The sequence below is a fragment of the Chanos chanos genome, chromosome 1, assembly GCF_902362185.1.
Source record: "Chanos chanos chromosome 1, fChaCha1.1, whole genome shotgun sequence".
Taxonomy (NCBI): Eukaryota; Metazoa; Chordata; class Actinopteri; order Gonorynchiformes; family Chanidae; genus Chanos; species Chanos chanos.
In genome coordinates this window covers 45,041,539-45,185,717 of record NC_044495.1, presented here as the reverse complement: position 1 = coordinate 45,185,717, position 144,179 = coordinate 45,041,539, and the positions used below count along the sequence as shown (strand labels likewise).

Here is a 144,179-nt window from a genome sequence, read left to right as displayed (position 1 = left end):
TTCAGGGAAGTCCCCTGCATTCTTTTGTCTCTCTTGTTTTTTCAAAGCAGACAAGCATGGCAAAATACATTTGGATGCAGGTGTTGTTTTCTACTGTCCTTGGATTTGTGCAGCTAGCTGTAAAGTTGTTGATCAAATGAGAGATTCTGACCATAAGGGAATTTTGGAACCAGCAGCAGGGCAGGGTGCCAGCTCAGACCACCATAAAGAAGATGGAGGCATTTTGAGTTTCATCTATAATTTTGACATAATAACACTGATCAGTGGCTGCAATGTTGTACATAGGCAAGAAACAACAGTCAGTGCATAAAAAAGTGCCCGGACGGTCTGTCTATCAAAACGACCCCATTTATTTACACTTGAGTGGCTCCAAGTTATCCATGGCCTATGACGCTGGTCACCCAGCGTGTCAGTTGCTATGGCACTGCTTTGGTTGCTATAGTGCTCATATAGTTGCTATGGTGCTCATACCTTTTTCCACTATAAGCTCTGGTATAAGTTTGAATAAAAGGTGGCCATACCCGCATGTTTAATACACCAGAATTAACATGAAACATTGCTAAAGTAATCAGTGAGATCTAAATTTGAGATGTTAACTGCTCCTTCTGACACATGGTGACAAAATTCTGTGACAAGAAGAGTTTCAACAATAACAACCACCTGTTACCACGAGGTTGGCTGTGAATCTGTGCATTCAGTTCTCTTCAGAGGAAGGAAACCAGCATAAAAAAAATAAAATCAAAATTCTGATGTTTTAACATCCCTGACAAAATGGAAATGCTTTGTGAAAAAATTGTCCAAGCCTGGACCAGCACAATAAATGCCATCTACAGCCTTTTTTCTTTGAAATACAACAGTGAGAACTGCAGCTTAGCTAAGGTGTTGTCCATTTTGTGAACACATGTTCTACACAGGGATCGAAGAGACACACAACTATGTCTGATTACCCGCTGTGAGACGAATAGTCTGGTCTATCTGCACATGAAAGATGCATGTTTTATTAGTGTGCTGCGCCCTGCCCCCACCCTCTGGTCTCCTGTGGAACAGGGCGTTATGTGCCAAACAGAGGCCACCCAGAACGGGCGTGGCTCAGCAGCAATTTATCACCATGTTTGTGACCATCTGTTTCACACAACACACTCTCTAAATAAACAACACACTCTCTAAATAAACAACACACTCTCTAAATACACAACACACTCTCTGAATACACAACACACTCTCTGAATACACAACACACTCTCTAAATAAACAACACACTCTCTGAATACACAACACACTCTCTGAATACACAAAACACTCTCTGAATACACAACACACTCTCTGAATACACAAAACACTCTCTAAGATGTTCGACAGATGCGCTCATCAGAGGCAGGATGAACTGAGATTGAAGTGAGACTGAATTTTTCCACAAATGATAACTCCTCCATCTTTAGAATCAAATAAAATAACACATTTATAAAGAAATCTCAGACACTGATGTTGTTAAGTAAGTTTTAATGTTACATCATGCAGTCTTAGCAGCTGGTTAGTGGATATTACTGTCACATGCAGGTGTGTTTTAAGCTTGTATCCTCTGTCTTCTCTAATGCCTGGACCATACACCAACACTGTAATCAGTTCTACTCCATTTAGCTCCAGTGCTGGTTCTGTTGTCTCAAAGAGTGTGATCATTAACAGGGCATTATGAAGTTGTTATAAATGCTTTTTAAATGTAAGAGGGAATACTTCACAATTTAAAAGTTATCTTCGGAAAAGTCCATTATCTGTGCCAGCACGAAGGACTTTCCCACTGTAAAACTGGTGGTGAGGAAAACAGGTGCACATCTGCCACCTACTTAATAAAACCGTGTAACATTACTGTAGAGACAGACCTACAGAAAGAGCACTATCGGCATTAGGATCACTGGTTTCACTTTATTGGAGTTTTGCATGGATCTTTATGACAGCATTGTTTCAAATTGCCATAAACCTCAGCACTAATAAAGGGTTCTACAGGGAGCATGAGGCTGATCAGTTTCATAGGTGTGAAGGGTTGAAGGAATGAACACTGTGCCTCCAGCATCTGAGAAAAGAAATTTTTTGATGGAGTCTGGGGCTAGAGGCAGCCCTGAGGTGGCTGAGTATGAATGTTCACACCGCTTGTTTGGTTGAGTAGAGGAGACTGTGCAGGGGCTGAATTCAGGCTTGGGTAGAGGGGCTCTCCAGTTTCATGGGAATGGCTATCAAAGCCCCTGCCCTGCTCCTCCACCACCAACAAAGAGGTTAGTCATTTCAAATGAAAGCTATGATAAGTTTAGATATAGACACGCATATGTAATCGGCCTGGTCGTGATATGGGTTTCTCTGACATTCCCCCAATCCTCATCCTCATGTCAGACCACTCACAGCTTTTTGGCCACAGGAATGAACCAGTAACCTCTGAGAGTCCACAGTAGGGGTCTAATGTCTGGCCAAACTCTCACCAAGACCAACTTGGCACCTTTTTCCAAAGATTGTCGGAATGAGAGAAACAATGTGGGAGGTTGTCTGAGCCATGCCAGCAGAGGGGAAAACATGAGACTGTACGTGAGAATGAAGAGAAAAACAGGGAATCCTCAGGGGAGCCATCGCTCTCTCACTGCAGCCCTGTGAACTGCGCTGCAGGATCAGGTGCATTATCTTGTGAAGATCTTGTGAAGACATCCCTTATATTCTGAACGGAGCTGGGCTGAAATTCCCACATTCACGGCTGCAGGACCAGGTGCCAGGGCAATATATGACCACGCTGTGTTGAACTAAATCGGTTTGCATGTCTCAGGCTTGGAATGCCTAAGGCAATTTGAACATAGGTCATTTTTTACTTCAGTTGCAGCTACTTTTGACTGGACCTATCAACAAAAATGCATTTTTCACTCCATTGTCTCCATTCCCCTCTCTCTCTCTCTCTCTCTCTCTCTCTCTCTCTCTATCTATCTTTGTGTGATACCAGATTTTATATATAGAGTATCTTGTCAGGTGCAGAGACGTTCATATAAAGGTTATTAACTTTAATCCCGTAGATGTGAAGAACTCATACAGGTGAGTGAAATGAGAGAGCAATCGTTTAGTAAAGCAGTGCGGTAATTCTCTCTGTATATTTAGTTATTTTTAAAAAAAACACTAACAGAACACACTTTCTACTTGTAAAGCTCATGGATACGTATGTGTTTCCTTTGGGATGACTACCTAAACAAACTTGAAACGTGTTACATGATTTTTTTTCTCCATATTGCTGCTCCTTGCCCATAATAGCGCATATGTGTTTGATTCTTTCCTCTGATCTTTTGGCGTGACAAGCTGTGCAGTCCTGTGACTGCCAGGGCAGACGGCCCTCCCCTCAGCCCACGTGTTTTCACTCGGTTACACGGTGAATGTGGTAAGATAGTTGTGAGTGTGGTATGTGGCTGCAGCACTTGTTGAGAGAGCTCCCTGCATCACTCTTTTATAATACAGGTCAGTGAGCAAATAGCCCAGTGCTGCTTACTGAGATCCAGTTCTGTGGGGTTAGAAATGACATGCTAGGTCAGCTGGAAATCTGTATTGTCCAGAATAGACTGGAATGTGGTTTTCTAACACTTAATGGTGACTACAACATGTTAGCAGAGAGAACATTATGTAAATAACACTGGAAAAGATTGTGCTTTTAAATGAGTTGCACAAATGCAAAGGTTTTATGCATTTTAGAATTATATTGTCTATAAATGGCTTAATACATTCATATGCATATAACCATACATACACATATAAATATAGATATACATACACCTATACATATACATAGACATACTACACACTATACTATAAACTATACACTTAGTATACAACTATAGTTTCATTTCACTGTCTCTAATGTGAGGTTAAAAAACTGATTCACGCTGGAGAGGTTCTTCCGCGCACCCCTTTAAAGAGCCTTTTTAGGCAGTCTCACTGTCGAACAAACTGACTGTCTCATCTACCGAGTAATGAGGTTGAAGTATGTTTTGGCTCTGGCTTGACCAATGACTTCTGAGGAGCTGACACCCACACAGAATCATATTTTTTCCATGAAAAGTAATTTATGATCCATTACTGATGTTTTCTTTCTTCTCGCCCTCACGTCAGCTCCACAGGATCACAACAAAGTGTTTTTTGATGGTGGTATGATCCCTGCACTCCTGTGTGGAAGGCCACTGATGGGGATGGGGAAAGGAGAGCCAGATGCAGAAATCAGGCTGGAAATCGAAGAAGTCATCAAGCTCATTCATCTTCTGAGATATGATGGCAGGAACAGGGTGTGGGGATTACCCAAGTCTCTCATTGCACCCAATGAATCATATCAGATAACAGGGTTAAATGAACCCCTCTGAGACCTGGGTTTAGACCATCATTAGCACAGTTTGTCAGAGGCTTCCTTTGCACTGGCCAGGTGTAATTCAGCCTCATTAAGGTGAAGAGAGGGCCAAAGCACTTCATGTATTCCTGCCCTTCAGTGGGCAATCAGCAGGAGTTAGAGGATATACCACTGACACACTGAATCAAACAGCAAGTTTTCAGAGACAAGGTGTGTCACTATAGACATGCTGCTAATGTAAGACAAAACCTAACACAGCACAATCTGGCCTCAGAAAGCTACAAAAAAAATATGACAATGCTCTCTGGCATCCATTAAAACTAAAAAAAATGTAACTTGTGGTAACCTGTTCAAATGATTGAAACAAACATAGAATATGGTACATATGTAATTGTCTGATTTATAATGGAAATCGTGATGACAAAGCCAGTAGTGCATTGTTGTTTATTAAGATATCCACACAGCTAACCCTATCCACACACCCTTAAGAAAGACATTTGAGGAAAAATTAAAACTGCACCATTTCTATCAATAGGTGGCACCACAGTGGGTTGCAGGTCAGTATCACCTTTTTTTTTTTCAGATCAGCCAGATTTCACGCTCTGTTAGAGAGGGCACACTCTTAGTGTGAGAATGCATCCTTAGTAAAGGGAAAAAAGAAAGAGAGAGAAAAAAGAGAACGGCTGAGTGAAGAGGAAAGAGAGTGAAAACACAGTGTCGGACACCTTCCACCTCCAGTTGCTGCGAAACTTCAAATCAGCCTAATGACCACATAATGACCTCGTTTAAAGTCACCTGCTGCTGCGGCAGGCTCGACCTGCCCTTCATTCCAGAACAATCTGTAGCCTTTTAGGAATGCTCAGATGAGGCGTGTCGGGCAGCCGTGTTACTCAGGCTTTATCTCACGTTCATTCCAATTTACTTGTGTTCATTTTCCTCAACCTGTCAATGCAGGGACAATGAAGCAAAATCAGAATGTCAGAGTGTGTGTGTGTGTGTGTGTGTGTGTGTGTGTTTGCATTTTGTTCAGAGATGTTTGGCAGTAAAACAGTCAGCTATAACAGGCATGTCTGAGAACAGAGAAGGAAAGAAAGAAGCGGAGTGGATACATCCTGCCCTGAGCGTAAAGACCCTCTTAACATGAGTCCCCTGGGATCCCCACAGCACTCTTAAACACTTAGAACATTTATGAAGTTTTAAATTCCTTTTCTTCTTTTCTTTTCTTTTCTTTTCTCTCCATTTTCCCTTGATATTTTGTCCTGAATGTTGTTTGCCAGGGAGTACTTTATATCAATTACAAGTAAAGCACATCTGTTTGCCTGCTCTGCTTCAAGTTTAATAGTGCATGCCACCAATTGGCTACAAATATACACAGTCACATTGACCACGTAATATCTTTTCTCCAATCACACTGCAAACATTTCTACAAATGGTATTTTGTGAAAAGATTTTTTTCATGAGGAAACAATATAAATGTTGCATTTCCATGTGCTGTTTATGTGAGTCTGTGTGTCTGAACCACTCCACCTTTATGGTCTATTTGAGACATCCAACCACCACGGTTATTTGTCCCAATGCATGAGTAACCGGCCAAAAAATATTGTCTTAAGAGCTAAAAGAAAAACAAACTCACGTTTTCAACCTTCCTCCTCCTTTCCAAACCCTTGTGACATGAAAATGTCCCTGCATCCTCAGATGAGATTTCAGTGAACAGCTAATGGAGGCATTAGAAGCTTAGTCTTCTCTGCCAATTCCCATGAAATTGGTTGATATTTCTTTCATTTGCTCTCCATCTGAAATTAGTCGTGGTCAGCCTGATCAAAGGGCCAGGCGGACGGTTGCATGTGAACCAGCGTCACTCGCAGTGACATCCACCAACCAGAGTGAAATATGAAATATCAAATTTCCACGGATGCACTGACTTGTAAAAAATGCTGAAAGAATAGGCGGGTTTTCACACCGGGTAATGTGAAACATTTGGTGCATGTTGTAGGGCTCTGTAGAGGAAAAAACTGAGCCATAATCCAACCTGGCAGGAACACAGAAGCAGGAAAACAACAGCATTTACTGAAAGCCACTGATATAGATGTCATTGCTCTGTTTGCTACACTAGAAAAGCTGGCCTGTCACAGGAGGCCAGCAAGCATCAAATATGTGTGCAGGCTGGCCGAAGCTGACCATGGAAAAACAAAACAGATTTGTTCTTGCTCTTTTGAGCTCTCTTCTTTTTGATATATGTAAACATGTTGCCAGAAAATAACTGTGTGCTGAACAGGGGCAGAAGAACACCTAATGTTTTTGAGTCAGAATATGAAAGTGATCGAAATGTAGTGGGTTTTCCAAAGCATGGAGTGGCTCCAGGTACACAATTCATATTGTGTAAAATATATCAGCAGTTTTCACAAGCACTGGCTTCACACAGATTAAAAAATATATTAATTAAATTGGATTTGAAAAAACACTCAGGAATGAAACAAAAAAAAATAGAGAAATACAGAAATAAAGAAACAAAATAAAGTAATAAAGAAATAAAGAAATAAAGAAACAAAATAAAGTAATAGAGAAATAAAGAAATAAAGAAACAAAATAAAGCAATAGAGAAATAAAGAAATAAACGTGGAAAGCTACACATTCATCAGCATCATGAATACATTATAAAAGTTAATTAGTTAACCTGAAATTATCAGACAAACACTCACCTCCTTTCAATGTAGTAAGAAAATGTTACTCACACTGAATTTGATTTTCCATTAAGTTACATTATGTCATCATGCCATACACCAGCCACAATTCATAAAATGAGATTAGAGGATAACTGGCCAAAAAAAAAAAAAAAAAGTAAAAGAAAAAGAAAAAGGTAAAGTCCCATTCGTGTGCACCAAAAAAATAATTAAATAAATAAAAACCTCTGAAAAATAAACTTTTAAATGACTTCACAATCACTTCATATACACTGAACACACAAATGTCTAACCAATACAGTTCTTTAGTTTGGGTCTTTTTCTACTGTCCACTATTAATTTCACTGTTACATATGCAATGTAGCTAATTAGCATCCTTTGAGTTCATTTGTGATAACATGATTAGACTGCTCTGTGATGGATTTTCTGTTATACTAACTGAATTCATTCATGTGAACCAAACAGGTCTCTTCATCATGCTACTTCAATTGGAGGTAAAGATGGTATAGGGTTACATCATGTCTGCCCACTCCGTCTTCTGCAAACGTCAACTCCAAACAGATGGAGGGGAAGAGAAAAAAGAAAAATGGTGGAGGAGGGAGTCATTCTTCAGATGTTCCATGGGCCAAAATGAAGTAGCAGACTTTACAACAAACAGTGGAGTGTAGGACAGGTGCAGGCCATAATTAACCCTGCCTAGCTGTGCTGCAGACCCCTCTGCTATTGTATAAGCAAACAAACAGCCCTTAGTTAAACTGCACGGACGTGTTACTCTTGCCTGACAGTGGGTAAAGTGTAACAGAAGCTGAAGGGTGCTTATGTGTTTACCAGATGCTTCCACCTTCAAAAGGAAGCCATCATGTGTGCAAAGGCCACAGTGAAGGATACAACGTGTTTTTAATGACTTTCTGTGTTTTCACCGTCTGTGAAGGCCACTCTCTAATCAAGAAGAATGTAGGAAAAACTGACAGTGGTTACTATGGCAGCCTGTGACCTAACTTTGAGCAATGTGATAGAACAGCAGTTACTATGACAGCCTGTGTTCCAAAAATGATTGGTCTGAAGGAACAATGGTTAATACTACAGCTTGTAATGCACAAGTTCCAAATGTATGAATCATCTGCTTGATAAATAGAGAAAATTTCCATGTGCTCTATTTGATTTCTTTGGCTCTTAACAACCTCCGCAAATATAAAACACCCCACCCAAATCTGTATGGGGAAACCCCATGTCATAGCTGACACTCTCAAATGCTCTGGGTAAGTTCTGACTATGCAAGAGTCAAAGGCTTTCACATGTGTTTTTAGTAAAGTGTGTATGGGGGGCGGGGTGGTATTGGGTGTCATATTATGTAAACTGCCCATAGAGGCAAATTGAAATGCATCTCATTACTGTCATAGAGGGAGAAATTCATTAACCAAGAGAGAGTAGACCATTCCTTTGAAGCAATGTCCATCTGCCTGTTTTGGTCAAATACCATCAGAGCCCCTACCAGTGTAAGTGCCTCTCAGCTTTGTGTCATCTCCCTCTATGGCACCGTGTCTGTTACACATCCTGCTTTAATGAGACTGACTAGTAGACCACCACCAAGGTTCAACTGTTTCAGCACAACCACTCTCCTCCTTTTAGTCATGATTACTTTTCCAACCTCTCTATCATGAAATCAGTAGCTGTGAGGTGAAACCCCTGACCCCCCTATCTCACTGCCCCCCTACTCAGAATCTGGCCCAATGTGAGACTATAGAAGCAAATCAGACCAAAGCCTCTGGTGGAAAATAGAACACGTACATTCCACAGCTCACAGTCCACATGGCCAGGCTAATCAGTTCATGTACATCCTAGCTATGGACAGTCATGTAAAATTACATTACTGACAAACGGTAAAATACAGCTTTCTAAAATGAAATATCAGTTTCAGCCTCATTTGTTTCAGTGACATGCTCATTTGCATACATGGTAACTTAAATTGTGAAATAAATGACACACTGGACAGTCTACTCAGACAGGTTTAGATGTGACTCATCCATAATGTCAGGCCTGGGGTATGAGTGTTTTGCGCCATAGCTTCTCAGTGTATATCTATGTTGTGCTATGTGCAGGCAACAGCTACAACAGGATCTGAAAGTTTAAATTCATTCTAGTAATCTTATCCACACACCTTATTACTGGTGCATTTGAATATCTGTTCTAATTAGTGCCTTACAGTTCTATAGGTATGTGTATTTATTGCCCTTATGTTGTTACAATACATCATCACTTACACGTTTTATTAGCATATATGGAAATTACATTAATAAAACACATAAAAAGGCATCTGCTATAATATAGTTCGAATGGGCAGAAACTCCACTGGGTTAATAATAACCAGTGGGTTATTATTTTATGGTCTATAGATTGTAAATCATTTGTGTTTTACATGGTAATGAATGGATATCAAATCACAGTCACTAGTCTTCCAGGTGATTTTAATCTGTTCAGCAGTGTTTTCACAGTGTTATTGCCTAGTCTCATCACTTTATTGCCCAAATTAGCACCTGTATGCTCCACTGAGCTGGGATTAACACACATCATTTTAGCTCTGAGGGGAAGACCTTCTGTCTCTGTGGGTCTGTTGCTTTATTTCCTCTCTGCAAAGGATTGTATTATATGAGATCTGTCAGCGGCTCTTTGATTCAACTTTGGGATGAAATGGAAGTCAACAGAAATGATTTCATCATGTGTCTAATCAGATGGTTGATGTCAGCGAACTGGAGCTGAGTTGTAACACTCCGGCACAGATCAGCTTTTCTGAATTAAGGAGCTGCCTGGAAAAGCTTAGAAGAACCGACAACAGCTTTCAGTCCGTCTGTGGATGGAGGGCCATCCATAATGATTCATATCCATGGGCTGACTTCAAAAGTAACAGTCAGTGGATAGTTTGGCCCAGGACAGAAAGCCACAAAATAATTTCAAGACATTTGGATTTTGTAGCGGAAATAAATGTAAATAGGTATAAGGTATTCACATTTTTAATCAATATTTATACGAATATTTGTAAATATCAAACAAACATTTGTTCATATTTAATAATAGAAGGGATTGAGTGATATTTTTGCGAGAAAAAAGACATCATAATATGAAACAGTTAACATTTCACATGATGAGTTTTTTCTGTGTAGCTGTGCATGTTTCTGTAAGGAGAGGGAGTATTTTTTATTTTTCTGTGAGTTTAATGGAAGGTCACTGCTGTCTGCTATGTAGTTATATGCTTTTGTGTGGGACAGCAGAGTGAAAGAAACGTGTAGGTTAAACCATTTGGAGGCTCCCTCTCTCTGTGTCTATTTATTTTTCACACACTCTTTCTCCTCAACTTCCATCGTTCTCGATTGTCTAGTTTCAGTTTTTAGGTTATCCTCTCCCCATACACTATCTCTCTATCTCATTCTCTTTCAGCGTCTTTATTAAACTCTCTCTCTCTCTCTCTCTCTCTCTCTCTCTCTGTCTCATTCTCCCTCCATCCCTGGTTGCTATCTGCTGTGGAAGATCTATAGTCTGGCAGGCAATGTTCAGATGGAGGAAGATTAGTTCTGGTGTGAACTGCAGCAGCCAGGGAAAGATCGTATAGCACTGTAATAAAGCTGTTTTCTCCCCTTTGCTCGTCCTTTTGCTGACTAACAAGGATAGTCTGTGTCTCCCCACAGCCAACACTGCAAAATAATGAAAATAAAAACACAGAATCAAATATATTCACATAAACCCAACTAGAGAAAATGTTTGGGTCAATTCTCTCGTTTATGACTTTTTCCGCTCGTTCACTACATGTAAAAATGATCAGCCAACAGTTGTCTCAAAGCCATTGTGATGTTAAGCATGTTTGTGAGACTTTTTAATTTTTCTTATTTCAAACTGAGAGAGATTAACTGGCTTTTGGTACATAATGTTTTTTTCTTAAACATATTCTAAACAGTAACAAAATGTAAAGGGTATGGTTACTGTAGAACAGAAATATTTATCAATGGTAGAAACTCTGCTGACTCTGGTACAGGTTTCCAAAAACAAAACAAAAACAATCTTTACCTGCAGCCTAATTGTATGGAAATTTGAGTGTGTATTTCAACTGAGATACAGTCTTATAAAATGAAGTACAAAGAAAGAAAGAAAGAAAGAAAGAAAGAAAGAAATCAGAGGGAGAGATGTAAAATTGTATTTCTTACCAATAAGTAAAAAATTAAACTGCTTAATGCTGAAAAGACTGGAACGTAAATAAATAGTCCATATAATTACTATCCACATATTATTAATGCTAATGTCTGCATGAAGGTTATCTTACATTGATATTAATGCTAATGTCCATATGAAGTTCTGTTGACACTAATATTTATGCAAGAGTTATATTGTATTGATATTAATGCTAATTTCCATATAAAGGTTACACTATGATGATATTAATGCTAATGTCTATATACAGTTTGTATTGTGACACAAACTGTTTGTGTAATGTTTTTGGATTTTTGTTCCAGGCACACTTAATTCTGGAACAACTAGCAGTAAACAATTCCTGGGAAGACAGATTCATCAAACTACAGATAATTACGCAATACAGTGCAAAAATACAGGCTTCGTCTAATGTGGCACATGTTGTTTAATGTTTCCACAAAGCTAACTTTTCCATCCCTGCTGACCCTGCTGGTCTCTCAATAGACCAACAAAGTAGCAAATTCATGGAAATTCCCCTAAAACAACCTCTGCTCCAGTCTCAGTTGTGCAGATTCAGAATGGGACTTGAATCTCTCCGCTGTCTACAAACAAGTTTACAGAAGCTAAAACCAATTTTGCACCTGCATCACAGATGAACACCAACAAAACACAAAGCAGTCACATCTGCACTGTCCTCATGAGGGTGGAGGTTGGGAATGTTAATATGTGGCTGCCCAGACCAGTTAGAATGTGAGTTCACTGGTTTTGAACAGCATTTCACTGCCTTCGCCATCTCAATTCAGCTAAACTAAACAGAGAGCCAGAAACTAATCTAAACTAAACTAAACTAGAGAGAGTGTTGGAAACTAATCTAAACTAAACTAACAGAAATCTGGAAATAATCTAAACTAAACCAAACTAGATTAAGTAACAGAAAACTGGAAAAAATTTCATCTTAAAATAAATTAACTAAACTAAACAGAGTGCTGGAAATAATTTAATCTAAACAAAGCAGAAAGCTGGGAAGCTGAAAAAGGCATTCAGGAGCTTTTTATTTTTCTGATCACTACCTTTCTTTCTTTTTTCTTTCTTTCTTTCTTTACAGCATCCCTGTAATTACAAGCCTATAAAGACCATGAAGCTATGTGCGTGGAAAACATGAGGGAACAAAAATTAATTTCCTTCTCTCACTCCCATTAATGGCAGCAGAAGCTTCCTGACTTCACTATCATTTTTTAATTGCACAGCCTTCTGTTCCTCCTCTGTCATCAGTCACACTCTGAACTATCCCTCCTCTTCTATCTGTGCATGATAACTGTAACTCTGAGCCCAGGTGGAAAAAAAGAAAAACACACTTTCACAGTCAAAGAACCAGTTTCTGTATTTCTGGAGATATTGTTTCACTTAAAGGAGCACACATAGAGAAGCACCAAGTGGACCTGTGCTGCCATTCAAACATGTCTTCACCTGACAGAACACTGGATCTGTGAAGAAGTGCTCATCAGTTTCAGCCTGGCTGTCTGCCTGTCTCACTGTCTCAGTCCATATGTGCCTCTCACTCTTGTGTTGTGTCAAAGCCAACAGAACCAGAGCCAAACACAGCACTGCACACAGCACAAAGCATCCCCTGTGCCCCCCATGAGTGTATCCAACAATCCAAAATAAATGATGTAGTGTCTAAATTCACATCTTGTCCACGGAGACTTGGAGCAGATCGAAGCTGTTTTTCTCTCTCACTTCAGTACTTTGATATTGGGCTCACGGTGCATGCCTAGTGAACCACTGAGGATTTTTTGCAGAAGATCCTCAAAGTTATCGAAGTTATTGCAGTGAGGTTTGCAGACTCGAAACATGCACCATGATCCTAAAAAAGTTATCATAATGATTTCTTCCAAAAAATATGTAATGAAATTCAGCATTACTCAGAGAGAAGCCAGTGTTTAAAATTATGCTTGGCAACTTTAAGTACTTTTTATTATGAATTTTTGACACCATTGAAATCCTTTGAGTTGTCTTAACTTTCTGGGTTATTTAATAATTCATTGTCATTTTATTTCATTTTTGTAAATAATAAAGAAATAAATGTCAATTAAAAATCCTGTTGCAAATTAGTACTGTCTGTATGTTGAAAGACATTTAACATTAAAAATAGTTCACATATGCAACATGGTATAAGTTTGTCTGAAGCATTGTTGTGTTGTGTTGTGTTGTGTTGTGTTGTGTTGTGTTGTGTTGTGTTGTGTTATGTCCAGAACTGATCTTTTGGTAAAAGGATTTTCTGGGCACATCTGCGGACCAGTGTAAATACCAAAATTGTGCATGCCTCTTTGATTGTTACATTTAAGATATCATGTGCACTACCAGCTCAGGCTGCTGCAAAGCATTAAACTGGGTAACTGGTCCCTTGTAAAATACTTTTGGAAATACTCTAGACAAGCAGAGGGAGGAAGATGAGGATTCCACATGCTTATCCTAGGAGATGATAAACAAAGGGATAAGGTGATACACTTTAAGTGATATATCGAGCACATGTGGGACTGCAGAAAAAGAGAGAAAGTGAGAGAGAGAAAGAGAGAGAGAGAGAGAGAGAGAGAGAGAGAGAGAGAAGGAGGGGGTAAAGGCTAGAGCCTTTCTGCTGATTTATTCTAAGCCTTAAGGGCTAGTGTGTCCAGAACAAGTTGAGTTCAGCAGATCACATCACCCTACTTCCTTTACACGTTTTCCCTCCTTCCCAGCTCTATTGGAAAAGCTTGAAGAGGGGAAAAAGGCTTCTTGTTAAAGCCACCGGTGGAGAGACAGGGGCCATAACTGTCCAGCTTGGAAAGAGACATACAGAAACAAAGGGAATAGAGCCAGGGGTGATTAATCTATTCCTCTATATATTCCCCATCTAGATTCCAGGCCTGCTTTGCTTTTTATGGCTTTCTGAGCATTCCTTAGGTATTGTAAGCCCAAGGAAATGGCCGGCTTGCTTTGGGCAGGTCAGTTTGAAGTAACCGCTGCTGTTCCACAAAGCAGGCAGTTATAACAGATCTGTGTCTGGGGAGTTCATCTTCACACTCCACTCAAGCTCTCCAAGCTCTTCAAATCCTCTACCTCTACATTTATAGAGAGTGTTTATGTAAGGTCAAGGGCTTTGACCTTTTTTTCTCTCTTTCTTGCCAGGCTTTTACAGTTGAGGTTGAGTGTTTCATGTTCACAGGATATAAAGTGGATGTGAAGTCTAGGAGCCTTGCTTAACCTCTCTCCTGAAAGGCCTGCACCCTCAATGTCATGCAAATGGCCTGAGGTTGGGCTGCTTACATCCCTGCACTAAGCCACAGTCTCAGAGCAGAATTATACAAGGTGGTGGTGTTTCATAGTGATGCCATGGTCAACATGGCTCAAGCCCCTTTCCAGCTCTGGACTTAGACCCTGTTATGTCTTCAATCTCCAGCAAGGCCTGGGTCTCCGTTCTCCTTCAGACAACCCACCACACACCTGGAGAACACACACCAAAGGAACAGAAAAAGCCAACAGATACATCACCAGTGACAGGTTCAGAAAGCCCAAAGACAAAGAGCCAAACATCAGTAACACAGGAGAGCAAACACACAGCAGAGTCACAATATTCAAACACACATGGGCTCATTTGGATGGTGTGGAGATTGGAGGATGACTGTGTGTTGATCCTGTTTCAGGAGCTCTGGTGATGAATCCCATGATTGATTCGTGTTCGAGCCGCTGTGTATGCAAGCATTGCTCACAAGCACTGAGCTCCACGCATGAGGAACAAGGGATCACGTTTGTCAATGTTTGTCAAAGAGGCATTGTTGACAAACTGTTCCTCACAGCTGAGGGCAGCATGTTTCAGCTCTTACATACATTCCTCAGATATCTTTCCCCAATGTCCTATATATCTTCCTAACTTCTTCCATTCATTTCTTTTACCCTCTGTAATATACTGGCAGGAGTCCCTATGGTGATTACAGCCAACAATGACATCCCTGGTTGATCTTGTTATAAGCACAAAACTTTGCACAAAGTGTCAAAGAGTGTCTAATCATTGAAAGACCTGATATCAGAATGGAAACTGGGATAGCTGATAGAGAAATTCATTTTCATACACTTGGTTTATCATTTATGTTTCAGAGCTGAAGCACCAAAATTCCCATGGACTCCATTGAATTCAGAAGTGTATTTTATGTGCTGATTTTGCAGCTATTGTCAATGAACTCATCTTCAAGTTCATGTTGTGCTTTCCTGATTCGTTACACCTCCCTCCTACAAATGTGCTTAAGAGATTTTCGCCAATTAGCATTTTATCAGCATCATAGCTGTAACAGGCTGCATATCAAGGGGCTGTGTTTAAAAAGTCCATTAGACCTGTGTCTTTTTGAGATGGTAGATTTTGATGTTATGGATCGGTGGATGGGTAGTTACCACTCACTAAACAGACAATAAAAGCCGAACACAACACATGAGAGTGGAGAGCATTCCAGCTCTGCATCAGACCCAAACCATATTCAGCCCTCCCCTCTGCTTTCTGCCCATAAACAGTAGCACACAATGACTGACAGTGTCATAATCGGGGTGGGGGGGTGGGGGGTCCATGACTTGTAGTTGTTGTGCAGACATAAGGGTGAGAGATGTAAACTCCACTGACAGAACAACGGAGCAGTCACAGACAGCATTAAGGCAAAGCCTGCACTGCAGAGGCACAGAGAGACAGACTTGTGGTGACTTGTAAGTCCAAAAAGTCCTACGAAAGGCAAGGGGAGGGGTGCTTGTCTATCAGGTCCTTTCTTGTCTGTCACCTCTGGATCACCTTGCTGGGCCTACATGGAGCTAACATGCTTAAGCAGGTTAAGAGTAGATGACAAAGTCTTTGGAGGGGCTTTAAGATGCTACACTGAGGTTACATCGAGGTTTCAGGGGAAACATGAAAAACTCATGGGATTCATTTTCAGGCCACTGGACAGCCAGTGGATAGTTATGCTTGACAGTACCATGAACATCATACCAGCTGAATCAATTTAACAGCTAATTAAATATCAAAGTATCATTAGCCATACAATGCATTGTGCATGTGTGCAAACGTACTGAAAAGGTTTAAAACTGCCCAGAGAATTTCTCCAGCCAAATCCCATTTCTGCACAAGACATTATCTTGCCCTGCCCTGGACGTTGCATGAATATATCTAAACTGGGTCGCATGCCAATAGTCCATCACTCGTGTCTAAAATGGAGAGAAATAGAAGCGAGGAGTGCTAGAGGAGAGAAAAGAGGCGAGAGAGAGAGAGTGAAAGAGAGAGACAGAGAGAGAGAGAGACAGAGAGAGAGAGAGAGAGAGAGAGAGAGAGTGGTCTGGTTGCAATTAGCCTTTTCCCAGTGCAAGTGAGAGAAAACCAGCGATGACTTTAGCGGCTGATTTGACTGTCAGGCCCCTGCTGGGCTCATCAGGGTGTCCCGGGAAAGTATGTGTGCCAGAGCAGGGGAGAGCGTCCGGGAGGCGGGACTCCATCCACCTCCTCCTCCTGCCTCCTCCTGCCTCTATCGTGCTGCTTCAGGGCCACAGCTGCTTGTGTTAAAGTTCGCACAGAAGAATGAGGGGATCGTGATGGAGAGCTCATAAATAAAACAGCTCCTCAGGAGAGGAGAAGAGAGAGGAGGAGCCCCAGATTTTTGATACTTATTACAGATGCAGAATATTTCATTTTGATAAGGCAGAACCAAGTTTACAGGCTGATTCCATCACAAAGGGAAAAGCGCTGCATGCCGGCCCAACTCTGTCCTGATGTTTTTATTTGCTGTGTTTGTGTGCAGTCTTAAGTCACGGCACTCAATCAGCTCTCAAGTCAAACCCCCAAAGAATGCAAAGGCTCTCCCCTAACAAACCAATAACCCTTAAGGGCTGGTTACTGCAGGGCCTCTGGAGAAGATTTGTAACGGTGGAGGCTGATGGGGCGAGTCAGGCAGTGTGGGTGCTCTGGGCCTACAGCTTCAGCTCTTCAGATGTGAGCTGAATTTGACACAGGCAGGGCTTCAGAGAGTGGGAGCTACAACCAGCAACTCACTGACACAATATTCTCATTGGTCAAATTCAGGCATCCAATTTATCATCTCAAATGCAGGGGGCTGTATAGTAGAGATTCAATGAAAAAAAAACAATTAAAAGAGCTGATAATGGGAGCACTGGAGCCAAGAAACAGAGACTGTGAAAGGAGAGAGAGAGAGAGAGATTAAGAGAAACTCTACAACTGTAATAAAGCCCCCTGGTCTACTTAAGTCAATCGTCTGCAAAGTCCCTGCCTGGAACTTTCACTTGTCTTTTGTGTAAGGCAGAACAACTGTGCTCTATCCTCATTGGATGGAAGAAGACATGGACATTTGTGCCCATAATATCTGTGATATTCATTAGCATGCAAATACTTCAAAGGAATCATTCTAGCTTGAATCTGAGACCAACCCAATTTCGTTTCATTCACATAAATTACGTCCTCAATGGTTTCCACCCAAAAAGGAAATAAGTTAGCATCATGTCATAAAAGAACGATGATTGTTGGTTTTAAGTGCTAATTTGAAGTGCTAGTTAGATTTTTATACCCAGCCTTGTTCATGCAAAATTGTGCCAGAACATTCAAGATACTCGTGTTAAACAAAACCATTAGTCATGGTCATTACTGTCTCAAAACTTAAATGCCAGCATTAAAAGTCAGTGATAAAAGTCTATGTGATACTGTGGGAGAGGGTTTGTTGAATCTTGATGAAAGCTGAGGCCTTTCAGAAAAGTCTCTATGTTCATGAGTTGCTGTTGATCCCCAAGACATGCGTCACCACGAGCCCAACACAGTCAGAGAGTTTGTTACAGGCACAGGCAGCCAAGCATGAGCGAGGCAGTAGAGCTCCGTCGCCTTTAAAAGCATGTGGAACCCGTTTGAAGTCGTTCACGCTCTTATATGCAGTTTGCTTTTCCCATCAGAAAGCCAGAGCTAAAACGTGGTCACTTGCTTTGTCATCCTCTGCGGTCCTATTTTACCCTTAGTTTCCTCTAAACAATAACCCATATATTCTAATGTGATATAAAACTGCTCAAATTGGACCATTAAAAAAGTTAACCTCAGTCGGTCCTTGCGGTCAGCGAAGGTAAAGGCCTGGAAACAGATACCCAGGGGTAATCATAAAAGAATGTCAAGCTATTGAAAGGCGGCGTCAGTGTGGCACTGTAAGGGAAGGAAAAAGTTTTATTATTTCCTTTGAAAAATTGATTCCAATTCATATGGGTCCTACAAGGGTGTCATAATACAACCCCTCCTCCTCCTTTCCACTTCCTTCATCCTAAATCTTGCAGGCAGAAGCTTTTAAAACTTCAATGCACCAATATCCCACTTACAGGTGTCATGCTTATACCCTGTACATGCTTTTTCCCATTCACTCTGGACCTGAAATGTCATTGTGTGTGTATGTGTGTGTGTGTGTGTGTGTGTGTGTGTGTGTGTGTGTGAAGAAAGAGGATTTTCCAGAAGACCTGTGCACAGTAAAACACAGCACACATGTTGTCAGACTTTTCAGTCTTCTCTCAGGAAAACTCGTCTCATCACCTGTCTCATACATGCACACATCCTCCATATCATCTGCCATTTAGCCTCTGCTCACTCCCAACATGCACAGAGTTGCAATCAGCTCCTGCTTTTGCATCACTCAACTTACAGTATTACACATTCCAAACTCACATAGCAGATGAACGCAAGGAAATTGGATGAACACTTGCTGAAGTTGAATTCTCAACATGTTTTATCATTTTAAGCACTTTTCTGTCTGAGGTTATATCTAGACTGGGAGAGAACATAATTTTTGATAACAAACATTTTTTCCTCATACTGATTACGGAGTCTTGTATCTATTATTGACCAGGGCTAAGGCCTGCTTAAACATTCCCTTGTGCACTGGAAAATCAGTACTTACAAGAGGGAAGATGAGTGCTGCACAGGGTGCTGTGGAGAAAACTGGAAACCACTCAAGGCCTTTGTGTTCCTTAAGTGTTCTCTGTCAGTACTGTACCCTGGCTTGGCAACACTGGGTCTCTCATCATGGTGCCGCTCAGAGAACGCTGGGAGAGAGTCAGAAACCAGACATTCAGACCTGAGAGAGAGAGAGAGAGAGAGAGAGAGAGAGAGATGCTGTCTCTCCTCCTCATCTGTTCTCTGCACCTCTGACTGTTCTCACTCTGAAATGCTTTCTCATCTCCACCTCCAACAAATACAACCAAAAATCTAAACATGAACCAGCAAGCTGGGTACAGTCTTGGTGATATCACTGAAGAAAAGTTGTGTTGCAAAAGAGGGACATCCTGAACAAAATCTTTATATAATGACTGAATACTTTTGCCAAAGAACAGTTTTCAAATGAAGTAAAGCTAGATAATAACACTTACTCAAAACTGCAGTTTCTGAAACAAAAATTCTCTCTCTCTCTCTCATCTCTCACTCTCTTTTTTTTATTTCAGGAACCTTGAAATTTTTTTGGTCTTTTCTTGTAAAATATACCCGTTGGAATTTGGTTGGACAAAAAGCTCCATTTTTATTTTTTTTTTATTTCTTTTTTTCAGTTTTGTGTGTGTGTGTGTGTCCTCTGAAACTACACCACACTGAATATTCTGTCCCTCTCTGTGGGGCCCTTGTTTGGCACACTGGTGTATCCCTGTAATTGAACTCATTTAAGGTGCTCATTTAAGATTTCCTACAGCAACATGTCCAACATTAAACACATCAGGGTGATTATTAGTCAGAATATATAACTTCTAAGTATTTGAATGTGAACTATTCCCTTGAGGTGGAACAATAATCACTCCTTGGAAAGGTGCCGTGGAGGGTCAGATTTGGTGCGGCAGACATAAATCTTTCTCACTATTACTGTAATGTGTGGAGCAGTTCCTCTGAAAGCAGTCCCAGCGTTTGGCTGAACTTGAGCAGCTGAACTGCACATGTTCCACCCCCTGCTGCTTTTCAAAGGGTCTCTTTATAAATTTCTACAGAGAACATAGTATGTAGAGGTACATAAATACACAAATATGTATTTTTCATATTTTACAAAAACAGGCACAAATTTAGTAGTAGAGTAGTTTAAGGAGATGTACTGATGGAGGTATCGAAACAATTTGTATTGATACATTATGTTAACGTTATATTAACATTGTGTTTGTATGGATCCAGGTTGGCTTTCCATACCCCCTCTGGCACATTGTATATTCACACTTCATTTTTCACTGAGGTGAAATAGTTTTCCACTGAGATGAAATAGCTTTTCACTGAGGTGGTATAGTTTTTCATTGAGATGAAATAGTTTTTCACTGAGGTTTTTCACTGATATAGTTTTTCACTGAGTTTTTCTCTCCAACAACACTGTAAGAGATTCTCATACACCACAATAAATTCTTTTGATGAAAATGGTAGCAGTGCTGGTGGAGCTGTTTTGCAGGTGAGAATACTTTCAGCCTCACTGCCTCTGTATAATGAGCAGAATGACATAAATCACGCATTGACGTATATCTGACCCCAGGTTTAAGACTCGACTCCTGGAACGGGAGAAATCTCTATTTTATTGATTCAATTCAATGTACGTTGACACAGAGGACTCACATAGACCTGGGATCATGTGAATACGGAGTCCTTATATATACAAGGATTTAATATTTGAACAAAGAGTATCAATGTCAAGGACCATAAACTTTTTAATATTTAAAAAACTTGTATGAAACATTTTAATATAAAATATTTTTTCTATATTTTGTTGGGCAAATGACATGTGGATATGATTAAATAATATATCACACACACACACACACACACACACACACACGTCTATGCAAATGTCTAGTTTGCTCTGATGTTCCTCCTTTTGGTCTTCATCAGAAAAATCAGAAAGAAAATGTAAAGACTTATAAAAATAAATATAAAAATGATAAAATTATAATTGTACAAAAAATTAAATGCAATAGCTCACAGCATCAGCTAAAATGACCAGATAGATAGATAGATAGATAGATAGATAGATAGATAGATAGATGCATCTATCTTTAGATGCATCTGGAAATAAATCAGAATTTCAGTATGCATGTGTGAATATATTTATTCATTCTTTTAATTATTTATTTCTCTTTTACATGAAAAAAGGTCCTGTAAAAGGGAAGCACAACCGTAGTCAATCACACAAGCATGGTTACCCATAACACTCTCCATTTAAATGCTAGAAATAACAGTTTATTTCATTAAAAAAAAAAAACATGTTGGGTGGGTTCTTAAACTGTCAAACCTACATAAAAAGTTATCTAGAAGGCAAACCAGAGACAAACTTCTCTATGCCACTCAGTCAGTAGAGTCAGTAGGAGCGAGTTAATGTGCACTACAGATTTAACTGCATATGTCAGTAACTGTGAGCCCCAGCTATAGCTCTGTCACCATTACCCACTGGTCCCAGTGCCCAGGGACTCAATGCTATCTCTTGCCACTGGTCTGAATATCTGTCTTCAGACAACAGCTACTTAATTGACAGATTTCCTGTTTGAATATAAGGGCAAACACAAGAGAAGGAAAAACAGAAATGAATGAATGAATTCATTCATTCATTTGTTCATTCATTTTCTCTTTTGTCCATCCAGTTTTTCATTCAGTCACTTCTGACTCATAAGAAAAAAAATGATAACATTAATGATAAAATTACAAACACTTGACAGCTTCTCACTGTTGAGCAGGAGTATGATGATGCTGTGGAATGTGAGAACGCTTTGGTGGAATGAGCAGGTCTTTGTAACTTATCCTCGCCCCATCTGCCACACACACTCCCATAATGCCCATCCCGCACTCAAACACACTGATAGAGTTTGTCACGCTCCTGAAAGAGACACCTTTGGTGCAGTCCCACTCAGGTAACCCTGAGACACGGGTGGAAGGGTTGGCTGATGTATTGGCTTGTCCAGTGTTGGTGAAGCCCAGCTGCGTGGGGCATACCACTGAGATGAAGGGGGGGGGGGGGGGTTAGAGTCTCTCCATCTCTCTCTCAATGTCAGCTATGGTATGGATTTATTTAGTAACAGTCATCTTCTCCACGTCTTCACGTGTGGTCGACCTGCAACCCTTCCAGTCTGAACATGCAATGTGACAGGTCCACACAGCGAAGAGTTTTTTCCACACTGATGCCTGTAGAACACAAATAGATCAACGACTCTAGATGTTTACATTTCCATCACACTTATCCAGCATACGGGTACAGATGAACATAACAGCATTAACTTCATTATGTATGACTCTCTGAGGTATTTTTTGAGTGTTATTACTATACACTGATTAGATTGATTAGTAGCTAGAGGCACAGACTTTATAAATTGTAAAATGTTAAAGAGAAAATCTGTCAACCTGTTCATGTGTGAGAGGGAGGCAAACCCACACAGATGACCCAGAGCCTCTATGATCAGTTTTGTCCTAAGGTAAGAACAATCTTATTGAATATTAAAATACTTAAATTCTTACCGATGGGTTCCTGAATGTTTTATCAGTATATGTCATGATATTGATCATTCATTCATGATTTCCCTATGCTGTGTGCTCATGTCAGATCATGTACAGTCCATGGTGTTTGCTTTGGTATTGGAGGAACAGATCTAGTTCTGTTCTCATGACCAGTCATCAGTACTCTATGTGTAGATACTTTGTAATGAGCCAGTAATGAATAATTACATTTGAACCAGCCTTGTTCATCTGTGTCCTTTTGTTGCATAAGTACACATTATAACTTCAGGTGGGCATTCATACACGCTGTCCAAGCCCAGCCACACCTGAGAAGTATAAACCAGTTTTGTGGCATTGCATTGTACAGGAAACAATCTTTGTTTATGTGGTAACATGGAGAATAACACACATTTTGTTGACTAAACACACTGTATGTGCCACAGTAGTAACAGTCAGATCTGGCCCCTGTCAAGGTTAAAACCGTGCAAGTTCATCCCTCTGTGTTCTAGCCTGGAGAAAACACTTTCCTCAGTCTAATAAGACTCTGACAGGGTTTCATCTCCTACACACATAGGAGACACTAACACACACACACACACACACACACACAGACATGAACACACACAGACAAAAATACACACACACAAACACACACACACACACTCACATACATCACAGGTTAGAGAACCAGGCTTGTGACTGGAGGGTTGCCGGTTCGAATCCCAGGCCCAACATCCACGGCTGTGTGCCCTTGAGCAAGGCACTTAACCCCAATGCTGCCCACTGCTCCTGCATCTGGTGTGTGTGTTCACTACTGGTGTGTTGGATGGGTTAAATGCAGAGGACAAATTCACTGTTCATAGTATGTGTGTGTATCCACCGAAACTTAATTAAAACAGGCACAAAAGCACACATTTAGTCATTGCACAAAGATTTGGTTACTTGACAGAACATCCATTCATTATCTATCTGTTTACTAATATGTCAGAAATGATGTTATAACAGCTATACTGGATGGGTCAGGTTGAAGTCCATTGTGTGACTCTCTGGGAATAAAACACATCATTTTCCATTATTTAAAAAGGCTTGGAGGCTTAACATAGGGCAGTCATAATTGGTTCCTTTGTCATAATTGCACAGGTAGCACAATACAGTATAGTGCAACAACTGTTCCTCAGACAAAATACATAATCAGCTTGGGAATGGCAATAAAAAATAGTCCACAACACATTTAGCTATAATACATTTCTGAAATTGTACATGAAAGTACCAAATATCACCATTAGGGGGCAGTAAAAATGCAACAAGTCCACATCAACCCTAAGTCAATTAAAAGACGGATGCAAATCATAGCCCACCAACACAGCAGGGAAACTGAGAATTTTGGATTCCATTGTTCTTACATAGAGGAACACTTTGTTTTCTGGTTTCATCTTGGTTTTTTGGACAGAAAACAGTGTGTGGACAGCCTTGAAATGAATTGTATGAAAGAGAAACAATCTTAATTATCAACCCAGTACAGTATTTCCTGTTCTCTTCTTGAATTCATAAATACAGCGCATAATTAAAGCTGTCTAATGTGTTAGTAAACGCATCATGTGTTGTCATTTGCACAATCATATTATTTCCAGAACTTGAAAAATGACTCAACTATTTGGACAATCATTGCAGAACTGTGGTGATGGTGGCTACTGAAAGACTAGCCATAGCTAACTATTTTCACTGTCATGTTTTCACTGTTATATTTTCATTGTCATATTTTCACTGTGACAGCAGCAGCAGATTCATGGAGAAAACATCTGGGAATGTTTATATTCTTGCTCTTTCTACTCTTTTGGTTTTCTCAGACCTTTGCTTTTGGTTTCCACTTTAAGATGTTTCCCCACTGCAGTCTTCTACCCATCACATGCCTCAACAGAGCAGACAACCACACACACACACACACACACACACACGGTCTTTTAATGTCACTCTGACCTCACAGCTCTGCGTTATGTGAAGCTGATTGGAAATCACACTTAACTTCTTGTCAGAATATTGGTTCATCTCAACATTATCTGAGTATCTGAATTGAAGCTGATGTCTTGCTCAGGTAAAAACCATAAATGGCACACAAAAACTTGAAGTGCAATCAGGGCATCAGCCCCACCGACCCTCTGCATTCATTTTCCTGCCAAAGCTGTCATACTGGTCATTTTCATTCTGTGCTAAAGACATAATACATTAATCTTACCCACATGACACCCGCACTACACTGTTGTGATAACAGTCTCAGCATGTTAATCTTTTCCACGCTGGTTTGCAGTTTATTTCACTACACTGACTTAACAGGCCTAGCATGCTAATCGTACATACACAACACAATGCAAGTTCTATGCTAAAACTAGGGCTATGCTAACAATGCATATGCTAACCCCACAAAACCAAAATACTGAACTAATCTGGGGAGAGTTAAATGATAGTTATAGTTATATACAGGGGAGAGTTAAATAATAGTTATAGTTATATACAGGGGAGAGTTAAATGATAGTTATAGTTATATACAGGGGAGAGTTAAGTCATAGTTATAATTGTATACAGGGGAGAGTTAAATGATAGTTATAGTTATATACAGGGGAGGGTTAAATCATAGTTATAGTTATATACAGGGGAGAGTTAAATCATAGTTATAATTACATACAGGGGAGAGTTAAGTCATATCTGTAGTTATATACAGATCAGTTTAGCAGGTTAATGGATGTAATGATCTGACTCAGCAGTGGCTAACCCCTGAAAATCCTCACTCTATCTCTCACTATTCACCTCTCAGCCATAAGGCCTCTATTTTTCTTTCATTTTTTGACTCTCATCATATGACATATAATCACTGTTTTTCCTTTCATCTGCTCTGTCATCAGGTTTTTGTTTGGAGTGATTTAGTAAGAGAAGCCAGTGCTCTTTCACTGCGGGTGAGGGGAATGGAAGGTAATCAGACAGCTGTTGGCGGGGAAGGAGCAAAAAGACCCCAGCACTAAAGCCCTTTACCCCAGGCCTGTAGACCCCACTGGGAAACTACCCTTAACCCCAGGCCTGTAGACTCCACTGGGAAACTGCCAACACACTGTGGATCCAGTCTTCAGAAAAACTGCCAGTGTTTTTACATTAGTGATGTCAGCTCATTCTTCCTGGTGACTAAATTCTAATAAGAGATCGGGTCACAACATCTGCCCTCACTGGCCTCTTGAGCCTATTTCTCCCAATAGATGTTGTCTTGAACACGAGATGATGACTGAGAGCAAGTTGTATTTGATCAACACAGTAATGCTCTGAAACTACACATCTGAAACTACCAAAATGTCAAAAAGATATTAAAAAAAAAGACATTTACAGTAAAATCTGATCTCTTCTCTCAAAGATTTTCATAGCATTTACATGTTCTTTTAGACTAGCAAATAAAGCCAATGGATCAGGGCTCACAGAAGATAGTTTTGGGCTTTAATAAACAATGGTTACGCATGTTAAACAAAGGTTAACATGATTTCAGTCCGAGTAAAGGAACTGCCATGAATAGCTCAAGCCATGGCATGCCTGTGTGTCCCAATGTGAACTGGTCTTCAGGATATGCATGAGCCATGTTGTGCAGTTCAAGGTCAAATGCTGCTTCTACCAGAGCTTTGTAGACTTCTGTTCCTGAAGTATTTACAAACATTTGCATTAACTTACAGCCTATTTGGTTATCTACTTGCATGTCTTGGAAATGTTGCGAAAAACAGACAACCGAAGCAAGTGCTGTGAGACTTGGTAGTGAGGGATTGGTGAACAAGTGTGAACTTGACTCTCAGATCTTTTAATACTCATAAAATTCTCTGGAATACACATCTCTAAACAGAACCACTTAGCTTTAGCTACCCGCACTGCAAACTGAAATTTAGTTCCAATTTTAAATCCACACTCTCTTTCCCTCACGCCTTCTCCTAAGAATGGCATACTCCATAGCTTGTCATTGTGTGTGATTATGCTCTGGACTGGTGAAAAGGGGGAGGGGCAGAGGTGGTGGGTTTGACAGCTTCTAATTGCTGTTTGCTCAGGGAGCACTCTCTCAGTGTACTCAGCTGTGACGTCCTGTTGGGGGTACAGGGAATGTAATAAATATTGTAGAGGGATTCTACAGAAGAAAAAGAAAACACTACACATGTGTTAATGATATAAACTGCACATGTGTTAATGTGATATAAACATGTGCACATGGGCAGCCGTGGTCTAAAGGGTAGAGAACTGGGATGGTGACTGGAGGGTTGCTGGTTCAATTCCCAGGCCCAACATCCACGGCTGTGTGCCCTTGAGCAAGGCACTTAACCCCAATGCTCCCCGGGCGTTCACCAAGGAAGGCTGCCCACTGCTCCTGTGTCTGGTGTGTGTTCACTACTGGTGTGTTGGATGGGTTAAATGCAGAGGACAAATTCTGCTTGCTGTTCACAGTGTGTGTGTGTGCAATCACTGACTTAAACTTAATGTGTTAATGGTATGAACCTGCTCAACTTGCTCTAATACTTAATGGTGGTGGTAATGTGAGAAAGAATCTATGTGTATTTTTCACAGAGAGTGTGAGTAAGGGAGAGAGAGACAGGGAGAGAGAGAGATTGTGAGTGAGAAAGAGAAAGTGTGTGTGTGTGTTCATATGTGGGGGCATGCAGGGCCAAAGCTGTTGTCTGACTGGACCCGCATTCGATTCAGTAGCAGTTGTCATGAGGTAAAAATGTTAATTAAGTGGTGCGAACGTGTTGAATGATCCCTCGCTACACATTTCTTATTATATTACAAGGTGCTTTGCAGGAATTCAGCTCTTGGCCTCCTGCCTCATAGAACCTGCTGGCATAGACTTACAGTCACGGAGGTGTCACTGAGGGAAAATGAGTGGAGAGCCAGCATGGCCCATCATACTCACTTGAAACCAGTACTCACTTGAAAGTCATTGGACACCAGTACAAAGTCACAAAAAAATAACAACAACAACAACAACAACAACAATAATAATAATAATAATAACAATAATAATAATAACAATAATAATAATTCAGTGTAACAAGCAGTCAGTGTATTACCGTTTAGTGTAACAGGCAAAATATGTTTTTCGCTAACTGTGTTTGTCTGAAATTTAAAATAAAAGTGTCTGTGGTGGAAAAGAATGTTTTGTGACTGCCCTGTGACAGTCAAATATGTAATGCCTTTAAAATGGTTTACACATTCAGTTTAGTGAAACATCAACAAACAGGGGATAGATTAATGAGTTCTGTTTGAGCGCACGTTTCATTTTCGCTGTATACAATATGGTGGACAGCTGACAAGAGCTGTGCTTCTGGTTTCCCTTTCTCGTGCAGAAATCAGCCAGATCCCAAACAACCACCAGCATCATCAGACAGGTCACCTGCTTAAACCTGTCAGCCTAAAATAGAAGAGCACCGCAAATACTGAAACTGAACTCATAGTGGCCGGATTTGGATTTGTATCAGTGTAAAAACCAAATCCCTCACAGGTCCTGCCTCAATGCTGCAGATTACCACACAGAAACCCACTTAGACACTTCTCATTGCATTATACTGAATCTGCATAGGAGCCAACTCGATGAATGTATTGTAATTTAACTTGTTTATTATAGTCATTCATTGCCTTTCACTGCAAAAGACAATCACACCTGGGCTGTCTGGTCAGGGTTTGTTGAGGTGTGGAAGTGGGCTGTACTGTGACAGTGAGAAAGAGTGAAAAGTGACTGGGAGTGATTGACACAACATGCTGAGTCCACTGTTTGCTTGACTACTCAGGGCATTTTGTTAAATCAGGGCATTTTGTTAACACTTTGGTAACAGGGTTCATTTGCCTTAATGACATCAGCAGACCTCTGTCACCAACAGTTAGTACCACCACTCTGCTTACACACACACACACACATACACGCGCGCGCACACCCCAGCACACTCCCCACAGTCCTGCCAGACCTGTCTTTATTTGAAACGCTGACCAAAATCAATGTCCAACTTCACATGATGCTATTTTAAGGTGACTTCTTGGAACTAGGATGGAGAGCATTTTAGGAACTGTTTATGGTATATATGAAGAAATTAGAAAAAAATATATATCCCTGAGAAGTTCCATTTCAAAATGTGGAGGAATTCCCCAAACAGGTGTCTATGGTACCACCAAACACCATCCCTCAAAATCATGCCCGCTGAAACTTCTGAAAGCACTGTTTGTAAAACAAACCATCAAACATAAATATAGAGGGTGAAAGCATATCTGCAGGAATTCGATCATTTCTCTGTCTGTCTGAGCTGACAGACTGTGGAGAGGGAGCTCCACACAGCTACGAGTTCGCAGTGCTGTTTGCAGCACTCCTAAATACTATGAAATGTCTTCCAGGTCCAGTCTGCTTTTTGTGGTCTTATTGTCTGAGTGTACATGTCAGAAAACATAAGTGAAATCCAAACAGCATGAAAAACCAGCATGTAATAAAAGCTTGTGAAAGCCAATGTAAATGTTTGGGGCGATGAGGTTGAGGTCTGATTCTGGCAGCGCAGGGCCAGTCAGATTATGTTGTTTAACGTGAAGTTTTTCCTGCTCTGTTCATGGCACATATGTCTTCAACCTTCTCTCCCTCACTTCCTCCTTCTCTCTCTCTCTCTCTTTCTTTCTCTCTCTCTTTCACTCTCTTATCTTCTCTGAGACATAGTCACAGCTGAAAAGAAATAACAGAAAAATGCTATTCAGAAATGCTAAAATGAAGATCATTCAGGGGCCCCTCATGCGTCTGTCAGTGACAGATCGATTTTATCTATAGCTCATGCATGAAGTGCAGGTCATATACTGACAAACAGGAGCAGGCCACGAGTTTCTCATTTGGCAAATATACCTAGATACTAACTCATGAGTGCATGGGCATGATGGGAAATGTTTAGTACAAGATAGTGGTTCAGTTGTTACATTTGAACATGTTCTTTTATGGGCTGAGCTACAAACAGTCCCTGTTTTGGATTATGAAAGAGTTTCAGTTTTTTGCTGTGGTTATTCACATATTCATTGATTGTGTTTTATCAGTAATATTTCTACTGACCGAGCATCTTGGACAAAAAAAATGTCTTGCTTTAACACATTCTAAATTTATAATTAAGTTTATCACTGACTCCCAACTGAACTTGTAATGTGTTTTTTTTTTTGTTTATAGATGGTAATGTTACTAACAAACTCTAAACCATCTGTTCTTATAGACATGTCGATAAATATCTACTGTGGTTTGTATTATGAATAAGTAAAATTAATAGCTCAAGTTAACATTACACTGAGTTCTCTTCGAGGTTTAGTGTAAATGTTTCAGAATAAAAGTAGCAATTATTCATCATAACATTGTTACAATGTCCTAAAATGCCCTCGCATCACGCTGTCCCCTGCTCTCGCCATTGACTCAGAGCACAATACTTCCAACTTGCACTTTCAAAAACATAATGGTTTTAACAGCATATTACAGTATACAATACACTTTAACAGTGTATTATAGACTATTCACACACATATTGTCCACACTGGAATTTTGTGAATTTTATACACTGGACAAGAATGATGTCTGGGGTGTCTCAACACACACAGAAACACACATGGACACCCACATATACAAATATATGCTCACATACAGTACACATACATACATAGACACAAACACACACACAAAGATATCTGTGCGTACACACAAACACACACACACACAGAACACACACAAATATGCACACATTCACCCATACACATATAAACTCACAAACACATACACACACATAAGAGTGTCATAATTTGACAATATCAGAAGTGATAAGTCTTCATTTTTTTTTTAAAGAATTTTATTGTCACAATAACTAGCAAAAAATAGCCATACAGTTAAATACTTTACATGATACCTTGATGTACACCATGTTCATTTTTACAGTAAATAATATAGTATTTACATTATTTTTGGTCAGTTTGTTCTGATTGTCCAGTTTAAACTATCCTACATGCACAACCATCATTTTCACAAAGGAAATGTGTGAGTCTGTAAGCATGAATTATTGTACAGAATTTAAAATCCACAGGAAGGACAGGTATGAATGAACAGATTTGTAATTCTTTAAATAAGATGCTTTTATTGGGAGAAGCTTACTGGGAGAAGCTTTTACTGAGATGCATGATTAAGGGGAAGTGAGGGTCTTTTTAATATTGCCTCCACTGAGAATGACAGGGATTCAGTCGATCCTTTGTTCCCTGCTGGCTTGGCTGTAAACTCTTTTCCTGCTCGCTCTGTGCTTTTAAACGGCAGTACCTCTTTAGCTGCAACACCCCTGCATTTTCTGGCTGTGTCTTCCAGCTGATCCTTACAGTATGGACTTTTCAGTTCTGGGTTGTTTTTCTCATTCAGAGTCTGTTGTATGAGGGAATGGAAACAACTCATGTTCATGGAGAGAGGGTGTTTGGAGTTGTCCTTCCCAATCTTATTCAGAACATGTTCGTGACCGGGTGTGTGAGATGGGATGCCAGCCTGTCCATATGCTCTCTTAGGCGGAGAAAACGCTGACCTTTCCCTGATGTTCTGGCCCAGACTTTGCTGGACCTCACCAGGCTCTCTGTGAGTGTCACTAGAATCTGTGGCAGCCCGAGAGCCCTCCAGCTTAGCCGCCGAAGCCACGTCCTGCTCGGGGGAGTGACTTTCAGAGGAAGGCATCATCTTTGGGTCCCAGACGGCGCCAGGTTTGAGATTCTGGACAGTGGTGGCATTTAGCAGGCACTGCTGATACAGGAGAGTGTCACTGAGGTTGTTACCACGTGGCCACATCATAAAACGGGTTGGAGCCGGAGGCGAGAGGGGGTACTGTCGGTAAGTGGTGGCTACGCTGACGTTGGAAGAGATGAGCTCCACATTTGCTGAGCTCCCATAGGCCATGGGAAGGTCCAAACAGCCCGGTAGGAAACCACAAATGTCTTTGGGTCTGGGTTCTGCAGGGCCAGAGGAAGAAGAGGAAGGAAAGGCCGTCTTGAAGGAGTTAAACTCAGTAGAGCGGACCAGGCCAGCGGGCAGGAACAGAGAGGCTGTTGCTGACTGCGTCGACTCCAAAAGTTCCCTCTCCTTATACTCACGCTCCAGCATAATGCTCTCCAGCTCTTTATCAGCGAAAGCCCTCCTCTTCCTCATACGATCACTGAGTGGGGGAGGCAAAGAAGCCCCACTGCCCAGAAATGGGTCTGACTGGACTGGACGGTACCCTGTCAAGCAAAGGGATTTGGTTAGATTCTGCACAGTTTACACCATCTTTAATGTTCAGTGCAGTCACAAAAACTTGACACTAAAATCCTACAGGATGCGCTGAATTAACCATGTCTGAGATAGTGTTTGATTTGTTTCTTTTACAACATGAAGAAAATATTGGGATCTTTACTAAGGCGTCTCTAAAACATTGAGGGGTAGTCAGCACAGTACAACTTACAGTACACTCACTTCAATCTGCTGTGAATCTACTGCAGTTTAACTTTATAATATTTTTTAAATCACTTTTGACATGTCATATTTTGTTTTGTTTATGTAATATAATCTGTGTTGTGCAACTAATAAGTTCAGACAGCAGTACTGTTAGAGAGGCGCTTACTGCGTTATAACGTCCAGGGAGGAACGGTGTGATTTAAACAGAAAAAGCTCAGAAATCCAATAAAAGCTGAGAGAAAGCACAAAGATAGCGTATTAGTTAAGAAGAGATTGAGGAAATGGTTGAAGCAAGAAAAGATAAGGAAATTTGGAAATATCCTTTTGAAAGATCGATGGAGTAAGACATCGAGATTCGCAGAAACGGGTGATTGTAAACTTACCTTCTAAGATACTTTTAGCCAGTAAGGTGGATGGACGGATGTGTCTTTGATAGATATTTCGCCTTTCTGTTGGAATCTGTTTCCCCACTATCCCTTTCTTATCCTAAAGCAAAGCAAAAAAAAAAAACATTAGAACTGCAATTTTGTCAGATGTAATAATGCAAACTCGCACTCATTCTTATAGCCGTCAATACTGTGCTCACATTGAGCTCACGAAACATTTACATCACACACACACACACACACACACACACACACACACACAGATAGATAGATAGATAGATAGATAGATAGATAGATAGATAGATAGATAGATAGATAGATAGATAGATAGATATAGTATTTTCTTCATTCTTTAAATTATTTTTATTTTTATTTTGAGAAAATAAATGTAATCTTGTCGAACCGCGTGAAAAAGACAACGGGTTTCAATGTTGTTTTTTTGGGGGGGGGGGGGGTTGTTTGTAAGTCACATACTATTGCAAGGTGGAACATAAAACAGTAGGCTATAATCATTCTGAATTAACCTTTGTTCCACCGACTCAGAAATTGGGAAACGTTTGTGCGGCTTAGTTTACGGACAAACCGTACAATCTCTACTCGGACAACTCAGAAAACTTACTTCTGTCGCCTGCTGTCTTCTAAGAGCAACCTGGGCTGCCATCACGCGCTGTCTTTCCACAACCAGTAAACAGTTGGCACATTGGCAGTCTCGCCACCTACAGAATCTTTTGTGCCCTTTTAGACAAGACACCACTCCATGGTTCCTGCAACGCGCGCACTTCGGGGTGCGGCTCAGTTTTCTCTGGTCGCCCGTGCCTACGTTAGTATGACCGGATTTGTCATCATCTTTGTTCCCTGAGTCGTCTTCTCCGACACTGGACAACACTTTGGTGAATCCTGCTGGGTCGTCGTTCTCGTTTTCGAGAGACTCCACGTCGATTTCGTACTCAGTACCGGAGAGATCCGTCATATTTTCTTAAGTCCCCAGAGCAGCTCGGCAAATTTCAGCACTCCAAAACTCTTGCAGTCACTATCACTACTGTAAAACACAGAGAGGCTACGGCTTTATTTGAGATCTTACATGGTTATTATGTGTAACTTGCAGATATGTTTTACACGAACAAAAATCTCCCGTATTGCTCCTTTCATAATGACCAATTGTCGTAAAAATAAAATGGCAAATAAATGACTCTCTGGACTTACCCATACAATTCTGTACACCAGTGCTGCCTCAAGCGCCAACTGGCTTCTGTTAAATTAAAATATCGAAGTATCCCCTTTAAAATTTAACACTCAAATACCTTCACTTTTAACCAGATTTCAGCCAAATTCAAAGATACAGATCTGAGAAGGATTTTCAGTGATGCTGTCACCTCGTTGTGACCAGAGGTTTTTACTGAACGTCAACTTGTGGCGCCTCCTCTGCGATCAACGGCGCATGTGCCCTGATTGGGTCGTTGTCAAAGACACGGCCCCATTGGCTCAGCCTGGATTGCCCTCTCACAGTGGAGTGAAGTCACAAATAAAATAATTCCAGGAAACAATCAATTAGCCATTTCGGGAGGAGAAAGTTATATGAATGTTATGTTTAAATTAATAGGGTGCAATTTATATTAAATCGAACACGTGTTTTTTACAGTGTCAATTAAGAAGATAATTACTCTTCCTTGAAATGTTTATGGTAATATTCAAGGAATGTTTCTCTTTCCCCGACTCAGGGTTTGGATTAAACACTTCAGTGATGGAGTGTTGACAGACGTGCAACGAACGGAACGGACGTATACACTGCTTGGGATATTGTCTTATTTTCAAATGAATTTTGCGGTTAGATTTTGGCACAGAGATAAAACATTTTCGTTGTTTAAATGGTTCCTTATTTGCGACCCATATTACATTACACGGTAATATTTCGTTAGGTATGCTTGTTTTATTTAAGGCAACCGATAAATGGGAGCTATTCAAATGACGGCTTCAGAATGCAAAATGGGTAATGGCTTTTCATTCGTATTCAAATCTCTCTAAGCGCGGTCTGCTTACAGGTGTTATCTATATTCAAGCGTGTTTAATGACTCAAAGTTTGTTTTAAAATTTATTGCAAACCAAAGGATAAAAAGGTCGAAGTCAAACAGATATTGCGTATATACAGAAGGAATGGGAATTTTGAAATGACACTTCGGTTAGGATTTTAGTTTATAAACTTCACTTTTCATTTGGGGAGTATTCGATAGCTAATTTTTCTCTCTTTCTTTTGTTTGACATTTATCTCTCGATAACTGTTTGAATTACCGTTTTAAATATGAGGCCTGTTGTTACCTCAGCTGATCGCATCTAAGCTACCGTTTACTAATCAACAAACTGACCGGGATGGACTTACAAAATGTGTTAAACTGTAGATCGGGGCGATTACTGGGTTGACACAACAAACTAGATTATAAAAACATGGAGTCAGCATGTGGGAAGACAGGCTACACAAACACAACTCCCTTTGTCCCGATTGACCTAGCATGTGTGCTTTTAAAAACCGAAATCGAACGACACATAGGAATATCACCCGCAGCACACCCGCCACCTCTTCGATGCGAGAACATCGACCAAGGCGTGACCCACGCGGGAAGTGGGAAAATGTTTTTCTGTGAGAACTGCATAAACAAAAGTAGCCTAATAGCCTATTTGGAAACAAAGTCTTAGTACAATGCATTTACTGAGGCAAATTTACATTCTGCTGCTTTTATCGGCTTTTATATTAGCACTTAACGAAGGCGACAGATTCGTAGACCTATGTTTCAATAAGGCAGTCGTTGAATATTCACATAACTATTAGTTTACATTTGTAGGCTAATTAGTAGACCTATGGTGACATAGAAAAATGCACAGATTGATAAACTAATATATAGGCCTACAGCAAATGACTGAGAGGAACAACAAATAAAAATGATTTTTGACTTACCTTAGTCGGAGCCATTTGCGTTACCTTAGTCGGTTCTATTACTTACCCAAGCAAAATATTTGCACCGAGCGCAGGCCTTGTGTTATCCCACTGTATTAATTCTCTGTAAGCCTGTTATAAGCTTTTGGGAACCCGTTTAATTATAAATTAATTTTTCATAATTGTTAGGGGTGTTTGTTTGTTAATGCAGCCTGTTTGGTAATGCTCCATGTACTATTCATAAGCGCCGTCGAACAGACAAAACGATGCCCGAATATAATAGTTTTCTGACAAACAGCTGGAAGTCATCATTCAGGCTACATTTTAACATGACTGAATGTGCGAGACCGCGGTCGCCCACAACGCAACACGACCTAATACAGCATCATTCGCGTTCAACGGTGGGGAGAAAATGTCGTATGTGAACCGAAGATGACGCAACATACTCCTCTGTGTTCACAAGCCAATTAGTGAAATACATTTTTACAGAAACACATTCGTGAAGCACATTTTAATGTGATCAATATGTCAGGGTTTTTTATTACGAGTAAGACAAACGCAAATGTCCCTGGCTTACATATTTTACGGTATTTGGAACATAACTGTTTTTCCATAAGCGACATCCTATGACAGGATTAGAACTCTGGTTAAAGTGAATTTTGTATCGGCACAGATTACATGCTGCCCCAAACTAACCTAGTCCACGTGGTGAAGATGTTAGGTTTGCAGGTGCAGCCTCACCATATCGCCCTCTCCTCCTGTCTAATTTATTAGCGAGTTAACGGCCAGCTACTCTAACTGCTACCCTGGGTGCTATTTCCATCTCAAGAATGCTTTGATCTTATCCCGTTATCTTCCCCTCCTCACAGATTAGATTGCCAAACGAAAGACTCGAGAATCTTTACTGGTAAACTGCTGTAACCTCTTCATTCATGAGGTAACTTTTAAAGTTAAAATGCTATTTGTTTTCACAGCCTCTTAGTAGACCACTGCACGGGAAGTATAGGCTATGTGTCGAACTTTTATAATTAAATGTCTGGTTTTGTACCGTTTACATCTGTTCTTTTCGCTTCTAGTGCTATTCTGTGTGAAAAATACATTGGGATTTAAAGGTTTTAAAGTAGTCTTGCATGAAATCGTCGAAATTTTTACACCACGTGCAGTGGCATAAAGGCTGTACGACCGTGGAGTTAGGGAATGTTTAAGATTAGCATATTCTTCTTCTTCTTAAAGACGTCAGAAAACAGAAAATCACAATTCGGTGTTGGCTGTTTGATCCAAAAACAATAACAAGCTGTTGCCGGTTTGGTTCACGCAGATTCTCTGTCAGAGCAGTGACATACTACCGGAGTGTAACGTGATCTAAGTGGAGTCAGCGAAGATCTTAGGATTTACGACAGGCCCTGCTATGTTAATTAGCATTTTAGGATGCTTGATGAATTGGCAACACGTGCTTTCGGTCGGGTGTTAAAAAAATTGAGCCATAGCCATAATTTGTCTATTTGTTTTGAGCGAAGACCGAGCACATCAGGTAAGATTTGTTGACTTAGACGCGCAAACTCAGAGGTCAGCTCATAACAGGTTTCTGTCTCTTAAACTAACAATGTTCAAATGAAATTGCAACACCTGCTTCCAGGCGTTACAGTGAATCAACATATGCAAACAAACAAACAAACAAGCAAGCAAGCAGACACGGGCCAAGAAAGAAAAAAAGAAAGAAAGACAAATAAATGGAAAATGGCGGTTGGAAGTTACGTGCTAATTATTATTATATAATAAACTACCTTGGAATAATTATTAGGTAAGTCCTACTGATCATTTCACCGTGTTTATTGTTATCTTGGCAATAAGACATAACTAAATATAACTAAATATACGCTAGTACGAATCATAAACAAATCCAAATTCAAATAATTAGAAATAATTTCATTTCGTTGGTATCGCCTAATGTTGATACGTCACTGAAATGTGCTTTCATAGCCCCGTAATAGATTTGAATGGCCTGCAATCATTACTATCGTCACATAACATTTAATCTGTTATACTTAAAAAAATGTCAAAATAAACAGTATATGGAGCAGGAGGGAGATCACCTCTTATTCAAACCCAGGTGTTATCGGTTAGCAATAAAGATCCAGTGACGTCTTAGATCTTTGCGTATACTCTTTGGTTTTAAAAATAATAATAATAGTAACTGCGACTTTCTAGCGTTTAATTGAGGATTAGGCCTATATAACGTTAAAGGAAGAAACGATAACGGAAGAGAGATACGGTAATTTCCTCTTTTCACCACAGGGTGGCAATACAGAAACTTTTCCCGGAGCTAAACTTTATTTGACAACCAGTACATCCACAGTCAGAATATATGGACGTAAATCACATTACGAAGATGCCAGGAGACTTGACATATAAAGAGACATTGATATAGTAAATAGTGGATATTCAAACAGATAGCAAGAAAAAAAGAAGAAGAACAAAGACTACACAGAGACAGAGAAGAGGTCATTCACAGAGGTGAAAAGAGTTCAGGAGGAGGACAGTATTTGTTGCTGTAGGGTTTGTTGAGGTTTGAATTGTGTTGTCATATACCTTTACATCACCGAGGAATGTAAAGAGTAGTGGCATGCTATTATTATACTTGCATTTGTGTATAAAGTATTTTGCTAATAAAAAGATAAAATTGCTTATATGAAACATATCTTTTTCCTCAGGATTGAAGTCATGGAAGCCAAATAAAATGTGCAAATGAATGTTCAAAATTGTACTTAAGGCTGGTACATAATAATGTTAACAGATCTGACCAGAATTTGTCAGTATGGCAGCAGAACCAAAATAAGCAGGCTGAAGTTTCAGGAGGCCCTTCACAGAAAGAATATTTATCATCTAGATCTTTTTTCATACTAAGAATAAAATTTTTAGCAGGGTAATATCTATGTATAAGTTTATGGGAGACCTCTCTCACTTCATTTATTAGAAGATCTTTTAAAGGCAGGGTCCAAACACTCCACCAGGGGATGTCACCTATGAAACCAGTCCAGCAGGAAACCACATGGAATTGTCACAATATCTTCCTGGAACAAGATCCTGATGGTTCTATTGTTCCTACTAATCCTGGGTGAGAAGCAAATCTGTCCTATAGCTGAGGTACATGGGTCCAAGTCTGATACATCTGGCAAAACAGCAAATGTTTGTTGGCTCTTCAACATCACAACTCCTTGAGGTATACCATCAACAACGGTGGAAAATTCTTTGAATGTCATTGGTAAGTTGAAATTAGATAAGAATTCAGAATAATTAAGGAGAAGAAGATTCTGATTCAGTAGTTGAGAAACCAACAGAATACCATGGTTCACCCAATTTTCTAGGTAGAGAGATTTGTTTTTGTACAGAATGTCTTTGTTATTCCTAATTAAATACTTATGTGGAGAAAAATTATGCTTGTACTGGACACTGAATTATCTTTTACAGGCAGTAATTCACATTTATTAATATTTAGAGATAGTCCAGATGCTCCAGAAAATTTTTCTTGAAGAGAAATAGCTTGAGGAACCTGGGAAGCATCCTTAACAAAAAAAGTGTAGCGTTGTCTGCTAGCTGACTGATGAGAATTTGATGGCTAGCAATTGATTTGCCATGTAAGTTACTCTGTTGTATAAATGCCGCAAGCAATTGCGAGGCAAGGAGAAACAGATATGGCGAGACTGGGCACCCTTGTCTTATACTGTGCGATAAACAAAATCATTTAGATGTACCTTATTTTAGTTTAACACAGCTGTTACCATTTTTGCACAATGTCTTAACGGTGCTAGAGAAGTATGCACCAAAGCCAAACATTTCTAGCACTTTAAAAATAAATGGGTGTTCCACAGAATCAAAGGCTTTGTTAAAATCTAGAAAAAGAATGAAGCTATCATTATCAATGAGCTCATTATAATCTAGTAAATCCAATACTAAGCGGATGTTAAGGTAATAATACATTTCTTAACTTCAGCTAGAGAAACGTCATTGTCACAATCTTGTTTGTCATTATCTTATACTTCATTGCAATGCTCAACTGATTGAAGAAATAGGGATGGAAAATCTTCTGAGCATCTAGATTTATATAAATTGCTATATAATTCAGTACAGAATAAGGATATCTTTTTAGCATCAGTGTTTTTTTTCACCTGTAATGTCCAGCAGTGTTACAGAAGACATCATAGAATTATTTTTTGCCAATCTAAAGAAGTACGCTGGAGAAGTATTCTGTTCTCCCTCCTCCATCCATTTCCTTCTGGACCTAACAAAGGCTCCTTCAGCTTTTATGCAATGATATCATTTAAGTCATTTTGTACTTAAGTACTCTTTTTTTACAGTATCTTTTTGTACAGTATTACAGTATCCTCATGTTCCCTTCTCTTTTTAGCAAGATTACTACCAGTTTTCCTTAAGAAATTCCCAAGCTCATATTTACACAATTCCCAGTTCCCCCAACAGGAATTCTCTATTAAAGCTTTGATCCAGTAATCAACAATTAAGGATTTAATTTTTTCCTTCACAAAAGCATATTTTAAAAGGGAGTTGTTTAGTTTCAACATTGTGGCTTTTTTTATATTGAGATCTGACTTAGGGGAAAGGCTGATTGTTACATGTATTGCCTTATGGTCAGTTAATGGGGAATTCTGAACATATACTGAAATGTCATTATGAGTCACAGACTTTGATATGAGCCAATAATCTATCCTAGATTTTTTGGAGGTGTCTTTGTTGCACCAGGTGTATACACAACTCTTGGGATTTTTTTCTCTCCAGATATCAATTACATCAAATCTGTCCACGAATGCTCTTAGTTTGGAGTTGAAAGAAGTAGGCTGGCGTGGAGGCCATCCATCAAGAGCATCATCCAAAGTAATATTAAAACATTTCGTTTTGTCTCTTAACCCCCTGGCATTGACAGACAAAAAAAAAAAAGAGACACAGAGAAAAAAGACAGGAATGAGCACAATAACATCAAGTGTCAACTAGAGTAAACTACAACTCACTTGGGCTAAGTTGCACTAAAATCAAAACTGTATGTATCAACACAACTAAGAAGTAATTATCAATAGCAAAAATGCAGTAGGTAAGAATAAGTTAAACATCCATAACCTAAGATATTTATCTAAATGTTCATTAAGTAGACGCCCCATGGTTTTCCGCTGTCAGTAGGCCTGAACAAAGACATCATAAGGGGAAAAATGGCCTAACATTCAAAAGTTACACCAAAAAAGCTAAGGTAGCATTAAAATAACAGATCTTTATAAACCAGAATAACTACCCATCTCTCTAACTTCCAGAATGAAAATGAACCAAAACGAAACTGGAGTGCAGAATCAATACGGAATCGTTGTACGATCTCCTGGGACATTTGACGCATGCGAGGACGGCCTATCATACAATAAAATTAGAGTATGAAAAGTTTCCTAGTTCATCTGATTCGAATTTGAATCAGCCCCTTTATGTCAAGGGTTTCTCTATTTGAGCAAAGCTTAAACAAATCGAACAAATAATTAAAAGCTATTTAATTTACGGTCTGGATCGATGCAAACGACAGATTTAGTTTTCTGTTTATTTTTAGATAGATGTAGGCTACGCATGAGGTGTAACTTAGATAACTTTGACCATGGACACTTCTCACTCATCGGCTATAGTTACAGACCCTTCACCGACCCTAGCTCCACTAGAAGCTGGTTAGTGTTAAATAAATAGTGTTAAATGTTGCCGTGTTAAATAAACTTTTAAAGATTGTCAGGATCAGAGCGCGCAAAAACACCTAGTTCATAAGCCCGTGGAAGGCAGATGATGCAGATTTGGTTGACTGTAGTTTTGAAAGATGTTTGTCCATGTAAAAATAAATAAATAAATACATATAAAATAAATAAATTTGAACAGAGATAATTTGTTTAAAGATTGGGTTTTCTCAAGAGTTTTGTAGTCCACCGCTAGATGGAGCCATTTACTCAAATTTTGCGGTGGCTCAGACTACGAAGGACGTAGTCTGAGCCACCGCAAACCCTATCTCAAATATCAAATACATATCACAGATATAATCGTGCTACAACTCTTTTCACGTGGTCCTCGCACCTTGATATGCGAACTCAGCACTTCAGTTTCTTTTTTCTGAGTGTAATATTTCCCCCTTGTCTGACAAACACTGAAATGGGCAAAAAATAACAGTTGGCCATGTTACGTTCGTTAAAGTAAATAATTTGCGTATTGTGTGTGTTCGTGGTTGTAAGGCATTGTCTCAAAAAATAACGGAAACCAATAGCTGTATTTACACGAGATTTCTAATTTGAACTTTCTTGGAATTTGAGGTTATTCCTTTGGATTATCGTGCTCTGCGCGGAATATACACTTGAAAAATGTACGCTTGCGCATATATATTTTAACCCCTTAATTAGTAAGAGTCAAGTGTGGAGCACCACACATTATCATACCGTGAATTCCAGTCTTTAGGTCAGCTTTATTTTGACGGACCTCACAACTGCATGTTCTCTACGGAAACTCGCTCTTTCATTGGATTGTCTAAGAACTGCTAATCAGTTATCTCTACGTATCACCTTGTGTTATGTCGTGACAAAGAACTAGGCCATTGGCGTTCACAGGTTACAGATCTGTTAAAAAGTCATATGTGCTTTAATTCAGCAAACGTAAATGAAACACATGGGAAATGTTAACAGCTTTTATTTTGCATACTCTCAACATGCACCACAGTTTCTACATTACAGACATATTCACAGTACATTCCATGCAAAGTGGAGATTGTGATTTTTTTCACAAAGAAATGCGCTAAACGCCATTTATACACTTTTGGGTCAAATTCAGTCATACAGTTTTACACCGAGTTGTAGAGAACTGTTCACATTCATTACACTGAGCTAACGTCCTTCAAGCCAAAGCGTAAAACAATATCGAAGATGGTGTTAATTCAGCTCCTGGATTTCTTTTATCCTTTTGCTCTTTCATAGCACACTTGCGTAATTTGGCTGCCGGTGAAATGAAACAGACGTTACGATGATGTATTCAGTATTCTTGACTCCGACGAATCCGATCTGTCCTCGTATTCCTCGTCGGCGCCATAAACAGTCTGTTTGGGAACCAGTGGGCAGTTATCTTCCTGCAGGGTGATCCGGGAATCCTCTGAAGGTCGGGAGGGCAGAAGCGGCGAGCTGCGGAAAACTCCGGAGGGTGGTCCAGAGAACGGAGATATATACTGAGAGCGGAGTTGGTACTGCTGCTGGAGCGTCATGGTATTCCACAGTGTGATGTCGTTATGCAGGAATGGACCCGACTGACTGCGGGTCAGAGAGTTGCGCAGCATGAGGGGGTAGCGGGGGGGCTGGGGAAAACTCTGCTGCAGGGGCATTCCCAACGGGCCTGGAAGGACTCCAGAAGATTCCGAGGAAAATCGCAGTGAATCTGGAACTCGAAACGCTGATCCCACTGACCATTTTGAGGATGAGGACACTGGGTAGGACCCCAAGGTGTGTTCAAAAAGGTGCCCATTGGATGGGAGGACTATGGGGTCAGCGTTCTCTGTGGAAGTCTTCTCGGGCTTCAGAGCTGACCTGCTAGAGAGAAGAACCTCAATGGCGCCAACCAGGTCCCCACCACAACCCCGCAGGATCAGTTCCAAAACAGCTGACTTATGTGTGGGAAAAATCTTCCTCAGAACCTCCAGAGGCGGCCGGTTGGCCTTCAGGTTGAAGGGGAGTGACACTGAGCCTGACACACCCTCTATGAGTAGGCTTGGCTCGTTTGTGTATTTGGGGCTGTCGGCTTTGGGATCTGGGTCAGAACCAGGTCTCTGTAAGCTGTAGTGATTCTCCTCTGGCTGAGACAGGGCTGACGTCTCAGGGGTGTCAGGGCTGTAGCAGGGATTGGGTTTGGGCTCCTCAGGAGAACTGACCTGGTCCTGCTCCCTGTCACTGCCACACCCTCCATTCTCTGCTCCTGACTGCTCCTCCGACACATCCTCAATCAGATCTACTAAATACAGACAGTGATTCATTAGTCAGTTGTCGCCATATCCTATGCATCAGGTCACTGAATGATTAAAATTATTTATTATTTTACTCCCTCATTTCCGACCATATTCTCATTTCCCACGTATTTATGAAAATACTAAGTTAAAATGAATTGACACAAGTTCTGTAAAATGTACAGAAAACAAATTGGGGGAAGTCACAAGACAGTAATCATATGCTAATTTTAATCAAATAATTCAGTAGGCTACGACTGCATTAATTCTATCATGTGTACAAATATGCAACGCATCTCGAATAAAATAGTAAAGCAAGCCAAATTACGAGGCCAGCAACAAGTCTGTTGCCTGTGCTTTTCCCAAACCACTTGACACTGCAGTTTCAAGTTCTACAGACTGCAGAGGAGAAAAGCAACATTAGATTAATATATTAGCTTCCTGACAACACTTCAGTGATTTATAATTCTTTAATTTATTTCCGCTGGGAGCAGGCAGCGCAAAGTGCTTACCGGTCTATCTTAAGAATCTCCGGTCAATTCCTTGCCTGCATTTTGTAAACGGATTGCCTGTTGTTTGGTAACATTTCACTTTAGTTCCAGTGGCCTCAGAAATTACGGCTATTGCTTTCGATTTGTTGTGTCAAGCTATGGTCGTTAGTATCGTTCAATAATTCAACATACTTGATAGAAGGTCAGATTTCGTTCGGTCTTGTGTCTTAGCATCCTGTCAGTTGATATATTTGTCATAAATCCAGCCAAAAAAATTGAGTCGCTGCAGCTTGATGACGAACTTTCAGATCTGGAGTGATCTTTAATGTGTGACGCGCAATGCGTTTCGGAAAGCATGTTCTTTCCCGAAACACAGACAAAATATATTGCACAATAGGCCTATTTTCGTTTATTGTTTGGTCAGAGGTCATTATGAAAGGTTCAGTTATATGTAGTCATGGGAATTGAGGTACTGCTTATTCAAAATAATATAAAGATGTGTAAAGCGCTGAGCTGGGACCGGCTTCATGCGCTCGGCTACTGGTGTAAATAAGAAAATACTGTAGCCTAATTCTACACATTACTGGCAGTCACTACACATAATATATACGCTATATATATAGAATTTACACAATAATTATCATGAGTGCACCGAAATATAACAACAACTAAATAATAATAATAATAATAATAATAATAATAATTAACAATAACAACAGCAACAACAACAACAACAACAACAACACTACTACTACTACTACTACTAATAGTAATAATAATAATAATAATAATAAAATCAGCAGTAATACTGCTGTGCCACATTTTAACTGAAAAAAAATCTGTTTATTCCCAGAACTTCTAAATGTCTTCTTTTTAATTTTCCTCTTGTCGGCCGAGGCGTGGTCGTCATAGTGATCATATCGGGATCGACAGATCAGCACGTCTGTCAGGCCTGTTGCATAGTTGTATAATAATAAAATAGCCCTATGATGAGATTCCACAGCGGTCAGACTGTGGTTTGCTGAAAATTATATATAGGCCTATTTTTAAATAACCTAAGATTTTACAATATTTTTTAAATAACGTAGGCCTACAGTTAAAAATTAACTTAATTAACTTAATTAATTAACTTAACGTTGTAACACTTACCATTGCATTTATTAGTTATGCTTTCATAAAACTGTTATACACCTTACACACAATGGAGTGTGTAACCTAATGTTTCCACGATGAAAACGTAATTACTTGCTAAGAGACGAAATATTAAATAACAGTATGAAATTGTACATGGGTTATTTAAATGTGTCCTACAATTTAGGCATAGTCGCTGGGAGATTCTGAGTCAGCGTTCCCTACCGCACTTTATATCGGCCTATTGAGACAATGAATAATGCAGCAGCGTTCGCGCAAGTCAGAAATAAAGAAAACGCAATGAAAACATGGCTTTTGGAGAATTAGTTATTCGTGTTAAAAATACATCATTTCCATAATTTAATTAAATTAATTGGTGATAATTAGCCGACACAGAAAGAAGCAGATATTTCACCGATAATTGGTATTCTAGAAAACGTATACTGTCAGGCTAGTGATCGGATAATTCAGGCATGAATATTATTTGCAGTTGCTTTTCGCTTACCTTGTGATGGTGGTTTGGCTACTGTCTCTGTCGTCCATCGTAGATCGATACTGGTAGTGGGTGGCGGTGCTCCCTGGGTCCCATCGCTGCCTCCAGCCGCCACGGAGAGACTGGGGAGAGCTCTCAGGGACTCCGGGATGAGACTCTCCAAACTCTCGTTCGCTTGCTGCCTCCTCAACGCCACCTGAGCTGCCATGACCCGCTGGCGCTCAATGATCAGAATGCATTTCTCACAAGTACAGTCCTTAAACCGACAGTACCGTTTGTGTCCTTTCAACCAGGAAAGCACGCCGTGATTTCTACAACGAGCACACTTGGGCGTCCTTTGGAGGGGCGCTCTTGCCTGGGGTACTGGGCCCCCCATGTAGAGGTAGGGTGACCCGTAGCCATTCATTGTGCACAAAGTCCGGTAGATGTTAGTTTCCAGGAGTGCCAAAGGCGCAAGTGCATCAGATAAGGCGTGTAGGCAGAGTGGTGTCAGTAGTTAGAAGATCAAGCCCCAGCGCAGCTCGCTACACTCGTGATAAGAGGTGTTGACTCTAAGACGAGGATCCACCTTTTCCACTGGCAATAAAGACGTGCATCAGGCGATCTGACACGCACTAATGCAAGCGAGTAACTTCCCGCTATCTCTTGCATCCGTCACACACCGCTCAGTCCCACGCGACTTAACAGAATTGTACAATTCTCCTCTGAGCTGATAAAATTGTAAAATGTTTTTAAATTGTAAATTTATCATACACCAATATAAACGTAATTTATAGGCTATATAATGTTTATGCGTTTGCTTTTCTGTTTTACAACAACAAAAGATTAAATTGAATTTCGCAAAATTCCCTCACTCTTTCTCCAAAATTGACATTATCAAAACAATACTTGAATGCATTGAAATGTATTAACACACTTTAAAATATCTGATTACAGTACGATGCTAAACAGTATTTCAAACGAGGAATGAAGTTTCCTGTACGTGCAGCAATATCAACGAGGAATGTGGAAAAGAATGTAGTGCACATTGTCATGGGCTGAAACCGCCAGGTACTTTGTTTCACCGCACGCTGTGAGTCCGAATTAAATAGAGCCCGAACAATGTGTTGGTTTGCATATCAATGTGCACATAACCCACTCCTAGACTAACTTTAAATTCACAGACATAGTTCCATACTCGTTAACTGAGCGACTGAAATTAAAATTGGAACTTGTGGTGCTTTCTGTTCCCATAAATGAATAGAATCCACTAATATGACGAGGAGAATGATGTGTGGACACAGGGGTTAGACACAAAAGCCTAATGTTCAGATCACGGAGTGAAAATTGATTGAGGAGGCCAGAGCTGAATGTGGAATACCCTTTCCAAAGCTAATTAAAAGGTGTCCTAAAAATTGCGTTTATCTCTAATGATTTTGTAAACTAAATGCGCAGTCACGATTTAAGTATATTCGTGAGTAAATCTGCTTTTCAAATGTTTTAACACTGCAGCGGCAAGAAACTATTTTTGAAAGTTTTGTATTGCCAGAAGCGTATGCTTCGTTTACAATGACAGCAATATCTAAGATGCCGAGATGTCCCTTTGCCCGACAGCCTCCATTGAAACACAACACCGGCCAACTCCAAATCCCAGTTCTGTTCTTGAAAGGATTTATTCAAGCACATAATGGGATCCAAGCAGAACTGCTTTAAGAACAGGGGCCATGGTAAACTTCACCCCATGATCTCCGTTTCCAGGGCTATTAAGCTTTTAATTGGAAAATAGCGGAGGAAATTTCAAGGTGACCATAATGCGCTTGCAGTTTGTACAGGGCAAGTAAATTCGCAGCAGTCGCGAGTGGGAGGACAAGACTGTGTATATAAGGCAGCAATGCGTGATAAAATTATTAATGTTTTACAGCACCGCAAGCAGAGAGTATAAAATACCAGAATAAAAAAAATTTGCTCACCATAAAATATCACACACATACATACACACACATACACACACACACACACACACACACACACACACACACACATGAAAACGTTTTGACTAATTTCTATCAGAGCAAATATCATGTCATATGACATTTTGGTAAAAGCAAATACAAGTGATATTCATGCATATGCAAGTTAATCACAGTAAACAGTTTATTGCATTTCGTTCGAGGTACGGCCGAATATGGAGATTCTAGCTTCATCTCCAGCGCATGCATTGACTGGTCAAAAAGTCATGTCATGAAAAAGTGATATAAATCGAGTGAGAATGAAAAAAAGAACCTCTGACAGAAAGTATATAATTAGTATTTCGTCTCCATTTTCTCCAAAAAAAATCAGCTCATACGAGTTAAAGGCATTTTTGCACTTGCCCGACCATTCGCCCTTTATGTAATCTCAGTGTTATTAAAAAGCAATTGAATGTGGTCAAGGTTTCCACATGAAACCACAGCCACCAAAGTAGACGAATTTTTCTGTTGGTAGCTCTTATTAATGTAAATATTTGTCACAGTCTGCTATTACTTTCCCACCTCACTCACGCACTGTCTCTTGTATGATCGACCATCTTCATTGTAATTATAGCAGCAATACGGGCTTGGGTATACAAAGAAAAGAGACGTAGCGTTCTTGGAATAATGCTGATCCAGGGACAGTAAATATTTTTTGGAAACATGTTTGATAGAGGGCAGCAAAGATATTTTGAAGAATAATTCTGGAAATATTTCTGAAGGAACAAGGTGACAAATACTAGGGGGAAATTGTTAATGTATGGGGAGAGGAATAGAATGGGTTACAGAAATCGAGGCAGCACAGTGGGAACAGGGGACTTTCTGCCCACCAGTACAGGATGATTTGAGCAAACAGAAATTGTTAAAACGAATAGAGGAATTATTATTACGTTCCAAATAAATGAAACACTGGAATAATGTTTGGTTTCTTATTAGAATGTTGTGATGAAGATGTGACATTTAAGGAAATATTTCTAATATGGTGGCACAGTTCATATCAGAAATAGGTATGGATTACGTGATTTTGCTACGGCTCTATGATTGATATGTGGAATAGGGACAGATTATGTGAGCCGAGATAGTGACCAGTGTTATGGGATTGCGCTGTATCTGCAGATAAGACAAAGTGTGATCTGATTGTATTGATAAGATTGTGAAATGAATCATACTACTAAAAAAAGAGAATAAACTCCAGTTTCCACCACTGGATGAAGGACAATACAGGAATAAATTAAACTCAACAGTCAAATTCAAAAGTCAAACTCTTCACAGAGAGTTTAGACTTGTAGCCTCCATTCAGTGGATCATATCAAACACTCCATACATGACATCAGTTCTCACAGTTATAATCTCTAACATCAGTTATAACAGACATAATCTCTGAAATAAGTTATGACAGGTATAATATCTTAAATCAGTTATATCAAGCATAATCTCTGAAATTAGTAAAAACAGGTATAATCTCTGAAGTCAATGAATGGCTCTCTGTGTCTGACCTTTTCTTCAATTGACTAATAACATGATGATGTGAATATATTAATAATGACATTAATGACAAAAGTATCTTAAAATATTAATGTTAATATCAACAACTTGATATGAATATATCAATATTAATGTTATCGACATAATTATATTAAAATATTAATATAAATATTACTGACATAATGATTCAAACATGTTTATATCAGCATTAAGGAAATGTTTTAAGGGGACACTATAAAACATTTGGCAAAACATTAAAGGTTTGAAGAGACGGAGAGGATTACTGTAAATACAAACCTGAAGTTTTTTACGGAAAAATTTAATCACATTCAATCATTTTTTCTCACAGCAATTGATATGACACATAGAGCAATTTCATTTCATGCCAGGTATCATTATTCAAAGGTGAAAAACTCTTCTGACATTAAAACTTATCTAAGGCTGGACCAATCACTCCATTTAGTGTGCAATACCAATGACATCCACTGACTCATTCCTCTTAACCCTGGTGGGCGTGTCCTCCATTGAGTTCTGTGACAGGCAGCCAATAGGCATCAGAATTGTGAATAATGGCAGGACATCTGCCCAGTGTAACATCTCCCTAATTCCTCCATGCTGGAGGTGTCACTAAGGGTATTGAGATCTGCCCTCTCCCCTCTTGGCACCGCCCACAGAAACAATGAAAGTTTACACACTGCTCTATTCTCCTGGGCCTAAATGAACTCTCCGCAGTGAGGAGACGTGACACAGACTGAATATTCCGTCCCTGTATAATTTAACTCCTGCCCCTCCCTATTTACCCACCCTACTCCTGGGCAGTCTATTAAATTACTCTCCCGGTTTCCATGCTAACAGTGTAACTATGGGCAATTACTAAGTATAGTGACCAATCAATTCCTCAAAGAGTTTTAGAGGATAGATTGTTCTGATGGCACAAATGTCACACGTACTGGCTAATTATTTCCGTACTTACCAGTAACAACACAAATACGAGTCTGTACTAGAGCAAGCAAACTGTGCTCTTTTCAGACACCCCGTCTTTTTGGGATGGCAGCTGACTTTCAATGCACAATCCGTAGCGAATGCTGCTTATTCTAACTGGCCCTCAGCTGGATCATTAATCTGTGTTTTGTTATGTGTGTTTTTATCTGGCAGAGGAAAATGCAGTGGACTGACCTGTTACAGATGGATTTTAACACAGGCAACTATGAATGATCAAACTCAAACTTTTAACAGAATTTTTTTTCGGGTCAGATCTCAGCAGGACAGCCATGACAGCACTTTGTTTTCCAACTTTAATGACAAGTGTGAACAAAACTCCTGTCATGTGTTCTGTTTGCTCCAGATAGTTCTTATCCTGACTAGTGTGTCTAATTTCACTGCAGACACACTCTGTGTTGCGCTGTATAATGTACAGTGGATCAAGGTGTACAGGGTTCATGCAAAGATAAATATGTGTAAACTGGGCCTTGTGTCACACAGTGTGGTCATTCAACAGTGTTGTGACAACTAACTTCTGACAGTGTTTGCGTGTAAACTGTGTGTGTGTGTGGGTGTGTGTGTGTGTGTGTGTGTGTGTGTGTGTGTTTGGGCGGAGTGTGGATTTATCTTCCGTGGGGCTGCTCTGATTGATGGTGTTATTGCAGCTCAAGGAAAACAGATCCAGTGACACAGTCTCCTCACCAGAGGAACAGCGCACAGGAGCAGAAACAGAAGGACGCAGCCAAACGCCAGCCGGCCCTGACAACCATGATAAAAGAGCCTTTCTTAACTAAACTCGTAAAGCACGGGGCAATAAAACTCAATCTTCTGTAAAATCCAATTAAGTCATTATCTGACTGATTGTATCTTTAATTGAAAACAGAGGTGACAGTAAATTTCTGTGATATATCAGGACCAATCGATACTGCTGCACGATCCAGTCTCACCAAATGATTTATAATGTCACAGCTATATAGGTAACTTCGCATTACTCTCACTAAAATCACTGGTGGATGAAATTAAGAGTAAGTACATTTAATAAAAAAACAAGATGGCCAGATTATTGATTACAGCAGATGGGGCAGAATCAAATGCATGTTTTCAAAGCGCAGAGCTAACCCAAATACAAGTCATTTTCATTTTTGGTTTTATATTGTTCTCACTAATACAAACACACACACACACACACACACACACACACACACACACACACACACTGCTGTCACCAACAGTTTCATTTCCCAATGCTGTGTTGCCACAAACACTTCAATATTTCAAGTGATTTCTGCTTCAATTTTATTAAAACATAACCATGAGAGATGGTTTGTAACATGTGTCTCCATAACAGTGACAGAAACAAACAGCAGTGGTTGTCCCAACATAAAACTAGTTCAGGCTGATTTTTTCAAAATATAAGCAACATTATACAGGTCTCTGCACGTGCAAATCAGCACCCCCCACTCTCAAAAAAACAAAACAAAACAAACAAACAAAACCTGCAGCAATACCACAAATTTAAACCGTGAATTTTTTTGTCTTATGAGACGTGATTCATGATAAAAAAAAAAAAACAAAAATACAAAACATATTTGCTAAATGCAGTGAACTCAAACTGGTGATCAAAATGGAACCAATGTGCTTTAATAGTATGGGAAGGAAAAGCCTGCTGCTGCATAACCCAACACGATGGGTGGTATGGAGGGAGTACTGCACTGGCCAGACTTTGACTGACTTTGTTTCAGATAGGCTGTCACATAGAAGAAAGATGCTAAACTATGGGGCAGAATTTCTGTCCCCCTTCTGCGTAAGCAGCCTTTACGACTTGTTTTCACATGAATTTAGCAGCTGAAATACCTGAAGATTATTTGAGTAAAATGTTACTGAAACTATGCAAGTGTATCTGAACTGCAACTCATTCAAGATTATTTTGTCTCAGTACCAAAACATAAGGAAGTTCCTGGTTTGAGATGTGAATAGATGGATAATAGATGAATAGAAGGGAGCCTTTAAAAAAATCTAAATCAAAATTTGTCAGCAGACAGAAATATTAAGTTCAAGTTTATCCATGTAGCACTTTATACAATCAAAATTGTCTCAAAGTAACCTTACTGTGATCAGTGCCCAAACCCCCAGTGAGCAAGCCCAAGGCAACACTGGCAAGGAAAAACTTCCTAATGGAGAGAATAGGAGGAAGACACTTTGGGAGGAACCAAGACTCAACAGGGGGAGCCCATCCTCCTCTGGCCAGCACATAAAATAGACATTCATGGATGTAGAATGAGTCCATGACAAACAGATTCAATGGTCTATACAATTATTTACAGTAGACAGTATGAAGTGTGTACAGTGATTTGTTTATGGTATAAATGAGTTCATATACAAGGTTCTAAGAGCTCTAGGTGGTATGAGATATAGATTAATTTGATAACCAAGCAGTGTTCATATCAGAAGGTTTGTCTTTAAGACCAACCATATAGTGGCTGAGAGCAATTAGCTTCCCTATAGTTACAACTGAGATTTTGGCATGACTAGAAAGGACAGGTTGTTCTTGGTTCGTAGTCAGGTTGAGTAGCATCGCAGGTGGGATGCTGGTTCGAAACAGGGGCATGCAGGAGGTCCGGGCAGGAGGAACAGAAGCATATGGGCCTCGTTCTGGGAGCAGATGCTTGGGATTACAACCTTGTAGGCCTCAGAATGGATACCCCAGTGTTGGGGGTTACAAAGTTTTATACTGTTCTCACTAATACACACACACACATTCACACACATACACACACACACACACACTTAAAAAGGTAAGATTTAAACGATGCTAATGCCTGTCCACAAATGCCAACACGCCTCTCAAGCCTATCCAGAAGCATACTGTTGTCTGCAGTGTCAAATGCTGCTCTATGGACCATTAATACAAGTAGTGAGATACATCCACAGTCAGAGGACAAAAGTAGGCCATTAGTTACTCTGACCAGTACTGTCTCTGTGCTATGGTGGGGCCTAGATCCAGACTGAAAATCTTTGCGTACACCATTTCTCTGGGGGAAGGAGCACAATTGAAAAGACAGCTTTTTCTATTACTTTGGACATGAACGGAAGGTTAGGGATGGGTCTGTAGTTATTCAGAACATACAGGTCAAGATCAGATTTCTTAATAAGTGGTCGGATGACTGCTAATTTTGAATGTGCTAGGTATGTGTCCAAGGTTTAGAGAGGAATTAACAATGAATAATAAATGCTCTGAAATTGAGGGAAATAAGTCAATAGTTAAGTAGGCACTGGATCAAGTATACAAGTTGAGGAATTTGATGTTGATATTATCTTTTTGAGTTCATCAAGCCCAATGGGGAAAAAAAAAATTTAGTTGTTCAGGGGGTTTAGGGGTTTAACTAAGCTGGTGTCACTTGGCTGAGATGCTGCAGCTAGGGGTTTACTGCTTCCAGTTTTCTTCCTAATGTCCTCAACCTTGCAGTTAAAGAAACTTAAAAACTCATCCCTACTTAATTGTGATAGGATCTGTGTTTCAGTGACTACTCTGTTCCTGGTCAGTCGGGCCACTGTACTAAACAGTCTCTAAGTATGTAGACCATGCAGCTGTCAGAGAATGCCTGTAGTTTGCTGTGCTATCCTACCATACTACTCAAAATACCTGAAGCTTTGTTTTCTTCCCTCTATGCTCCACATCCCGAGCAGCTCTTTTAAGTGCACGGCTGTGGTTGTTAAACCAGCCCTTTTTTTCTCTAACTTTACTCTTGTGGAGAGGCGCAAAAGCGTTGTAGATAAGGTAATACCGAAGAGCTCGTTCAGCATGTCCACTTCTGTGGGACCTTGTGGTACATGAAGTAGTGGGGCTAAGTCTGGGAGGTTGTTAATGAAGCTATCTTTGGTAGTTGGCGTTATTATCTGACTATTTCGATAATGAGGTTTAGGAATAGCATTATTGGCTAGGGGCAGCTTGCATAAAATAAGGTAATGATAAGAAATGTCTTCACTCTGTGGCAAAATAGATATATTGTTAACATTAACCCCAGAGGACAAAACCCGGTCTAGGGCATGATTATGACGGTGAGTGGGTCCTGTGACATTCTGAGTAATAACTACGGAGTTAAGGAGGACAGCGGAATCCTGATCTAAGCAAATCATTCTCATTCTCCATGTAAATGTTAAAGTAACCCACAATCACAGCACCGTCTGCAGTAATCACAAGGTTTATTAGAAAGAAACATACTCAACACCATAACAATCACCCACAATCACAACATTGTCTGCAGTAATCAAAAGGTATATTAGAAAGAAACATACTCAACACCACAACACATAAACTAAATATTATGATCAGCAAAAGACAGAATTAAGAGAATTAAACAGAGAGAAAGAGAGAATGTAAAAAAGTGAACCATTAATGACAAAAAGGACCAATGACAGGTAACAGTTGCTGTGAGATGTTACTCTGCTCTCAGGCGTTACTTCGAAGGCTCCTCTCCGATAGTGTTCACAGAGAATGATCCGGAATCAGAAGCGGCCTCACACTCAGGCTTGTTCTCTGGGCCAACCACAGAGGTGACGGACAGGCAGGCCAGGCTGGAGTCATGTGCTCCATCAGGTGAAAACGCTGAAATAAAAACAGGTCCAGTCATAGAACAGGTTAAAACTGGCTTACTATGAGTACGTATGGTTAAACATCTTCCCCTGCAAACCTAATGCTACTGATTTTTACAAAGAAACTACTTGGCACTGACCAAACCAGCTTGTGGAATGACGGGATGAGCTGTGTGTACAGTAAGCCGAATAAAGAGCTGGCATCCACAGAGCAGACTGTCTTTGATTTAGTGCTGCATCATGATTAACTGATCAGAGAGCTGTCTTCACCACTCAATTTCTCAAAGACACACCTCTCACATTCAGACCTAAAGATGTAAACTATAGAAGTCAGAAGAGTTGCTGTGATACATGGTAAAGAGGATTCAGCCAATACTGCCCTTAACCTGACCTACGCAGTTTGAGTCCACATTGCATAAACTATTCTGTGAAAATCGTGACCAAAATATTTCACTCAGACAGTGTGTTTCTGAGCTGTAATGTAGCAATCCTGTTTGTACAGTGAGATGATGAGTACTGTTATGGCAGTGTAATTAGAGGTTCTTAAGATCTTCCAAGGAGTGACAGTGTTCCTCAGTGACTTAGCAGATATATAGCCTGCAAGGCCTCGTTCAGTAATCACCAAACATACGTCGATATAAGACAATAACACACAGCGAACTACACACAGCAAATCACACATAGTAAACCACACGCAGTAAATTACTCACGGCAAATCACATGTTCACTGTCTCTTCATTCATGTACCTTACATGGCAAACCACATGTTTACGGTCTTTTTACTCATGAACACAAACTTCAATAGATACACACATACATACACAGCTAGAATACATGTTGTCACTTAGCACATCTGAACTAACTCTGAGACACATAAAATTCACCAAAAATAAGTAGTTCTGCAATGTGGGGTAATCTTGATAAATTTGGTTGCATTGAGTGTGAAAAGAGTGATGCTTTATTTTATGTTTTTGAAAACGGAGGCAACAAGTGTCACTAAATGTCACTGACTGAAAAGCTTCGCCCTGGATCACAAAGTGGGACTCTGCAACGTGTGCCGTATGGCTCTGAAACAAGGCTCTTTACATGGATCAGCGCTGAAGTGTGTTTTGTGGCATCAGAAGTTGCTAAGGACCAGGTGCAGTCATTTTGGGAGTAGCCTCTAAATAAGACAGCATAATTGTTCACACAGGAGATGTTTCCTTTCAAATAAAAGGCATAAATGATCTGAAAACCACTGCTCTATTCCAAGGGCTGTCAAAAGACTTTCCATTCTACTGAAACAGAAGGGTATGATTGTGCTGGTTGAAGCATTTTGTGCTATACCACTCACTATCTCCAGTCAACACAGAGTAAAGATTCTGTTTACCATCACACATTCTTCTGCAGAAAGCTTTCATTACAATAAGCGTCACAACGTTACTATAACCATCAGAACCACTACAGTCAGAGCACAAAGCACCGAAGTGCTCAAACTAATGACTGAACTAGTCATAATGCTGACTGTGCAGAAACACAGAGACAGCACCTTCAGAAATCTGTTTTAACCTTAACGTTTGTTCTATTTAGAGATGTGTCCGTGCAGGTCTATGAATTAACATCTCAAAATAAAAAAAAAAAGGAAACTCATGGATGATCTCTAGCCTATAGATTCAAATAGTGTTTGAGCAGATGTGTACAGCATGACATCACTGTGGTTTGATGTCATGGCATAGTTGAAAAATATGCGGGCTATTAAAACAGGGTTCATTTCATTCTGCTCTCTTTACAGCCAGCATAACTGACACACTTAATTAACATGTTTTATTGGCCATAGTTTATACAAGTTGATAACTAATTGAATTAGCCCTGATCATAATGTGACATGGAGACACTAACCATGTTTGCTATTACAGTTTCCCATTAAAATAGGCCATGCCCTGTTCACTGAGCCACCCCAATGTGTACTCTGGCCATGTTACACTCACAGCACTGCCATCTGCTCAGCCTATAAACACTTTGACACTGCCTAAAAGATACACAAACTCCACTCATCTGTAATCCTGACCTTCATAACCCTGGGAGGAGATACAGGGTTCATTTCTGTGCCCCTATCCTTTTCCATTCCTCTTTCTTTCCCTCCACTCTTCCTCACGCCCCTTGCTCTGCTGTGGTATGGAGGTAATTAAGGGGTGCTGACGAGAGGAGTCATTTTTCTCCTCATTAAGTTCCTGATTGGTTTCAGGCTCAGGATCGCGCCTCACTGCGTTCTGTCACCCACTTCAAACTGGCCAATCGTTAATACTAATGTTTGTGTAGCTAAAATGCACTGCGTTCTACTCCAGTGGACTCTTGTAGAGCAATAATGCAGGGCGGGGGGCTTGGGAGGTTCTAAATTAGCCCTATCTGTGTTAATTCCCAGGGAGTTCATCAGTGTAAAATCTATAGCGTAATTAAAGGGAGGGGTGTATGGCGGGTGAATAGACAGGCTGTTTGTAGGGACAGTAAATCACAGGATGAGCCAACGCCAGTGGACACGTTTTAGGTTACAGCTTCCTTTCATTTGATTATCACTGCATTACCATTTAATACAGATTAATGCCATGTACATGAGTCTAAAATACAGCCAATGAGGCGATCTCTTAAGCCCACCATTCAAAATCACTTAAAATCAGCCAATTAAAATGACTGTGGATGCTCAGCTATCAGTCCACCCTGCAGGAAAGGAATACAGCCAAACTAAATTATTCAGTTCATTCAACTCATTCAGTCTAGGGGGGACAAAGTTGCCACATTAATTTGTGTGACTAAAATAGAATGTGCACTGTTTTTTCTGCTTCACAGCCTTTTTGGAGAAAACAAAGACTATCTGTCCTAATGTAATTTTCACAAAAGTACATCAAGTCTAAAGTATGATTCACAAGGTACACATTTGACTGATAATACAAGACTTCTCAGTGAGCTGGGTAATCTGAGACAAAGGTCACGATTGCTGAGCAAGAATGATATGCAGCTGTTTTCCTTTTGGACAGTTTGGACCTCTAGCTCGAGTTACCAGCTGAGTGAGAATTCATGTTTCATAGAATAAACCATCTGCATAGGATCCGATCATCTTATTTCACATTTGCTGTCAACCTGAGAAAACTCACCGACACTAATATTTTTTTCTTCCGATTAAAACATATCACTACAAAAATACATGACATACACCGAACCCAGATGACTGATTTTGTATAGTTTACATAAATATAGCTTTTTAAATGGAAGCATCTTTAATTAGGGATCAATTTCACCAGATTCCTAATTGCAATTAATCATAATTATTCACAGCAAAGCATGCAGTTTAGACTTAAAACTATTCTTTAAATGTTTGACACATAATGACATTGTACATGTGTTTAACAGTGATTGGTTCAGTGGTGTACAGCAGGTACAAGGGCAGCCCTGACAGCTGAGAATAAACATTGCTGATCAGTTCTGACCCATGTTGGTTCTGACTTAGTCCTGTGCTGCAGTGTCACATTTACCATCAGTAAACTGGAGAGTAGGAACCCGGCTTCTGTTAATCTGCCACTGCTTAAACTTGACCTGATCAGTCAGAAAAATCACTTGTGTGTGTCAAACATACAACAGCGCTGAAAGCAGAGAGGTTTTACTTCTCTGTACACTCACAGAGGGATTACTCTCCCAAATGAACTTTTGCCCTACACCCCCCCCCCCCCCCCCCGACAATCTTAGATTTCCAAACTATTAAAAGGTCTTTGTGTGGTTGAACAAAAGGAAGGCCCTTTAAAATAGCCTGAGAAAAGGGGAGGGAGAGGCTGAAAGAGGCTCAGTAAGTTCTGGCAGTGGTAAAAAAAAAAAGTGGAAAAAGGCGCAGATGTGGAAGGTGACGGTAATTTAGGAAAGATCTATTATGGATAAGCTTGTGATCTACCTGCAATGAGGGTGGATAATGCCTGAGATAAAAACACACACACAGACACACAATCACATGCACATATATGTGCCTGCACACACACACACACACACACACACACTCACATAAACACACATGCGCCTGCACACTCACACACACACACACAGGTTCACAGTCTCTCTATTTTTCAAGAAGTAAATGATAGAAAAAGATTGCTAATCAAAAAACTAATTTGCATAAACAAAACAAAATTATTTTAACTTTACAGGTTACTTCAATGACGCTTTTTTCCAAAAAAACAAAACAAAAAAACAAACAAAAATCCTCTGAGATGCTGACTGCAAGAGTTTCCGGTATGAATCTGTCAGTGAGATGTGAGAATGAGACAGCAGGCGTGTCTGCAGAGCATGTAATGACTGAAGACTAAAGTTAGAGAGAGAGAGAGAGACAGAGCCTTCTCACAGCAACCCGTTCTCTCTCTCTCTCTCTCCCTCTCTCTCTCTCACAAAGGGCCTCTCTTTCTCTCTCCCACCTTCCCTCCCTCACTCTTTCTCTGTCACAAAGTCATTACACCCATGGCAGGATTTAATGATGCAGAAAACACAGTCAAACAGCAGATGCTGACTCCTCAAAGAGTCAACATGACCACAGGAGTCTGATGCCATTTTTATAGAGGGTCTCTCTCTCCCAATCAAACAGACTAAAGTGGCCTGTACATAAGGAAGTGGATATATCCACTTAAATAACACTGAAATGCATGAAATTAAATTAAACGTAATATTCATTTTTGCAAAATACAATCACACCATAGCGTGTCATTTACGACAGAATCAACACCCTTCCCACAACAATATTGGCAACATATCCTAGAATTCAGATTCCAGATCAAAGACACAACAAAAGAGCTTTTACTATTTCACGCTCCACATAAACAAGTCGTAGGAAAGGCAATGCTTGTGCTGTTGCAGTGGTAGTAAATGCTCCTTTCCTGAGTCCCACCAGCGTACAAACAGCCCAGTGCCTATCACAGGGCCTTCAGAGGGCTCTGTAAGCATTCAGCCCACGCTGACGTCTGGCGTGATGCCAGGGTCAGGGGCTAATGAAAGACAGAGATGCTGGGAGTGCTGCATTGTTAACCAATCTGTTCCAAGTGAGAGAGTGTCACTAATGCTAAATCATTAGCAATGCTACACAGGCTCTCTCTGCCCCCATAAACGACCTGTCCATCTCTCTGCCTGCCTCATTTGTCGAAACATTATGGATATTCTATCATGAGCTAGGACCCCAGGTCAATATCTGAGGGATTTAGTCATTATCTCTGAGGGAAAGAAAATAATTGGCAGTGAGAATAAGTGATGCACAAATAAGTCTAAAGTCAATGTGGAGAGGATTCTCCTGTCTAACTTTACTCAGCTATAACAAAACATCCCCAATAAGTCTGCACTCACATCACTCAAATTTATTTAGCACAAGTGCATGTTACTTCTCTTATTAAGGCCACAGTGATACCAGATTCTGCAGGACTAAAATTCAGTCTACCTCACAAACAGCTACCATCAGATGAAACGTGACTGGGCAAGACCCAGAGAAACGACGCATTTATTTAGCGGCCAATATAATGCACTGGAGAATCAAACACTCTCTCTTATTCAGTACTATCTGTAAACTGTTGGATTTTGACACTCCCTCTATAAGAGGCTTTCTGTGTAGTATAGTATCTATGAAGGAAGACAGCAGCTTTGGCCAGAGGAACATAACGAGGCCGTGTGTCTTCGGTCAGTTTGCTCTCTCCCTCAGGCTATCGATAATGGCCATGTTGTAGTACACATTACAGCAGTACTATATCCTGGGGCAGCCAATTACACAGAGATTTAACCAGTCCACAGGGAGAAATACCAGGCATTTAGCACTGCACTCAAGAGAGGAAGACAGGCAAGCATCACTTGATGTGCACTGTTATACTGTCCCTGTTTTCATTACACTAAAGACTCCACTAATGAGTCAGCAACAGTCCTACCACACACTCACATTCACAGCTATCACAACTATTCACAATCAGCAACCTTCCTTATTACACATTCACAATCACAGCTATCACAACTATTCACAGTCAATCAGCAACCCTCCTGATCACACACTCACATTCACAGCTATCACAACTATTCACAATCAGCAACCTTCCTTATTACACATTCACAATTACAGCTATCACAACTATTCACAGTCAATCAGCAACTTTCTAATTACACACTCACAATCACAGCTATCACAACTATTCTAGGGATGCACCGATCTGATATTGATATTGGATATTGGTCCAATACTGACTGGAAGAGCTGGATTGGGTATCGGTGACAATAAGGCTGATCTATGGGACCAATCTACTCAATTCAATTCTATTCTCTGTACACACTATCGTTCTCGTGCTGTTTTCCAAATGTTCTACATCCACACCAAAATGCTGAATTGCCTGTTTGTTGTATTTGTTGTTACGCCATTACGAAGTTGTCCCACCAACTACTTGCTCACCCAGGTCGCATCCTAAATCACTGCTCAATATAGGGTTTGAACTGCCACTGCGGTTGCTTTTCATCTCTTATGCACAGCAAATGTAAAGCTCGTCTTCTACATTGGAGCAGTGCATGTGCATTGTACAGTATGATGATCTGAACTGAACTGAAGATAAATTAGCATTTGATAGACAGAGCTGCACTGACTGTATTTTGGCCATCAAGTCTGCTCTGGTGAATTGAGCACTAACTTTCGCCAATGTCATGGCAACCATACAGCATCGTTTCTGAAACTCTCTGTTTTCCCTGTCCACATTACAATGAACCCGGCGTTTTCAAATTTATGTATTTTCGAAAAGTATTGTTTTCGGTGGCAGAAAATGCTGTTTTAGTGTGGGTTGAACGGCTGAACGGAGAAATAATTAGGCGTTTTCAAATTTACCCGGATTAGTGTGGACAGGGCAGAGCACCTCCAGAGGCATCATGCCAAAGAACATGACGAGTTCAACCAAACAAAAAAAAGGGGACGATTCAAAGAAGCAGTCAGCGTTGTTGGGGGCATTGCAAAGACACAAGAAACTTCCCAGTGATAGTGTTCATTGTTATTAGCCCATTGCTGTGTGCGCCGCGTAGTGATACCAAAGGTTTTCGACTGACTGCATGCAGTTGACTTGGAGCAGATGAATTAGAAAAAAAGAACAACTCAGTTGTGCTGGTGAAACGGTACGAATGACTAAAAGAGCGACTTGTTTGCGAACTGCACACCACTACTCTCCTCAGAACACATCTATCATCTAAATTATAGGCCTATCTTAGAAATTGAGTAACCTCAAATGTAGTGTTAATTTCTCAGTATGATGTTACGGAACCTTTTGTTGGCTTCTAGAAAGGAGGTTGAATGATGATTGAAAGCCGATTGTTGCGTGTGGCTCACTACTCTACTACTGTAAAAAAGAAAATGCTGCATTATCCCATTAAATTTTACAGTAACCTGCTGTTAGCAGTCAGTCTTGTTTTTGACTCTAAGAAAGCATCAGACTTTACAGCATTTCACTGTATTTTGGAAAAACAGTACATCACTGTTAGAATTTGGCTGTATTTTTACATCACTTTCTTAGAGTGTAGATACCTCTCTCTGTATGAAGGAAAACTGAACACAAACACCTATGAACGTGTTTAGACAAGGGTGTTAGTGTCCTCATCAAAGTCACTATCAGGAAAGACCAAATGCAGGGGCACACGTATCAATCTTTAATGTGGATTAATATAAGCGGGGTGGATTAACAGAGATCAGACAGGTTTACGCAGGTAAATGACACTCTATACCTTGCCCAGATGCACCTGTTCTGTGAGAGCCTGTGACAGTTCCTTGTCTTTCTGATAAAGGCATACAGGAGAGGAATGAATAAACTCTGTGATGGGTCTGACCATAGCAGAGAGAAACATCAGCCTCTGTATATCAAATATGTCACCATTATCATCATCACCACTGTCATTTTCTTAGGACATCTACCAACACATGTGGTGAGTACAAGACATGCTGAATTCACAGCAGCCAGATCAATGAACAGATAATTCACCATTCACACTCCACTGGGTGTCAGCTGTGACACCCAATGTTGATTTAACCTGAGAGTGCTCCCTAGAGACTAATATGCATTTATATGATACAATTCATTTCCACCAGACATCTTACACAAAACCTGGATAAAAGTATTTCTTTTAATGTGAACAAGCAGAAGAACAAGTTTTTGCACCACCGTAGCCTACTCTGACAAAAAAACACAGAGCAAGTCCTCTGTAAACTTCTCTTGTAACAAAACGCCAGCTGCACTTGCAGAAGTAAACTTTGCGTGCCCTAGCCAAGACATCCAACTTGGAACACTTTTGATAAAAAAAAGCCTATCAGGCAAGAAAATGGTAAAACCCAAAGCTGTCTCGTATAACACTGAAATTCCGACATAATTCAGGTGGGGCGCGGCGTGCGGAAGCTGGGCGGAGGCTGTGAGGCAGGGTGAGCTGGGTGATGGAGTGCTCTGTCTTTTCGGGTCGGGTCGATTTACGGCACGGCGGTGCTGACGAGCTGGCCGCAGTAAAGAGCGCGCTGGGGCGTATTTCACAGCGAGCTGCCTTTTATGAAGAACACTCCGCCGCCCCTCCAGCCTTCCGCTCCTGACGGATGGTGAGGGACGCATGACAAGCTTCATCATTGTTTGTAAATCTTAACTGTTCCTGCTCACTAACCTCACAGGCAATTTTCCAGAGACAGTGGGTGGGAGGGTGGAGGGGGGTGCTGCAGAGGACAGCATGGCATTCGTGAAGGTTATTTGCCCTCGTACTTGGCCGACTGATTATCCCCGGCACCATGAGAAATAAACAGAGCAGCAGACACAGGGAGAGACGGAGAGACAGCAGTGTGTGTGCACCACATTTCCAGACCATTCACACACATACACATGCCTCCACACACTGTTACTGTATCCACATCTGTGTCAAAACTCACTCTACAGCCTGCTTTCAGAATAAAGAGATGTCTTGTGTGCCGTTTAATGGTATTAGGTTGTCATCACACACATTCTCACACACTCTGCATTCAACGGTAATAACCCACTGTGTCTGTCAATTACGTGTACACTCTCACTCAATTCAATGTACATTTGAGCCTTTAATCTTTTTCATTGAAATTTATTACCCTCTTATGACTTTTTATCTATTCTACTGGTTTAGCATTTGGAAAGATTTATCCTCTAAAATACTTCATTTTGTTGTGCTTCTATGTCTTTTCTCTCCTTTTGATATTTTATGTTTAGTCCATATAAAAATAACTTGCAGTCCATGTTCTAATGGTCTGTTTTAGATCTCTTAGTGTGTCGGTATACCTGCTCTGTCATATTATCTATTCTAAATAAAAAAAAGAGAGAACTGACCCATGTTAATAAAACTTACTCTTCCACAGTGAGTACGTTATAGATCACATGATCAGTTTCGACCCACTGTATGATTATATCTGTACTAAGCCAGCCTTTAAACTGTTATTAGGTAATAGGCAATCATACACTAAAGTAAAGCGTGGTTCTATGAGATACTGCGGAGCATGGATCTGTTGAGAACTGTGGAAGGCGGGGTAGCTAAAAGAGTCCAGGGGAACTGGCTGTACCCATACTGCGGACAGAAACAGCACAGATAACACGGTACAGTCCAATCTCAACCATCACACAAGGTCACGATGGGTCCGGTCCTCCCTGAGTTCACTATGTAATTACACACACACACACACACACACACACACAGCTAGTGACTCAGGGAGCAACGATTAAGTGAACGAAACAGACTCGTCCATCTCTGGAGACTTAACGCTATGGTAACTCACTGTTCCAAATGGTCCAAACAGCAAATGCTTCAAAAGCTAAAATTTCAGTGTTTGCTCTCTGTATCGCTTTGCTTAAAGTAACATACACAAGTACTCATTTGAATTAATTACAGAACTCGTTTAGAGACAAAACATGGATTCTGTATGAAAATGTAAAAATGTGGACTCTGTGTGTGTGTGTGTGTGTGTGTGTGTGTGTGAGCTGAGGGACAGTGATGTGATTTACCGTAGGAGGGTAGAGTGAAGAGTGAAGTGAGACAGAGAAGGGCAGGTTGGGGTGTGTTTTGGGACCACCTGGTGTGTGACAGTGTGGTATGGGAGTGTGGTATAGAGGTGTGTTTTGGGACCACCTGGTGTGTGACAGTGTGGTATAGAGGTGTGGTGGGGCAGTGAGAGTGAGGCTAATTGCCGCCCTCATGTTTCTCTACAGGAGATCAGCATGGCCTATTCATCTCCATCCAGGGCAGCTACAGCAGGCTCACATATCTCCATAAACCCAGTAAAGAGTGCCAAAATGATAACAAACAAAACCCCCGCAGCGTGAACTCAACAACAGCAGGCCCTATTCACAGCACATGTTTGAAAACGGGGGTTTGGGAAAGGTGCCTTAAACAGTTTTACTGAAAAGTTACAATTGTCCGTGTCAGTTTTCACATGACAGAAATGAAAAGATATGTTAAATTAGTCATTTTCATAAGAGTGTTAAATTACTCTTTTACTTATGTCCATGGACATGATGCAAGGTGTCTGCCTTTAAATGTACAGACACATAACAAACAGCCCTAATAAAAGTTTTTATTTTTTAATTATTTATGTATTATTCATTATTTATTCTATTTATGTTTTTTTTTATCATTGTTATGGTACCCTTGACTTGGTTGAACCTCCCTCAGTTGTACCTGCACCCGCTGTTGATAAACTGTGGATAAAACTTTATGAACCTGTCGCTGGTGTGTGTGTGTGTGTGTGTACTAACTGGCTGGCTTTGGCTCTGCGTACGCAGTACTCTCCTCCAGGGTGAAGAGGGGGGCCACACAGGCAGTGGGGCCCAGGCCCTGTCCAAGGTACGAGGCAGTGGGATAATACGAATGCATCCTGTACTGAGAGGATGGACTATGGCTGGGCACACGACCATCTCCACTGGGCATCTGTTTAGGAATGAAACACAAACACATGTAGAAGGAGAGGTTCACAGAATGGCACACTTTGTAGACAACTCACACATTACTGTAAGATGTTTTGCTCCAGGTGAAAGCACAGATTCTTTACTGGTCACAGGCCAGACATTTTTCTCTGAATAAAGTGCAACACAGCTCAGGTGCCCCCACCTCCGGGACAGGCAGAGAATGAGCCGCCTGCCCTGCGGCCCATGGGCTTAGAGGATTTTCAATTTCAATTTTATGGAATTTGATTTCTGTCAGGTGGTGATATATCACCATTTATTGTCCACACCATCAACTCCAGACAGTTTTATAAACTGTTATTTAAGCTACACTCAACTGCTGTATTGCCTATGACAAATTCAATACAAACTCACTGTATTTTTCCCACCACATTCTCACAAAAGCTGCACATAACCATGGCTACTGACAAACACAAGTCTCTGGCCCAGACCACAACTGGACTGAAGCATGGATCATATCGTAGGGAGAATTTACCGACCAAAATACTTTTCTAACCTAATAACTAAAGAGGCCCAAATCACATCTTAAATGTCAAAAATATGTCATTTCGGTCGAATGGTTTAGGTCTCGGGACATCTAATCAAACCCAGGTCAAACCAAAAGCTCCACTTTACCTGTAACCTGTATTTTACAGCTGTGCTCAGATTGGGGTTCCTCTCACTTTCTTATCTGTGTTTTTTTCTCTGCTTATTTAATATACTCTGTACTTTTCTGTGTACTTCAGGGTGCACATGCCTTTACTACAGCATGTTGTTTAGGAGTGAGACTACTCATAACCCAGAGCATTCTCTGACCTGTAGACTGACCTTAAAAGTCAGCTGGTCTACCTGTGACCTGTAGTCTAATATTAAAAGTTGGCTTGTCTACCTCTGACCTGTAGTCTGATATTAAAAGTTGGCTTGTCTACCTCTGACCTGTAGTCTGATATTAAAAGTTGGCTTGTCTAACTGTGACCTGTAGCCTGGTATTAAAAGACAGCTGGTCTACCTGTGACCTGTAGTCTGATATTAAAAGTTGGCTTGTCTAACTGTGACCTGTAGCCTGGTATTAAAAGACAGCTGGTCTACCTGTGACCTGTAGTCTGATATTAAAAGACAGCAATAAAATATTCCCTACTTAGACTCTGTGTAGTGACTGATGAATGTGTCTCAGGTCAGTAACAGTGACTGAAGAATGTGTATCAGGTCCGTTACAATGGCTGATGAATGTGTCTCAGGTCAGTTGACTGAAGAATGTGTCTGAGGTCCATTACAATGGCTGATGAATGTATCTCAGGTCAGCTGACTGATGAATGTGTCTCCGGTCCGTTACAATGGCTGATGAATGTGTCTCAGGTCAGTTGACTGATGAATGTGTCTCCGGTCCGTTACAATGGCTGATGAATGTGTCTCAGGTCAGTTGACTGATGAATGTGTCTCCGGTCCGTTACAATGGCTGATGAATGTGTCTCAGGTCAGTTGACTGATGAATGTGTCTCCGGTCCGTTACAATGGCTGATGAATGTGTCTCAGGTCAGTTGACTGATGAATGTGTCTCCGGTCAGTTACAATGGCTGGTGAATGTGTCTCCGGTCAGTTACAGTGACAGATAAATGTGTCTCCGGTCAGTTACAGTGACTGATGAATGTGTCTCAGGTCAGTTACAGTGACTGATAAATGTGTCTCCGGTCAGTTACAGTGACTGATGAATGTGTCTCAGGTCAGTTACAGTGACTGATGAATGTGTCTCAGGTCAGTTAAAGTGACTGATGAATGTGTCTCAGGTCAGTTAAAGTGACTGATGAATGTGTCTCAGGTCCATTACAATCGCTGATGGAGAGGACTTTCACCATGTGTCAGAACAGAACTGACACAGGACCAGATAGTGAATACTAATCAACACTCCGACTCACTAACTTGTTGTCCATTTGATGTCTTTTAGCACAATGGAAAAATCTGTATGTTCCTCAAGACATTTATTTTGGTTTTACTTGTTTCAGTTATTTTCTTTTAAATCACACACTTTTTTTTGAAAAAAGTGCTTCTTTGATGACTGGTACATTTTAGTAGTGTGGTGTTTTGTCATAATTTGTCTATTTATTATGCCTTAATTGACCATCAATTGCATAGTAACGCTTAACCTCTAATTAGTCATAAAATAGCAATTAAACATATAAACAGAGTCACAGCTCTAAAACATGATAATGGCAGGAGAAACTAGACAACGGTGTCAATTTTAGGCATTTAGTTCTTCCCATTTAGTTTTCCAGTGATATCTCACATTCTCTTTAAAGAGTCTAATCAAAGGGGGATCCACAGACAAACTTCTCTAACAAATTTTCATTTTACTTCACGTATCTGCAGCTCTGGGTACCTCCGGTGTCAAAATTGACATGTGCTGTGTGGTTTTCTGTTTCTGGCAGGGTGTCAGATCTCTGCCTGTCCCCCCACGTCATTAGTGCAGGCAGGCTGGGCTCCCTGACCTCCCACTGTGGTTCTTATCTGGCACCATCGCCTGTCTGGGCCCTCATGTTATCTTTATCCAGCTCAGCACAGCCGTGTACAGGGCCAGCTAGATGAGTGCGCACAGATAAAGACTGGGAAAGGCGGAATATCTCCCCTCAGCTCCTCTGAGGAATCCCTGCCCCCTCTATCACTACATACAATGTCCATCAAATTATCTTAGATGATACATATGTAGATACTGTGTGTCAGATGGATTTTATGTGCTGTGTTTACTTATAACTTGTCACTAATAGCGAAGACAAATCCAAACCCTGAGGCTATTGATATAACAGTCAGAGTTAATCAACTGCACAGCTAAATACTAAACAAATGAACCCTGTAGTCACCACATAAAATAAACTAAACTCAACTAAAATAAAATAAAATAAAAATGTCATACATTAGAAGCCAAAATGCATTCTTCAGAATTGAGCAGATTAAATCTGACGAAGTGTTGATTCTGACTAAGGACAAGGCAGTACTAAAACTAATATGAACGTTCTGTTTGAGAAATAAGAATATCTTTGTTTTCAACACAGCACTTACACACCAAGGTGTGTATGTTCCCAAACTGTGACCCGTCCCCATAACTCAGCACAGGGACAACCTGATTATGCATGATGTGAGTGGCATTAACCTCAGCAATGCTGAAACACTAGCCATATCCCAGGAAGAGCAATCCCATTAACCTTAGCAATTCAAACACCAACACCCCCAGTATAAGGAAAGCAGTGACCCCAGTCACCACAGCACCCAGACAAATACAGCACAAACACACTGATATATGTGCCCATCAAAAGCGCATATGGAGACAACACTCATCCTGCCCCAGAGATATACAGACTTCATTCACTTCACACATGACAAGACCTGATTCGATACAATGGGGACAGATGACATAACCAGTCAGAAGATGCAATGGCATATTCAGAAAGGGTTTACTGAAACCGTCATCACTGCCATCCTATGTCTGTTAGTGCAGACTGGTTCTTGTCTACATGGAAAATATTGTGGTGTACATGATAAATACTCTTAAAGGAAAAGTTTAATGATAACTTGGTGGTTCGTCAAAACAGATTTCATGCAATTCATTATATCCAACCAAACAAATTTCATCAAATCACATGCAAACTAATAGAAATCTCTTTAAATCTTCCACTTACATAGCTTCCTATAGTTTGGTTCTACAATACCAAACATTTTAGACCCAGTTTAAAAGTGCTCTGAATCTACAGGTTCTTTCAAACTCCACTCAACAGTGAATTTTAATTAGCATGCCAGCCAACCAATACAGCTATAAAGAGGGGAAACATATCCTTTCCATAACCCCATATACTCAGAAAGTGACTAAAGTAATTCATTTTTTCAAACGAGAAAATATCTGTCAGACCAGTGAAATCAGAGAAGGTGAGTGAACAAAGATTCCCACTGTACACAAAACACAACAGGACATGACTGTGAGCATCTGGCCAGAGAAACCGTAGTAACATAGAGAGAACAAAAACATTTTGAAATCAAATTATAAAGACATCCATAGATTTATTTTTCACCTATGCAGCATGAAATAACAGTTAAATGCACATTCCAAACTGGCTGTATTAACTGTATAAAAACCTTCATTATTGACTGTGTGGAATCAAACTGCAGCTAACGCCAACACATGTTTTCAAATGTATGTATGGTTAAATACACATTCTTATGGAAATCCACCTAATTGTCAGGGACACCTGATACAAACTGTTCCCTGAGGGGGGAGTGTAGTGTGGATAAGGGTTAGGGCTTTGGCAGTGGCGCTGGGAGTTGCAGTTCCAGCTGGAGGGACGCGGGAAATGTAAACAGGTAGGGCAGGGGCAACAGTGCATGAAGCAACGCTGTGCTAACGCAATGGCTCAGAACCACTGCATCAACATCTCACAGCTCTGGACGAGTGGGAAGAAGGAGAGCAAAGCATGTTTGCCAACTCAAACAGCCCTGCCAGGCCCCAGTGACAGGGACCCCCATCAACACCACCGCAGCTCATTTAATCACCTCCTCACTGAGTCTGAGTTACACGGGTACTGTGTGTGTGTGTGTGTGTGTGAATGTTTGTACGAGTGTGTGTGTGTGTGTGTGAGTCTACGTGTTTATACATGTGTCTGGCAGCACTGTGCATGAGTGAGCGTGTGTGCACATGTCACACTGTTAGGGTTAACACAGAAATTTTATTTTTAGGGTTCACTGGATGAGTGTTGTACAGGAGGTGGTGTTTCAATGAACTGATCAGTAATGTATGACTAAGACAAATCACACCAGCACCTCAGAAAAGCTGACGACCAGCTTTCACTTCACTGACTGAACATCTCTTCAGTTATTTCTCAATGTCCAGTGGAGTTGTGGCTGGTACACAGGAAAATGAATTGGCTTAAATTGACTAGAAAGTCTACCCCTAATCAATACCAAAATTCTGTCCACCATCTTACCATACACACCTACAATCCAAGTATCTAATCACTATTCCGTGAGGTCCTAATGCTATAAATTGACTTATTAGACCAGGACACAATTAAACTAATTCACATCCAAAATAGACGACTCAACTGTATTTATAAAATGATTAACCTCGCTCATAGCTGGGCTGAAAAAACCCCCCCTCCATTCAGCACGACATTACACTGCTACTACACTATTTCACTGATAATCTGGTGAGCTTGAATCCTGATCTTCATTTAGCAGGGCTGGATATATAAACAACAAATGGATCGTGTTCTGACTCCAGTAAATCCTGTGAGAATATGTAAAGCAGTGTGTGGGGCTGTCCAGTGTGGACATGTCCAGAGCACTCTCATACCTGGTACTGCTGGTAGTTGTAGATGTTGCTGTAGTAAGCTGGGTATCGACTGGGCTGGTAAAAGTTATAGTAAGAGGCATCTACCAGCAAATCAGCCATGCCCTCAGACTGCCCCCTGCTGGCTGCTGCAGGACTGGGCGACAGAGTGGAGGAACGGTTCCCTGTAACCAGAGACAAATCACAGTGCTTCAGCTTCACTGGCTACCACTGCAAACAGGATTTTTTTAAAAAAAAATAATAACAGAGAGGAAAATCTAGAAGCTGTTAGTATTGCCTAACTGAATAATCATCATCAGACCAAAGAGAAATGTACCTTCTTAGTTTACTTATAATAAATAAGGCATAAATCAACAACATACTTCGCTGAATACTCTGATAGTGACCATTTGGAGTTCAATCTAGATGCATTAAAATATGTAACAAAGTTATGTTTACTATACAGTATGCCTGTTATAACTCTATACCATTATAACTATGTAATAAAGTCATGTTTACCATACAATATGCCTGTAAAAGCTCTATATATTGTAACAAGGTAATAACACTGTATTTACCATAGAGTGTGCCTGTTATAACTCTATACCAGAACCAACTCACTGTGTGTACAGTAACCTACTGAGCCCCTTCATTCTGACCACTAATATGGGAAACAATACGGCATGTGTACACCACACCACGAACTATGACAATCTGTGATCTAAACCAGTCACTTACTCCGACTTTAAATAACAGTCACTTGTCTTCATTTTTTAATAAATGGAGTGAATTCATCTGGGGTGTGATGCCTGTTCATTATGCTGGTTGTTAGCAGCGGTGGTTAAACGGCCATCCCAACTGTGTTTTAAGGGCCAGTCATCACAATGGTACTGCGGTACAGTTGACATTTAGTGGTCATGGTACTACTCTAGTTTAAATGTTGCAGTACAAGTGCTCATTAGAAGCTGTTGGAATAAAGTAGTTTAGTTGTAGCACTAATGTTTAGTGGTAGTCGTAGTAACGGTAGTTTATGTATTAGTTTTTAAGTGAAGCTGATACCTGTTTATTATCATTGACATCATGCTGACTATTGCTATTCATGCTAACCTTTGCATTTTTTGTTTTGTTCTGTTTGTGTCTTCAGTGCAACTGTATAAGGTTTAATGACTTTAAAATTTTTAACATATTCTTTAAGTCACAAATCTTTCAGTACAAACTGCAAATATTTGTTAAGCAAATTTGGTGCTCCTATGTTGTCAACACAGCACCAGTCTGTGCCTCTCCCCTCAGGGCAGAGGAAAGGAGAGCGAGAGAGAGAGAGAGAGAGAGAGAGAAAGAGAGAGACTAGCCCCCTTGTCACAGCCTTGACCGAAATGGCATTCCACTTCTGGCTGAGTGCTATCAGAGGAACAGGAACAGTGTGTGTCTCACCCTGCTGATACAGCGTCACTGCTGGACAACCATCATACCACACATCAGCTCTGGCACAGTGCAATCACTCACACTGCAGATAGACACAATGACAGAATGCTACTGTTTTAGCCTTTCTTGCACCAGCTACCCTGCCTACCCAGGGCAGAATTGTGTCCTAGACTGAGCGGATGGAAGAACAAAGGATGAGGGGATGAGTGTAACATATCCATTTTGGTTTATCTGAGTCAAGAGAGGTTTAGTAGGTCAGGAAAGGGCTACTTATCTCCTTCACTGTAGTCAAATGACAGATGCTTCACCAACAGGTACCCCCCCCCCCCGATTGTTCTAGAAGTGTGGTGATAATGTGTGTGTGTGTGTGTGTGTGTGCGCGCACGCGCATGCTCACCAGTGGCGGCAGGGGAGGTGGAGGCAGTAGAACCAGTGGATGAGGGCGACCTGCCGCCCAGAGAGAACAGGCAGTCTCCTGTCATCTCGTTTTTCACAGCGACGTCCGAACCTGTGAGACTGACGGGGCTACAGATCCCCATCTCCTCCTCCTGGGCTTGCTGCCGACGGAGAGCCACCTGCAGAGCAGTCACATTAAAGATACTCGACTTTAAATGACTTTCACCTAGCCCATTTAAACAACATGTTCAAAATAGATCACAGACTACAGAGTTGAACCAACATTTTAGCGGTTGAGATACCTATAGATCAGCTACAAAACTACAACCAGTCAGTCAGTTAATCAAATCTGTGTAGACAGATGGGATATTATTATCTAATTTATGACAAATACACTAAGTTCTTCTTTTTCTTTGTTGTTTTCCTTCTTTTTTTTTAACAGACTGCATCACGGTCACCTCCGTTTCTCAAATACCTTCATGCCTCAAGCGAAAATGGCTCACGTGTTGCCGCCGCTAAGATGGCCACGTTTAAGTTCACTTGGCTAAACATTGTAGCTTGCTACAAACTATCCACCCATGTAAATTACGAACTTTGTTATTTTATTGCTTACCAAAAGTAACAATAAATTTGAGCGAAAATACAAACAATGACGCAAGTTTTAAAAGTATCCTGCAAGGTGTTTTGTAAACAAATGTCACAAGTCCAACTACTACCAATCACAATGGCGATGACTAGCTGAATACTAGCTAGTTTAACTTGTAGCAATTTTCAGTTCACTCTATGCAGGTAACAATTAAATTTATAATTAATCACTGGTTTTACAATTTAAAAATTTTAAAAAGTAGCGTGAGTAATATTAAACAAAATCGGATTCTTAAACATAGATTTCTACCGAACACAGAGCTGAGACATTTGCTAACACCAATTTGTGTGACAAGTGACTAATAGCTTTACTGACTGCTGGCGTTAGCTACCTGAGCCGCCATAACGCGTTGTCTTTCAGCAATTAATTTACACTTCTGACACTGGCAGTCTCTCCAGTTGCAAAACCGTTTATGTCCCTTCAGAGGTGAGACATAACCGTGGTTCCTGCAGCGGGAGCACTTGGGCATCCGAGGGGGTTTTTTGCCGGCTGATGTCTGAGTTAGTGGACTCGAGCCATCCATGAGTTGGTTTGTCTGTTCCTCGTCACTCATTATCTGTTCCTCGTCTCTCGCACAACGGCGAATGAGAATAATATCCCTGGGGTACCAGAAAATAACGGGTTATAAAGCCGGAAAATGTACCTACGTAACCTTCGCTACAAGGTTGCTGTTTTATTAGCCAGGGGTTGTGTGCCACTAGGAAAGTTTGGCGCGATCAGCCTGAACATTCCTTGCTCGCGTAGGAGTCTAGCAAACCGGTGATGTCTATTTAATCAAGTAAAAGGGAGGGCACCGCTTCTCATGAAAAATTATTCCATCAACGACACTCTGACAATGTGGTGGTTTGTTCCTATAGTCGTTGACTATTGCCAGCCTGTAGACCCCCCCCCCCCCCCAACACGGCTAAATTTCAGTTCAATCTTATTTGTGTAGCACTTTTCACAATGGGCACTGTCACAAAGCAGCTTTGCTGAAAGCCGTATATCTGACCTGATTCACCCACAGTGTTCATGCACAGGGCAGAAGTGGTGAGGAAAAACTCAATTAGGCCGGGAAAGGTAGAAACCTTAACCAAGAATCAGCAGGGGAAGCCCACCCTCCTCTGGCTGACCTGAGGTGGTTAGATTAATTGATATAATTACGTAAAATCAGTAGAGAACAAAAAGGATCTCTGAAAGTTAGTGTTATCAAATACTAATAATGATAGGAAATTGTTAATAATCTAATGGGAGAATTAAATTAGTTGACTAATTACTGCATGAATGATGTCAGAAAACAAAAATTCTCCATAAGTCTGAGTCCTTAAAATACAAAAATGTCAAAAACATATTAATAAAATCAGTCAAGACTGGTAAATACAAATGAGAGGTGGCGTGCAAGTGACAGGCATCATGGCTTGCACAAGTAATGGCCATCCTCAGCTATGCAAGCAGAGTGGAATGAACTGAGCTGGATCAGAAGGTGGCTCCCCACCAACATACAGTCAGCTGAGCAGGGAGATCACATGTAATCAAAGGGTGACAGCACTGACTATTCCTGCAAACCATGTTAAGTCACACCTATAGCAATTACTAATGTAACATGCTAATTAACATGCTAATGACTTTGTGTATGTAGTTAATGTAGTCAGAGAGAAAGAAATGAATAGATGGGTGCATTTACATGATTCCATTCATTCAGGATGAATAAGATGACAAACAGCACTCCTCATCTTTCTGGACTCCAGTACAGACTACATAAACGTTACTCCATGGGCACTCTGTTATCCAAGGGTTTTATTAAAGAAGACCAAAAGGCTGGATAAATGTCCAAGAAAATACAGTAAAACATTAAAACATGCTGAGCAGACAAAACTAACTTTGACCCAAAGTTAGGGGAGGGGATGATTGGCATCTTGAAAGAGACCCTTTTCATTTTAATTGCTATTTGACAATAATGCATTTTTGAAGAGCCATTTGAAATGTCAGAACTTCTAGAATACACAGTGTCAGCTGAAGTTCAGACACACTATTATACAATGTGTGCCCAAGTGTGACAAACCATCAAGAATTAATTCATGAAATAGGCAAATATTGATTTGATTCATTGTAAACATTAACTCCCATCATGTACATGTGTGGCACTGAGGCAAAAACACGAAAAGCTCCATGCTCACGATTGCCAAGGTCACACAGACTAATCTGTAGACTTTCATTATTATGCTCTGTTGCCTTTCAGAAAATATAGCCAAGTGGCAGAACAGAAGTTGCATTACCTAAGTATTTTACCGTGCCTGGAGTGCCAAAAACACATTTTACTGTGCCTGGAGTGCTAAAAACACATTTTACTGTGCATGGAGTGCTAAAAACATGTTTTACCGTGTTTGGAGTGCTGAACACACATTTTACCGTTTGGAGTGCTGAACACACATTTTACCGTGTTTGGAGTGCTGAACACACATTTTACCGTTTGGAGTGCTGAACACATGTTTTACCGTGTTTGGAGTGCTGAACACATTTTACCATTTGGAGTGCTGAACACACATTTTACCGTGTTTGGAGTGCTGAACACACATTTTACCGTTTGGAGTGCTGAACACATGGTTTACCGTGTTTGGAGTGCTGAATACATTTTACCATTTGGAGTGCTGAACACACATTTTACCGTGTTTGGAGTGCTGAACACACATTTTACTGTTTGGAGTGCTGAACACACATTTTACTGTGTTTGGAGCGCTGAACACACATTTTACTGTTTGGAGCGCTGAACACACATTTTACCGTTTGGAGTGCTGAACACATGTTTTACCGTGTTTGGAGTGCTGAACACATTTTACCATTTGGAGTGCTGAACACACATTTTACCGTTTGGAGTGCTGAACACACATTTTACCGTTTGGAGTGCTGAACACACATTTTACCGTGTTTGGAGTGCTGAACACACATTTTACCGTTTGGAGTGCTGAACACATGGTTTACCGTGTTTGGAGTGCTGAACACATTTTACCATTTGGAGTGCTGAACACACATTTTACCGTGTTTGGAGTGCTGAACACACATTTTACTGTTTGGAGTGCTGAACACACATTTTACTGTGTTTGGAGCGCTGAACACACATTTTACTGTTTGGAGCGCTGAACACGCATTTTACTGTTTGGAGTGCTGAACACACATTTTACCGTGTTTGGAACACTTAACACACATTTTACTGTTTGGAGTGCTGAACACACATTTTACCGTGTTTGGAACGCTGAACACACATTTTACAGTGTTTGGAGCGCTGAACACACACTTTGAGGCAGTACCCTACTCTGTCACTTCTTAACATTCTCTTACAGTGACAGTTGTGTTGTCTTGTTTTTTTCCCCAGTTGTGTTTTTGTTTATAGTTTGAAAAGTTCAAAGCACTTCATAAATCTTTCTGATGGCAAGTGACTTCTAAAGCCATGTACTGTACAGGTCTGTGCTCTGATAAGGATGAGGAAAAATGTCTTGATTAAATATAGTGCAATTTCCATATGTAGGCAGCAAACACAAATAATCTGGTGAGTCAAGGCTGGGACAAGAGATAAATTTAAGGTTGATTTTATTAATAACATATTGAGAAATAAATTACATCAACTGTATATGCCAACAGACACCAGAAGAGGGAGACGGTGAGTTAAAAATCAACCACAGGGATTTCAAGATGTTTTCATCTGTGAGGGGAAGAGTGCTAGGAAGATTCATGCCATTTTCATTCAATTTATAGTTAAGTATAAAGGTATCTAAAATTCATATTTATGAGTAAAGTACCCAATAAACTCTAAGACAGGGCAGCCTATTGTACAGATATAGGGTTTTATAATTATGACATCCACATACTGAAAACATACATTATGTACACTGAAAATACAATTACATTTGCAATAAAAAACCTTTAATTGATAAATATATTTAACTTCATGTAGTGTTAAAATGTCATAGGAAATTCCAAAAATATGCTTTTTTTAAACAGATAAAATGTATAAAATCAGAGTCCATTCCCAATCTAAATATAGTACGAGTTTAAAATGATGATTGGATGATTTGAAATTTCAGCCTGTCGTGTCAGTTGAATAATTTGGGGTTTTGATGAGCTTCAAAGAGGACAGTATGTAAAATGATAGTTTCAGTACAGAGCTCTGGTAAATATTCTGTAAGATCTCTCTGATTATTAAGCCCATAAAACTACTGATTAAACTCAGGGCTGTACATACACAAATGAAAAGTAGAAACAACATGGCTAAAACATGGAGAAATATTTGTATTCAATATTAGTGTCATCATAATGTGATGTAGAGGGTGTCTGCAGTAAAGCTCCAGTGTAAAACACTGATGCAAAGGCTTGGGTTTCTCTATAATGGACTAGTGCTGGTGATCTCTGACATAAAATGCATTTGTAACTCTTCATGCTTTCACAATGAGTCCAGACCTCTCCCGCATAAGTGACCAGATTCAGTCACCCAGTCAACATAGGTTCTAAAACATGACTGAGAACACCAAAGAAAGAAGAGCCAGAGGAAAGACACAAAGAAAAAGCTGTGTCCTTGATGTTTGCATATGTAGAGAACGGTGCTTCAGCCTGACTGGTGTGGTGCAGTGCAGCAATGGTGATAGTGGTGGTGGTAGTGGTAGTGGTGGTGGTGGAGGGGGGGTGGGGTGGTCAGGATTAGATCCCTAATCAAATATGCCCCTCCTGGTTGGACTGGGGGAGGTTTTCCTGCCAAGTCTGGGTGTTCCCTGTTCAGAGATGACAGACACACAAACATAAACAACAGTCTATAGGCAGGGTCCTGTTACTCAGATAATAAGAAATCTCATGCTGAAGTGTATGATAAAACGTAAATCAAAGTCCTGTTTGTTAAGGCTAATGTAGGGGTGTTGTGAGCATAGTTGACAATAGAAAATATGACTGTTGTTTAAAATCTGAATAATCTATGTAACAATGGGACCAAAGTGAGTGCTACAACATTTTGGCAATAATTCATCATTACACTACATTCATAAGCTTAATTAACTTACTTTAATTAATTAATTAATTATTACAAGGTAGCTGTTAGAGGGTTTCAGTTTTGATCTTTGAGGTGACTATAGTTTCATAAACAGACAGCAAGTTTATGAGGAAGGGATAAGAATGTGTTTGAATGTCCTGACAGTGACTAGGTCAACATATACTAAGTGTCCACTTTGTGTTGCTGTGTTCTCTGTGTTATTTGGTTTGTATTAGCATGTTCATAGTATTGTGCCATTTGTTTGTATTAGCATGTTCATAGTATTGTGCGGTTTGTATGAACGTGTTCATTGTTTTGTGTGGCTTGTATTAGTGTGCTCATAGTATTGTGTGGTCTGTATTAGCGTGCTCATAGTATTGTGTGGTCTGTATTAGCGTGTTCATAGTATTGTGTGGTTTGTATTAGCGTGTTCATAGTATTGTGTGGTTTGTATTAGTATGTTCATTGTTTTGTGCGGTTTGTATTAGCACGTTCATAGTATTGTGTGGTCTGTATTAACTTGTTCACCGTATTGTATAGTTTGTACTGGTGCGTAAGAGTGGTACAGACCGGTGACTGAGCTTTGGAGAAGTTAACATGAGCATAGAGTAACACAGCAATATCCTTGTGTCCAGCCTCCAGAGCAATGGACAGGGCCGTGCTCTCATCCTGAGGAAAGAAAGAGCTTTCATTAGCCCAAATGCTCATTTCCTCATGTCTACAGGAATACAGCAGTCCTTTATGTCTACAGGCATGTTATTCCCTCACGTCTACAGCCGCAAGTCATTCCTGTGGCCTAAAGGTTAGAGAAGTGGGCTTGTGAGCAGGTCACCGGTTCAATCCCCTTGACCGGCAGGAAAAGTGCAGAGTGAATGAACAGCTTTCCCCTTCCTCAACATTCCCTCAACACCCCTTGAGCAAGGCACCTAACCTCTAACTGCTCCCCGAGCATGGTACTGCGGCTGCTAACTGCTCCTGCTGCGGCTGCTCACTGCACTGCTCCCACTCCTGTGTGTTCACCCATCTAGGATGGGTCAAATGCAGAGGTTGAATTTCACTGCTCACTATTCCTAAAGAACTTAACCCCACGTCTGCAAGAATAATTCTTTCCCCTACGTCTACAAAAATGTTTGTCTAATAAGCCTTCTCCCCATGTTTACAGGCACATGTCATTCTCTCATGTCCGCAGGCATGTGGCATTCCCTAAGTGAATGAATGGTTTGTTGGGTGCTTTCACTCACACTGTCTCTAAGGGTGGCGTCACAGTCCGGCTGAGCCAGCAGCAGCTTGACTATCTCCACATGTCCATGTTCGCTGGCACACATGAGCGCCGTGGACCCCTCATCATCCTGGATGTTCACATCTGCCCCACAGGCCAGCAGAGCCTTCACCATGTCCATCCTGCCATGGCTAACAGCTAGCATCAGCCCTGTCTGTCCCGCCTGCAACACAGAGAGCACACAATAACACAGGCAGCACCTCACACTGTCTGTTTTACACCCAACTCTGTAAGAGCATGCTGTTGGTAAGTTGGTGAGTTGTGGTAAACAACTCAAATGTGGTGACAACTTAATCTTAATTTGAAGTCTTTATCAGTACTGACACATGAATAGTTAACTGGTAAATCAGTTTTGTTCAATGTGGAGATGTTAAGGAGGCTGGTTTAGGCTGGTTATGATTAGTTACAATCGGTTAAAGAGGCTGGTTAGGTACTTTTGAGTTTCTGCTGATGTCAGTCAGACGACAACCAGTCATTCAAGAGGTCCTTGTCTTAAAGTTGATGCAGTTCAAATTGTGTGTGTGTGTGTGTGTGTGCGCATGTGCGCATTTACCTATAACATAAATGAGGATAATCAAGTGGTAATTGTCTAATGTGAATGCAAACTTAATTTTACTCATTGTCATACTCCATATGATGGCTTGAGGAAACTACTACAAAAGATGGAATATGGTTTTTTGTTTGTTATGATTGTTATGTTTGAACCTGGCTGGCTTTGGCATTGACATCTCCTTTGCCGAACAGTTCTTCCACTATCTGCATATCTTTGTGGGCGTCCACGGCAGCCAGTGCTGCCAGCATGATGGGTGTATAGCCAGCCTTGTTCTGCTGATTGACGTTACAGACATCTGGAAACACAAAGGCAGGAAGACACATCAGAAAGAGAAAGAGAGAGAGAGAGAGAGTCCTCCCCATGTCCACCTCTCATGTCACCAGCTCTGTCAGGAAGGGCCTCCATTGTCAGAGTTGTTGGGGGGAGGGCACTGTGCTATTTAGACCCTGAGACCCTCTGAGACGCAGGAGAGATGGCGCAAAAGACCCAAAGCAGTGTTTCACTGACTGCAGACATGGCCCAGCCTAGAGGATCTGGCCAGAGCAGCAGACAATAGCCGCAATGGGGGGCTGTCCCTGATGGCAAATGGGACACAGAAACTCTGACAATGGGCTTTTTCTCTCTAGAGTACAGGCACCTCATCATACTGTGTAGTATTCATGAAGACAGCCAGCTCTTTCTGCAAGTCCAAATTACGGTGAGAAAGAAATTTACACATAGAGTGCACGGAGGATTAATTTATACAATTGCTAAATGCACCATGACAGAGAGTATGGCAATGGAAGGTGAATAAGCCCAGCATTACCAGTACAACTGGTATTCCCACTGCGTGTGTGTGTGTGTATGTGTCATTGGGAGTGTAATTAAAAGGAGTGGGCAAAGACGTGATAAAATGTAACACATAACAAACAGTTTACACCTTATCTAGCAGCCAAACCAGATTACCTCAGAATTGGGGAAAAAAAGAGTAACAGTATTTCCCCGTTTTAGACGCTCCACTATAGAGGTGAGCTACAGTGAACTGGTTCAACTGGCTAAACCTCATCTCAGGAAAAACTCTCCACTCACTCACAAAGCTGCTTATCCTAATTAGGGTCGCAGGGGGTGCTGGAGCCTTTCCCAGTGTTCATTGGGCAAAAGGCAGGGAAACACTCTGGCAGACACACAGATAGATTCGGCTTTAGTGTGAGAGGAAGCCGGAACTCCTGGAAGAAACCCATGGCTGAGAATTGAACCTGGGACCTTCTTGCTGTGAGGCGACAGAGCTACCCACTGCGCCACCGTGCCCCCCGAACCAAATCGAGAAATCAGCTCCCTAATAATACAATTTTGCCTTGCACATGCTAGCACCTGAACTGTACAGACTTAGTTCCTAGCCACAGAACTGCTGCTGGCAATGAGGTCATTCAAGGTTGTTTTCTCACCTGCATCGAGCAGTTTTTTGACTATGTCAAAGTTGGAGTGAGACACACTGTAGTGGAGGGCAGTGTTTCCATTGCCATCAGACATGTTGACAATGTGCTGGAGAACAGCTGGCGAAATGACTCTGAAAGCATTCAGGTAATCTTCCACCATGGCTGGAATGGCCAGCTTCTGACTGGACACGCGGAACCACTCATGCTGGACCGTGTTAAGACAAGCCCTCTGGGACAAACACACATCAAAAACACATACACATCAGTCAGCAGAGAGTCTAAGAGTGTTTGGGTGGAGGATGGCTGGGTAAAATAAGATTTATGTTGCAGGGGTTTACTTGTTTCAGATCTAGTTTTCGTCCTAGTCTTCAGAGTAAATCTTGACTCTATTTATCCATATTATATTAGTCAATTAAAGTCAAATGACAAAATGACTAAAATAAAATCTAATTTAGTCTGGAGACTATTTTATTATCCACGTTATTCTTCTTTCTATTAGTTTTTTTATTTTAGTTATCAAAAATTTTGCATACTGTGGCAGTGCTGGACACAGTCTTCAAATATTTCCTTATAAGCATAACACTACATGAAGCAGCAATGGAGTCAAACCATTTCAACCTTTGCCCTCGTTTATACAAGAACAGTCATCTGAAACAGTCTGTTTCTCATATTTTTGTATTTTAGATGGTTTGTCATATTTCCAAAAGAAAAAAAAAAGAATTAGTGTCTCCTATTCAAAACAGAAAAAGCAACAGACCTACACATTATCCAGTGTGTTTCAGACTGAAACACTAAAGAAATTAGTCATCATCCCCGTGTGCAATGTTCATCAGAAAAAAATCAATACATCAATAGGTGTTTTGATTACAGTTTTAGTGATGACAAACAACAGAGTCAAAGAGCTTAGAGAAAAGACTTTTCTGAAGACTTTTTGCAAAAGTGTGTTTGCAATTATTTTTAATCAGCCTTAAAGACAGTATGGCTTCTGCTGGTCCTAAACACAGACGGAGAGACAAAAGCCTGCCCAGAGTTTGTATCTGTGCCAGGACACAGCTGGACATGTTTAGATGTTTAGTCACTGGTTAGTCTTTCAGCCTGACTGCTCACCATGGCTCAACCATTCTTTAAACAGTTTTAGTCACAAATGATTTAGTCAGCCCTGTGACACTGGACTGACTCTCCTGCCTGAAGTAGAGGGACACTGGATGCATTTAGAGTCTGGGTGCTAGTCTGGCCTGAATCCTGGTCACCATATCATATTAAGTTTAAGTGGTTTGTTATGTATTAACAATGCAGTATGGTAAAAAGATGGGACTGGTTTACTGAGACAATATGTTTCATTGTGATAGGAATGGTGTAGCCTGTGTTTGCTGAGATTATGAATAATAATCTGTTCAATGACATCAGTTCATTGTGTTGTCTTACCAAGTCCTTGCTGGATAAAGCTTCAGGATCATTGAGATAAGTTTGCAGGGCTTTGCATGCAGACACCATCTTCTCACTTAACTCATACCTAAAAGAGTAATGAGAGCAGTGAGTGCCCCAGACCAACAAAGCACTGTCCCTTGGTTTCTGAGGATGCACGATCAGGGCAGTGTTTGCTCAGCAGAAAGATTGACTAAACAAAGAGAAGCTGTAGCTGTAGGCCTGCTGTCTAGATTGGTGCACTGTCATGCACAGTTGTTGTCATTACATAATTGCAATAGCATAAACTACACTGTTGTTGTTGTAAAATGTTGCTGATGACAACAACCTACTCCATTTTGGCTCTGTCTCTTCTGGTTAGCAACTATATAAAAGAGTAGCAGGCAGTGTAGAGGAACACACACCTTTCTCTTGTCTCCTCCTTTCCTGGATCTGTCTCTTCAACCCTTCTTCTGGCTTTCACTTCTCCCTCATTACCCAATTCCTCTTTGACCCTTTCCTCTGTTTTCTCTATCCTTTCTTTGTAGTCGTCATCTTCATCTTCGGATCCTGAAGAACTACTGTCCTCTGAGCTGGACTCATCACTAGATGTTGTCTCATACCTTCCATCAGAAAGAGAGAGATGAAGAAACATTTCACATCACAATATTATTGGTATTATTATTATTATGGTTATGTTGTGATAGATAATGTACGTCAGCTTCTCACATATACCCTCCGAATAATGTTAGAATCTCCCTCCTTCTACATGGTCCTCAGCATAAGCCAGCGCATTTCCAGTGTGAACATGAGGATAATATCAGATGTTACTTGTGTTTCAATTTGTAACTTTAAATCTGATCACTGCTGTCAAAGACCATGGCTGGAACCATGAAATGGAGACCATTTTGTTAATCTTTATGTCAATAAATAACCACATTTGTTCAATGCACTATGTGTACATATTTCTGTGTACGTGTCTATCTATTATTTTGGCATTACACCCTGTTACTCAGTAAATCATAATATCTCTCATTTTAAACCTGTCAATTGCTGCCTTTCATGCATAAGGCATATCAAAGTCTGTGACAAACATTTTATTTATTGTGGCAATAAGACTAATATGAAATGTATTGAAAATCTAAATAGTCCTCCATTTTATTTGGCACTTAAACAAAAGCTTTTTTGTATCCTCCACTGTAAACTGTTCCATAAATACTGCAAATGTAGACGAATTCTTATTGGGATTTTTGCTTAGTTAGAAAAGTTGCCTCAACTGTAACTGAATTTGGACACAGACAAATATGTACTCCATTCGTCCCTGCTTTTCACAGAAATATAAGATATTAAGATGAAAATTTTCTCAACCAAAAGACTGGTATGCTCAGAAAAAAAACACATCTAGTCCTTCACCTAAGAAAAAGCCAATCACCTTCCAGTAGGGCTAGAAGCCACGGTCCCTTCCCAGATATGTCTTCAGTCGTGTGTAATCTGACTGGTGTAATCAAAAATGTTTGCTGTGCCGTAGCGTGAAATTCGGTTGCTCAGTTTTATCAGGAAAGTGATCAAACCAGCGCAAGGAAAGCAAAGCGAAATTTCGCTTCGCGTTCGGTTAAATGCCCCTTTAGAAGTTTACAGAAGATGCTTGTTCAGTGGTGAAACCTGTGCAATTTCAATGACTTCTGCAAGAGTTGTGCCTGCCAAAAAAAGCGTCCTAGGATGTTCAAAACCAGGCTCAAAATGTTGCTGCTTTGTCCTAATTTTTTTTTTTAAGTTCCTAGTCACTCAATCACAATTGACGACTTAGTCTTAAATCAGCCTTTGATGTGAAAGTGGAAATGTTAAAGTTGGAGGCCAGTGGGCCTGGGTCCAAATTCATCCTAATAATCTGTTATAATCTGTCCAAGCAGTGAGGACGGCAGCAGTCATGTTTTCCAGCCCTCATGTAATTTCAGGACACAGTCAGCAGCAGGTGAGTGGGCGCCAAAACTAAATCTATGCATTCGTGACTGGTGTTTCATCATTCATGACTGGTGTTTCATCATTCATGACTGGTGTTTCATCATGCTGCCACAAATATTGGCATGAAACGTGCAAGCTAAAATTTCCAGTGATGTGATCACTTTTTGAAAATCAACACTGATAAAAACTAGGGGTGTAACGATACGCCAAAGTCACGGTTCGGTATGTACCTCGGTTTTGAAGTCATGGTTAGGTACAGTTTCAGTACAGTGAAAAGACATGCAAAACGTGAAATTTCCTTTCATTTAATATGAATTTACTTGTAAATTTATTAACTTATAAACCATAATTTCCAGTTTGCTCTCCATTTTTTTCCTTGTACTGGTAATATTCACATTTGGATGATGCCGTCTCAATGAATAATCATATTCGATATTCACATTTGGATAGGGTGACCATATTTAGGTCTTCATAAAGGAGGACGGGAGGGAGGGGGGATGCATTCCCCTCCTAACTTATGGGGAAATTTAAGTGTATGTCACTTTTGGTTCCTGTCGTTGTGCACGTAAGGCTTGACAATGCAATGCGAAACTCCATCTGTACTTAACTGCCGCAATACATAGCCAACTAGTCTTTGATAAGACAAATAAGACAAATAACTGCTAGCATAATAACAGTGGCAAGATTACCTTATTTCTTTCCATTCAAGTTTTTGTGGCGTTATGGCTTTCTCAAGATCTTCTGGCTGTTGCTACGATGTTAACGGTAATGAATGAGATGCAGTTTAACCAATGTTTATGGCATGATAGTGTACATGACTGTTCATTGGTGGTGTGCAAGAGGGTGGGATCTAAAGAAAATGGTCAAAGCAATGCAAATACATATACAATGAATGGAGACTGTGGAAAACAAAAGCCAAATCCTGGATATTTTTGGTGATTTAGAAATCCCGGCCGGACGCATTTTTTAGGTCCGAAAAAGAGGACATGTCAGGGAAAAAGAGGACGTATGGTCACCTCACATTTGGATGACAGCGTCCCAAATGAGATCATGTTCAACCTACTGCCAGCAACATACCCGATTTCAGTTTAACAATGCTGGCAGACTGCCTTTGTCTTATCCACTTGTCTTTGCCCATTGCTACTGTAGTTCACTGGAAAACCGAAATGTTCCCAAACAGAGGACCTTAAGGATACGGGAGGGTCCTTAAGCTCTGGCTTTACGGTCGCCATACTTATGAGGCTGCATCATTGAACATGTGCTAATTCAGTTGCTCAGTTACGGCTCCGTTGTGGAATTGGAGAGGAAACTTTTTAATTTTAGTTCCACATACAGAAATGTAGAAGAGAGTATATTCACTCGGATCACAACGCTCACTGAACCGAACATCCTGTACCAAATATGTGTACCATTATACCCCTAACACAGAATATGCAACTTGACGTAACTTTATATAGAATAATAATTCCATGATGTACATGTGTTATAGTGTTAACTGTGAAATGAAAAATGAGTTTTGTTACATTAGTAACGTAATGACAGCTCAACAGGCTGCACCTACAGCGGCTGGCAGCGAGTTGGGGTTGCACTGGCAGCGGTTGGCAGCGTGTTGTGGTTCCATATTCCGGAACCGCAACACGACTGTTACACCCTAAATAAAAACATGATATATGTTCTGTGTTATTCATTAGACCAAAGGAGGTGCAATACCATGAGTCCAGTGGAGTAGGCAACTTGGCACAAAAAGCCAAGTCCTGAACCAATGATTAGCATTAAAATTAAACAGCATTTAGTATGATAAACATCCTGCAATTCACATGTAAGTGTCCATGTGTTTTTCAACCCTAAATTACTTTGCATTTCAGAAGAGATGGGCTGCATTTATATCCTAGCTGAGTGTTTGGCTAACAGCTTAACTCACCCTCCATTAACACCTACAAACTGCAGGTTCTTTTTGGTACTGCTAGAACCTTGGCGGCCATCTTTCTTTTTCATTATGGACTTCAGGGTGCTCTGACTGCACGGCTGGCCTGCAGAGAACAGAAGAGAACACGCCAATTCACTCATGGAAAATTCACACTGATTAACACAAGGAAAATTCACACTTTCACCAGCACTATCAAAGGTGTTATATTAAGATTCAAAGGGATTCATCCTGAAAATTCACCCTCTCTCTATTGAATGACACGTATTGCAAGTAGGCGGCAGTGAAGTATAATCATGTTCCAACTAAGGTTAGACTGAGGTTAGCAGTACTGCCTCTAGAAGCAAAATATACGCTATGCATGGGTGAGCAGGCAGAAACAAATATATGCTGTCAAAAATGGACTAAAAGTCACAAAGGCCAATGCCATCTCTACCCAAATAATAGGTGTGCTCTGCAGAAAACAACAAACAAGGCAGGTTTTCAATCAGGAAAATGAACAAGCTTCCTCTCCATAAAAGCCACCACTAATTAAACCCAGGCCTTGCTCTCAGACACTCAGTTATGTGCCTCAGGACATATGCATAAAAAGTGATGGGATAAAAACACTTGATATGAGGTATATGGAATAGTAAAAGACAAGACTGTTAAGAAAACGTTATTTGGAGGAAGCAGCAAAACCCCACCAGAGAATTAAAAGGTAGTATTTCCAAACTGCTCCTTTTCAGTGAGGAACAGTAACACTTCCCAAAGCCAAAACTATTCCAAACATTTTAAATACAGGCTTCATTCAGCGACATACCAAAGCAAACCTCTGCCTCCTGCCACAGAAACTGAAAAAGGACAGCTCTGAGAACTGAAAAAGGACAGTGCTGAGAACTGCCAGGACATGCCCATACATTCAGAACTTTTTTTTTTCTTTTTCTCTCTCCTGTCTTTACACCATGTTCTCTCTCACATACACTACCCTCCCCCTTTCTTATCCCCTTCTCTCTCTAGTTTTTTTAAATGTTTCCTTTATTTTGACAGGTGAGAACATGGCTCCAAGGCTTGCAGGCAGCAATCTGTCACATGTCCTCCAGACACACGCACACACACACACAGACACACATGGACTGTGACTCTGTTTAAGTCAGCCATACGCTCATGAAAATGAACACATGACCTAAGGCAATGTTTCCAAAAACCTCTCCTCACATATCTCTCCTCATTGTACCACTGTCCTTCCATACCCAAAACCAGAATATTTGCATCTACTAATGCACTGATTGTGTATTAAATGACAGAGTTAAATACAGTAGAGTTTGGACATCAGTAGGGGTGGGGCAATTTGGGTATGAGATCCAATGAGAGGGTCATCAGTTCATATTCTGAGTACTGACAGAAAAGCCTGGGCTGCACTCTTCACTCTGTCTGGACTGAGGCTGCCTGGACTGCAGTCTACAGAGTATCCGACTGTGGGTTACTATAGAGAACAAACTGCTGACACAAGCCTTGAGCCCCTCTCACAGAAAACTCTCTAGAGATGTGTGTGACCTCAGAGAGACACTGAATGACAGACATAAGGATGTCAATTAAATGCACAAATGAATACAGCCTGAATATGGGAAAAGGCCCATGACACATAAAGACTAGCTAGAAAACACTGACCTCAAATATATTTGACTGTTTGGATAGAAACACTGGTCTGAGCACAGATCATCTATTTCTACCTAATGTACCCATCTTAAAATTTACGCAGGTGTCCATATTTACTAATTTCATTAAAACATACTGTAAACAAATACAGGGTCAATGAAACAGATCCAAAATGCCCTCACCATGCAGAGCAGAGTTCATCTGTTGTGTCAAAGCACTCTGCTCTGGTGTTTGTGATCTTGAGTCATCTGTTGGCACACTCTGTGGTGACCCTCTGATCTCTGTCCTAACAGTGACTGATGAGGTGCTGATGTCACTGGCTGTCTGTGAGTCTGATTATACAACCGGAGAGATGGGAGAATGTATGAACAGATTGCATATTACATTAAACATTATGACATTACAGATGATATATATTAGATAACATTGTAACAGGTACAACAAATACTCATCTCCACAAAGCCATAATGTACATTTACACACACCTCACACACACAGACACACACAGGTCATAAATACACTACGACACAATGCAACTCAAAGCCAAATGCAAATGTTACATCAGTCTGAGAAGTAGGTTCATAATGTCTTTTTCCTCAGTGCTTTAATGCCATTTTAAGTATGGAAAAGAAGAGAAACACGACGATCTTGGCCTAAAACCCAAAATGAATGTCGTATAAATGAAAGCCTGCTGTTTGTGGGCACTGAGACACTGTTCCTCCCATCTCTTGTAGATAGGACATACCAGACTGTAAGAGGTACAGCCTTTTCAAAGAATTTGCCTCTGTTATTGCTAGTAACTGCTAATGCTAAAGTCACCATGGTTTTCAAATAACAGACCCAAACATAACCCCACTGTGCTTAATTCTATTGCATCTGAAAATGAAGTTAAGCTGTCAAAGTCTTGTAATCCGGTTTTAAACTTAAACCAGACTTACACTAGACTTGCAGGAGAAAGGGCAGTTTGGTTTCTCCATCTGTTCAAAGTCACAAACCATGCAAACACTAGGCTCTAAACTGGAAAGGTCACTGTGCACGAGTGTCTCCGCATTCACCCAGTATAGGTGATCTTAGGACGAAACCATGAAGAACAACCTGTTCTCCACAGAAAAGGTCTCTGATGTTAGGAGTACCTGAGCAGATCGTTATTCCGATCTCAGTCCAAATCAGTCAGCAGGAAATATGGAAACACTCAATTCTTGGCAACTCAAACTAACCACCTATCCATTAGAATTTGATGTGGACATCACAAAACTGTGTTTTCTTCGTAGATGAAGTGACTATTTTTACCTAGAAGAACATTCCATTTATTTGTGGAGCCACAGAGAATGAAATCTTTATGGTTTTATGTGCTCTTACAGTATAGTAATGTTGAAATCACATAGTATATACATTGGAACCATTTTTGATAAGAGAGCAACTGTTCAGAGCACGACTGTGCTTTTTTGAACTGTAAGGGCTTCCACAAAATATGTCCAGACTAACCCCTACATAGCTTAACTGATATCAGTTATGAATTTCTGGACACTTGTTGACACTACAGTAATAATAATATGACTAACCAGCCTATAGTTGATGACAAAACACTGCTAAAGAAAAAAATGGCATTGTTTGGGATAAAAACATTAGTAGCAGCACCATTTCTTAGTGATCTGTTCAGTGAGTGTGAAGATCATCAGCAAGCCTCCCTCATTCACTTACATAACAATCACAAGCACAACAGCACCAAGCCAGTGCCCCCCCCCCCAAAAAAGAAATGATCTCATTGTTGGTTTATGTCCAAAGCCCCAATGCATTTTCAGGGTCAGAGATAGCCTTGCCCTGTCACATCCAATCAGGCATCATTTAACATGTGGTACGCACAAGGGTCACCATGGCAAAAATAGAGCTTTGGAAACCATGCTTTAGTCAAATCACAGATTTAGTTTGCACATTCTATGGCATAGTTTTCTGAGTGCATATACTAAGGAAAATGTGTCCAGTCTTTCCAGCCCAAACATGAGAATCAGCTGCAATCATCTGAAAAAACAATCAAATCTGACAGTAATCTACCCAAAAGACTTGTAGCCAAGTTTAATTTATATAAAGGTTACAGATATATATGATGTAAGGTAGATATGCGTAATGAATTGCCTAAATAAACAAAGAACTTAGAAATGTAGCTTCTGGATAATAACAAGAATACCAGGTCCAATTTATCTCACCATAAATGTTAGAACTAACCTTGTTTAGCATCTTGAGAGTCTACTTGAAGTTTGAGATGGTCTTTATTGTGGAGCTCCTCCACACTTCCATACTTCACGACTGAGTTGATTGATGAAAGCGTGTTTACCAGTTGGCTGTTGATTGAGCTGAACTGGGAATGAGGCTGTCCAAATGCTTCAGCCAGCTCACTGTAGTTCTCCGCTAGCAGCATCTGTTGCTCCTGCAAGAGCTTTTGCACTCGTTCTATGTAGTGATCCAGGCCCACTCCAGCCTCCAGGGGTGGCTGCAGGCACTCTGTCCCCAACGAGTCTCCAACGGACACATTCCAGGTGTGTGGTGGAGGGGTAGGCTGAGAAGGTCCACAGGCTATGTTTCTGGTCTTGAGTCCCACCAGAAAGTTCTCATGGATGTTAGCATATCCGACCCCAATATCTTTGGTTTTGGCTGTGGATAGCTTTTCATGGTTTGCCTCTCCAGCTGCTGTGGTGCCCACTGCTATCGAGCGTGTCTTCACAGTGGCCAGCGCATCTTTTACTAAACCATCTCCCACAGCAACTGTGCGACTCTCCATAGGTATGGTGTTAGTTTGCTTGTCTTCTGTGGAAAGCTGAGTGGTGGTGCAAGAATCAAGGAGGGTTGTCTTATCTGTGTTAGTGAACTTGCTAATTGTTTTCACTTCTGTGTTTGTGTATTGAGAACAGGTTTCAGGCAAGACCATGACTCCCAAGTTCATTTTGGTCACCGCATCAGTCAGTGTGCCCTGGGTGATCAGCTCTTTAACAGGACTGACAATTACATCCACAGAACAGCTTCCAGATCCAATGGACCTAAACTCCTTCGCACATTCTACCTCCTTTTTGGACTCTCCTAATGCCTCCACCATCTCCTCTGTGTTAATTCCCATTTCACAAACCTCCACCCGTTCCTCCACCACCCATCGACCCATAGGTATCTCTGGACCTACAGCAACATGCTCTGTGGCTGGTTGGCAGCTTATACCCACTGTCTGTGTTTGTGGGACACAACTTGTGCTAGTGCCATTCACCTCCGAATGATTACCAACCCCTTGACTCTGTGTAGAGATCTTTGCCTCCACTGCAGTGTTGTACATCTCTGGTCTAGCCATCAAGCTCTTGTCAACCTTCTTTCTTGAGCCAGCTGCTTGCAGCTCCAGCTTGAGTTTTCCCATTTCCATCTCATGGGTGGTCTCCTTCAGCTGCACTTCCAAGCGGTACACCTTCTCCTTCAGGGCTTCGATGGTCTGATGTTGCATTTCAATTTCAGTCTCCACCTCCGTGCTAACCCCCAACATGGCTTCAGTCACCCCAACCGCCACACTCCGTGTTTGAAACTCTGTCCCGATGGCAACATCCTGGCTTCGCCCTGGCAACCTGCCAGAGAAAACCATGCTGTTCATATGCTCATCGGTGCCAACGCCAACGGACTTGTGCTCACCACCCAATGGTTTCAGCAAAGTATTTTGATTAGGGCTGTTTAGCGTTTGGCATAAGCTGGGCTCAGGCTCCGTGCTATGGTCCTGGGTCTTCTTCTGTAAGGCTTGCATGTCTGCCGTAAGCTGTCGGAACTCCAGCAGCCTCTGGGTGCTCTGCTCTGTGTTCGCTGTCTCATCTATGTGCAGTTCTGAGTTCTTCTGTAACTGAGACAGGGGCTTGTACTGGTCAGCACTGCCCACACTGTATGAGCGTTTCCGGAACCCCCCTTCCAGACCCTGTCCTGCCAGTTTTGGGTTCTTAATCTGCGATACCAGCTGTCTCTTCTCTTCCTGCAGGACCGATATCTTGACCTGTAGGATTGGGATGGTTTTCACCTGCTCTTCCAACTCTTTCAGACGCTTTAGAGCCACCACCATCTGCTCACGGATATGCTGCAAGTGCAAGGGGCTGACGTTGGTCACAGGTGTGGTCATACCTGAGCTAAGGGGACTGTGTCGGATGGAGTTTCCTACTGAGGCAGTGAAGTAGGGGTTGTATTCACCATTAGCCAGGTGTCCATTATGATGCATAGGGAGTGAGCTGGGTGAGATCTGGCTTGCACCCACTGAACCACCACCATACGAGGACAAAGAACTGCTGGAGCCCATTCCTCCGAAACTGGCCAATCGCCTTCGAGGAGGCTCACTGGAGGGTGGCTGCATTAGAAGCCGTTCTTGCTCCAACCGCCTGCGCGTCTCCATCAGGGTCTTCTCCACTTGAGCGTTGTGCCGTGGGAGACGGGGAGAAGGGGGAGGCAGCTGCTCCTTTGCCTCAGGCGCACTCAGAAAGGTTTGGGGTACCTCATGGACCAGAGCCGGACGACTCAGAGAGGTTAGCTGGTTCCTGGTTGTGTAGTAAATGGGTGACTGCTTGCTCTCATCGCTGTTAGAGGAAGACAGGGAGTCAGTTGAAGTCCACTCTGTCTGGCCACTCACGCTGCCCTGGGAGACCACAAGTGACTTAGGGGGCTTGGGCCGCCTTTGAATGTTCAGCTTCTTGATGGTGTTGCCCCTCTCAATGTCATCCACATACTTGAGGAAGTCCAGATCTAGCTGAAAACCATAAGGTGTTTCCAAGTAGTAAGGGTCTTTCTCAGCCTCATCATTCTCTGCAGAGAGAGAGAGAGAGAGAGAGAGCGGAATATATGAGAATCTATGAGAGCTGTGCCACAACAGGGACAGAGGGACGTATTTTATATAAGGAAGAAAAGTAAAGGACAAGGAATCTCTCAGATCATTTAGATGTGAAATATGACTAGTACATTACACGCCTTTTTGGTCCCCCTCAAATATTTAAAATTCTTGTTTATACAGAAAAAATGTAGGTTTATGGATGTAATTCAGTAACAGAATGACTACAGAAAGTTTTTTTTTTATATACTGACGGTGATTTAGAGCTTTTCTGAAATATGTTAAGTTCAACAAGCAGCACATGTTCCTGTCCATTAAGGTACTGAGAGAATGCTAGGAATGTTCTCTCAAAGGCTATGTTTTTCTCTTATGTAACATCCATAGCCTTAGTATGAAAAGGTTAGAGATTTGAGATGCTACAGGAACAGAGAATATCATGACAACATAATTATCTTATTTCCTGCAGTGATGAACTTAATGCCGGTAGTAATTTGTATTGAGCCACATACTGACTTTCACATTAGAATGAAGAACACTGCAGTGAAAAAAGATCATGCTCTGTACTGAGCTAAAACGCTTAGTTTCTCTTTAATAAGGCAAAGAATTAAAAAATTAAAACAAATGAGGATAGGTGTGTCTGTGGTAGTAAGTGATTATGGAAGTAAGCAAGTGTTTCATCTTTATCTGGAGATCACATGCTTCTACTTCAGGAAGCCCAGGAACAGCAAACCAAAAAGCAATATTCATGACAACAGAACACAACAAGCATTCCATGCACAAAATATAGACCATATATTAAAAAAGCTTAACGTTTTTCCTCATTTATTACTTCAAACAGTACCATAGAATTCCATGTTTGACATGCTGCCAAAGTACAACAGGCCAAATATCTCTGTGTCCCATGTGTTTGCTCTCAACCCAGCCCCCAGCCTTCCACTCTCACCAAACACAAATATTGTGCAAACATTTTCCTCTCCCCAAAGATCCATTTGGTCAAATGAAAAAACAATGCACTCTGTCACCCAGCAAATGAAGAATATTTGATCACAGAAGGAAAAACTGTGACAATGATTTCTCACAAGGTGTGGATCAATGCAGAAATATTCATGAAAGAAGCTAAAGTCTATGCCAAAGACATTAAAAAATCCCAGAAAAAAGACCAACTTCTCAGACCACTAAAACACCATAAACAGTAAGCACCTTCTCTCTGGACATGTAGTTTTTACCCTGAGTAAAAGCAAGACTTGAAATGTCTGAGAAAGTTTACCTCAGCATGTGTAAGGATCCAGTAAGCTTTGCTATCTCCCCCACACACAGTAAAAACAGAAGGAATTTAACATCCAAGTTGTGTGTTAAACTAATCCACTCATTGTTCAGGTTTCGCCTGCTGAAGTCAAAGCAGCAGCTCTCCTGCTGATCCCTTCTTTACCAAGGCAGTAATGGACTTTAGTAACAAGAACAAGCTGACTGTTGGTCGAGCACTTTCTCAATCCTCACTCCATAAGGGGAAAAAATTCCACTATTGGTGTAAACTTAGCCGAGCACAGCTGAGCCTGCTATAGGCTGGCAGTCTCCTCCAATCAGAAACAACATGCAGTGTTTCTTCAGTGTGGCTACCTCCCTTGCTGTTTCTCTTTAAAAAAGAGAAAGCCTCAGTGCAGGAGAGGAAATCCTCTCAACACTTTCACTTACAACTAATAAGATAGATTCACACTTCAACACAAAGATTGCAAATACCTTTTACATATGCACACACACACACACACACACACACACACACACATACATACATATACAGACAGACAGACAGACAGACACACACACACACAATTTAACTATTTATTTATGTTCCACACAATTTTTTATGAGAAATTAAAAATCTTTCCCATACAGTTTTACAATTCAGATTAATCTGTTCCCTTATGTTAAAAATATTTTGTTGTGATATTGTTTTAATAAACATATCAACCCATGCATTTCCAGTACTTTAGAACTAATATTAGCATTAAGGTCTGTTCTTATAACCTCTTTTGCTCCATTCTTATCACCTAGTAAACACATTTTAGGGCTGGGTATGAAAATAACATCTTTCTGATTAATTCAAATGCTAAATTCACTCAGTCAATATGAAAAAAGACATCCTAATGCACACATCACTGGTTTTACTTACTTTGTGCTGGCATTACAGTGAAGTGAAAGCCTTCACTACAGAGAGCACTCAATGACTCAGTCACCCCTCTGCTCTCGCAGAGCCTGTTTGGCTATGCTCACACTTTGGCAGTCTAAGGCTTGCTGAACCACTTTGGCGCTGCGTGTCGCAAAGAGACCAGCCATCTCAGCAGCACAGACAGGACTGTCTGGTACAAACCAGGCAGCTGAGTGATGACTTCACTACATGCAGGGTAAGAGGTCATAATCATGTGACCTTGGGGCAATGGAGACAAACTGCAGAAATCTCCAGTAATATTCAACCATCTAAAATTACCCACAACTGCCAGTAAATGTCCCTCACTCTCAGTCTAAATCTACATATAAGTGCAGTTACCAGTTTACATCAACCCCTTTTGTTCTATTTCCTAAACAATGGTCCAGTTATGCTGTTTTATGGTGGATAATTTGCCAAGGAAACAGATTTATTTTAAGCATTTGCCCTTCCAGAAAAACAGAGCCACCTCTAAGAGCATGTTTAAGAACACTTAAGTCCTCTGGTTAAAGTTTAACCCAGACTGCTGCCACAAGGCTTTAGACTCAGACACAGAGCCAGATAACACAAACAGCTGAGCTCACCTGGACTTTTTACATTCAAGGTTAATATCTCTCCAACACTTGAATGACATTTCATTCATGTTTGTCCTTACCTGTTTTAACTGTGGATTAGGGTTTATAAGTGGCCAGCTGCGTTTTTTGAGTTGAGGAGAAAAATAAAGCCTCCTAAAACAAGATTAGGGATGGGTGACTAGCTCACTATTTGGTGAAGCTATAATTGGTTAAAACTGAGGTGCAGGGAAAAGAACAGGCCAGTAAGATGGCAGGAAAAACTGACGTTGAAATTAGAAATGGTTCCATTTTCAAACATGGCAGGAGACTGAGTAACATGTCTGTGTGAATTTGGGGTTTGATTGTGAAACGAGCATATCCCAGACTAGAGTCTCATAAGGCTTGGCAAAATATAATATGCAAATGGGAACTCATTCCATTTTAAAACATGACTAATGGAGGACTGTCTTCAAAGTGTTGTAATGTCATTCAACAGATCAAGAACAGAGATTTAAACTAAACCAGAAAAATGGAGAATACCCCCTCTAGGTCAGAAGATCCAATTAATAGCTCTGCCAGTGTTTATTAGGACAAGGGTGACATTTTGAGGGCTTAAACTCAACATTAAACCCAAATATAACTTTAGAGTAAAGTAAACAACTCAAAATTCACTGCTGTTCCTGCTCTTCTCTCAAGAGTTCTTATACAGTCTGGTTCTGTAGGACTAACTGGTTCATCTTTGTTTACCATCAGGAAGTCTGAGTCTGAATGCAATGATTTCTGGAGACTACAGATCATATGCAGGGCTCTTTACCTGGACTCCACACTCTGAAATACACAACACAACAAACCAAGTGAGTCAGCACTGAGAAGACAACGCAACATGAATAACCACCTAAATATTCAGAACTGTAATCAACTCAAAATATGAACCCAAAACATAACATCACATTAAAAATGATAGCAGTTTCAGAGCCTTATGTTCACTACAAAAGAGCTAAACATATCTTTCCCTCAGGCTGTTAAACAGCTCTTCTACACAACTCATCACTCATCATGGACAGAGGAACCTAGTGCATGACTGCAAGGGAAAAAAAAACAAAAAACGCAGACAAGCATGTTTGGCCTCGATATAGCTCAAATTCATGATGAGGGAGAACAAGTGCATAGCAAACGTCAGCTTGTCTAAAAACAGCCTCTGTAACCTTTCAGGGAATTAATGTACGTAGCTCCTTTCATCCACACACATCACCCCCAAACAAAAGAGTTCACCTCATAAACTTCTTAAAAGTACCATGTGCTGCACTTTCAGACGGGAAAAGGTGAACCATGTCCATCCATACATTAATTTGCATCATTTTGCAAAAATAAGCTAATTTCTTCCAAAAGAACTGGAGCAGATAAGAGGCCTGGATGTCTTTATAAATATGGGTTTAGAGTTTAACAAATGACACAGCAGCCAGTTCAACAGATGATGGGAAAAGACAACAAACTGAGAGCACTGAGCAGGGCTCTTGATACATGTCCGTGCCTGTGAGAGCACAGGCTGTATGGTGGAAAACCCAAAAACCACTGTTATTGACACAGCAGATGGATCCATTTGATTAAATACACCAAGATCTCAAACCAAAACATGTGAAATACTCCAAATGTAAACTGAACAAGCCTGAAAGGAGTTCTCAAAACACAGGAGGAATACTTAGAATAGCCAGCAGCATGTGTTAGCATAAGACTGACCAGGGAAGCTAACTTCATCCTTTTCAGAGCCTTGTTAGCAGATAAGCAACTCAGTTACCTAGTTACAACCAAGTGAGTCCACATACCATGTCTCTCTGTCCCTCCAACTGTTACTCACTCCTCCTGGTCACATACAGGTCAAACTAGACAGGTTTCCTGACCAAAACGCCAAAGGAATTTAAAACTACAATGAATTTATTGTCCTTCCAGTCGAATGATGCCTCTTCACAACACAGATGAGATATCAATGACTTACACACAAAAGCATCACGAGCAAGGTACCGCATAAAATAAGGGTGCTTTCAGACTAGATGTGCCTTCTCCTGATGCTCAGAATAGAGCACAGAGTCAGTTTGCCTCTGAATCAACACACAAAAACTAAACACTACACACACACACACACACACAGTGTTCATGGGCCAGTGAACAGAGACCCTTTCTCTCACACACTGGCCTTGGTATTTCCTGACCCTGCCCAGGCAGATGACATCAGCCGCCCTAAAGTCTAAATCCTCCACCATTCCACATCACCAGCAAGCCTTACTAAACCAAAGCTACTGCCTACATGAAGGATTTTTGACCACAAGACCCTCTCTTGACTGACTATCTCACTGGGACATAAGAGAGAAAGGTTTTACTAGTCATGTTGATGTGCCAACATGAAAAACAAACACATGCAGCTAGTAAAGGAGCAACAGTGGTTGAAATGAGCTGAAATCACTGAGGAAAACTGAGAGAGCAGGCAGTACTTTTTCTCCCTTCTTTTTTAAGTGTGTTCTGTCACACAATAGCAGCAGTTAGTCAACATCCTGTTCCTTACAATGTGGAAATCAGCTCATACCAAACAAAATTCCTGTGAAAGAACAAATACATTTTCGATGTAAAACGGACGTGAGGCTTTAATGCACTTTGCAGGAATGTACAAAGCAAAAAGAAAGAAAAGCAGGTAATGATTATGTATGAGTTTATCTGGCAAGAGCCAACAGTTTCCAAATAAATGAGAGAAGATGAGAGAATGTGTCTGTGACAAGGGTGGAACTTTTAATATCAGATATTTTCGATGAAAACATTTCTCTGACTTAGTTCCATAGCTGCTTCTGGCCAGGCACATAAAGCCATATACTGGACAACCTGATAACAAAACTGTTCTCTCATGTTTCTGTACGGTCAGGCTGATACAGCTCTGTCATTACAATACAACCATTTACTCACGAGTCAGGATTTCCCTCTCACAGGCTTCACTGTGGCATGGCAACCTGAAATGCAGAATGGGAGGACTGGTAGTGTTTATTGGTCCATCAGTACATGAAACCTAAGATGGCAATGGAAGGCGATGGGGCATCCACATGATTTAATGGTCTATTCATACACCCCAGAACAACTTACTGTCCATGTTAAGAACAGTCTTCAGTCAACCCACTCTCTTTTTTTCTCTTTGTGTGTGTGTGTGTGTGTGAGTGTGTATCACCATGTTTCTGTGCAGTCTATTTCTGCCTTGACTTTATTCCTTCTGCCCAACACTCAAATCTGCTGACTGTGATCTAACTTATGAGCATGGGCAACACTGATTGGGGGGGGGGGGGGGGGGGGGGGGGGGGGGGGGCAAAGCTACCGAAAGATTCAAAGAACACCAGAAGTGTGTTCCAGAAGCAAGAGAGATCATTTAGCTATGTTCACAGCAAACACAAGAATGAACTGATTGCTATTATGTACAGTCACGTTAAAATCCACATAACACAGCAGGTGCGTGAAGCAGACGTTTTTGCCCTCATTGAAGATGAAACACAAAACATCAGCAGGCACGAGCAGGTTGCAGTGGTGTTGAGATATGCTGACAAAGATCTTGTTGTGCACGAAGCATTTGTTGTATCTTATCGGACTGACCAAACAGACGGAGAATCGTTGGCTTTACTCTTAAAGAATGTTCTGGTGAGTCTTGAGCTTGACATCCATAACCTGAGAGCTCAGTGCTACGATGGTGCGGCTAAGATGTGGGAAGCTTACAGTGGTGCTGCTTCACAGATGTTGTGTGAAAATCCTTTAGCAATGTACATACATTGCCATTCACATGTCCTTAACTTGTGCAATGTGGATGTCTGCCACAGCATTACAGCTGTAAAACACATGCTGGCAAAGGCATCCTCGCTCTTCATTGAAGCCTTGGCAAAGTGGCACGCTGTTTTTGAGTCAATGTAGCATCAGAGCGACGTCATTATGTTATGTTATAATGTTAAGTTATGCAATGCAATGCACTATCGAAAGCACTACAGTCATCAGGTTTAAATTATGCCGTGGTCAAGAGCCTAGCTAGTAGCACAGTCTCTACTCTGCTAACAATGGGAACAGATAGCAACTTTCAAAAACTCTGGAAGCACATGGTTGACTTGTGCGCTCAAAACAACTACTGTGGAGGGGTGTGCGATATTGACAAAAAGCGGCATGCCCGGTCAGCTGCATGCCCAGAGACACAGGGCCCACAGACCAGTAGCATGCCCAGAGACACAGGGCCCACAGGCCAGCAGGGGTGTGCAGCCTGATCTGTGTCACCTGGGTTAGATACTTCTGCAGTTATGGAACTAAAAATTATTTTTCCAAATGATATGAAAACCACTGAGTAAAGCATGATGATTCTTTCTGGAAATAACTGGAAATAATAAATGTTGCTTGTTGTTTATTACTTGTGTGTGCAGCCTTTTAGAGAACTGATCACAGCGGCGGAAAAACAGTAAAAAACAAAAGCACCCCTGACAGCCCTGTCCAACATTGGCTTCTCCACAATGCAACTGTACCAGTTCCCGTTTTCCACACATGCCTGCCCCAATCTTCACTCAAAGACACGTCTCAGAACCTGACTGGCACTCACCCACCCACTGGTCATGCCCTCAGAATGAAAAGAGACCAATGAAAGAGAGGAGGAGGGGTTGTGTGTTACCTGAGTGGATGCTGTTAACGTGTAAAGTCTGTGCCATGGCTGATCAGTGTCGGTCCCACACCAAGACTCAATGGGCTCATGCAAATGTCATGCATCAGATCCAGCTTACCATGCAGCCTGTAAACTGAGAGGAACACACACAGAGACACACACAATTTAATGTCACTGCACATATTTACATTTGAATAACTTCACATGCAAATGTTCTCTCATTCCCTCAAACACTGGGGAGCAGGTGAATTCTGATTGATTACATCGACAAACACATGGGAATATGGCAGTTTGTGTTATGGAAATCCTCTGTCAGGTGTGTTTATGTATGTGCGTGCGTGCATGCGTGTGTGCGTGCGTGTTGTAGTTGGTGTTATGCAAATCCTAAGACAGGTGTTCTTCAAAGGAGCTGTCTCCAGGTGTGTTTGCATGGGCCTCATGTGGGATGATTGGACTAGTTAAAAACAATATCTCAATTCATGCTTTTTCTCAGACAACACTTCGTGAGATTCTTGATTAATTGATCGTTTATAACAGAGACTGGTCATTTTCAGGGGTGGACAGTAACGAAGTACATTTATTCCAGTATCTGTACTTTACTTGAGTATCATTTTTTCTGGAAACTTATGACTTTTACTCCACTACATTTGAAAGACAAATACTACACTTTTGACTCCACTACATTTCTGTGAAGGTTCTCGTTACTCATTACTCTGAAGCATAGCTTTGAAGTCAGCTGAGGAATGTTCTTTTCTAAAATGCTATAGGACATATAGTGTTCGTCACAGGCAGTGTTAATTTTGGCAAGTGAATTTGATTTATTCTTAGTTTTAGTCTTCTGATTAAAATACATATTCGTTTGTCATATTTTAGTCATTTGATCATTATTAGTTTTAATCTTTAGTCAACAAAAACTAGACAAGTTTTAGTCAAATTTTAGTCCAATACATGTGTCACATTTTCGTCAATTTGCATTTAAAAAAAAAAAAAATTAAATCATAATCATAATTCATGGATTCATCAAGCATACAGATATTCTTAGGCTTGCTATCGGTATCCACAATTAACATTACCAAGTCAGTTGAACAAGATAGCTATGTTAACAAAGTCAAGCCTTTAAGTTGATTTCTAAGTCTAACTTTTATTAGCATATTTCTTGGTGGTGCATCTTCAAATGCCTCGAGGTTTGAGGTATTTTTCCCACATTCTTTGCAGTGTGCTTTATTTTAAGTTGTATTCTAGCTAAACTGTGTCACAAATCCGTTCATTTTCTTCTTCCGAGAGTAGCCATGATACGAGTTGCAGCGCTACCAGATGGGAAAGGTTTAAGCATCATAGCTTAAAATTATCGTATTTTGAGGGAAATAATCGTACGCGACTCATAACCAAGAGAACAAATACGTGTAAATACGTAATTTAAAAAAAAACCATGTATTTACTGAGATGAACGACTTTTTGACACCGCCTACAAGCCACATTGTTTAAAAACAAACTTTGCCTCTCTCCAGTCCTCACCTTCCTGTTCAGCACTCATTTTTGTTTTGTTTTTTATTTTGCTGTTTTCACATGGATGCAGCAGTAAGCTATATCTAGCGCAAACTCTCTTCATATGAGCGGGCGGTCATTTGACAAGCTAAATTAGCTTGTAATATTATAATGATAACTGCATTACACTGGATAAATATAGTACTGGCCTGTAAATTACTGCAGTCAGTATAAAATACCCCAAATTTCTGATTTGTAAAGAAGATTTGATTAAGTTAACGACAGCTCATGAGTTCATCATCGCAACAAGAATGATTGGCCGGAAAGAGTTTGAAAAGAGATGCACAAACACAGACGTAGGATCCACTATCCTGATTGTGTCGGGAAATGAATTAAAATGAGATAGCCGAGCCCTAGACTGATTACAACTACTAATGCTAAATGTTACAAAATTATCAGATTATCGTACATTATGGGACTGGCATTATTGATCGGCATTATTGAGGGCAAAATTATCGTACAAATTCGATAATAATCGAACATCTGGCAATGCTGGTTGCCAAGTTAACGTTAGTTAAAATGTTTAACGTTCAATTTCCAGAGTAGGAAGGCTATAATTGTTTTCCCATTCGTCTATCTCTGACATTATCGTTTCATTAGTATTCAACAACAAAAATGGTAATATATTTCGTCACAGTTTTTATTTTCAAAGATGCATTTTTATTTAGTTACTGTCTCATTTTCGTCATGGGAAAAAGTTTGTTGACGAACATTTTTCCTCACAGTTTTTGTCGACGAAATTAACACTGGTCACAGGAGAAAAACAAGTAAACAGTAAACTACTCCTATGCTGTCAGTCAAGCTCAAAGTGCGTGCTGCATTGGATTTTTATGGATTTGCCCACCAAATTGTCGTGTTGGGACCGATGTTCTGACTCAACTGATTTTCAAGCCGACAGGTTCTTGTATGTGTTCGCCTAACTTTTTTCGTAGGTGGTTGTGATGTAGTGCTCACTGCTCACGTATACAATCATGCTCGCCGCGGTACATTTGAGATGCCACTTGAAAATCTCGAGTAACATGTGTGTGAATGTGTGATGAATCTGGTGACAGAGGCAGACCACAACTGCTGCTGTTAACACAGTGCCTGAACGCGTACGGGAACCAGTTAGCTTGGAAACCAGTTGGGATGTAACACCGGGTCCTGTGTGAATCCACTGTTGACGCATACGAATAGCTTGCGAAAATGCTGAGTTAACATTATTGACTTTAGTCCTTTCAGAAATACATGTAAAAACTAAATGTTCTATGGTCAGTTTCTCATTCCACTTTTCTACACACTGAAATTGTATACTTGCTCAATCTTGATGATGACGATGATGAAAAAGATTATAATAAAAAACTATAATTGTTTCTGATTTACACACACACACACACACACACACACACACACTGCTAGGGCTGTGTCAGAGCACTGTGATGCTGTTTTGTGGGGTGCAGTGGGGGGTGTTAAAAAAAAATGAAAACAACAATGGCTGTCCTTCTGTCATTTCAACTGTGTTTCTATAGGCTTTGTCGCATATTCCACAAGCTTTTTATCCTACAGGTTCTACAAGCAAGTCAGTGCATTCAGTAGGTTGTTTCAGAGTCATTAGACTCTGTAAATGCATTGTGGCAACAACACAACAATGGGTTGACATTAAAAAGAAAACATACTTTTGAATTCTTAAGCATTTTTAAAAGCAAGTACTCCAGTACTTTAACTCAAGTAAAAAACTGATTGAACAGCTTTCACTTGTATTGGAGTAACATTTGATCAGGAGTATCTATACTTTGACCCAAGTAATGGAGCTGTGTACTTTGTCCACCTCTGGTCATTTTAATGGACTGTTTTCCTGTAACAATGGAATAATTATACTAATAGAAATGTAACAAAAGTGTCTTTGAAAAGCTTTCTTTGTGGGAAGGTTCACTCTCATTTTAACAAGAGAGAACGTGTGAAGATTGAGAAGGTGTGTTTGGGATAAGATGGAGAGCATTTGTTTGGGATGAGATGGCGAGGGTGTTTGGGATGAGATGGCGAGGGTCTGTTTGGGATGAGATGGAGACCGTTTGTTTGGGATGAGATGGCGAGGGTGTTTGGGATGAGATGGCGAGGGTCTGTTTGGGATGAGATGGCGAGGGTCTGTTTGGGATGAGATGGAGAGCGTTTGTTTGGGATGAGATGGCGAGGGTGTTTGGGATGAGATGGCGAGGGTCTGTTTGGGATGAGATGGCGAGGGTCTGTTTGGGATGAGATGGCGAGGGTCTGTTTGGGATGAGATGGCGAGGGTCTGTTTGAGAGGAGATGGAGAGGGTCTGTTTGAGAGGAGATGGAGAAGGTGTATTTAGGAAGAGATGGAGAGCATGTGTTTTAGATAAAATGGAGAGGGTGTGTTTGAGATGAGACTGAGAGGGTGTGTTTGAGACGAGATGGAGAACTGAAAATTTTCTCTCTCAGTAGTCCAGTTTTTAGTAGTAAACCAGTTTTTAGGCCGTCCTAGAATTCCCCCCCGGCTCAACTCTAAATTAGTATTTCAGCAGAATTAAACACGGAGCCACATGGAGATTACTGGGATCAAATAAAGATCCTGTTGGGATCCCACACAGGACAAGTACCCAGACATCCAACGCCATCCCAAACTCTTAATTTATCTCTGATGTCAATGAAAACAGAGCAAGGTGAGGTAGATGGGGAGCTGACCAATCAGAAGGCCCATTCCAACATGCCTACCCACATGTCTCATGCTTGCTCCACAGTGAAAGATCATTTCTCAATTAGGCCTTAGAGAGCACCACCTTGAAGATATGTTTGCTACTGAAAGCGTCGTTGTTTGACTGGTTTGTTCAGAGTCACGTAGAGACAGGCACACATGTGCTGGCCAGACAGGGCTGCACCTCACAGCAGGATTCAGCTCATAAATTCCTGAGTGAAGCAGAGTGAGGCCAGCCATGTTCACAAGAATACCCACAGAGAGAGAGAGAGAGAGAGAGAATATAAGACATGCAATTGAAAAGGAACATTATAAACTGTAAAAAATGTGTTAATGACTGATAAAAGTTTCCAGTTTTTAGTAGGAGAAAAATGCCTTGACAAAAGACTGCATTCAATTTGTTTATTTTTAGTAGGAGACAAATGCCTTCACCAATGACTGCATTCAATATTAGTTTTGTTCCTTATAGAAGTTTCTTGATGTACTGCAGCCTGGCCCTAAGAGCCACACATAACAACATACATTGCATTACCAAGGATAATAAAGAACAAATAACCGCATGCATAAGAATAGTACTGTACTTGTGTTAAGAGGAGCTACAAGCTTCGATCACAGTAAAACAGAAAAAAAAAACTCTGCACTCAGATGAAACAGTGCAGTGGAGAGGAGATGAAGCTCAGGTGGAAACACCATGCAGATGGAGGATGAAATAAACCTCTGCTTTCAGGCTGATTCCTAAACACCTGACTGCCACCTGTACCATGAAGCCAAACCGCTCTACACCGGTGTGACAACTGAGCTTGAATAGTTCAAATGGGTCATTCTATCTAGTGTCTGAGTTACACTGAGGAGAAAGGTCTCTTGAGGCTGACTGGCTGAGTTCTAGCATCTCTGCACCAAAATACATTTTATTGAGGAATACTCTGACACCTTTCTCACACACACACACACACACACACACACACACACACACACACACACACACAGAGACAGGCATGCACAAACACACACACACAAACAAACACGCACACCCCCTTTGCAGATCCATGCTTCACAGACAGCACTAAAGTCACACAGCTGTCTGTTCTCTGGATCAAAACAAAACCAAAGCTCTTAAATTGGACTGACCAAAAATCTCCAGTGTTTCATCCTCCATGAGTCGACCGCACTACGACACCTGCAGAGTGACAAACAAACAGTCCTCAAATGCCTTAGAAACAAGTCTATTACAACAAATCAGAACATAAATACTGACACCACTCTCCTCCCAGACTAAACCACACTACATCATCCCTTCACTATCTGAGGACATTATAGACCGGGTCTGTATCTGCTCCTGTATCTGGTCTAGTACCCAGTTTACAATATGGTCCTGTGTCTAATCTGTTTACTGATGAGTTCTGTCATCTTCATAGCACCCACACTCAGCACAGCATCACTGGGTTGCTCTAAGTCACTAGTGACCTGTAAAAATGACTCCAAATATAAATGTAACATAGGACAGCATTTTCCAGTCAGACATTAACTTAGACATGGACAAAGAACAGCTCCAAAAGAAATCATGCATCTTTTTCCACTAAAATGCTACAGCTAGTTCTAACATAATTATGAGCACATTTAACATTCTTGCATGGAGTGACAAACAAGTGAACTACAAGTGTGAATACCCCTGACCTTGGATATGTCCTTTACTTATACTTCACAAGTAATTAGTAACTGGACTAAAACAGCTTTGAGAATACCCTGCTCTGTGTATTAAACCACCTGGAGCAATAACTGGCTGATATGCTTGTATGTCCTGTCTGAGCTGAGACCCATGGTGAACTATATTAGCTGACTGCTATGCATTCATAAGTACAGAGCAGAGAGAAGAGAGAATCGATGTTCTGGGTAGTGGATGACCAGTAGTGATTATTGGTAAAGAAGCACACACCTCACGCATGATGAGAGACAGGTTTAACCATACACACACAGCCAGAGCCAATCAAACACAGACACAGTCAATGTAAACTCAGCTAACAAACAAAAATATGTCCAGTATAAGCAATTTTAAGCTCTGAACTTCAACATAACTCTTAAGGAAATAAACTGGAATGAAACAAATGATAAAATGTCTCTTTAGACCTAATATAGCCACTGTCACACCTTACTTTCCACTCAAAGTGACTGACATACCCAAGCCCGTGTAAAAATACCACATGTATCAGGTTACAGCACTAATTTTGGGAGATGACCGAAAATGCTTTGCTTTAGCACGTCACTGTCTATCAAAAGGACAGAAAAACAGATGCAGCACAATCTTTTCTCATTTTATAAAAATGAACTGTCATTGATCACAATTACACAATGAAGCCTAACTACTCACCTTTCTCTTTCATTCCCAAAAATCCTTTCAGCTGCTCACAGGTAGATACACAGACCTATGTCTGAGTGGCCTTGCACTAGCCTAGATCCACACTGCCCAGAGTGCAACTTACAGCTAAGATTAGACAACTTCCTCAGATGTCAGCCAAATGATCTGGGTCCTAAAACAGGAAATGGTGTGTCCGTATTGGCCCCAGACTGTGAGCCTGTTTCAGGGGTCTCCAGCCCCCTGAACAAGTTCAGGTAAAGACAAAGAGAACAAAAAAAGAGAAAGTAAGATGTAGGTAGAGCATACAGCTGTAGACACGCCCATTCCAGGAGCTGCCAGCCAATAGAGGATATGATACCCAATGATAATCATTGTTAATGCCAAACAGGTCTGTCATCAAACAGGTTGATGTTTAACAGCAGGGTAAGTCTTGTCAAATTCAAACACACAAACACAGTCCTCATCAAAGTCACACCTCAAACCCTGCCCAGGTGAGCAATCTGTGGGCTAAATGACTCTGACTGGGGGAGTTCTGATGGAGAAATTCAAGTTCAGAAACCTCAATTTCACCACAGCGAACTGATAAAAAATGAGCTACATCTTGCAGTCTTGGTCCAGGGCTGAGATCAGAGGAAAGACAGACTATGAAAACAAAATGATGATTTTCATCTCATTCTAAACCAATTATTCTGAGGTAAAATGATCATGCAGAGATGACCTTACGTACACACAGTTATTCCAGATCAAAACTGTTGAAATTATGGGTTTCAGGAAAAATTGCATTGTTCAAGAATCCTGCAGCATAGCTTTGGTTAACTAGCCCTGAAACTGGAGAAGATCTGGAGGACAGTAGCTGACAGGTGAGGACACGTGAGGACAGGTGCTTCTTTTATAAACAGGACCTTCAGGAATCAGGTGAGAGAATGTTTCACAGACTAATGCCACGAGGAACATAGACAAGCCTTGTAAACATGTTAGCGGCGCCACTCCATACACAACAGCCTTGTGCTACTGCTACATTTTAAAACATGACTCACAGCATTACTACATAGTCCTCTAATGTGACAACATGATGAGAAACAAGAAACTGCTAGGTAACATGCTAGCTGGGTAACATGCGAGCTGGAAGCTGTTTCAATATGAATGTGGTTTTCTGGTAAAAAAAAAAAAAAGAACATGGATTACTGTATGCAGGAGACTCTGTTTTACAGTGAAAAGATCTCTTCTCATCAACCATAACAGGTACAGCAAAAGTCTTGAAGCAGAATACAGACACTGGCAAAGAACTTCACACACACACACGCACACGCACACACACGCACGCGAACACACACACGCACACTCATGGAGCTAAAACACTAACACACAAATGTGGGAAAAGCCTAGATCTGCGTATGAACCCTGTAGACTCACGTTTCCTTTTCACAGTGACAGGCCACATAACACAAATATAAGACAGAATCTACTGAGCCACCACCAGGTCTAGACCAGACCCTATCTGAGAGCTGCTCCAACTAAAAAGCTATGATCAAACAGTTCCACCCATGCCCTGACTTCACAAAGACTATATGCATGAAGACATTATAACCCAGACTGTGAGGTGGAATATGTGTTTCAGACAGTGCACTGAACATGCTGCGGTTTGCACACATTCATGTGTTTCTTTAAAGCAGTGATCACGTGTGTGTCTGTGTGTGTGTCTGTGCTGTGTTACTGCACAGTGAGGAGGTTCGAAGTATTCATGCCACTGACAGCTGGAAGCCTAAGACCGGGCCCCGTGATCAAAGCAATCTGTTGAATACTGCTCTATACACCATCACAGAGAAAGAGAGAATAGTTTTCATATGTCAAATTAAATGTCCAAGATCTAAGTTGCCTATAAAAGGTTTTACGAAAAGTGAAGAGAAATGTAAAAGCCATCAGTTTGAGGTGCAAAGCTACTCTTTCTCATTCTCTCCTTTCCATGCAGGAAATTCATTTCCACTTCGCTTCTGCAAACAGCAAATGCTAATAGCATCCATTTTGTGACATTCTTGTTTTGAGTCCCAAAACCACAGGGGAGTTGATTTTCCTGCCCTTAATCTTGTTTTAAGAGTGGAAAAAAAATCAACACACCAACACCCTGGTTTCTTTATGCATCCACAGGCACCTCCCGTTGACTGTGGGGTCAAAAGCAGGAGGACTGAATCTCATAGCTCTCAGCCAATGGGCCATGTTTTCAAACAGACAGGGAAAGTGAGGGGACACACCTGTGAACTCTTTGACTTTTGCTTGGCAGTGGAAGGGCAGTGAAAGTATGACTGAAGCAAAGGCTACATGGCCCAGCAGAGTGGTGACACACCCATTCTAATTACTCCAGCTAACATGCTGAGCACTCTCTGTCCAAATCCAACTTCAAAGAGTTTTAGCAGAAAAGGAGGATGAAGAGGAGAAGAAAGAAAGAAAATAACACAGGGAATTTTTTTCACTCATTCCACCTCTCAAGCAACAGATGTCTCTCAAAATAAGATGGATGGAAAAAGAGAGATAGAGAGAACCTTGTGATGATAAGAGGGGGGAAAAAGAGATTAGAAGAATCAAGTTTATATCCATGACGATGAAACAGTGCTGCTTTTCTTAGTAGTCTATGAAAAGTGACACTTCCAGTGTCCAGTCTCAGGTATAGATGTGGGCCACACGCCGATCTCCTTCGAACAGACTCTAAAAACCATAAGAAATTGTTACTAAGGCAAAAGCAGCAGACCCTTATAGTGGAGATAGGTCAGTGCAGTACTATTGCAGTAACGAAGTACATTTACTTGAGTACTGTACTTAAGTACATTTTTCGAGTATCTGTACTTTACTCGAGTGTTATTTTTTTTGGAAACTTATGACTTTTACTCCACTACATTTGAAATACAAATATTGTACTTTTCACTCCACTATATTTCTATGAAGGTTCTTGTTACTCGTTACTTTAACGCATAGCTTTGAAGTCAGCGGACGAATTTTCTTTTCTAAAATGCGATAGGCCATATTGTGTTCATCACAGGGGAAAAACCAATCACAGTAAACTACTCCAATGCTGTCAGTCAAGTGTGTGCTGCATTTTTTTTAACAACTGAACTTGGCGGTTTTACTGATGGCTACTACAATGGAAGATAAAGATGATAAAGGTTCCTCACCAGAGCAGCCATGGCCATATCTTAAGTCCATGTCTGACATTTTTGAAATCAACTGGTTTCCAAGCTAATTGCTTCCCGTATGTGTACGGAAACCAGTTGGCTTGAAAACCATTTGGGGCATAACACAGGGTCCTGTGTGAATCCACTGCTGACGCATACTAATAGTTAGCTAGCGAAAATGCCGAGTTAACGTTGCTGACAAAAATCCTTTCGGAAATATATGTTTTAATCTTGTCAGGTAAACACAGTAATATTTGTAAGGTCAGCGGATTCACGTAGGACCCGGTCCCAATAAGACGAGGGGGGCAGAAATCAAGCGGTGACGATGGTCATCCAGCTGTTTCACATTTCAGACAATGCTATGTAGTAGAAGTAAAATTAACCTAGCCTACAACATTATGACGTGTTTATCCTTTTAAGGCCAATCTGAGTTAACCTAGTGCCTGTTTAACTGAAGCTATACACTATCTTTTACAGAGGAACCACTTGGTTCAACTGTGTTTCTATAGGCTTTGTCGCATATTCCACAAGCTTTTTATTCTACAGGTTCTCAGTGCATTCAGTAGGTTATTTCAGAGTCATTAGACTCTGTAACTGCATTGTTGCAACAATACAACAATGAGATGACAATAAAAAGAAAATGTACTTTTGAATACTTAAGTATTTTTAAAAGCAAGTACTCCAGTACTTTAACTCAAGTAAAAAATGAACTGAACAACTTTTACTTGTTGTGGAGTAATATTTGACCAGGAGTATCTATACTTTGACTCAAGTAATGGAGTTGTTTACTTTGTCCACCTCTGGTTATAACATACAAGCATAGAGAATTGACTGTAGAGAAAACATCTTCGAAGAGAACATACAAAACAAGTCTTAATGCAGCCCGCAAGAGAACAGGCCTGATGGCTTGAGGAGGGAAACATTCACTCATTCAGTTTATGTAAAAGCTTTCAGTCTACCCACAGGTATACGGATGACCGGTCAGCAGTGAGGAAAGTCTTTTGTAGTGTCACTGATACGGGTCACAGAAATTCACAAGTCAACTGGAAACATGACCATTGTAGTCTGAGACATTGCAGCTGCTTCACTGCACTGTAAAAGGCTATTTCTGTCAAATAAATGTAAATTACTTATCATTTATACATCATTTATCATCATCACTGATGCTGCTCACACATCTGGATACAAAGCATCCCCCTGGGTTTGAACTTATATAAACATGTGTCCGTGTCATACGGATTCTGCCAAACAAATGATTGGATATTTACATAAAAACAGGCTATCTGGAAGTGGACATGTTTTAATAGTGACGCATGCTTTTGTTCATTGTGATAAAGAACATTCTTAATAAAAGAACACTGATTTTCTGGGCTCAGAGCAAAACTTGCACTTTTTCATGACATGGCATACCTTTTAAGACTCTTTCTCTTTAATTTATTTTGAATCCACAAACAAAACAAATATTTTTGAGTATATAAGGAGCCAGAGCAGTGGCATCTGAGCAGTGTAACAGTGACAGAGACAGACACGCAGAGGACTGCTCTGGACTGTGTCTGGCCAAAGTTAACGTGTGTTTGAACTCATATCTCTACACCAGGTAAAGAAACGCGAGTTTAGTGTGGTCTGCTGGAGTGCTGTGCTCGGCGTCAGTGGAACTTCGAAACAAAACCATGGCTGGCTACAGGTCTAACAACACAAGCCATTCAGGACGCATTATAACAACAATGTCCCAGCATTTGTAAAAGCTGTTAAGATGGTTGTGATTTTTTGTGATTGTGAGTTTTTCCTTGAAGACACGTGTTATACCACCACTTCAAAAACAACCCTGAGTACTTCAAAAACACTCATTCTCTGAGTGCCACACTACAGTTCACTGAAGACTGAACAAGGATTTTCTCCTTTTCATTTTACCATAAAATTAAAAGAACATCTAGCAACTGGATAAGTCCCACTTTCGCTAGTGCTTTCAGCAGAATGCCTCCTTCATCACAGCAAGATTCTTTTGAAAACACACACACACGCACACTCTTATGCAGTGATGGAAGGGGAGGGGCGTGTGGAGGAGGAGGGGCCTGGGGTTTCTGCACAAACAGGCTTTATACCTGACCACAGTCTGGCTAACAGAAGCAGTCCCATAACTGAGTATGTTGTTTATGAGTACATGGCCATGCCAAGCAAGGGCCTAAGCACTGAGGTCAGGGCAGTAGTCCAGGCTTCAGTCAACATCTATTTTAGGAGTGTGTTTTATCTTCACAGGCTCTCTCTCTCTCTCTCTCTCTCTCTCACACACACACACACACACACTCTAAGGACAGCTTACGTTCTTGAAACACAAACCTCAACTTACTCCACAGGCACTCAAACTGTTTCTACTGCACAGAATTCTAGAGTTCAGCAAATTACAAACCTTCTAAAACCAGACACTCAAAGCTTTTTTTTATTTTTATTTTTTTTAAGTTCCAGGCCATTCTGTGAGGGAGTCTCTGGTATGGCACTAACATGCTGGCTAATTCTGGGAAGAGAACATGAATCTGACTAATCTACTGGAACACACATCTTTCTTAGACAAAACAAGAGTGAGAGACCTCTCAGACCAAGAAATACAGCAGTTTCTTTTCTTTTGCTTTCTGTCGACAGTCACAGATTCTGTGCCAAGGGGCATCTATTCACTGTCTCCTCTCAGCAGATACATTATACAGTGTGTATGCTTTCACTGTTTGCTCTGCCAGTCACAGAAATGACTGTACGTGAAGCTGACACAAAGACTGCACACAGTCAGATACAGTATGTAATGTGTTTCTCAAACTAGCCAAACTTCTCTCTGAAAACACTGCCACCTAGAGCTAAAGACTCTTCACTGTCACAGTCATTACTGTACATAGCCCTGTGCTTCAGTAAGAGACCATCTCACATGATTAACTGAGAATGACACGAAAACAGAGTTTTTATGAAATAAGACTGAAAGCACTGAGTTCTCTAGTCAGTATAATTGTGATGTTGAGTAAAGGACTAAATTTTGTGCAAGAGCTAAAAGACACGCGGTACATCCACTCAATCTCTCACACACACTCTTTTCTTTCTTCTTTTTTTCTGCTACTCTCTCAATCTCATTTCCTCTCTGTCACTCTCTCTGTCTGTCCCTCCCTTATCTGCCCCGTTTTCTTGCCAGGTAGGAGCCTGGAGAGTGTGGAGAGTGTGGGGAGCGTGGGGAGTGTGGGGAGTGAGGAGAGTGAGGAGAGTGTGGAGAGTGTGGGGAGTGAGGAGAGCGTGGAGAGTGAGGGGAGTGTGGAGAGTGTGGGGAGCGTGGGGAGTGAGGAGAGCGTGGGGAGCGTGGGGAGCGTGGGGAGTGAGGAGAGCGTGGGGAGTGTGGGGAGCGTGGGGAGTGTGGGGAGTGAGGAGAGTGTGGAGAGTGTGGAGAGTGTGGGGAGTGTGGGGAGCGTGGGGAGTGAGGAGAGCGTGGAGAGTGAGGAGAGCGTGGAGAGTGTGGGGAGCGTGGGGAGTGAGGAGAGCGTGGGGAGTGAGGAGAGCGTGGGGAGTGAGGAGAGAGTGGAGAGTAAGGGGAGTGTGGGGAGTGTGGGGAGCGTGGGGAGTGAGGAGAGCGTGGGGAGTGAGGAGAGAGTGGAGAGTAAGGGGAGTGTGGGGAGCGTGGGGAGTGAGGAGAGCATGGAGAGTGTGGGGAGTGAGGAGAGCATGGAGAGTGTGGGGAGCGTGGGGAGTGAGGAGAGCGTGGAGAGTGAGGAGAGCGTGGAGAGTGTGGGGAGCGTGGGGAGTGAGGAGAGCGTGGGGAGTGAGGAGAGCGTGGAGAGTGAGGAGAGCGTGGAGAGTGAGGAGAGCGTGGAGAGTGAGGAGAGCGTGGAGAGTGTGGGGAGCGTGGGGAGTGAGGAGAGCGTGGGGAGTGAGGAGAGAGTGGAGAGTAAGGGGAGTGTGGAGAGTGTGGGGAGTGTGGGGAGTGAGGAGAGCGTGGAGAGTGTGGGGAGCGTGGGGAGTGAGGAGAGCGTGGAGAGTGAGGGGAGTGTGGAGAGTGCGGGGAGCGTGGGGAGTGAGGAGAGCGTGGGGAGTGAGGAGAGCGTGGGGAGTGAGGAGAGCGTGGAGAGTAAGGGGGGTGTGGAGAGTGTGGGGAGTGAGGAGAGCGTGGAGAGTGTGGGGAGCGTGGAGAGTGAGGAGAGTGTGGAGAGTGTGGGGAGTAAGGGGAGTGAGGGCTCTGAAAGAGGGCGGGAAAGTCAAGCACACCTTACAGCTCGGCTCTCTGCACCAGCCTATGATCAGCTTTTACTGATATTACTCACTCCAACCATGCAGTCCTTCCTGACCCCTGATCAGTTTAACCATCATTTAACTTATAGAATACAGCAGCCTAAATCCTTTTGTGCCGGTTGAATGACACGTAATCTTTTACTCTTCTTGTTGATAAATTTTTCCTGCTAAAAGACTGCCTGTTTGCTCTGTGCTGTCTTAAACGGCCTGTGTTACCTTGTGACAAAGTGAACAAAAGCAACTGTTACATGACGCTTTCTCACTCCCTGCTCCACAGGCGTACAGAGAGATCATGGGTGACCTGTAACAGACAGGGATCAAATAATATTTATGACATTTCAATTATCTCTTCTTTCACTCTTAAAGACCATCCACTTTCCCTTTCTCCTGACCACAAAGACAAAAAGGCTGCTTAAGTGATCAGAGTGAAAGCAATTTGAAAAGCAATTTTTGAGTTTGGGGGACTTGGCCAATAGCCCAATTGCCTACCTGCAAACCCAGATATATTTAATTACATCTGTTCACAAAGAGGCAAAATATAATAACATCCCTCTAGGTGTGTAATCTCAAGGAAACTGGTAAAGGGTTTAGGTGTGTAAGCGTGTATGTGTGTACACGGTTAGATAATAACAGTCAGATAAAAGACCAGTCCATTTTCATTGGTGAATAGAAGGGACTTCCTTATTTGTGGCTGTGTTGGGTGTGTCTAAAGCTCGAGCCCTGGAAGAGCTAGAGACATTCCTGTACTAAAACACACAAGTCAGTCTTAATTAGTGCTCTGCTCAGAAGACAGGGCTTTAGTTTAGCCTCAACAGTTATGATGGTGCTAATGAGAGAGGGCCCACTCCGGACTAATGCATGGAACAGCAAACTCTGTCCGCCTGGCATCCACAGAGCTAAATCTCCCACAAACTCTGTCCGCTTGGCGTCCACAGAGCTAAATCTCCCACAAACCCTGTAATTACATCTGTGAGAGAGAGAGAGAGAGAGAGAGAGAGAGAGAGGAGAGAGAACGAGAGAGAATAGAGTTAAAAAGACAGAGGAGAGAGAGAGAGAAAGAAAGAGAGAGAGAGAGAGAAAGAAAGAGAGGGGGGAGGGAGGGAAAGAGAGAGAGAAAGAGACAGCCTGAGGGCTAATTAAAGACGTGAGGCCTCCCCCTGTGTGTGTGTGTGTGTGTGTGTGTGTGTGTGTGTGTGTGTGTGTGTGGACTTTCACTGCACACATTGTGGTCATATTTCCTGAGAGCTCATGTTGTTGCGTTTCATTCTGTCTTTCTGTGGAAACTGGACCGGATTGGTTTGGATGGTGTCATCAAACCATGCTTCACTATAATCTACAGAAAATCAATTCCACGCTTTCTCTCCAAAAAGGCCAGTGTTTTTGCCTGATACTGGCACTGCATCCACAGCTGCTCTTAGACAGGACAAATAACCACAACAAAAACTCAGAGCATCCCTCTGAGTGGGCACGTCAAACCAGCCCTTGAACTCCTCTCCACCTCTGTGAATGGGGCCTTCAAACTCAGCCTGACCAGTGACACAACAGACACCCAGGAAACAGTGAACAAAAAGCCACAAGTGGTGGTTTTATGGGGACATTTAATGAACCCCACAACATTAAATGTGTGATTAAGGTTTTTCCTTAAAGATATTGTTGTTACTGGGAAAACAAAATGTCAAAATATTTCTTTGGTTAGGTTTAAGGTTAGGGTTAGGGGTAGAATTAGGTTACTGTTCTTTAGTTATGGTAAATTGGGAGTCAATGGGAACACCCCACTAAGATATAAATACAAACGTGTATATATGTGTGTGTGTGTGTGTGCGTGAGCGTATGGGTGTGTGAGTGTGTTTGAGCCACACTGCATTATAAGATTGACCTCCTGTCTAAGTGCAGCTGGTGTACGATGAGCACTGGCCCCACCCCTCTCCTCTTATTTTGTATTTCAGTGTTTATTCACATCCATCTGTTCTTCAACTAACTCTGCAAGCTGCTCTGCCCAGTGCTGCACCTTTCTATTGCTCTTTGTCCAATCAGAAGAGCTGATAGGACCGTCCAGGAGTCTTTTGTCTGGAGTGTGGGAGAGCCAGGAGGGGCCCAGTGAGCTGATCTCAGACAGGAATGATTACGCGGCTCCTCCACTCATGAGACGGACATCACACTCTCACACACACACCCACACACAGATCTGGGGACAGCGTTATGTGGAGGACCAGAGCGATGCTGGCCTGGCAGCCTGGCGGTGTGGAGAAACATGTTCCCATGGTATAAGCTTTATGCATTTGCAATCATCTGGCTGAGAGAATGTAGGAGAGAGAATTAGGTGAGACTAATCCACCGCAACATATTGAAGTCCCCTGAGTTTACGGAAAAAGAGAAAATGTGTCGTTGGTGAGTGTGTTACAAACATATTAGAGCAACGTTGGCAAGTCAAGTTTAGATCATATTTCTCCTGTTCTCTACCACTAATTTGATGTTTCACTTTAATAAAACAAAAACTTTTTAATAAAACAACAACAATAAAATTAAACAGATAGTTCTGCCTGTACACTGCCACGCATAGTCAGAGGGCTTTAAACAGATCCTCCACAGCAGTCAAGTGGTAACTGGTAATGCGGATTTCTCTGTTTGGATGCCAGGCAGGATGGAATACAGGAGACAGAGATGAAAATACAGGTGACAGAGATGGAATACAGGAGACAGTTGATGAGTAGAAAAACATCAACTAAAAGTCCTAACGCACACAATCTGCTGCCAGTTAGTTCAGGAAGGAATCTGTGGCTAATATAAAACATAACACAAGCCTGATTACTTTGGCAGAGACACACTAAGGTCCCCAAACAGACACAAGCTTCAGAATCAGCTCTGTTTCCACGGCCAACACAAAATCTCACAATTAGACAGCAAACAACTGAGAGAGAGGCAGGTGTATGTGTATGTGTGCGAGAAAGAGAGAGGGAAAGAGATTGAGGGATAGTGAAAAAGAAGAAAAAATCAGACACACACACTAATGACATTTGAGTCATGGCTAAAGAATTAGTCTCAGTGACATGCAGGAAAGGAGAGTGTGTACAGGGTATGGGGTTCCCATTACAACCACACTAACACAGACTCCACTGTCCTCACATCCCAAATTGTGTCCTACTCCAGACACAACTGGGATAAACGCAACAGCCCAACAACAGAATCTTACAGCTTCCTGTGGAAAAGAACAAAGGAAGCCAATGATGACGCAGAGGCAATGGGTGAAAGGTTGAATCAGGTTTCCACTCTTCTTTCATGGAAATCCATTTACACACTGTAATGATTCATGTCTCCCTTCACACCAAACACCCTCAGCCACGAACCCACACTACTCCACACACAGACACACACACTCATTTGTAGCCTGCCTAATGCTACTTTCCACCTCTAATTCTCTAATCAAAGACATCATTTCTCAGAATAGAGCCTCCTGCTGTAACCCTCCAAACACTGTGGCAAACAGCAGGACCGGGGATGTGCCACTTCAACTCCATGTGAGCAAATAACGAGAATGACTGTGCAGAATCGGGGGAGTGTGGAAAGACAGGAATGCACAAAAAGACACTGTGTGCGTGAGTGCGTGTGTGTGTGCTTAAAGGACTCTCCAATTTAGGACAGATGCTGTAGGCTACTGGCGCTAAGTTTCCAGGCTCTTAAATGACCAAACAAAAGGAAAGACAAACCACCTGATTAGTTAATGAATTTGCCATAATCTGAAACATGTATAGAACAAATCTGAGCTCCTGTCACGGCAACTGTCAATGACAGGATTTCAACTACACCCCTCCCTCAAACCTTAGGACAACAAAAGTACACAAGAGAACTTACATATAAATACATACATACATACTAAAGTATCCACACGGAATGCATTTCATGAGCCGTAGTCATCAATGATACAATTCACCTTGCAAAGGTGCAAAAAACCCCTACAAACATTGAAACATACTTGTTAAGTCAAGGCTGCAGGTAAATGTACTGGAGCTAAACAGTCTTCTCCAGTTAATCCTATAGGCAGAGGAGTAGGGCTGGAACGACAAAGTGTTTGAGCATTCCTGTTAGCTTAACAGTGTGTTTGTTTGGTGTTCTTCTCTAAATATTCATTTCTCGCTATTCTATCTGTGACAATACTTATAGTAAAAAATATCTTACAGGGGGAACTGAACTGAATGATTTTATCATCAGCTCAAGGTTAAATTTTTGTCTTTACCCTTAAGCCTGTGAATGAAATTACTATTAAGACAGCATTTTGGTTACAAAAGCTTAAAAAAAACTGAAATGGAATTTTTTCTTCATTACTCTTGTTCTCAACTGCTCATTCACTGAAATATGTGTCATCCTTGGAAATTAACGAGCAAACATTCACCCAGCTCTTTTCCACCAGGACGGTGCTGATGCCAGTGATGGTGCAGAGCCAGCGCTGCCTTGGTGCCTTTTGAGAACCGGCCCGCATTTCAACAGGTTTGAGAACCGAAAGTTATGTAGCAGAAGCTGGGGTAATTTCCGTGGGGAAAAAATCACTGCGGACGGAACACATCTGCTTTGTTTGCTTTTTATAAATTTACTTTTAAAGTCATTACATCTTGCATTTGAAGGTTGCCTGTGTGTAGAGACCGCGAACAGCATTCATAACAGACAACGATTGTGTTCCAGATGACGGTAGGTATCGTTTTGTGAGTTTGTTAGCCAAACAATGGTTTTGATGCAGATACATTACAACTGCAATTATGAGTAGTTGCTAATTGCTTGATGCATATGTTTTCCCTTTCACTATTTAGATTTTGTGGCTCCTCAGGAGAAGAGCATCTCCTGTTGTTTGGACATTTCCACAAACAAGCCATTGGTGGGACACGACAGTTCCTGGATTTAATCGCATGCAGTTCATTCAAAACTTCAGAGTCTCTCCAGAGTCATGTCACCGCCTCAGACGCATAATCGGGAGAAGAAACACCAATTATCAATTGTGCGTACCTGTGAGAAACTGAGTTGCTATGGCACTTTGGAAGCTGGCTACCAACAGTGAATAGAGGACAATGAAGTCACCATTTTGGAGTGGGCATAAGCACAGTGTTTAACTCTTTGAAGGACTTCTTTATTGCTGTAATTACAGTGTTCCTTCCTATATACATCCCAGTTCCTGATGATAGCATGTTTATGGAAACGTTCACTGGGGAGTGCCACAGTGTGTGGGGGCTATTAAAAATATTAAGTATATTAAGTCAAGACATAGTGAACACTGCTGGACATGATAACAGACACTTTTTGACTGGAGACCCAGCTTATCCCCTGCAAAAATGGCTGATGAAACCACTTGCAGACACTGGAAGACTGACCCCAGAGCAGCACAGATTTAACTACAGAATAAGTAGCGCACGGTCAGTTGTGGAGACAACCTTTGGGAGGCTTAATGGAAAATGGAGGTGTCTGTTAAAAAGAAATGACTGCAAAGTGGACACGATAAAGAAAATGATGCTTATGTGCTGTGTGCTGCACAGCATTTCTGAGGAGAATAGTGACTGTTTTTTGTGAAGAGCTCCCAGACATGCATGTGAACATGCATCACCCAGTACATGCTTTACCAGACCAGTACACACTTTACCAGAGCATGGGCAGCAAGCAGGTGCTGATGTCCAAGCTGCATTAATGGAGTATTCAATACCCAAGAAGACTGATGCTGCAAAACTTCAGAACGATGTAGAAAAGACCATTTAAATTTTGGACATATTGTATTATCGAGCAAAACATTTACATGTTTATAAAAGTTGTACATGTAAAAAAGTTGTGCAAAATAAAGTATTCAGTTAAATAAATTAAACAACAACTTGTATGTATATATATATATATATATATATTTTTTTTTATATATAACATTTGTGTATACACCTGAACTACCATGAACACCCACAACCACATACTCAGAAGCAGGCACACACACACACACACACACACACACACACACACAGAGCATTGGTTGTGCTCTCCATTCTGTTTAAGAATAATTCATTCATCTTTTGACTGTGCTCAAGGAACTTGTCATCCGATCTGTCCATATACTCCAGCAGGTCCTACTGATGGAACTTCCTTTTCCCTGTCAAAAAGACACACTATCAAAATGCAGTTTTAATTTGATTTACCAGCAAGGTAAAGCTTTGCTGTGAGAAAGCCTATTTGAACTCATCTGTAGGACTATGGTAAGTTCAAATACAATGTTATTGTCAACAGCACCTGTGTATATGTACATAGTCAGATGAAATAATCTTTCTCCATGACCTGAGTTAAAACACCACAGAAGACAATGTCCAAAAACAACTCGACAGTATTATGGAAACACGTGTGGAATATGACTGTTCAGTGAGAAATTCCCAGCATGGATTGTAGATGCAGTCACTTGCAGCACAAAAAAGAAACCAGCATGTATGCTATTGGGGAACATAATCAAAGGTTGCCTGTGTTATATTAAGTAAACTGTATTTACCCCTTCTGATTCCTGTGCTTGTTGATGGTGTTGGAGGCAATGGTTTGCTGTCTTCATCACATGTCTTAAAACACAAAATGATTATGAAATTAGTGTTTATGTAGAGTAAATAATGTACCTCACAGTTACTGCACATTAGGGGCATTCAACGAGTCAACTATCGGTATATTGTACAAAATATATAAATTGTCTTGTACATTGTGTTTGATGATTACAATTGCGTTCCACTCATCTCTCAGGGCTGAGGATATTTGTTGTGTGGTAGAATGCAATATTTGCAGATATTAGTATGAGGTATTTGTATTTGTGTACATCCCTACTGCACATGCAATAAAACAGCAAGTGAAATTGTTTCTGTTGTACAGCATAAACTATATTATGGGTAAAACAATCATTTACGCTCGGTACTTGATAGAAAAAAATGAAAACTTACCAGGGTCACACGAGGATGTAGCGTCCGATTCGCACATCCCTTCTAGCATTGCAGTCGCTGAATTTAATGTGCCGGTCACTTGGTTATCTGGTCTTTGACTGATTATTTTATCCAGTAAATCAATATTTAGCCCGGTTTTTAATTTCTTCCATCCTGCACCATTTTTCGACAGTTTTATGATCTCTATAATCCTTCTTTACCTTCTTCAGTCTGTTTATGATTTGTCCCATTGTTCTACTGAAGCCAGCCATCTCGAGCTCTGCTCCTATTTCCTCATATACCCTCTTCTTCCTCACAGTTCCTGCCAGTTTCTATTGCATTTCTGTGGAGGCCCAGAGTGCCAACAAAGCATTGGTCTCTTCCACGGACCATTGCTGGCTCGCCTTTCCTCTGCTTTCGAGAAGCCTCTCGCTGCTGCTGCTTTTGCTCATGTTTTAACAAATTGGCAGTGAATTTCTTGTGGTAGCCCTTTCCGTAGTCACTAACGCCAGTAGTTCCAACTTTTGGACCAGCAATTTTGAGGAGCCGCGCCAATGCCAGCTTTTTGACACCGGCACCAGTCTTTTTTCGGTGGAAATGTGTGCAAACAGTTCTGGATTAGACATAGACACTGGTACCGCGGCGGTGAAAAAGGGCTACAAGGCTCAGATCACATTTTAGCAACTTAAAGAGGAACGTTTCACTGAGCAAAACACATGAGAAGTCAACAAAACAAATGCTACCCGTGACCCAAAAGTGATGTGTTACATGGACTACATGTCTACCGTTGGCAGTAAGACCATTTGTACTTGGCTGAATCTAAGCCATGGGCTGACAGTTAAGGAAAGCGCTCCTGTGAGCGCTGATCCCTGTAATGCTGATATCTGTGTATTCTCATCATTGTGGCTGACAGCAGGGGTCATGAAGTCATAGGGTTATGACAATATAAGGATTCCCTCATGCATATAATGAACTGTATTGTTTGGGAGAGGGAGTGTGGCTGAGGGAGCCCTTCCCTCAGCAGGAAGCTCTGGGTTAGCATAACTAATCTCAGGCCCAAGAGGGCTGGACAGACAGAATCACTCTGAGTCTCTCTCCTCTCATATCACAGTGACACTCCAAACATTTGGTCTCTCCCACCCTGCAATGAAAAACCTCAAATAAACCAGCTCCAGTAAACACCAAACACAGCTGAAAAAGCACACAACAGTCAGACCCCAGTCACATGGGCATGTTCGAGCTTTAAAACGCCTACCAGAACACTATCATAAATTAAATAACAAGCCCTAGAGTGCAGGCAACATTTCATAATGCCTTAAGAACACGCTAAAAATCTTAATAAATAAATAGATTTTAAAAATCTAGCTACACAGATACATTAATATATTTATGCTGTCCTCACTAAAACTTGTCGCAGGCAATGTATTTTCAGTTATACAGCTAGCTAAACATTATTTTCTCCAACACTGCATCTTCCAAGGAACAGACAGGTTGTTGTATTTGGCAGGATTTATTGTAGGAAAATATTGTTTGTAAAACTAAGAAAACAAACACAAAAATACAAACAGGTGAGCACCTTCGTACTAAACATCTCTCATACATCAGTAGAGGAAAGATTATTGACATAAACCAGTGTAAACAGATGTTTGAAGGTAAGTATGTCAATAAAGATATAAACATAGCAGTACATATCCTTAACACAAGCACCAAAGATTCAAACACCAAACACTAATACATCTATATGCAGTTAACAATAAACTCTCCATCATCCAAAATACTGTGCCCATGAAACAGTCACATAAACATGTTAATATAACTATAAATAGCAAATGACTTACGAATGAAGCCGGTTCGTGAACTTTAAGGCAAAGGATTAAAAGGACTATAATGTTGTGATGCTCACTCCGTGAGAAAATGGAAAAAAGGCAAGCTCCTGGGCACTACTTCCTGTTATCCTGAATATACTCTGTTATATCACTTCCTGTTCAATAAAGTTATTTGCAATCACCACTAGGTGTTACTAAAGAGCAATCAACAGAACCAGCACACTGATTCCAATACATTATTTGATTGACATACACCCCTGGATTTGCAAAGGTCAGAAACGCTGTCAAAACAGGACCAAACTGGATAAAGATTCATGACATTGTGGTGCTTCGCCCACCTAGCAGGAGTGACTGTTCGAAAGAGACTCATCTGACTGAACAGGGACCCAGCAGCCACATGACTGATAAACTACACATTCACCATCTGTTCGCTAGACTACACACACACACACACACACACACACACACACACACACACACACACACACACACACACACACAGAGTTTGTCAGACTAGACATATGCACCGGATGTGGTCATTAGAAAGATTAAGTCTCAGAGAGGAGATGGCCTGAGCTGTACCGTGTTCAGTAGAGAGATTAAGTGTTGTACGATGTTCAGTAGAGATGAAGGGCCAGTGATGTGCGGTGGCCAGTAGAGAGATTAAGGTTCAGTGTTGGATGGTGTTCAGCAGAAGGATTAAGGGCCGGTGCTGTATGGTGTTGTACTGTGTTGTACTGTGTTCAGTAGAGAGATTAATTGCCAGTGTTGTACTGTGTTCAACATCACACAGAGCACCAATCTGTAGACAGCAACTTAGCATTAAAATCAGCTTTCTACATCAGCTTTCTTTATTTATTTATTTACTTTTTTTAAAGTGCTGTTTATGATACTGCTTATGCTGTTTAAGTGTTTATGGTTGTAGGCTGGAGTACAGAGACTGTCAAATGTACTTTCAGTAAAAATGTAGTGTCAACCCACTCCCTTAACAACTAATCTTTATGGTAACGTGCTTTGGAGAAGAAAAAAAATTCTGAGAAAGACTTTTTGACTCTCTCATTTTATTACCTCTTCAGAGTGATATCTAATCTCATATTCTTCAATCCTAAAACTCCGTGATCAGAAGTATAATCTCTTGGTTAAAGTTGTGGACTCCAGACTTAAAGCTCCACTGTTGTCTGTAAACTCATTCAAAACAGACGGATGTTTCTGTTCCCGACAGCACTCTGCCAGCAGGAGACTGATCTGTCAGAAGGGCATTCCTGCCAAGCCCTGAAGTCAAGGAATTTTCAATTAAGTCATCACCCTTTGCTTCTCTGGCCTGACCATCCGTACTGTTTATGCTCTTTTTCACACTGAATCCAGAATGAACAAAGGCCGCAGTCCAGTCATCAGCCATCCAGCTGCGCTGCCTCAGAGCCAGACTGAAACACTCAATGTTAGAGTCAGATTCATGAATAATTATCTTTCTGTAAGACTGTAGTTGACCAAAAAACAAACTGTGATAATAAAATGTAATAAACATCTCACACTAAACTACCAGAAATCATGTTTTAACATGTGTAAGCGTTTCGCAAGACTACAACAAGCTCAGCCTGCCTCACCACCTCCACGCCTGCCTCACCACCTCCACATCTGCCTCACCACCTCCACGCCTGCCTCACCACCTCCACGCCTGCCTCACCACCTCCACGCCTGCCTCACCACTTCCACGCCTGCCTCACCACCTCCACGCCTGCCTCACCACCTCCACGCCTGCCTCACCACTTCCTCCTTGCAGATATGAGAGCTGACAGACTGACTACCAATGACACTCATGTGATACCCAATCAGGCTTCAGCACTTCTTTGTACAAAGTCTTTTTTCATTTTTTTTCCTGATACATACTGTTTTAAATCTAAAGAGTTCAGTCCAGATGGTTTTATTATTTCCATGAAATAAATCACAATTTATGTGATATATTCAATGGAATTATTTCATGAGAAGAGCCCTACACACGCAACATGTAAGGTGATGACATTCTTGTGTAAAGTAGGGCTGCCCCCAACCAAAGATTTTCCCAGTCAACCAGTAGTCGTTACTTCAAGCCATTAGCCAACTAGTTGTCACGTGTTTATGATGTTAATTTAAATATATATATATTTGTGGGGCATGAGAAAATGGTTTGATTTCCAGGGCTGAGAAAGAATGTTATAAGCATCATTGTTAACATTGTGCTACATTACAGAGAAATACAAAACTGCAATAATGAGCCTTTAAAATATAAATTTTATGAATGCATGCACGGAGCAAGCTGCCTGTTAACGATAATTCTAACAGCAAAAGCAGTAATGATTCTGAATGTGTCCAAACAACCAGCAAGGAGACTGAACATTTTGTTAATTTATTTAAAGACAGTATACCATCACACAACTTATGAATTTGTAACACCAACACAATAACTTAAAAAAACAAATGATACATAAAAAACAGCCTTTTGTTAAACTAAATGGAAAAAATATTTTCGTTTCATCCTTTACACGCTCGGCTCCCAAATGGAGTTTGAGGGGGTTTTTTTTCCTGCGACTAACCGACCAATGAAAACTTGGTCGACTAAGACTCTTTTCATGTACTAACAGTTTGGTTGACTATTAGGGGGCAGCCCTAGTATAAAGACTCATTTACTCCTCTGCTCTCTGACAAAAGCAGAATTGGTGATGAGGACAGTGCATCAGGAGATACAACTACATGGAAACCTGTTACTATGGCAACTCTGCCCCATTTGTGAAAACAGTAAAGTGAGAGGTTCCAGTATGAGCAAAGACTTAGACCAGCTCATGCCAAACATGCTAAAACCCTGACATGTCGAGGTGAAACCAAACTGTGCCTGAGACACACTGCCATTACACATGCAAACGCTCACGTTCTTTAGGAAGTTTCTGAAGCACAGGCTCCTGAATCCAGAGAGGTTTTACAAACACTGGGCACTTCCCTTGCAAAAACATATCTGTACAGATTAGCAATAGTCCTCACAGAACTGCTCAGGTACAGCAGTGGGCTGTCCTGTAAGAGCGAGCGGTTAACTCGCTTGATGCTAGCACACAGATACCCTACAGATTCACATAGACTGCAGGATCTGCTCAGATGCTCCGCATGAAAGTGTATCACACAACCATAGATATAATAACGCAGGAGTTCATTCCAAACCTTACTCAGTGGAATCTGAATGAGAATTTCATTTAAGAAAAGCCTGCAGGTGAGTGATTAGGGTTATCCTGGGATATCCCTTCTTTTCCACATTCCACAGCCTCCCACATGATCTGTGCAGTGGCAAACTCCCACTGGCTAGAAAAAAAAACTCTTCCCAAAGGCAATTAGACATCACAGTATAGAAGAAAAAATCTGCCTGTGACAGGAAACAATCTACCGCTCCAGATCAGTAAAAAGTTGCAATTTAGTAAAAAGCGCCCTCTTGTTTCAAAAGCAATCTGGTGTGTTTTCACATTCATATCAGTTGTTTTGTAATTAAAGCAGATTGTTCACTCAATGAGGAGGTTACAGGCGTTAAGTTGAGAGAGGGAGGTGCAGGATGTGCTGACAACTGCAGACTCAGACAGTATGGGCCACACTAGCACACAGATACATTTTACTGTGGCCTCTACAGTAAGGAAATGAGAAAGTGAGTGTGAGTGTGTGTGTGTATGCCTGTGTGAGAGAGAGAGATTGAGATAAGGGGGACAAGAAAATAGCAGGGATCCAGCCTTAGAAGAAGCAACTATAGAGAAGCCTCTTCAGAAAAATTTTAATGAGATGGAAACATGCAAGTGATACAAGTCAAGGGTTCAAGTCTGACTGTAGACTTTGCTCTTCACAGAAAAAAAGAGGTTAAGGGAATGGAGTTAAGATAAAAGCCGTTTTGTTTAATTCTGTGTGGGTTTGCTCACACCAAATCACTAAAATCAAATGAGTCAAAGGAAAGTGAGAGTCCTTATGCTTACCCTGACCTTCTGTGGGCTTTCAGTGCTGATAAGTGTAGAGGGAAAACAGCACTTCCCCTGCAGCACTAGGATTTCCTCTGTCAGCTCTCCCCTATCTGTGTTACCACATGGCAAAAGCATGCACACCGCACCCAAACACTGGAAAAGCCAACAGGACAGTGAGACACAGGCGCCAGTCCAAGCTTGCCTCACTCCCTGACGAACACACACGTGAACATACACACACGCAAAAACACACACGCACGAACACACACATACACGTGCACTTGTGCGCTCATGCACACACACACACACAGTGGTAACCTAAGCACAGACAAGAAGTCAGCAGGAAACACTCCCAGCTGAAACCTGAAGCCTCCAGTGACCAGTGAACAGGGTCTTCTGTAAGAACTGGGTTTCCTACAGAGCACTCCACGCTAACCTGAGGCCTGGGTCATCTCTCAGCCCATTATGGAGGGCATACATTGAAACAACTCCCTCAACTTTTTGTAACAGTTGCACAGGCAGAATGAATAGAAGTTACAACTTAAGCGTCTCTAAAAACATTCAGCACGTATTGTGGCTCAAAAAACATACTTTTTACAAAATACAAACTGGATTCAGTTGAGAAATCATGTTTAACATGAGTTTTGCAATGTCTTACCCAGCCAAACAAAGACTAAAAACAAAGGTACAACATCAGAATATTTGAATAACAAGTCAAATTTGCACTTTGCACCTCAGGGGGAAAAAAAAGAATCTACTGTACTTTTGGGACTTGTCTGTTCCTGCCGCAATTCTGAAATTTGGAATTTACCAGCTCCACTCATGGCTTGTGCATTCCATTCCCTAGAAACCAAAGGAGCAGCTGAGTTGAGCCCAGCCACCCTCTGATTATCTTTTCCTCACTTTATTTCAGACCCTTCAATAAGAGCCAGGAAAGGTTTCAGAACAAGGCAGAGAACAGAGCTAATGACTAACTTAATGCTGCATTTGCTCTCTCCCAAACTCATGTTTTTCACCATGTTCCATTGCAAGGAGCTATCGAAACAGCCAATTAAAACATGTCTCGTCAAGCAGTCACAGCAGAGCAGCCCAGGAGTGATCTTTTCAGGGCAGAATTAGAGGGCAGTTTAGTTCTGGGGTCTTCACGGTGGTGCTTGGCATGGGATGAAACCAGTAATCTAGTATCTATCTGGCCAACATCCTACATGGGAAATTTTGCCTTTCTTGGACATCTTCCAGCAAGAGCCACCGTGATAACTTAGTGTGAGAAAAAAGACTAACTCACTTAAGTTATACATTTATCCACCAACCCACCCCTCACTCAGGACAGGCTCGGGACACTGCCTGTTCAGTAACTGGGGCCCTGGGGTGGCACAGGCCTTGGGGGCTAAACAAAGCAGCACATACACAACTCACTGCAGGTTAAAACTCATACATCCTCACATCCCCCAAGGTTTGTCAACACAGTGAACTCCTGAGGTGGGTTGGCTACAACATCAGGGAGAAGTAAACTCTACAGTAACAGGGAAAAACTCAAGACCATTTGTCTGATCATGAATAAATCAGAGGAAAATGTTTATGCATAACTTCTCACTAAATATATCAGTGCATTTAACATGATTCTCTGTATTAGCCTGATTTTAGGAGGGCAGACTAAAACAGACAGCAATAGGTAAAGGCCCATTCTTTCAGAAATGACTTAAACTATGAGATTAAACTCTGACATGTCAGGTCTGTGGAAACAAAAGCTTCATAATACAGAGAACAAAAACGACTGCTTTGAGGGGTGAGAGATTTTACAGGATGTAATCACAGCTGCCATGGCATGCTACAGTCTCTCTTCTCTGTCAGCTTCTCACCCTTAGGTTCAAACATGTGAACCACACTCATATTCAACTTTTACAATGCATCCTTGCAGAGATGAGTAGGTCACTGTGAATCAGGGCTTTCTACTGAAGAAAAACACATGCTTGATTCTCACAAAGCAGCTGATGCTGAGATGGCCATTAGAGATATCTTTAATGAAGCACTCACTTGACTGGAATTTATACACAACTCTTCACTCCCAGTCAAGCACGGCTAGTGCTGGACACAGGCATTGCAAGTGAGAACTGGGAGCTAGCACTTGAGACGAGTATTGGGAGTATTGTTGGATGCAACTTTTGCGAAGCATTATTACACTGCTTCCCTGTTTGTTTTCAGTGAGTGTTATCGTCTATACTAAAAGCCTGTAGGAGTAGTCCATCAGAAGCAGTTGTCTGAGGGAAAAAGAGAACACTGCACACATACAAAAGCCTAGTTCAGCTCTCTGACAGATGTCCCTGACAAGGACTACACTCTCAGGGCTCAGACTTCAAAGCCTATTGCACCAGCAGGCCCCTATCTGCTGGACAAAAGGCCCTTCACTCCTGCCAATCAGAGTGCCGTGGGCAGGGCCTCAGGGACACATGCTTCCACTGGACTCACTCAGGAAAAAAATAATCTCTGATGGTGTTCTAAGGACAGGAATACACCCTCAACACCACATTACAGTACCCCTGTAAAATCTAAGTGTCTCTCAACTAATACACAGACACTTCAGTTAAAGCAGTCTAAAAGTGACTTGACAGGGAAACACTAGCCATCAGTCTGGCTTTATCACACCAGTTTGTATCAACAGGGAATTGTGATTGAATTGACAGCCAGGGAAAATTTTGTTCAATGCATTTCTTTAAGGATGACTCCTGCACTGTTGCTCATGAGAGGGGTCTTCACAAAATAACAAACAATAAAACTGTCCTGTTGATGGATGAAAATTGAAACAGAGTAGAAAAAATTCATTGCTTCTGCTGAACATTTATCTCCACTGCATCTTAATCCTTACTGATTTAGCACAAACTCAGATCTCAGTTTTTACTGTGATTAAAATCCCTAGCGAAAAAATATTTTGATAAAATTTGTAAGTTAATTATAGCCCCAAGACACTCCGAACTATACAGAGAAAGCTGCTGGCAAGAAATGGAATTAAATACACTCTCAGCAAGGTCTGTTCCTTTACTTCCCATTGAGGAGAGCAAGTCAAAGCAGCCTCTGACTGCTGTACCATGTCATGTCAGCGGGCACAGGTGAGTCCGGCCGACGATACATACAACTTTCTCTGTGCCCAAGGTTAGTCTGTAGCAAACTCAGTCCTACCAGCATGTCCAGTGGTGTCACATGCCTCACGTATGATCATTGACCAGGTCACATGTTTACATCATCCCTAGTTACTATGGAAATTCCCCAAACATACACCTTTAGTGAAGAGTGTTTGCACCCGAAAGAAGGTGAAGTGTATATAGTAGAAAACAAGTTTACCCAAATTACCCCATATCTCACAGTGGGCTTCTGATTTTACAGCCTACATGGGGCCATAGGCTCTGAAACTCTGTTTGTGGCTGCAGTGACATGCTAGACATGTCTAATTTGACAAAGCTAAGCTAAATGTAAGCTGGCTACACTGTGGAAACTGCTATGACAATCACTGCTTTCAACACTGAACAATTACAGTCAGAACTGCAATGCTGTGAAAGACAGCCGGGCTGCTGTGGTTTTTTCATAAACACGGCGTGTGTTTTCCCAGCACGTCTAGGCCAGGGTCCCTCTTCTTCCCAGAGCACTCACTGACTCTGGGTCAGTCTTACAAACTGAGTCCCTTTGCTTCCCAGCGCACTCACTGACTCTGGGTCAGTCTTACAAAATGAGCTAGTGGTGAATCAACAATGTGTTTAAAGTTTGCACCAGCACTTTGATTGTCTAAATAACTGCTCTTAGGTTAATCTGTGAACATTCACAGATGGCCAACATCCCAAAAACTCAGGAAGTCCTTTAGGCACAGAGCTTACCGAAGTCTCTCCTGTATCTCCAGATCAACCCTTCAGCTCTCCTTATGAAACACACAAACAGAATAAACAAATCAAAGAAAAATAAGGACAGCAATACTCTTTTTTTTAAATGGTCATATTCCCTTTCTCTCTTAACCAAACGTAGGGGATTTTCCCATCAGACAGCGATTCCACGTTGGGACCCAGCCTGGAGAGGGTGGTGTGTGGACAGCTCTTTGAGTGAGGGGCATGACAGAGTTACACTGATAGCAGGACAGATTAGATTTGCAAACAGTCCTAACCAAGCAGGAAAGCGGAAGTAATTTCCTCTAGGTAAACAAGGAGGATCAGGCTGCTTTTTTAATAGCCTGAGAGACAGAGCGTGCTAGAGAGTGAGAGAGAGGAAAGATTTTCCTTCAGTGGAAGCTGCTATGCTTTGATCCCTGTGTGTAAAGCTTTCTCAGTGAAGTGAAAATGAAGTGCCTGCAGCCACATGTACACACGGTAGTTAACCCAACACACATTCTTCTATGTTTATGCAGGAGTAGGGACATGCTGGCTGTTTTCCCTTGCTATATACACTCTTTTTAAATGAAAAGGAAAAGAGCACTATTCTACCACGAATCAGCATTCTCAAGGGTTTGAACATAGCACTACACTTTGGAATAGCAGCAATCTATTTTAGCACAAAGAGTAAGAACTGAAGAAAGAATGTTAGTGATAAATAACAGACAGAACATGCTGTGTAAGAGTTCAGATAACGAACAAGTTAAAAATCAAAAGAAAGGTCTCAACAGATTTTAACCTTGAGAGATCTTAGAACATCTCTGGACTCAACATTAGACTTGGAGTCAAAAATAAACTCTGTGAGTAAATTGCAAACTAATAAACTCTTGCACTCCAGTGACTGGTATTTGGGGACAGTCCATTGTTGCTGGCTGGAAACAATCTTATTATACCAAAATAATATGAGAAAATTGCCTTATGAGGGGCAAAAAGACATATGAAAGAGATTTTTGCAATTATTTCATAGCTGAGAGAATGTTTAAGAAATCTTCATCATTCAAACGTTTCAGGACTCTCTCCTCTCCTCTCAAATACGTTCCTCTTTCAGAACAAAGCGGAACACACTGAACACCTCGAGCATGGACCAAATTCTCTCATGATTCTCCTCAAAAATTTCCCACCCCCCGGCAGACACAGCCTCTGATTTAAGATGGATGTCACAGCACACTGGAAACCAATTCTGGGAGAGCACTTCTGAATTGTTTCTTGTTGAAATGTTAGGTGGAGGCGTCCACGGAATGACATTTGAAAGAAAGACAAGTTCCCTGGCTTCACATATTCCCAAGAGTGGCTTCCTGTTCACCCTCATATTTCAGAGCAGATGACAATTCCTTTAACTCATACACATTGTGGCTTTTGTGACATTACCAAACACTGTGTTATCACACACAGTTCTCACACACTGTGTCAAGAGTCAATGCCTGCAACTCCTCCAAGGCACAATATTAATCAATGACTTCATGTCACTTTTTTTCCACACACTGTACATGTAAATACTTTTTTCTTTAAGAAAAACCATTGCGTATTATCCAATACTGACAGGTTACGAACGGGTAACACTGCTTCACACAAAAATGCTCCCCATCTTAAATATTTTAACATTCGAGAATGCAAAGGTCTCTATGGAACATCATCGTGCAATCAAATATCAACCCAGATGCCCTTAATTTTGAAGGAGTCAATTAAGTTTTTTTATGATTATTTATTATTTATGTAACTGGCACCCATCCGAGACTGAAGAAACATGTACTCTTGTGAAGGATGAAATGTGGCGTAAAGTCATGACATGTCGAATGTTCACACCGTTATAAATATCAGGTGTGACGGTTCAAACAACATTATTCGACACGTGTAGTCATACCAGGGTATTCAAAGTTCGGCAACAAAGCTTTAATATACAGACAACGTTTTTCATGTGCTCTGACGAAATGTGTGTGTGTGTGTGTGTGTGTGTGTGAGTAAGAGAGAGCACCACAAGTAGCATATCAAATATCAGCTTAAACATCCGACCTGCGCTATGGAAATTCGCGAAATCCAATTTTTACAACAAGAGCATGTTTAAAATGAGACTGCACTGACAAAGCACTTTGGTACATTTTAAGAAAATACAACTCAACTCTGTGTCACACGGCTGTAAGTAAATACGGGCTGATGAGAGCCTGCACTTGTTTGTCTACACAGCTACACCAAGTTTTCTTGATATAAATTGTCACAACTTAGTGTATTTGACTGACTTACCCTCTCGGTGCAAGCTGTTTTGAAATGCTTTGCGAGCGTGCCGTGAAGTTGATCTGGGAAATGAAGCCTTTAAATGTTGCTGCTGCCGATACTGCTGCGATAATTCTGTTCTATCAAAAAATAATCGTATTTCTATACGTTTTTGGTAGACGCACACAGGCTCACAGGTCGCTCGACGTTCCTACTTTTGCAGTTTGCTAAGTTCTCCTACCGAGTCCTCCCCAGCGGAATATGAACTTTGTGCTCATGCGCACAACAATAGCTCCGTCGTACTCAATGAATGTGCCGTGACGAAAGATCATGACGTATAACTAGACACACAAACCCAGGTACTCTAATTACCCCAGTCCTAAAAAGTAGATTCAGATTTAAGTCACACTATTGTATTTTAAACACCAGTCGTGGTTAACCCAGTAGTTTGGCTGACCCCAGATTAGGTTGCTTGCTGAGGTCATATGTGGGGAGAGCGTAGACTTGGGTGAGCTGTCGTAGAGACGGTAGCTTTGTGAGGTAAAGGCTCGCTCCAATTAAATTTGCGTGACGATGTATACATTTAAATTGTTTTCATATACTTGTATTTAAAGTGTCCTTTTAATGTAGCTTTATTGCGAAATGATTTGTTTGTTTCTGTGGAGTCTGAAACATGAGGTTAATTTGTAACGATTTGGGCCTCGATTTCTCTGAGTTTTACATGCGCTTGATACAGAGTAGGCTAAAGTTTGTTTCGAACCACAGGCTCAGAGACTCCTCTGAGTACAAACGCATTGCGGCAAATGATCTTGTAGGGTTTAAGCACTTAGAGCGATCGTTGGTCACTCCATACGTTTGTGGTCATTCGTCACCTCGGTCTGGGAAACATTAACTAAGGAGCCAAAGCAATCAGCGTTAACGTGGCTTCTTTGTGGTCACTTTGACGATTTGGGGGCGCTATGCTTATAATGCTTACGCTTATAATTTGCCTTATAGGCCTATTGCCTTATATTAGCCATTTCCACGTATTTTGTAAACAATGTTTATCGTCAGAAACTGCCAGACATCCATAGACGTTTCTATTAAGGAATTAAGATTTAGTTTGTGCAGGGTTGACTTCAAAGAGAACTAAACACAAAAGTTAATGCCGCAGACACGAGCTAACAAGAGCAGCTCTGGGTTTAAACAAAAGCCACGAGATGATGGAGAGGTCACTATTTCGACAGGACAAACTTATGCAGGAGTCAGTTTCTTCCCCAGTCTTTTTACTTTCTCCCCGATTATGGCGGTATGATTTCCAAAAAAAAATGCACAATGCACACCCTATAAAATAATCAGTAACTGAACCTAAACATACTTGCTCACCCTACAACTGCAGATAACTTCATTAACATAACCCAAGTGGGGGGAAAAAAAAGATTTTGAATGGTAACTCCCGTTGAAGTTTGTCATGTACAAGTAATGGTGGAAAACTTCTGACCGAGACTGACACCTAGCGATGTGCTGCTGTAATTAAGAACTTGAAAACGCACTTCGATATTGAGTGGTTTAAATGCTTAATCAGTTCTTTTTCTCACTAAGTTCACCTATCTGAAGCGAAAATCTGAGCTAACATGTAACATATCATACTGATTTGGACATCTAAAAGTGTCAATGCTTGTGGATGACATCACATTACTTAGAATAAATGGTGAAAAACACAAAAGTTTGTCAGTTAGTCAGGCTCACTCCTCAACACAAATCAAATAGTAACCATGACGAGGGCAGAAGCAGGCCAGCTTTACTGACAAACAGAGGTTTGTGCCTGAGGGGATTAAAAGGAGAAAAATGTGACCTAAGAATTTACACACAACAAAACTGTTCTCTGTTTTTGAGCAGGGGATTATGCAACCCAAGAAATATTGTTTAACAGAGTTTAATGACAATGATGATAAAGTAAAAATATGTAAACTGATGGGGAACAAACATAGAAGAGAAGAGTTAGGAGATATGTTTGTAGCATGAAGTGTAAGGAGTAGTACATATTTAACAAAGTTCAAGTTCAGGTTTATTTGTATAGTGCTTTTTACAGTCAAAATTGTCTCAAAGCAACTTTACAGTGATTAGTGCCCAAACCCCCAGTGAGCAAGCCCAAGATGACAGTGGCAAGGAAAAACTTCCTAATGGAGCGAATAGGAGGAAGAAACCTTGGGAGGAACCAAGACTCAACAGGGGGAGCCCATCCACCTCTGGCCAGCACACAGAAAATATACATTTACTGTTTAAAATGAGTCCATGGGTAAACAGATTCAATAGTCTATACAACTATTTACAGTATACAGCATAAAGTGTATACAGTGATACGTTTACAGTTTAAAAGAGTTAATATACAAGGTTCTGGGAGTTCTAGGTGGTATCAGATGTAGATTAATTTGATAACCAAGCAGTGTTCATATCAGTAAGTTTGTCTTTAAGACCAACCATATAGTGGCTGAGAGTAATTAGCTTTCCTATAGTTAAAACTGAGATTTTGGCATGACTAGAAAGGACAGGTTGTTCTTGGTTTGTATTCAGGTTGAGTAGCATCACAGGTTGGCTGCTGGCTCAGAACAGGGGCCTGCAGGAGGGACAGAAGTATATGGGCCTCATTCTGGGAGCAGATGCTTGGGATTACAACCTTGTAGACTTCAAAATGGATACCCCAGTGTTGGGGCAAGGAAGTGAAGATAAAGGAAGGGAGGAAACAAAGTTTAATCAAATTGAAATGTTTTAGAATGGCATTGATTCTGATTCAAGTGCAGCAGTAGTGCTAAGGCAGTTCTATTTAATGCAGCGTTGACCCAAAAAACAAAAGGCAGGAAGCAGCTCTCCATTCCATTGTCAACAAACTTAAGTGATCGCATGTGAATACAGAGGAGACAGCATCAACATTCAGTTATCCAAAACACTCCATGACCATGGTCTACCAGCTCAACCTCTTTGACTAAGATGATTAGATATATGCTAACCTGAATAAGTAGGTTTTTAGTCTAGACTTAAACTGACAGAGTGTGTCAGAATCCTGGACATTGGTTGGAAGATTGGAGCCATGTAGGAGAAGGACCTGCCACCAACTGTAGAGTTTCTTATCCTCGGTAAGGAAAGAAGGTTTGCATTTTGTGATATAAGGGGGTAGCGTGGGCTGTAAAGTGTTATGTGCATCAAACAACATTATTAATGAACAGGATTAATTTGCAAGATAATTATCTGATAAACATGTCTCAGTGGGTAGATGGAGGAAAGCAAAGGAGCTATATAAAAGAATGGCACATATATTATTAAGGACAGTAAGTTAAACAAAGAGGGTTTAAAAGAGCAGCTCAGAAAAAAAGATCAGTGAGAATGGATTACTTTGAAATGGATTATTTTGTTTTTTTCTGCATTCTAAAGAAAATGGCTAATCCATCATAGACTGTTTTTGCCACCTTGAGTACAAGGTATATGGAGAGAGGTTTAGTCTTGGGCTAACATATGTAGACATTGGCATGCATCCTAGCAGTTATTCAGGTGTGCTGTTCTACTGTGAAGTGATATACACTGGTTAGAGCTTAGAGCTGTGTGAAAAGGATGCCAAATAGCCAGGCAGAAACATAACAGCACACTGCTTCCATCTTGCCCCCTCTACTGGCCAGGTTTTGAACTGTTTCATGTTGGATCCACAGAGCGCTATCCTAAACACTATTCTGCCACAAGCCCTGAGACACAGGTAATTATAAATAAAATATTCACAGACATGATGACAGCTGTGAAAATCAAACTGAGAAATATGAATTTCAAACCATCTTCAGGTGTTGGCGAACAAGGATGTGAGAATTAAGATAAAAAAAGAGCAGCTCTGCTGTTTGAATGAGAACTATGGCCAGTATTCTGATCCAACAGTCACAGATTACACACAGAAGAAAAAGCTCTCTGAGGTACCTGGTCATGTACACTAAACATTCACAGAGAAATTGCATTGGAAGATACAGACAGCCGCTCCAAATACTGAAATAATTCATCAGTTAAGGAGTTGATACTCTTCAGTCACCACCTACTAGACCTCCAGTACATATAATGTATTGTGAATCAGCTTGACTAAAATGGTCAACTCACAGCTACCCAGTTCAAAATATACCCAATCCAGCCAAATTTTGTCTAAAATTGTTCAAAATCTCATATGGCTGTTAAGTTCAAATTCACGTTTTTTACAATCAGAAATAGTCTCAAAGCGGCTCTACAGAGATCTGTGCCTAAACCCCCAATGAGCAAGTCCCAATTGGCAAGCAAACCCCCAATTGACAAGTAAAAATTCCCTAATGATGTGACCAGAAGAAAGAAACCTTGGGAGGAACCAAGACACTGGGGGAGCCCATCCTCCTCTGGCCAGCACACAGAATAGAGACACATACAGTTTAAAATGAGTCAAGGGTAACCAGATTCAATGGTCTATGAAATTATTTACAGTATATAATTTCTTTACAGTTTAAGAGTTAGGCCTAATATACAAATGTTCCAGGAGTTCTGGGTGGTATCAGATATGGATTAATTTGGTAATCAAGCCGTGTTCATATCAGTAAGTTCATCTTCAAGACAAACTGTATAATGACTGAGAATGATAAGCTTTACTTTAGTGAAAACTGAGATTATGATGTCAAGTCAAGTCAAGCAGAATTTTGTCATCTCGGCCATATACAGCGCAGCACACAGCACAGCTGAAATGGCATCCTCCCTGGACCATATGGTGAGACATAGGCAGACAGCAGCACATACAGTCAGACACGCAATAAATACACTGTTAAAGAAAGGACTATGCTAAAAATGTAGGAAACATTATACTAAAGGACTCTATATAACTAGAGGGGTGGAGGGCACACTGGGAAGACACAGTGCACTGAACCTAAATAAAATGTAACAATGTAGAACTGTAGAACAGTAAAACAGTATGTGAACAGGAACTGTGCAAATAGACAGAGAGTGCAATATAAATAAAGTGTAACATTGTAAATCTAAACCAGTATGTAAGCATTAAACAGAGTGCAACTTAGATCAACCAGCCATAGTGTGCATGTGTTGAACATTGGCAGCTATGGAAGGATCTTTTTGTACCTTTTACAAAGTATCTGTGCATTGTCTTTTAATTGTCCAATAAAGTGGCTGGGGAGTGTCAAAGCAGGTTGTGAAGAATAGAGACAAGGCAGGATGGGGGCAGCATGGTGTTCAGCAGCCAGACTGCTTGGGGGAAGAAACTATTGCACAATCTAACAGACCTGCTCCTGATGCTGCAGAGTGTTCTCCCAAACCGTCCATGGGGGTGGGGGGGTGGGAAGAGTCAGCCACAAGGCTGGTGGCCTTGTGGATGGCTCGGGGGGTTGAATATATCCTGTAGGCAGGGGAGAGAGGTGTGGATGATCCGCTCTGCTGCCCGCAGAACCCTTTGGAGAGCTCTTCGGTCGGAGGTGTAGCAGTTCCCACACCAGACAGTGATGCATCTGGTCAGGATGCTCTCCATGGTGCCCCTGTAAAAGGTTGTGAGGATGGGCACGGGAAGGTGCACCATCTTCAACCGTCAGAGAAAGTGCAGGCGCTGCTGGGCTCTCTTGGCCAGGGAGCTGATGCTGGTGGTCCAGGAGAAGTCCTCTGCAATATGAACACCAAGGAACTGGTGCTCTTCACTTGCTCTGCCGAGTCACCATTGATGCTGAGTGGGGAGGGGTCAGCGCTGGACCTACTGAAGTCAGCAATCATCTCTTTGGGCTTGCCAACGTTAAGAGACAGATTGTTGTCCTTACACCAGTCTGCCAGTCGTTGCACCTCCTCTCTGTAGGATGTGTCATCATTGTTGCTGATGAGCCCCACTACAGTGGTGTCGTCTGCAAACTTGATGATGGAGCTGGATGTGCAGTCGTGGGTCAGCAACATGAACTGCAGTGGGCTCAGCACACACCCGAGGAGCACCTGTGCTTAGCGTGATGGTGTTGGAGCTGTTGCTGCCGATCTGCACTGTCTGGGACCTCCCAGTGAGGAAGTCCAGAATCCAGTCACAGATGGAGGTGTTAAGCCCCAGCAGGCTGAGATAACTAGTCAGTTGCTTTGGGATGATGGTGTTGAAAGCTGAACTGGAGTCAATGAACAGCATTTTCACAAGGGTATTTCGTTGATCCAGGTGGGTCAGAGCCAGGTGGAGTGCATGCGAAGTTGCATCGTCTATAGATCTGTTTATGCGATACGTGAACTGCAATGGGTCCAGTGCGCAGCTGGGCATACGCCCACATACACGCACATTCACACACACACACATGCATGCATCTCCACTCTTGCACTCAGTCAGTCTTCCACTGAATACTTGTACATAGCCTCATAACCATCATATTACCATTTGTGCCTTGATCATTCTATTTGCTACTGATTATTGCTTGTACCATATCAGTATTAGTTTGTAAAGTAGTGTTGGTTATGTTAATAAATAGTATCTTTGGAATAAGCTGTTGTCCTGTCTGTTTCTGCTGCAATATTCACTGAATGCCAGCCTCAGCCATCAAAGTATTCCCAATTGCCTTCATCAACCTGGTTATTCATGACTGTTATAGATTTAGTAGTATAATGCAATACATTAGTACTGCAATACTCACTAAGACTGCAGCACAGTGTTACAACTAGATTATTCTATTATTTTTAGCAGTTTAATTATAAAGTGTTAAACACCAAAATTAATGGTAAATAACTTTATGAGACTGATTTATATGAGACTGATTTGATAATCCTATCACACCTACATCTTTTGGTGCCCCCGTGTTAGGATTGCTATTGTACCTATAAGAGTTTGGGTAATATAGTTTTCAAATTTGATTGGCTGAAGTCCCTGGCAATGATAAAAAAAATCCGTTGGAGTGAAGAGACTGCGCTTTACTGATGGCCTCGTACAGTTCATGTAGCAAGTCCTTAGTATTAGCATTGGAGGGTATGTGCACCACCACAATAATAATGACAGTAAACTCCCCTGGCAAATAATAGGGTCTACATTCAGCTGCAATACATTCCACCAGCAGTGAACAGTATTTGGAGATCAGCAGAGCATTTGCAAACCATTCTGTGTTGGTATAAACACACAAACCTCCTCTGTGAGTCTTACTGGACTTGCTGGTGTCCCTGTCTGCACAGGTAGCTGTTAGCCCCATTAGCTGAATGGCTGCTTCAGGGATGTTGTTATTCAGCCACATTTCCATGAATATGAAGACACAGCAGTCCCTCATGTCTCACTGTGCAGATCTCAGTAGTCTGATGTGGTTGAGTTTGTTGTCCAAGGAGCGAACATTTGCCAGTATAATGGATGGGATGGCCAGGCTGGCGGGGATAGCTTTTAGCGTAGCCTGTACGCCTCCCTACTTACCACGCATATGTTTCCTCTTGCACCACTTTGCCGTCTCTTTGCCGGGATGACTGCTGCAGGCGATTCAGAACCTAGCTTGCATAGCAGGCCTACGTCACAGAGCTCCTCTGTTATCACATCTCCATTGGAACTGTTGTTATATGGACATCTTTCCTTGATTTCCAGTAGAGTCCAGCGGTTGTATTTCAGTCTATGTGTTTTTCTTACACACATTTTAACAGTAACACATCTGGAAACAACCAGTGAGACTGAAAAAACAAACAAAAACAAACATATTCTTGGTCCAAAGAAGCCGCTGCATCTTACCATGCTGCCATCTTGATACACATACTATATGTGGCTATAAAGGACAGGTTGATCTTGGTTCCACAATCAGTTTGAGTCAGCAGCACAGGTGGGCCACTGGCTCAAAATAGGGGCTTGCGGGAGGGACAGAAGTATTTAGGCCTCATGCTGTGAGCAGATGCTTGGGGCTGGTACCTTGTAGACCTCAGAATGGATACCCCAATGTTGGAGCAGAGAGGTGAAGATAAGAAGAAAAGCGGGAACAAGATTACTATGCAACCTGAACCATGGGGTAGAGTTCTTTGAGATGTCTTAGAATGACTTTGATTCTGATTTGAGTGCAGCACTAGTACTCTGGCATCCTTCATGAATGCAACGTTAAACCAAAAAAACAAAAGACAAGTGAGAAGCAGCGAGCCACACAGGGGGTCCTCGGGACATCAACAACTCCATGACCATTCCATCGTCAACAAACTTGAGTGATTGCATGTGAATACAGACACGTGAATAGGAGACAGCATCAACATCTCAGTTTGCCAAACCCCCCCCCAAAAAACCACTCCCTTACCACAGTCAAGCTTAGGCAGCTTATTTGTAGAGGACTTGAGTCCAAGGACTAATATTTCAGTCTCATCTGAGTTCAGCAGGAGGAAGTTACTGGCCATCCAATCTTTAATGTCCGTAATACAATTGGCTGATCTAGAGTACTGGAAGAGTTCATCTGGTCTTGCAGATATATAAAGTTGTGAGTCATCAGTAGGGATGGGTATGAAGAACTGGTACTGAATTGGAGCCAGTCCCTGGCTGGGAGGTGTAGCCGATATGTAAATGTAATACATTTATATTTCACCAATAATCCATTTTCAGTTTCTGTATGCACTTTGCTGTTTTTCTGTATACACATGCTTATGTATATGTATTTCTTTTGGGGAGCTTTTATTTTATTTATTGTACTTTTGTTGTGTGACCTCTGACATCTTGTGACATTACTCTGTAAATTCTCCTCAGTCGACTGGACGCTGTAATGAGGAGAGGTAGGTTTACACCGGTACTCATGCTGATAGCATGGTATAGGGGGTAGAAATTCTAAACAGAGGCAAGAGTCTTACCTTGAACAGAGATATACATGTAGAAACTCGCTTTTACGAAGTTCTTGTACTGCTGTTTTTGTGTGTCACACAGTTGGCTGGATGCTGTGATGAGGAGTGAATAAATCCTGCCCCTTGGTTGGTTAACCAGTGGTTATCTTCTTATTATACATCATACACAACACAACACAGAGACCAGAAAGAGTAAAGTGTCAGACCAGACTGGTCACACAGGAAAGGTCGATAAGCTCCTGGAAAAATGGTGCTGCTATCGGTATTTATGTAACATTAATTCATTCTAATATAGCTGGCATTTTCAAATGGTTGATGCTAGATTGGATCAGCGGGAGGAATGGAAGGGATGCTCTGTTCCATGTGACAAAAGCGTTAGTTAGCCTCTGATTGGCTAACCCTACCCTAACACTAACCTTAACCATTTTGAATTCTGAGCGTCATTCTGTGCTCCTCAGTCATGGCTTTCAGGGCGAAACGCTCAAAAGAGTGGGCTCACTTTACTAAATTTAATGAGAATGCAGCTAAATGCAATATCTATAAAAAGGTACTTGCGTGTAAAGGGGGTAATACCAGCAACCTCATGAAACATTTACATATTCAACATTCTATAAATCTGAAGCAGTGCAGCGTGTTTGACTGCTTTAGTAAGGCAACTGCTGCACCTACATCCTCAAGGCAGCCCCCGGCTCTGATGCTGATGGAATTTGTCAAATGAAAAATACAACTGTCTTGACCTTGTCAAGTCAAGATAACACTCGTTATCATTATAAAAATAGGTCTGTAGTTATTAACTCAGGATAAGGGTTAGCATCAGCTTTAAGCACTTGTAATTTATGTTCCTAAATAATCTCCTAGACAACATCAGTCAAGCAGTGGCCACAGCTTCATCAGTGGATAGTAGCAGAAATCAGACACCCAATTCCAACCCTTTCTCAATCACTAGACGAGGGAAAATGATACAGGGAAAAGCAACAGGATGTGACAGGGCTGTTGTCAAGTTTATTGTGAAAGACTTACAGCCCTTCGCTACAGTGGAGTCCAGTTGGTTTAGGCGTGCTTGGTAGCCAATAGCTGGAATAGCATAAATCACTAACTGTTAAGTAGCTTAAGTTTGAACTTAGTGTATTGTGAGCTGTCCTGACAACCAGAGATAACTAATTTTCTGTTGCTTATGGCTATTAATATTTTCAACTGTAGAGAGATGACCACAGCCGTTAACCCTAGTTACCACCCCCCTCCAGAGGCACATTATCAAACATCCTCATACCTGCTTGGTATGAAGTTGAAAAGAAAAACCTCATTGGCAAGCTTGCAAGTGTGTCAAAAGTAGCCATAACCACTGATGGGTGGACAAGTATCACACAGGATCACTATATCACAGTCACACTCCACTATGTAAATGAGGGCCAACTGAGACAGAAAGTCCTAAAGACTCAAGCAGTGTATGAGTCTCAGAATGGCCCTGTTGTAGCTGAGGAGATAGGAGAAGTCCACGCAGAATTTGGTGTAAGACAGAAGGTTGTAGCCATAACAGAAGATAATGCTGTAAATGTGGACGTGGCTATATGACAGCTCCAAATCATAAAGCTTGGATGTGTTGTGCATACTCTCAACCTTGGAGCACAAAAGGTCTGTACCATCCAAACCATCTCCAAGTGGACAGCCAGGATCCGGGATGCCATTGTGTGGATCATGAGATCATCCATCAGGAAGACCGTGTTCCAAGAGAAGCAGCGCATCCTAGGTAAGAAACTAAGCCTCGTTTCAATATCATTCAGGCAGGACTAAATAGATTTAAATTGATTTCAATGGGTCCTTTATGTTTCA

General features: G+C 41.1%; 4 protein-coding genes across 5 annotated transcripts; all 4 read right to left on the bottom strand.

The window, feature by feature from the left end:
• Positions 1-30,863: 30,863 nt before the first annotated feature.
• Positions 30,864-33,518, bottom strand: dmrt2a (doublesex and mab-3 related transcription factor 2a). Its single transcript, XM_030786369.1, has 3 exons — positions 33,168-33,518; positions 32,546-32,648; positions 30,864-31,948 (listed from the first exon to the last, which is right to left on the bottom strand). The coding sequence occupies exons 1-3, from the start codon at positions 33,516-33,518 to the stop codon at positions 30,864-30,866; spliced, it is 1,539 nt and encodes a 512-aa protein (XP_030642229.1).
• Positions 33,519-42,504: 8,986 nt separating this feature from the next.
• Positions 42,505-45,997, bottom strand: dmrt3a (doublesex and mab-3 related transcription factor 3a). Of its 2 annotated transcripts, XM_030790167.1 has the most exons (3): positions 45,604-45,997; positions 44,488-44,507; positions 42,505-43,470 (listed from the first exon to the last, which is right to left on the bottom strand). In XM_030790167.1, exons 1-3 carry the CDS (start codon positions 45,995-45,997, stop codon positions 42,505-42,507), a joined length of 1,380 nt encoding a protein of 459 aa, XP_030646027.1. The 2 variants fall into 2 exon arrangements, with proteins under 2 accessions (XP_030646027.1, XP_030646036.1); XM_030790176.1 differs by lacking the exon at positions 44,488-44,507 and having other exon boundaries at positions 42,505-43,481.
• An 8,505-nt stretch (positions 45,998-54,502) lies between these two features.
• Positions 54,503-73,903, bottom strand: dmrt1 (doublesex and mab-3 related transcription factor 1). The gene is made up of 5 exons (XM_030790187.1): positions 73,682-73,903; positions 72,706-72,883; positions 70,911-71,071; positions 65,393-65,564; positions 54,503-54,651 (listed from the first exon to the last, which is right to left on the bottom strand). Exons 1-5 carry the CDS (start codon positions 73,901-73,903, stop codon positions 54,503-54,505), a joined length of 882 nt encoding a protein of 293 aa, XP_030646047.1.
• A 3,018-nt stretch (positions 73,904-76,921) lies between these two features.
• On the bottom strand, positions 76,922-133,810 carry kank1a (KN motif and ankyrin repeat domains 1a). Its single transcript, XM_030787844.1, has 12 exons — positions 133,611-133,810; positions 100,770-100,893; positions 90,739-93,321; positions 88,698-88,847; positions 86,875-86,983; positions 83,417-83,614; positions 83,013-83,100; positions 81,597-81,816; positions 80,325-80,467; positions 79,582-79,782; positions 78,911-79,009; positions 76,922-78,089 (listed from the first exon to the last, which is right to left on the bottom strand). The coding sequence occupies exons 2-12, from the start codon at positions 100,804-100,806 to the stop codon at positions 78,027-78,029; spliced, it is 3,891 nt and encodes a 1,296-aa protein (XP_030643704.1). The 5' UTR covers positions 100,807-100,893; positions 133,611-133,810; the 3' UTR covers positions 76,922-78,026.
• Between the last annotated feature and the right edge of the window lie 10,369 nt (positions 133,811-144,179).

Excerpts from the sequence above, each read along its gene's own strand:
- dmrt2a (XM_030786369.1), bottom strand. The coding sequence starts at position 33,518 with ATGACGGATCTCTCCGGTACTGAGTACGAAATCGACGTGGAGTCTCTC. Across the intron at positions 32,649-33,167 it reads GAAGACAGCAGGCGACAGAA|GATAAGAAAGGGATAGTGGG; the intron begins GTAAGTTTTCTG and ends GCTTTGCTTTAG. Across the intron at positions 31,949-32,545 it reads GGCTAAAAGTATCTTAGAAG|GGTACCGTCCAGTCCAGTCA; the intron begins GTAAGTTTACAA and ends TTTGCTTGACAG.
- kank1a (XM_030787844.1), bottom strand. The coding sequence starts at position 100,806 with ATGGCACAGACTTTACACGTTAACAGCATCCACTCAG. Across the intron at positions 83,615-86,874 it reads TTTGTAGGTGTTAATGGAGG|GTATGAGACAACATCTAGTG; the intron begins GTGAGTTAAGCT and ends TTCTGATGGAAG. Across the intron at positions 83,101-83,416 it reads AAGGAGGAGACAAGAGAAAG|GTATGAGTTAAGTGAGAAGA; the intron begins GTGTGTGTTCCT and ends TTACTCTTTTAG.
- dmrt3a (XM_030790167.1), bottom strand. The coding sequence starts at position 45,997 with ATGAATGGCTACGGGTCACCCTACCTCTACATGGGGGGCCCAGTACCC. Across the intron at positions 44,508-45,603 it reads AGCCAAACCACCATCACAAG|TAGCCGAGCGCATGAAGCCG; the intron begins GTAAGCGAAAAG and ends TATTTACACCAG. Across the intron at positions 43,471-44,487 it reads TAGCCGAGCGCATGAAGCCG|GATGTGTCGGAGGAGCAGTC; the intron begins GTCCCAGCTCAG and ends GATCTGATTGAG.
- dmrt1 (XM_030790187.1), bottom strand. The coding sequence starts at position 73,903 with ATGAGTGACGAGGAACAGACAAACCAACTCATGGATGGCTCGAGTCCA. Across the intron at positions 72,884-73,681 it reads AACGCGTTATGGCGGCTCAG|GTGGCTCTCCGTCGGCAGCA; the intron begins GTAGCTAACGCC and ends ACTGCTCTGCAG. Across the intron at positions 65,565-70,910 it reads ACAACTACCAGCAGTACCAG|ATGCCCAGTGGAGATGGTCG; the intron begins GTATGAGAGTGC and ends ATTCCTAAACAG.